Below are 143,450 nucleotides of genomic sequence, written 5' to 3'. Positions count from 1 at the left end.
GCTATGAATAGCTCCTTAAGTAAAGATGGAGTGTTTGCACTGAAAATGGAAGAAGATGGGAACCCGAGGAAACTATATATTAAAATAGCAAAAGGGCATCTTCATTTTGCAGAGACTTACTGTTTTATATAGCTTCATATTTAATGATATGAATCCATTCCTTTTTTTAAAGTGAATGTACATGCTACCTTTTTACAATGCACCCAAAGTCATAGTTAAAAATAACCATCTGTCATACAGAACATAATCTATACATCTCCTTAATTTTCACTGATACGGTTCATAAGAACAACATTGACTAATGGCTTATTAATCATCCAAAGAAAAAGAGTCATCAGTTGCAAGAATAAATAAACTTCAGCATAGGTAGAGTTAATAATGTTGTTGTTAGATTTTAATAGGAGCTGAGAATAGGCAGGTTCCCTGGGAGCAGCCACTGCATAATATTAGTGTCACGGCCAAGAAGGCCATCCCCAAGGTGCTTTTCAAACAGTAACTGGATTTCTTTAAAAACGTTTCACTTCTTATCCGAGAAGCTTCTTCAGTTCAGTTCGGAACTGAAGGAGCTTCTTGGATGAGAAGCGAAAAGTTTTCCAAGAAAAAACAAAATCCAGTTGCCTTTTGAAAAGCACCTAGGGGACAACCATGATCTGAATGATTGAGAAGCTCCATAGACAATGAGAAGAAGACCCTTATATTGAGCTAGATAGCAATAGCAATAGCAGTTAGACTTATATACCGCTTCATAGGGCTTTCAGCCCTCTCTAAGCGGTTTACAGAGTCAGCATATTGCCCCCACAGTCTGGGTCCTCATTTCACCCACCTCGGAAGGATGGGAGGCTGAGTCAACCTTGAGCCGGTGAGATTTGAACTGCTGAACTTCAGATAACAGTCAGCTGAAGTGGCCTGCAGTACTGCACCCTAACCACTGCGCCACCTCGGCTCCTAGAGCAGGGGTGGGAAATCATGACCCTTTTATGACTTGTGGACAAATACCAGAATTCCTGAGCTTCAATTCCCAGAAGTCCGCAAGTCATAAAAGGACTATGGTTCTCTACTCCTGAGCTACAGAATCTGGAAGGAAGAGGAATGATGAAAATTTGAAGATTATGTTGCATAAATGTTACAAAAGTAAGGAGATGACTGCTGGTAGAAACCATTTCAAAAGACAAAAGAGCCAGTGGCAACTGGTCCCAGCAAATCCAATGGTGGAGCCTTACTGCATCACCAGATATTTCACTAGATTGTATTTGTAGAAGGAATTTCTCAATAACTGACAAAACCATGGGAGAACAATAGGCAGTATGAAATCTGCACTATCTTGCATATATAGTAATACCGCTTAGACTTACCAGTATATACCGCTTCACAGTGCTTTACAGCTCTAAGTAATTTACAGAGTCATCTTATTGGCCCAAGCAATCTGGGCCCTATCAACTTCAGAAGGATGGAAGGCTGAGTCAACCTTGAGCCACTTAGAATTGAACGGCCGGAGTGAGCAGTGAGTTAGCCTTCAGTACTGCATTCTAACCATTGTGTTACCACAGCTCTACTTTTTGGGGTCCCGATGATGGCAGATATTTTGTAACTTCTGTAGGGTCTATGGAGATTTTCAGTCATCCAGGTCATGGTTTCCCCAAAGATGCTTTTTTCAAGAGGCAAGTGGACTTTCTGGTTTTTGTTTGAAGACATTTCACTTCTCATCCAAGAAGCTTCTTCAGTTCTGAGTGGATGGTGGGGAATGGAAGGATTTATACTCCTTGTAGACAGCTGGTCATTCGCATTCTTTTAGCAGGTCGTTATGGTCACCTGGAGAAGAAGGCTCCACACCAATTTGCAACACTCAAGTGACCCTGATGATGCAGATAAACCTCCAGGTGACCTTAAGGACCTGCTAAAAGAATGCAAATGACCAGATGTCTGCAAGGAATATAAATCTTTCTATTCCCCACCATCCAGTCAGAGCTGAAGAAACTTCTTGGATGAGAAGCAAAATGCCTTCAAATAAAAACCAGAAAGCCCAGCCGCCTCTTGAAAAAAGTCCCATTGGGGGTCTGTAGGATCATGCCTACAAGGGACTTCAGCAATGTTGCAAGTTGGATCTGCTCCCCTGGGATCCTACAGCATCACTGCCCTTGGGTAGCTAAACCAATGTACTCCTAGCTCAGTTGCAGATGAACAGAAGTCTGCCTTGCAATGCTACAATCCTATGGAGCCTGGAGGCGTGTAACAATCCCTGTTCTCCTGTGTCCATATTTCACCAGGTTGTTTTTTTTTAAAAAAAACAGGGAGGTGGTGGTGTTCTGATCAAGTGGATTTATTACTTGAATTTTTTTTTATTGCAGGGATTGTATCTCAGTTCACTTGTCAACAAAGAGGCTGAACTCTACTATCCTTTAGCTTTTAGTCCCGGGGAAGCTGTCAGCTTCAGTTGAGTAACACCTTGGGCTAGAAGGCATGAAGCAAAGTCATGGACTCGTTTCTTGTCTAGCCAATGTAAAGTCAGATTCTTTTTCCCCTTACCATTGTGTTCATCCGGGTGGAAGGCAAGTGCTGCAGATGGGGACTTTAATTTCTCAGGCATATTTTAGAAAATAATGTCTGCCAAGTATGAGTCTTCCAAGAAATTCTTCACTTGTCTTGCTGGCAACTTCCAGAAAGAAGAGTCAACTAATAGGAAAAGCTTAGTACTACTAAAGTGGTAGTAACAGGAATGATGGAGAAAGTAACGACATAGTTTGGGAATACTTGATTTGAAGGGAAATCAAATGGGAATGTAACTGAACACATATTTTAGACTTTTTTTAAAAAGGTAGGGGACTATGAAGGAGATCATTAAAAACAGGTACTAAAAGCTCCGTTGAAAACAATTTTAAATGGTGTGCAAAGAAATATTCATCTGGTTCAGTTCCAAGCTGGGAGAAAGACACTGGAAACATGGAGGCTGATGGAAAGCTGATTTATTGATGAAGCAGAACCACATGGGTTTGTGATTCCGGGGAGCTGACAAAATGGAGTTGTGAGGGATTTATACCTTCTCTTAGGCTTTGCACTTGAGCTTCCTGTTCCTGTGCAAGAACATGTATTCTATTGGCTGTTGCCAGACTCCCATAGGGCCATGTAGGGGTCATGTAGGGGTCATAGCTGGCTCTATAGGCAAAGTTCAAATCCTAGGTGTTTGCCTAAGCTAAGTTTGGTTGAGGTTTGGACTACTCTGAGGGTGATGCAAGGAAGGGGCTTGTGTTCTGAAAGGGTGTTGGATAATTGCTATTATGGCTTAATGGGTTTCATCCTGTTTTGGCTCTTGGATGTGGGTATTTGCTTATGAATAGAGCTATCTAAATACTTGTCTTTTTCAATAAGTTCTTCACCTTTTAAGTGCTGACACCTGCTATGGACTATTAAGGAAAGTGGGGCTTGCTTTCTGCCTCCAAAAACACGTTTCTCCATTTCTCCCTTTGGGAAATATAATAATCTGCCTTTTTAAATATTCCTCAAAATATTTCATTCTTCTTGTTGGGGGGGGGGGGGGAGGTGGCTTCCCACAATGGGAAACATAATGATAGTTAACAAAGAATCCAAAGAACCAGAATCATCTTCACTATTTTTTTTAAAGACACATAAAAGACACATGCAATATTGACCATATCTCCAAGAAAGGGTGTGTATAAGTGTGTGTGTGTGTGTGTGTGTGTGTGTGTGTGTGTGTGTGTGTATATCTTTAGTATTACAACCCCTGGTATGCCCAAATATGGGAGGAAGCTTACTGCTTCCTTTCTCTGTCTATCGGCTCGTCACAAGAGACCATCGTCACAAGAGAAGTTTCTGTCTGGATGGTCTTTTGTGACGAGCCGATAGACAGAGAAAGGAAGCAGTAAGCTTTCTCCCATATTTGGGCATACCAGGGGTTGTAACACTAAATATATACCTATTTCCCTGGCTCAGCTGATAAAGGAGGAGAACCTTGTGGCTTAGTGGTTAACACATCTGCCTAATATGTAATACAGCCCAGGTTCGAATCCCAGTAAGGGCATGGCTAGCTGATGAGAGCTAAATAGCTTGAAATAGATCTATACTAGTCTCCCTTTATTTATTTATCAGCACAAATATGTTGTATTTGTGCTGATAAATAAATAAAGGGAGACTAGTATAGATCTATTTCAAGCTATTTAGCTCTCATCAGCTAGCCATACCCTTGCTGGGAATCGAACCTGTGCTCTATTGTCTCTTAGGCAGATGTGTTAACCATTGAGCTACAGAGCTCGACTCCTTATCAGCCAGGCCAGGGTGAAAGGTATATATTTAAAGTCACAACCCCTAGTATGCCCAAATATGGGAGGAAGGTCACACTTCCATTCTCTGTCCTTCGGCTCGTCACAAGAGACCATCCAGACAGAAACCCAATATTTTTTACTGTTGCCTTTAAGTATACACACACACACACACACACACATACACACATACATACATACATACATACATACATACATAAATACATACATACATACATACATACATATATCCCTAGAACCATGATGGCAAACCTGTTGAATGTGCAGCCATGTTGCCTGGCACGAGCGGCATCACCCATTCCTCTCCTGGGTTTCTGGCAAGCATGCACCCGCAACTATTAGCTGGCCTTTGTGCATGCGGCAGTGCCAGAACCTGGAAGAGCTGGTTTCTGTTTTCCAGCATGAGCATGTGTGCAGGCCAGTTGATTATTGCACACACATGCACGCCAGTAGCCAGAAGACCACTTGGCCATTGTATAAGCATGTGCCAGACACCGGAAGTTTGTTTTTTTGGTGCGCGTATGCCCCCTGGGCAGCTCCTCTTCTGGGTTGCGGGCCAGACGAGTGCACTCACACTCCCTTTTCAGCACTTAGTGCCTAAAAGGTTTGCCAACACTGCCCTAGAACAACAGAGAGGGTATCAGGTAAACCAAAATCATAATCACTTCAATTATTTGGAAAAAGTAAAGCACGGACAATCAGAGGACGAGAAATAGATCTTAGTAAGGAAGTATGAAGGAATGAGGAAGGTTTAGGCTTGAGAAGAGAATAAGCAGAAGAGATATGATATTGTTTGATTGAGCATGATACGGGAATAATGGTTTTCAATTACATTTCAATTACATTGATTCTGATTCAGCTTTAGGGGGAAAGGCTTCATATCAGTCGCGGCAGTTTTGACATATGAACCAGTTACTTAGAGGAGGAGAACTGCCAGTGATGGGAAGACTCCACCCATTGCATTCCAACTGATCTGTCAACTATTGTAACCACAGTGCATTTCTGGGGAGGGAGGGAAATGTTGGCACTTATAGTCTGAGAAAAGATCAGGATGCATGGCCCGGGTAGATCCCCTGCCAGGTAAATGATCAGGAAGCCACAGAATGTGTCTCTCTGCCAGTTTTCAGAATATTATGTAGAAATAACACTGCTTTCCTCGACTATTATCTCTGCTTTTTAAAACAGTCCCCAAGGAGAAAAGAGATGATTGGACAACTAATTATTGTTCCCAGTAGAATCTCTGGCAGTTGTAAATTTCATATAGTACAAATTTGTCAGCACATAAGCAATTACCTTGATTGAGTTAGGACCTGAATTAGCCAGCAGCCTGGTGCTATAATTGCTTCAGTAGTTGCATGAATTGCATTACGGGGGTCTCGTATCAAGCTGCAAAGCGCAAATGCAATCCTAGTAACTCTTGCCAGGAAGAACCAGGCATGATCCCCTGTTATCACTCTTGGTTTTAGACAGAATTGAAGGGAGATCTGGGTTGGGGTTGCATCTGATGCAGCACTGGTCTGAAATGGTTACAGAGCAGCTTTAATAGCAATAGCAATAGCAGTTAGACTTATATACCGCTTCATAGGGTTTTCAGCCCTGTCTAAGCGCTTTACAGAGTCAGCATGTCGCCCCCACAGTCTGGGTCCTCATTTCACCCACCTCGGAAAGGATGGAAGGCTGAGTCAACCTTGAGCCAGTGAGATTTGAACCGGCGAACTGCAGATAGCAGTCAGCTGAAGTGGCCTGCAGTACTGCACTCTAACCACTGCGCCACCTCGGCTTAAGATGTGTGGACTTCTACTCCCAGAATTCCCCAGCCAGATGCTCTTCTGGACCCAGAATGAAATTAGAATGAGCGGGAAGGATCATTCCAACACTTGATTCCAAAATAAGATAATCTTTATTGTCATTGTTTTTTTCCTGTGGGACTCTGGCTCATATTAAAGATGAAATATGTTTCCTGCTCTCAAAAATGTACACATGCATAACACACATAAAAGATATGCTACAAACATACATATGTGTACACCTACACACTAACATATAAATACATATAAATATTAATCACAGATTCCACTCATTGCTTCTTGTCCTGCCCTCGAGGGTTATGGAGAATAAATCAAAAGAAAGGGTATAAAACAAAAATCACCAATTTTCTACCTACAAAGAGAGGCACGTACACAAAGACACATAAACACCCAAACGCACACCCCTACACAGACACAGTCCTTTATGCATATATGTAGGTTTGAGAATTAGAGGTTGGAAGTGACTGCAGAGAAAGATTAAATCCAGGCTGGCACTGGGTGACCTTCATTGAGAGAAGGGATGGGAAAGTATTATTTACGGAGGGCTGCTGCGTTATCTTAGAATCTGCTAGGAATCCATTGGGATCAATTTGAGAGCAAACAGAGATGGAGCAGAACCTGCCGATTGGATGAAACTACCCATTTTTTCTGTTTCTGACACTCCCTTTTCTATCAAAACTACATTCTGTCCCTTGATTCAGCAGACTGATGGGGGAATGATGGATCCCTTTTGACTGAGAGCTAATAAAATTATATTTGATTAGATTAATTTTCAAACTAGAATGAGCCTGCATGAATCCAGATGGAATGGTACAGGCAAATTTTGAAAAAGAATAACATGAAACAAGGGTTGTTTGCTCTTAAATTATCATAAGAAATAGATTAAGTTATCATAGTTTTTTACATCTTGCCTTTTCTTCAGGAGCTCAAAGTAGTATAGGTAGTCCTTGACTTACAACAGTTCATTTAGTGACCATTTGGAGTTGCAATGGCACTGGAAAAAATAACTTATGACCGTTTTTCACACGACTATGGCAGCATTCTGACAGTCATGTGATCCAAATACGGAGGCTTGGTAACTGGCTCATATTTATGACAGTTGCAGTGTCCCGGGGTCATGTGATCACCTTTTACGACCTTCTAACAAGCAAAGTCAATGGGGAAGCCAGATTCACTTAACAGCCGAGTTACTAATTTAACAACTGCAATGATTCATTTAACAACTTTGGCAAGAAAGGTCGTAAAATGGGGCAAAACTCACAACTATCTTTGGGCTTGATTGTGGCTGTAAGTCGAGTACTACCTAGATATACAAAACCTTGTCGGATAGAAGGAGTCAGTGGCTCAGAGTTTGCCTCTGGGTTTCTAAGCCTGAGGATGAAATACAACCTGGATCTCAAAGGTGCTAGTCCACCAACTTAACCACTATATCATTTAGGCTTTCAAAAGATCTATCTGATTACAGGTAGTCCTTGACCCAGATTGTTGGGGCAATATGCTGACTCTCTGTAAACCGCTTAGAGAGGGCTGAAAGCCCTATGAAGCGGTATATAAGTCTACTGCTATATTGACTTATGACCAGAATTGGGATCAGAATTTCTGTATACTAATAAAAGCAGTTAAGTGAGATGTGGCCGACCTTTTCTTGCCACAATTATAAGTGAATCAGTATAGTTGTTAAGTGAATCAGTCATTAAGAGAATTCAGCTTCTCCCATTGATTTTACTTGTTAGGAGCCAGCTGGGAAGGCATCAAATGGTGATCACATGACCTTGGGATGCTGCAAATGTCGTAAATGAATGGCAGTTGCCAAGCATCTGAATTTCGATCACAGGACTTTGGGGATACTGCAGCAATTATGTGTGTGAATATTGTAAGTCACTTTTGTCAATGCTGTTGTAACTTTGCTCACTAAAAGAATGGTTGTTGGTCAAGAGCTGCCGGTATTCGAAGGTTTGGTGTGGCAATTAAAGGACCTGGAGTAGAAACAGGCCCAGGGTGACCTTGTGTAAGTCACTCTCTCTGAAACCTAGGAAGAAGACTGTGGCAAATCATGTCTGCAAAATGTTGTTTGTTCAGGCTATCATTTGGAGTCAAGATTGAATTGAAAATCCACATTCATACACAAACCTGCATTTGACCCTTATTTTATTTAGAGCTGTGTTTCTCAACTTCAGCCACACTAAGATGGATGGACTTCGATTCCCAGAATTCCCTAGCCAGCATTGAAGGCCATCCATCTTAAAGTGGCTGAGGTTGGAAAACAGTGATTGAAAGCATCATAGAATCCTAGAGATGGAAGAGAGATGGATGGTTAAGAAGTATGAAATATAGGTAAATAAAGGGAACGTGGAGACCTTTATTACAACCTCTTACCTAAGGCAGGAGTCTTTATACCACCTTGAACCAATGGTTGTCCAATCTTTTCTTGAAACCTCCAGCAACGGAGCATCCACATCTCCAGGAGACAAGCTGTTCCATTGATTAATTGTTCTTACGGTCAGGACATCCCTCCTTAGTTCCAGGTTGAATCTCCCTCGGAGGAGCTTCCGCCCATTGCTTCTTGTCCTGCCCTCAGGTGTTAGGGAGAATAAATCGAAAGAAAGAGTACAAAAAAACCCTTACTTTTTAAAACTCCACTAACATGGAATCAGTGGGTAGTAATAAACATGTCCTTAAGCGACTCAGAAAACCAACAATAGCATAGACAAATAGCATAGCTATATAGTATGCTTGCTGTCAAATTATTAATGCTAGCACAATTGTTTGTCTTAATTGTTTGTTACAGCTGGCCATTTCAATGTCAACATCCCCCCTCCCTTTTTCTATAATTATCCAGACTGGGTACCTCTTTACAAAATCGGGTGGACAAAATATCCTTTGTTCATGCAGTATCTATTCCTTTGAAATGACAAATCCACCAGGATTTTGAAGAAGGTTTTCCATTTTCCCCCTATCGGCTATCTATCTCATACCTGGGAACCATGTGAAACTCCTGTGTTTGGAAAAACAAATTGCAAGTTGCATTTGGTAGCATACATGTTGGTGCAGGATTGTGCATCGGCAAAGTGGGTCACAGCACAGATGTGACAGGCCTCTGTTCTTTGTATGTTGGTTCTACATCGGGAAATGCAACAAATTTGACCAAGGCTCCCACAGTTCAGACGATTCAGTTTTCCAGTCACAGCTGAATTTAAGCAGCAACATCACCCTGGTGACTTCCGAGCGTTTGTTTAAAATGGAGACTGTGCCACAGGGCTGTAGAGGAGAGGCTGTGCACACTTGGCATCCCTGGTATTTCAGAGGAAACTTGAGATGCAGAAAATCAGTTGCTTAAGAGCCTGGCCTCAGGAACAATACCAGCTTGGAAGGTAAAAGGGCATCTGATGCTCATGGAGGTGTCTTGGCTCCTTGCCTTAAGCTTCTCTTGCTAGACTGGATAAAGAGATGTGTTGGAAGGTATATATGTATATGTGTGTGAGAGAAAGACACAATTAGAGATCTAATACCAACCTTCCTGAGCTGTTTCTTGAAGAGCAGCCATACCCAGAGGCTTTGCCTGAGGCTATCCCAGAGGGTCTCACTTACTTTGGCCACGTCATGAGGGGGAGTTCACTGGAGAAAGCAATTATGTTGGGAAGAGTTAGCAGTAAAAGGAAACTAGCCCGTCAAAGAACACGATGGCTGGACACCATCAAAGCTGACACCAGCCAGAGCACAGGAAAATTCAAAAGAAGGGCAACATTGGAAGGTGTGAATGACCTGGCCCACAGAATCACCATGAGTCAGAAACCACTGAATGGATGTCATCATCAATCAGAATAGAGCTGAATGGGACCTTGGAGATCTTCTAATTCAACCCATTGCTCAAGCAGGTGATCCTATACCTGTGATGGGGAGCCTATGGCATGTATACGACAGATGGCACATGGAGCCATTTGTTAGGGCACGTGAGGCGTTGCCCTGCCAGCATACGCACCCTGGTCAGCTGACTTCAGCCTTCTTTTAAGGGCGTTTTTCACCTCTGGAGACTTACCTGAGGGTGGAAAACAATCTGTTCCCACGTGACCCAACAAAAGCGCGAACGTCATAAGTGCACCGACAAAACCGCGGCGCTAAAACCGCGATGTCAAAAGCATGCCGACAACAGTGCACCGACAACAGTGCGCCAACAGAAGTGCGATTTAAGTTAAGGTAAGGTTTAGGGTTAGGCTTAGGGTTAGGTTTAGGGTTAGGTTTAGGGTTAGGTTTAGGGTTAGGTTTAGGGTTAGGTTTAGGGTTACGTTACAGCGCGCTTCTGTCAGCGCGCTTTTGTCGGCGCGCTTCAGAGCTAATTCGTCGCTCATTCGTCGCGCGGTTTTGTCGGCGCTGTTTTGTCACCGCGGTTTAGTCAGGCGCGCTTTTGTTGTTCGCGCATTTGTGGTGGAACCCTGTTCCCAAACTTCCGGTTTGCTCATAGGGCCATTTTTTGTGCTCCAGAGGCTTCAGGGAAAAAAGTTAGCCATCACTGTCTTATATCATTCCAGACAAGTGGCTGTCCACTCTCTTACAAGCCTTCAGTGATGGAGCACCCACAACTTCTGAAGGCAAGCTATTCCACTGGTTGATTGTCCTCACTGTTAGGAAGTTTCTCCTTTATTCCAGGTTGCTTCTCTCCTTGGCTAATTTCCATCCATTGTTTCTTTTGACCTCTGGTGCTTTGGAAAATAAACTGACCCCTTCCTCTTTGTGGCAGCCTCTCAAATACTGGAATACTGCTATCACATTCCCCCCCTAAAAGTCCTTCTTTTCTCTAACCCAAATCCTGCATCCATTCTTCATAGGTTTTAGTCTCCAGGCCTTTAATCATCTTAGTTGCTATTCTCTGCACGTTTTCCAAAGTCATCCTCCTCCATCATCCTCACCATCATCTCTTGAGAGCCATAGGGGGGGGGGGGGTAAAAGCACTGATATCTGCGTATTTATTTAAATTTCAGATTTAATTCTCTGAAATGCTAGAGGAAGATTGTCTTGCAGCCTAACCACCTCTCTTCTTCTGTTGCAGGTCTCCAAATGGGATAGTCTTCCAGCACTTTTCTCCTTCCCAAAGATTTCTGTTTTTGGTGGGGGGGTGGGGGTGGGTTCTTCTTTCAGCTCCTTTTTTTGCTAGTCCTGGCCTTCAGCCATCTCTCCTAGACAGGAAAGGCCCAGAATTGCATTTCATGACATTCTTCCTGCATATAAACAGCCGCCCCCACCCAGAAACAGCCACATGGCGATGCCAGGCAAGGCATTCCTCCTTTACTGCTGCCTGTTCCCTCTACCCCTCCTCTTCAACCCCATTCCTAAGTTTATCCGGCCTGGAGGAAGGGGGCTGGGAATTGGCAATTGGGCTCAATTAGCTGATGTTTCCCAGTGTGAGGAATATCATCTGGTTGCCATGGGGACGGGGAGTGCCGCGGTAACCAGCAGGGCCCCTTTTCTTGTTCACTACCTACTTCTCTCCACGCCATGCTGGCACAAGGAGCTACACGGGGACAGGAGTGGGAAGCAACGCCAGGGATGGTGTTGGGCATAGCTCTTTTTGCCTCGGCAGGGAATGCAAGCCCTTCCTCCCATTTCTTTTCATCGTGAGAAATTTCCGCACACAGCATCAGATCCTATAGTGAGAAGTAAAGTAGGCAGGTCTTAGCAGGAAGTTTCATTGAAAGGATAATTTTCTTGCCATCACTGGCATGTGGGCGTTGGACACCTAGGTAACGCCTGCCCTGGATTTAGTGCCAGTTCTCTCTCTGCTTCCTCTCCTCCTCCTCCTCCTCTTCATATTAGGGATTTTTCTGGAGAAGAATCAGCCAAGAGACCAGCTTTTTCCTTGGCGACTTCTTGAGTGGTCCAGTCAATTGAAGAAAGTAACAAACCCGAAGACAAGGATATATCCAATCCACTGGGGTTTAGAGGCAAGCCAGCTTTTTGCCATTCAAAACTTTTCAGGTTTCCAGCCCAGAGGCACTTCCTTGCATACAGGCAGATATCGGTGGATACAGAAGCCACTCCTCTCCCTGTTAGGTTTAGCAAGAGACAGTTCATCTGCAACAGGTAATTTGATGACAATCCTAAAATTTCTGGACAACCGAGTTGTTACTTTCCTAAACTTCTCCGTAATCTTGAGATCCACTGAAAATGACTTGTGCCTTTCAGGGTTACTGAATCTGTAATTACACGGCTTCCCGACAAGCCCTGTCCTAATAAAAGAGAATAGTTGTAGCTCAGGGTTAAACTATGGGGTCCTTCATGCTGTCCGCTTACTTGGTTTCTTGCAGATGTTCCAACCCAACCAGGTAACACTAGGTAACACTGATGATGTTTCCTAGTTGGGTAATGAAACACCTGTAGGAAAATAACCAACCTCAGAGAGCACGAAGAAACCCACAAATATTGTCCTGGGAAACTTAGAAGCCCCAATCCTAACTCAACAAAATTGCATTTGGGGACAAAATGGTTTCTCAGAAGTGATCTAGTTTTCGGTGCCACTTCAGATCAACCAAACATAAAGCTGGAAGGAACCTTTGAGGTCTTCTAGTCCAGTGGTCCCCAACCTTTTTATCGCCGTGGACCAGTCAGCCTTTGATAATTTTACCGTGGCCCGCTGAGCGCGCGCAGGGGTGGGAGGGCGTCTCTTCCCTGGAGCCTTTGCGCACGGCCCAGGAGCTTTTGCGCTTTTGGGATAAATTGTTAATACACTGCCTAGGTCTGTAACAAGGAAGGCACTTTCTAAGGTAGCTAGAGGAAGTCCTACCGTGTCCTGACAGGTTATTCTCAAGTCTGCATTCTCTGATATGCCCCTGTTCTCAGGGTGTTCACCTGCTTAAATCTGTGGACAATCTACCATTATAACTTTCAGGCAGGCCTTCCATAAAAATAACATAGAGGTTAGTCTTTATTCATCTTTTTTATGTCTATTAAAACACTATCAGGATCTAAAGCAGGGGTGTCAAACTCGATATCATTGAGGACCATATCAGGATTGTGTTTGACCCTGTGGGGCTGGGTTGGGCGTGGTCAATTTGACATCACTCATGTTGTGGCCCGAGTGCTCTGCCAGCGAAAATCGCATTCACACACACACAACCACGACTTTCATAATCTGGAGCAGCCCCATCGGCGGCTGCAGCAGCAGCAGCAGCAGCCGCCGTCACCGCCACCTCCCTGGTCTCACACGTCCGCCCGGAGATCACGACATGACGCGGGGCGCTGACAGGGGAGGCCGGGTTGGTGGTGGTGGTGGTGGTTCGGGGAACAGCCTCTGCGGGAGACAAAAACGGCGGCCGCAGACGAGCGAGGGGAAAGCCCGGCGCCGGCGAGAGCTCGCGGGGAAGAGGGGGGGAGGAAACAACCACCTGGGCTTCTCACATTCCTCGCGGCGAAACCTCGCGACGGCACACGCCCACCAACCGCCTCTGAGAGAGGCTCAGTCCGGTGGCCCCGCTCCGCACACCGTCCCAGGCACGCGCCCGGCCACCCCAGCCACCAATTTGCGTGCGCTGCTCAGCAACCGAACGCCCGGCCTTAATTCACGCCCCTTTAGCTTACCTCCCCTCCCTCGCGATCATGGCCCCCGGCCGCTGCGCGGCCCGGTGCCAGGTACTCCGCGGACCGGGGGTTGGGGACCACTGTTCTAGTCCACCTCCCCTCAAGCAGGAGATCCTATACCAGTGAGAGCAAACGTTTTTTTCTCGCGTGCTGAAATTATGTGTATGCGTGTGTGCCCCTCACCTACAATGCAATGTGCCCAGTCCACCTGCACATGCGCACCCAACCACCATCACCTGCACATATGTGTGCAACAGTGGTAGGTTTAAAAAAATTTTAGAACCTCTTCTGTAGGTGTAGCCTGCTTTGTGGGAGTGGCTTGCTGGCCATGTGACTGGGTGGGAGTGGCTTGCCAGCCATGTGACTGGGTGGGAGTGGCCAACTTGTAAAATGTGGTGAAACTCACTTAACAACACTTTTGTTTAGCAACCAAAATGTTGGCTCAGAAACTCTGGCATTTGAAGCATGCAAGTCTTAAAGCTGTCAAGTTACAAGACCCTTGCACCCCTAACACTTTAGGAAAAAAAACCCATGGGTGTTCAAACTTGACAGCTTTAAGACTTATGAACTTCAACTCCCAGAATTCCTCCTCCAGTCATGTTGGCTCAGGAACTCTGGCATTAAAGATGTCAAGTTACAAGACCCTTGAACCCCTAAACCTTTAGAAAAAAAACCTAGGGGTCTTCAAACTTGAAAGCTTTAAGACTTGTGGACTTCAACTCCCAGAATTCCTCCTCTCTCTTCTCGCTCTTCATCTTGATGATGTACAGACGGGCAGGGGGAGGGAGCTGGAACCAGTTCTAAACGGCACTGTAGATTTGTGGAATCTCTTCTATAGAAGAGGTTAGAACTGGCAAGAACCCACCCCTGGTGTGCAACCACTAACCCATGCATGCATACACGATCACCACCCCCGAACCGGGTGGGTTCACCCTCTCCAGGCTCTGGAGGCTCTCTTCGAGCCTCTGGGAGAGTGAAAATGGCCTCCCCCAGACTCCAGAGACCCTCCCTGAAGCCTCCTGGTGCCAGAAACGGAGACCCCCCACTCCATCACCACCACCACTCCCGTGTATGCACACGTATCCCACATACAGGACAGACCCAAAAATCAGCTGAAGAAGCGCGTATGCACGTGCAATGGAGCTGCACTGGGCAAGAGCTTGCGTTCCTTCCCAGAGGACTCTTATTTCATTTCAGACAAGTGACTGTCCAGTCTCTTCTTAAAAACCTCCAGTGATGGAGTGCCCACGACGTCTGAAGGCAAGCTGTTCCACTGGTTAATTGTCCTCACTGTTAGGAAGTTTCTCCTTAATTCCAGGTTGCTTCTCCTCTTGATTAGTTTCCACCCATTGCTTCTTTTGTCCTCTGGTGCTTTGGAAAGTAAGTCTCTTGTCTGAAGAGATTCTCAGTCATCCAGGTTTATGGTTGTCCCAAAGTTGCTTTTTCAGGAGGCAACTGGACTTGTTTTTTCTTTGGAGACATTTTGCTTGTCATTCAAGAAGCTTCTTCAGCTCTGATAGGATAGCGTGATAGTGACAGGATAGTGTAATAATCCTTCCCTTCCCTGCTATCCTGTCTGAGTTGAAGAAGCTGAAGTTTCTTGGATGAGAAGTGAAACATCTTCAAAGAAAAAACAAGAAACTCGAGTTGCCTCCTGAAAAAGCACCTTTGGGTTGAAGCCCTCTTTGTGGTAACCTCTCAAATATTGTAATAACTCAGGAACTCTCTTCCATGGCCTCTAAATTTGCCTTCTTTCTCCTGGGGTTCCTTGCACAGTTCCAAACTCTTTTGTACTGGTGCTATTTCAGGTGCTAGGGCATGTTTCATTTTTACTGTGCTTCATTTATAGTTTTCATATCCGCTCTTCCCCTGCAGAACAGAACAGTCATAATCTCATCCATTTCAGTGAAGTCAAGCTCTCATTCTCCTTAAAGGATTTACTCCAGCATTAAAACCCAGAAGCCAGGAGGTGAACCAAGACATACAGACACCCACACACACACACAAACAACGGGGAACAAACACCCCACAAGTTCTGCAGAGGTTCCCTGTAGCAAAAAAAAAAAAAAAAAAGGCAGATGACTTCTTTGGTGAAAATTGAATTGCACCAACCCCAAACTCTCAAACTTTGCCAGTATGGTGGGATCACAGAGGCGCAGAGCTGTTCTGGAAGCTATGCAGAATCCTCCTAGGGAAGTTTCCACCATCCTCATCAGGAACAGATCAAAGAATAGGAATGTAATATGAGAGTTGTTGGCATGCAAAACTATTTTACCACCAAAGGCTGGTGGATCTCAATACCCACACAGGCAATAGACGATTACTCAAGTAATGAAAAATCATACTTTTATAATCACCCTACACAGCAGTGAATTTTACATATTTTTACCACCGGTTTGCCCTGTATGCTCCTAGCCTTCTGTGCATGCGCTTTGCTCACACACATGCCTTCCATGCATGTGCCCGGCCTCAACAACATGGCTAACTAGAACCACATAGCACTGGGGTAGGACCCACACGTGATCTCCGCTACTGGTTCACCCAAACCAGTCCGAACCAGCTGAATACCACCTCTGATCCTATACCCGTCAGCCAGGGGTGGGTTTCTCGCCCCGTTCCAACCGGTTCGGTTGGAACGGGGCCGGCGGTGTTCTCGTGCACGTGTGTGGCGCACGCATGCACATGCGTGGTGCACGCATGCGTACTAGTGTCTGTGCGATGCTCCAGCTGCTCCTGGAGGATCGCGCAGGTGCTGTATGCATCCTGCGCATGTGTGGAAGCGCAGAACTCCTCAAAACTGGGTAAGGAGCACGGGCGGGCACGTGGGCCCTTCACCGTTCCCGGAAGTTACTTACTTCCGGGTTCGCTGACCAACCGGTTCGCAGGGACCGCCACAAACTGGTTGAAACTCACCCCTGCCGTCAGTTTACGCCACATCATTCCTTTCCAGGTCCAGTTGATAGGCCCAGTCTGCTTTCCAACTGCCTATAATCTACTATCACCCCTATATGTTTAAAGTTAGTTAAGCCCTTACTGTCACCCAAACCTGCTAACTATTCACTCACCCCATGTCTCCCTTATTGGTTCCCCTATTTCACAAGAATTGCAACATAGCCATGGAAAAGAACATTTCTCAAATGAAAGAAATATTAGAGAGAGAGAGAAACGTCAAAGCAGATACACTCTCAGCCTGCCCGAGTTTGGCTTGACTATTTTCTTTGTTCATGGAGGCTTGAGAACAGCTAAAAATGCTACAATGCTACAATGAGGGATGTCAAACTCATGGCATCACATTGTCGTCACGTTACGTATCGTGACTTTTTCCTCCTTCGCTAAACCAGGTGTGGGCGTAGGCAGTGCATGATGCATCCAGCCTGCAGGCCACAAGTTTGACACCCCGTATTAAATGCTCTCCTGCCAGTCCTGGACTCCAAAAGAGAGGCCTTTTTCTTGAAAGTTAGGGCTAATGGGAAATTATAAGCAATACAATTGAAAAGCAAATTTAAACATGACTCTACCTTGAATATGTAGTTCATAAGCTATGTGTTAGTCTATACAATGGAAAATTACAGCTGACTTTATTGTATCTCACAGTAACATGAGTTCTAAAGCCTCCCAGTTTGAGTTGGAAGGTGGAGTTAAATTGCTCACCATCTATCTTTGAGTTCAGCATGAAACTACACCGGCTACCTTGCCTGGAGCTGTTGACCTCTTTTGGCTTGCCCCTCAACGGTGCTGTCCTGATTTCCAGTGTACAGGCCGCATTAAGCAAAGCAATTGGGTCAACCCTCTGGCTTTGCTTCCCAACCAGTCAGGACACAGATGTGGGAATGGGACACCGGCAGGGGTTGAATTTTGATAGGCAGCTAACCCACCTCTTTCCCTGTTTCTCTCTGCATGTCGATCCAGGAGAGGCTGCTTGCCCAAAATCTAAACCCACACTCAAAGCCCCAGAGCTCCCCACAGTTTACTAAGAATCTGTTTGGCAGCCTAGGGGAGTTACATGAGGAAGAGGTGTCTGTTTCAACACCTGGCATCCCCCACCATGACCATCAAACACCTGTTTGGCAGGTTGCAGGGAGTTTTATCTGCTGTGAGAGAAAAGAAAAACAGTAGGAGAGAGCTGCACGGAATTGAGAGGAGGGCGAATGGCTATGTATTCACTGGTAGGCACCAGAAAGAAGGACTAGGGGAGACATGATAGCAGCGTTCCAATATCTCAGGGGTTGCCACAAAGAAGAGGGAGTCAGGCTATTCTCCAAAGCACCTGAGGATAGAACAAGAAGCAATGGGTGGAAACTAATCAAGGAGAGAAGCAACTTAGAACTGAGGAGAAATTTCCTGACAGTTAGAACAATTAATCAGTGGAACAGCTTGCCTCCAGAAGTTGTGAATGTCTCAACACTGGAAGTCTTTAAGAAGATGTTGGATAGCCATTTGTCTGAAACACTATAGGATTTCCTACCTAGGCAGGGGGTTGGACTAGAAGACATCCAAGGTCCCTTCCAACTCTGCTATTGTATTGTATTGTATTGTATTGTATTGTATTGTATTGTATTGTATTGTATTGTATTGTATTGTATTGTATTGTATTGTATTGTATTGAGTCTCCTCTCACCCCATAAGTCAGTTGGCCACCAACACAGTTGTCAGCAAAGTACATTCGATTTTACACACTGTGGAAGCAGTGGGGAAATCTAATTTCACACACACACACACCGGTTCTGTGGCCGTGGCTTGGTGGGAGGTGTCATGTGACTGGGTGGTCATGGACAACTTTTTTTCATTTTTTAAAGCATATTTTTCCTACCAGTTTGGGCGAATAGGCAGGGAAAAATGCTTTAAAAAGCGGGGGGAAAGCTTCCGACGATCGCATGGCTCACAGCTGAGCCATGCGATTCTGGGAAGCTTTTTTTAAACTGTCGGTTCACAAAACCAAGGGCAATTGTCCCTACTGGTTCAGCTGAACCAGGTTGAACTGGGAGGATTTCACCCCTGCTTGGAAGGACCAAGAATTGCCTTTGGCTTAAGGGGCAAAACATGATTTTAATGCAGCTAAGGACAGTTTAAACATGTCTATCGCATGGGCTGAAGATGAGATGAAAGTTACGTCATGAGATGCAGCCACATAGGACAGGAATATATTTGCAGACTCCTGCTGCATTTGGCCAACATGAGAAAAACAGTGCTGTATTTTTGGTTTGCAAATTCTGCCTCTTTCAGTGGTGTGATGTTACACCACACATGCAAAGGGGGCAAGGCTTGCATACACACGAACACACTGCTGCTTTTATCAGACTGACTCCTTGCATACACACAAACACATGTACAAAACTGGATGCCTCTGGGCCAGAATATTTCATCCCAGGCTTAGATGTAATAGCGATAAGAATAGCACTTAGAATTATATGCCGCTTTGTAGTACTTTACAGCATTCTAAGCCGTTTACAATGTCATCATGTTGCCCCCAACAATTTGAATCCTCATTTTACCGACTTTGGAAGCATGGAAGGCTGTCGACTTTGAGCCGGTCAGGATCGAACTCCTGACCTGTCAGTGGGAAGAATCAGCCTGGAATACTGCATTCTAACTACTGCACCACCACAGTAAGAAATGGCCTTAGAATATGGTACAGATAGTTCTCAACTTACAGCCACTACTTTAGGGACCATTTGAAATTATGATGGTGCTAAAAAAGTAACTTACAACCAATCTTCACACAACCATTGTAGCAGTCCCCTGATCACATGACCAAAATTCGGCAACCAATATGTATTTGCTATGGTTGCAGCATCTTGGGGTCACGTGATTGCTATTTGAAAACTTCCTAGCCAGCTTCTTAGACAAAGTCAATGGGGAAAGCTGGATATGTTTAACGACCATGTGATTTCTTTAACAACCATGATTCACTTAACAACTGCGGCAAAAAGATCATTAAATGTGTGTGACTCTCAAAATGACCATCTTGCTTAGCCACAGACATTCCAATTGTGATCATAGGTTGAAGGCTACCTATATTGCTATGACTTTCATCTGGCCGCACCTATATGGTTCTGTTCTTTCAACATGTTCATGCAACATATCATGCTCACATCTTCATGCCCCTACTGAGGTCAATAAGCTACTTACCCAATTATATAGAACAAGTTTTTCAGACTTAGCAAGTTTAAGATGTGTGGAATTCAATTCTCAAAATGCTGATTCCAGAATTTCACACATCTTAAAGTTGCCATATTTGAAAAACATTACTATAGAGAAGCATAGGAGATCCTGGGACAATCTCAATTTGGTGGAGGCATTTTGTTTTGATCAACATACCAGTCATCTTTGTGATGTATGGAACCCAAAGCTTCCTGGATTTGTTCTGACCTAGGCTTCCCCAAGAAGCACAAGGCAGAGTCCTGGTCCCGACAAAACCCCTTTTATTAAACGAATGTGAATTCCTCTCATTCACACTCAGCAGAGACCTGCCAGGTAAACTGTCTTTCAAAGGAACATTTATGACTACAGACCTTATCTAGCTTGGAAAGCTGCCATGTAAATATTTTCCAAATGAGGTACTGCTGTGCAAGGAAAGACTGGGCACTGAGATTCACAGACAGAACTTCACACTCCTGAAAAAAATCTAATGAATGAACTAACAAATTGTTTCCTGCAAAAGCCCACTCCCCTTTCACTCCTCCTTTATTTCCTGTGGGAGGGGCAAATCACCTTCCACCTATGAGTTTATTCCCAAGTCTACCCTGATTTCTGAGTTCTTTTATTCTGGCAGCTCTGCGCATGTGCACACTGGGAACAGGCTCCAACAGTTCCTCTGCCTCACTGCTGTCTAGCTCCGTAGGCACCTGATCACTGCCAGACGGCCTTGGCCTCTGACACAGAACCCTCACCCGAGCCTTCCCCAGCCTCCAAGACTGACCCATGCTCCTCCTCAACCTCCTCACTCTCCAGGTTTTCTCTTTTGTTTAACATTTGAAGTGCGGGGAGTGGGAAGGAAAACATGAAGTGGCCCAAAAAGGATGGGAGCTTCCTCTACCCTCTTCTAACTCTGTTTCATTCCACCATCTCTGGAAGCCTGAAGCTGGAAAAATAGACAAGAATGACAACATTTTGACACCTTTTTCAACCCATGTCTATGACCAGAGACTTAGCAGAGAAGCTCATGAAGAATCTTTGACCGGGCATGATCTCTGAAGACTTCTAGTGAAATCCTCTGTCCAGTTCAGGACCTTCACAGTATCGCATCAAGATTAAACCTCTCTTCCCACAAGTCTGGATTCAGACAAAATGCTTGTCCATGATTTGGATAACTATATCTACGAGAAAACCTTATTAAATGGTGTTAAGGGCAAATCTCTTTGCTGTAGCTTAATTAGCATTTCAAACGTTGACACCTCAGTCAGGCTAAACCACAATATGACATCACCTTTGGTGAGAACTTATTCTCTGTCTCTTCCTCATCCTTTTGCACATCCATAGTTTGGCCACAAAACTCTTCTAATTGCTGAGGGAGAATTTCTTTTTTGAAAAATTGCTCTAGGACACGTTAGTCTTCTGCCCATTTCAAATTCCTTTCAAAATGAGCCAGTTTTAAAGTACTCATCATTCTTGAACAATTAGTTTAAAATAATAGGGTCTATATTGCATTTCTCCACAAATACAAATATGATGAATGACCACAATTGAGCCCAAAATTTATGTTGCTAAGCCAAACAAGTTATTGAGTCATGCCCACTTTATGACTTGTCTTGCTATAGTTCTTAAATAAATCATGCAGTTGTTAAGTTAGTAAGAGAGTTGTTAAGTGAATATGGCTTCTCCATGGACTTTGCTTGTCAACAGGTAACAAAAGTCATCACATGACCCCAGGTCACTGTAACCATCATAAATATGAACCAGTTGGCAAGAATTCAAATTTTGATCATGGTGATGTTGCAATGGTCATAGGTCCCGTTTTCCAGTGCTGCTGTAACTTCTAATGATCACTAAAAGAATGGTTGTAAATTGAGAACTACCTGTAATCGTGATACTTTTAGAGGTCAGAGAAGAAAAGAAGGAATCTAATGAGCAATTCTGTCCAGTCTCAAAATCACAGAGCCCATTAATTAAATCTGCTTTTGTGCTAGACGTTTTAGGACAGCTGAAGGATTCCTACAGATTCCACCATACTCATCCCACATGAGGAAGATCCTTCTATCATGTTTTCTGGGAAATAAATCCTGTTCCCAGCAGATTATCACAAAGCATCCTGCTTGTGAATTCTGCCTCTAATTGCATCCTGTTCAGTATTGCTACAGTACGGAAGGAATTAAATTGCCATTCCATTAGTCAATTCTTGCTGTTGGCGGAATGGTTGGTAGTTAATTGCTAGTTTCATTGGTATTTTGTCAATCCTCTTATATCAAAAGTATTAAACTTCATTTTTTTAAAAAAATATAACTTACTACTGGAGGATTTTTTTTAAAGAGCAGTGTTGAAATGTTGGCTTATAACCATGATGGCGAACCTATGGAATACGTGCCACAGGTGGCATGAAGAGCCATTTGTTAGGGCACACGAGACATTGCCCTGTCAGCTCAGGCGCACATGTTCCTGCTGGCCAATTGACTTAGGCCTCTTTTTTTTGGCCGTTTTTCACCCTCTGGAGGCTTCCCTGAGGGCGAAAAACAACTCAACACGCAAACTGGAAGTTCAGGAACAGACTTCCGGTTTGTGTGTTGGGCCTTTTTTGCGCTCTGGATGCTTCAGGGAAACCTGAAGGCTCCGGAGGGCAAAAAATGGCCCTATGGGCAAACCGGAAGTCCATCCCCAAACTTCCGGTTTGCCCATAGGGCCATTTCTTTGCCCTCTGGAGGATCTCTGGGGAGGAGGGGGGTGTTTTCCTCCTCCCCAGGCTCCTAGAGCCTGGGGAGGGTGAAAAACAGGTCCATTGCATGCCAAAGTGGAGGGGGAGGCTGGGGGTCGCACACACATGTGCGTGGGGGTTGCACGTGCATGTGTGCAGGCGGGCGCCCACGCATGAACATGGGGGATTGCGCTCATAGCATGGATGTGGGCATGCCCGTGCACAACCCCCCTGCGCTCCCCCCACTTTCGGCAAGCGATGGGAAAAAGATTAGCCATCACTGGCTTATAAGATATTGGAATGCAATTGCAACTGAGCCTATGGTGTGGAAGGAAGGCAGTCTCAAAGTTATTTTTCCAGAAGCCCTCTTTGTTTTCATATCCTGATCTTGCCTCCTCGTTTGATGTGGCAGCTTAATGATGCTTGCTGGCACCATGTCTCCCAAGGAGTGCCACATCATAAGAGACATGGTTCTAATAACCTCTGCTGTCTTTCTGGCAATTAAATGTTATAAATGCAAACAGTGAAATAATGCTAATGATGCAACTCCTCACTACAGAGCATAGAGGCTGATGATTAAGTACTTCCCTGGAAACACCGATTAATCTCACCAGATATTTAAAAAAGAAAACTTTATTTTAAAAAGAAAAAAAAATGTAACTCCTATTAACATTCAAATAGGGCTGGTAAAGATAAATTATACAGCTGATCAGATCAGACTGCCACAAATGTTGTGCCTTATGAAAGAATATTCTGAAAGATAGCCCAAGGGTGCTTTTTCAAGAGGCAACTGGACGTTTTTTTAAGACGTTTTCTTCTTCAGAACTGAAGAAGCTTCTTGGAGGAGAAGTGAAACGTCTTCAAAGAAAAACAAGAAAATCCAGTTGCCTCTTGAAAAAGTACCTTTGGGACAACCATTATTTGGATGACTGAGAATCTCCATAGACATTCTGAAAGAGAATACAATATTTCATGCAGACCATAAGATGGCAGTGGTCTGCTACAAAGAAATGCTTTCTAGCAGGACTCAAAAGAGATGCTAAACAGGTCCAAATTATTATTATAGATCACAAGTATATTCTGCATAAAAGAACCATCTTCCTGTACTTGCCTGATATACAGTATGCACAAAAGATCAAAGTGTGAGTATTTCCTAAACTTCCACAGAGAAATAAAAACCATGGCATATTAACACTGCAGAGTTAAAACAAAAAATCCTAGTGCAAATTCCGTGCTATACTTATTACCTAGTCAACAAAAAATAAAATCCTTTTGAAACTGATGTTTCCTCTGACTCCTTTTACTTGGACTTCCCTTCATCCTGGAAATATCAAACTATAATCCGAGGACTGTTGGAGCACAATAATCTGTGCTTGTTGCAGTCTTGGTTCAGTTTCCATCTGAATTCTGCCCTAGTTTTAATGTGATCAAAGTTTTTTAAATATATGTGTTTATGTCTCCACTAGAGGTAGAAACTGGGCAATCTAACTTTGTAGATGATCAAAAGCCATGTCTTACTCAAGGGAACGTAGAGTGGAAATGCCAGCAGTCTACATGATTATTTTGTCTTAAATTCTACTGGCTGGCAAGGTAGCTACAGTTTCATTAGAACAAAACTAATCCCACATGAGCCTGCACTGTAGGGAAATTTAGCTCTGGCCTCGAGCACAAAGTTGGAGAGATAAAGGAATTTATCATTTGCAAGAAAACAGAAGAAGTGAGAAGGAGATTCAGAACAGCTCCATGATGTCCTTCAATGGAAGCAGCGAAGGTTGTTGACATCATTTAAAATGTTATTATATTTTTAAATTGGAATCCTAGAATCTCAGGGGTGTCTGTTTCCTGACCTGACCTACCAGAGCCAATATGAACACTGATAGAGAAAATCAGCCTAATGTTTAGTTTGCCATTGGATTCATATTAGCCATAACGTAGGAGAATGTAGTCCACAAAATGACTGCCTTCTTAGAGGTGGTGTTAGGCTCAAGGAACCAACTCTGGTCGCAGGAGTGAGGGGCCCTTTTCCAAAGAGCAGAGAGGCAGCAAAACCTGGAATGTTTGGAAAGCAGGAAAAAAGCTAAGATGGACCCTCCCTAGCAATTCACAGAGTCTATCTAATAGCTATGCAGATAGTTGCTTTAATCTGGCAAGGTTTCTGTCAGTAGGTGAACACAATAAAGAAACCACTCAGAAGTAACTCCGTGTATAGTTCTTGGTTCCTTAGGCCTAATGCCATATCTAGGATACCATTCATTTTGTGAGAGCACCCACTACTCCAGATGTACTGAGTCGCCACTTGGGACTTCTATGATTGGAGATGATAAAATAGGGTCTGTTGCTCAACCCTGGGGGCCCTCATCTCTTCTAATGAAGAGCTCCGTTTAACCTGAGAATAATCTCTACTAGAAAAACAAAGAATTCAGATGATGATGATGATGATGTTGATGATGATGATGATGATGATGATGATGATGATATCCATTCAGGCGTGTTCTGATTCTTGGCAATTCCATTGGCCAGGCCTCTCTATATATTCTGATGTTGCAGTATATCTTTGAATTTTGCTATGCTCTGGCTGCTGTCAACTTTGATGGTCTGGTTTCCTTTTGTATTTGTATTTATTAGTTTGTAAAACATGTACAAGATAGCAGGTATATATATATCAACATGGACATGAATGAAAGAAATGAATACAAATAAATGGGGATAGCAGGATAGGGATAGTAGGCAAATGGTGGGCTTATGCATGCCCCCTTTACAGACTTCTTAGGAATGGGCTGAGGTCCATGGTAGACAGTTTGAGGTTGAAGCTTTGAGGGTTATTTAATTACTGCTAAATCTTCCAAACACTTTTCTCCAGTGAATTCCCCTGCATGACATGGCCAAGGTAAGTGAGACTCGCAATATGATACAATGATGATATTATTGTGTATGATTTTTCTCAACAACCAAGCGTGGATTTCACCAAATGTGCAGAGGATATCCATTTGAACAGCCACTGAAGCTACGTCTGTCATTTAGTAAACGCTCACGTTTAGCTTTTTCTAGTTTGTCAATTGAGTTTGATATTTGTAGCACCAATAATACAATGAATAATTATTTCCTAAGAGAAGAAAGGGTAAGCAAATGAGGTAGACAATTATCTACCTCCTGAAGCTATAGATGTGGATTGCTAGGGTCAGACCATAATTTCCTCACTATGGAGTAATGCCAAGTGAACAGATTTTTCTCCTGAATGGGGAACAATGATTCACTCCTCAGAGTTCAAGCAGATCCTTGCAATTTGTCTGATCTCAACTGCTGTACATTTTTCACAGCCATTGCAGAATTGTATCAGCAATCACACTGGATGAGCATGGCAGCCAACCAACAGGGTTTTCTTTTCATCAAAGACCATGTGGAGGAGAAAGGATGGGTGGGAGGTGGGAAGAGGAGGCACAAGGATATTCAGAACATAAGAATTTTTTAAAAATAATAATAATAATAAAATAAAATTGACAGAGAAATTTGGGGAAGGAACTAGGGAAGCTGTGTTGGACCTGCTTAATCCTGTTATCCTAATTGCTCTTTTGCAATTTTTGAAACAGAAAAAAGAAAACTTAATCAAGCTCTCTAATACCTCATCTGCATATTACAATTTTATAGTGAGGGAAGGCATTTAGTCTGTTCCTGTTTATCCTTTAAGGGAAAAAAAGCTAGATAGTTTTTGGGATGATGGCTCATTTGTGGACTAATAGCCTATAACCGTGAGGGCAAACTTATGGCACGTGTCCCAGAAGTGGCACACAGAGCCCTCTCTGTGGGCACATGCGCCGTCGTCAACTGCTCTTCTGGTTTTTGATGCACATGTCATGCGCGCTGGCCAGTTGGTCTTCGTGGATGCCAGAGCTCCACAAAACGGCCTGAAAACAGCCAAAAAACCAGGTCATTTTGGGAGCATTTTCAGGCTGTTTTCTGGGCTTTTTAGGCCATTTTGGGGCTGTTTTCAGACTATTTTTTGGCCATTTCAAAAATGGCTCGAAACAGCCTGAAAATGCACCCAAAAAACAGCCTGAAAAATGGCATGAAAACTGCCCAAAAACAGGCATGTGCGCACCGGCCAGCTGGCCTTCAGGTTTCCTGCACTTTGGTGCGCATGCATGCATTCATATATATGCATGCACATGCGTTCCGCTTTGGGCACATGGTGCTGAAAAGGTACCATCGTGAGTCTATAACAATATGAAGACTCTCAGTTTCCCCATTTCTGTTCAAGAGTTTAAGATTTTAGGAAAGGGTATTTTCTCAACAAAACAATTCAGATCAGTATTTCTCAATGTGGGCAACTTTAAAATGTCTGGACTTCTATTTCCAGAATTCCCCAGCAAGCATGGCAACTGCAGAATTTAGGGTGTTGGAATCCAGAAAGCTACTTAAACTGTTAAGGTCGAGAAACACTGATTCAGCCATTAGTTTCAGATTCTGCCTTTCCTGTAAACAGTAAGTCAACTCACGTAGGAAAGTCACCTCAAAAATTGGATATCTTCATATCCATTCAGGGATGATAGCTATCCTTTAGAATCACCTATCCTTGGTGGAGGATAATCGGGGACCCTGGGTCACCCAAGGTCTACTTCCAACATTACTGAATGTCTTCAACTTACAACCACAACTGGAACCAGAATCCCCGTTCTAAGCAAATCAATTGTCAAGTGAATTGTGCCAAATTTTATAACCATTTTTTGCTATAGTTGTTAAGCAAATCACTGCCGTTGTTACATGAGTCATGCTGTTAAGTGACTCTGAATTCGACTTTGCTTGTTGGGAGCCAGCTGGGACAATCATAAACGGTGATCATATGACTCCAGGACACCGCAGCCATTATAAAAGTGTAAGTATAATCTTTATTGTCATCGTACTTAAATACATCAAAATTGGTTTTAAGCTGGTGCAAAATTATAACAGAAACAAAAAAAGAAAGAAAAAGCAAAAAACTAGCGTGTGCATGGAGTGATTGTGGTTGCATTTAAAAGTCTCACAGCCCAAGGATAGAAACTATCTTTAAACCTGTTTGTTCGGCTGGCTATACTTTGATGCCTTCTGCCTGATGGTAGAAGTGCAAAGAGATACTGACCAGGGTGTGAATCATCTCTGAGTATCTTCCTTACTTTGCTAAAGAAGCGAGATCTGGTGATGTCATCCAGTGGTGTCAGAGGGCAATCAATGGTTTCTTGTTCCAAATTGATCATTCTCTGTAGTACCTTCCTGTCTGCAGCTGTTAAGCCAGCATACCATACAGTAATGCAATATGTGAGGACACTTTCTCTGTTGGACCAATAGAAAGAGGTCGTCAGCTGTTGTTCCACCTGAACAACAGCTGGACTATAAGGAAATGAAGCCTCTGTTGGGCCTTTCCAATCACCAGAGATGTGTTGTTTTTCCAGGTGAGATCTAGAAAGAGGTCATCAACCACAATCACTCCATGCACACGCTCCAAGCACTTCAATGTTATTAAAAACATGCCAGTTTCCGAGACCCGAGTTCTGGTCACATGACTGTGGGGACTCTACGACAGTCTTAATAAGCACAAGGACCAGTCATAAGTCACATTTTCAATGCTGTTGTGATTTTGAACAATCGCTAAACAAAGTGATTGTACGTTGAAAACTACCCATGCACATGATCCTACACTCAAATGCAATGAAATTAGTTAAGAAAATGAGATAGATTACTGAATGACATTATAGGTAGTCTTTGACTTACGACTACAATTGAGTCCAAAGTTTCTGTTGCTAAGCAAGATGGTTGCTAAGAGAATTTTCCCTCACCTTACGATCTTTCTTGCCACAGTGGTTAACTGAATCACAGCAGTTGTTAAGTGAATCTGGCTTACCCCATTGATTCTGCTTGTCAGAAGGTCACAACAGGGGAACGCATGACACTGGGACACGACAACTGTCATAAATATAAGTCAGTTGCCCAGCATCTGGCCTCTTTTGATCATGTGACCACAGGGATGCCAAAATAATCATAATTCACTTTTTAAATTGTTGTTGTACCCACGAATGGTCACTCAATGAACTGTTCTAAGTCGGGGACTAGTTGCTCAAAAAATAGCAAAGAGGTACTTTGGAGAAGTTACACCTGCTGTCCATTTGGCAGTCATACATTTGGAGGGAAGAAGTGCCTTTTCCTATGTGGTTTTGAATTTGCAGAAATATCTACTGACATTCTGCACCAGGGGTGGGTTCCTGCCAGTTCTAACCTCTTCTATAGAAGCGATTCCACAAATCTACAGTGCCATTTAGAACCGGTTCCAGCTCCCTCCCCCGGCCCATCCACACATCATCAAGATGAAGAGCAAGAGGAGGAATTCTGGGAGTTGAAGTCCACAAGTCTTAAAGCTGTCAAGTTTGAACACCCCTGGGGTTTTTTTTCTAAAGGGTTAGGGGTGCAAGGGTCTTGTAACTTGACAGCTTTAAGATTTGCATATTTCTGTGCCAGAGTTCCTGAGCCAATATGACTGGAGGAGGAATTCTGGGAGTTGAAGTCAACAAGTCTTAAAGCTGTCAAATTTGAACACCCCTAGGGTTTTTTTTTCTAAAAGGTTAGGGGAATAAGGGTCTTGTAACTTGACATCTTTAAGACTTGCGTGCTTCAAATGCCAGAGTTTCTGAACCAACATTTTGGTTGCTAAGCAAGAGCGTTGTTAAGTGAGTTTCATTACATTTTACAAGTTGGCCACTCCCACCCGGTCACACAGCCGGAAAGCCACTCCCCACCGGTCACACAGCCAGAAAGCCACTCCCACCTGGTCACATGGCCAGCAAGCCACTCCCACAAAGCAGGCCACACCTACAGAAGAGGTTCTAAAAAAATTTGAAACCCACCACTGCTACTGACATTCTGCACCCACAAAGAGAAGCTTGCTTAGAAAACACATCCTGACATAGAAATCCTGTGTCAGATTTCCTGTGCCCCTTGGCATCCCCCAGAGTTAAGATGGAAGTGCAGGGATAGCCCCCTCTCCCATCTTGTTAAAATAAGAGGTCAAGCACTCCAGCCTGGCTTTTTCTCCCTCCCCCCACCACCTTCACCCTTGCTTGCTTTGCGGTTTGTCTCATTAATTACAATTCTCCGCAGGCTACATTATTTGCTCACAAGGGAGGGTGATGCCTCCAATTTTCCTTGGCCGCCAGGCTCCCAACAGGTGCTCTGCATTTTCAGACAAGCCCTGGACTTCCTGGATCGGTGCGTTGCAAGCCTGCGGAGTGCCTGGTTACAGGCACAAAGGAATGGGTAGCCGAAGGAGTTTCTCCTAACACGCCAAACTTTAATAGGGGAGGACAGAGAAGCCAAGAGACCCAACCCAGCCTCTGGATTCATCTGTTTGCCTCTCGTTTGAAACAACAGGTGAGCAGGTGAAACGAAAGAGGATCCATACCCGGAACTCTTAAGGAGGAAGGTATGTTTGCAAAAGTACAACTGGAGTATGTAAGCCCTGCAGCACAGAGGGAAAGAGCAGGTCTCCCACAAGCTTCCTCTTGAGCCAAAGAAATGACTTCAAAGGTAGGGCTTCGGAGTCAGGGAGGGTTTTCCGAGGTGCTGCTAGGCTCCCTGAACTGTGGGAGATGAAAGAGGCAGCATTCAGCGGGGGCTTGTGAAGATGAATAAGAAGCAGGCAGCAGAGATGGTGAGAAGCTGACCTTCCTACCTGTCTCTCCCCTCCCCCTGCCACTTTTTGATAAGGGAGATGCAAGTGGTACATGGGGGAGAGGGGAGATGATGTCTGGAGGGCACAGTTGTGGGTAAAATGTGGCTAATTGTAAAGGCGATGGTGCCCAGGTGGAATTTATGCAACTGGCTTCTAACTAGCAACTTTACAAACAACAGATGGGGCTGTAACTTCTGCTTTTATCTGGCCATCTTAATTGAGGTTTGTATGGATCAATAGTCACGATTTTTCATTCCTCCACTTTCACCGAAAGAGCTTTTGCACATTTAAGAGGAAGAAAGCATTCTCCGGAGAACAAGTAAGATTTCTCCATTGTACCCCATTTTTTATTTTTTTTTACGCAGACACGCCTTTATTATTTTTATAAATAACCCAAGGCGGCAAACATACTTAATATTTCTTTCTCCTGCTCTCTTCCTCACAATAACAACAACCCTGGGAGGTTGGTTGGGTAGAAAGAGAGAGAGAGTGACCAAAGTAGTCCTTGTCTTACAATAGTTCATTTAGTGACTGTTCAAAGTTACAACTGCACTTTAAAAAGTGACAGGATTATTTTTCATACTTATGTCGGTTGCAGCATTCCCATAGCCACCTGACCAAAATTCAAATGCTTGGTAACTGACTCATATTTACAACAGTTGCGGTGTCCCGTGGTTATGTCATCTCCTTTTTGCGAACTTCTGAGTAGCAAAGTCAGTAGGGAAACTAGATTCACTTAACAATCAAGTTACTAACTTAACAACTGCAATAATTCTCTTAACAATTGTGGTAAGAAAGGTTGTAAAATGGGGCAAACTCAATGTTTCACATAGCAACATAAATTTTGGGCTCAATTGTGGTTGTAAGTCAAGGACTACTTGTAGCCCAAAGGAACCCAGACATTATTCATGCCTAAAGCAGGATTAGATTTTACCGTCTCCTGGGTTAACTCTGATGAGATAATCACTAGGTCAAACTGGCTTTTTAAAGGCACAGGACATTTTAAAGGAATGGGATGTAAGGGTATTCCTGGAAAAGCATGAGTGAAATGTGGGGAAAGGTAGGCTTATAAATAAAACACTTTCTAATTCCCACAGTGTGTTCCTGGTCTTCTAGGAGAAACAGGAATCATGACTTCTATCACCAAATATTTCTCACTAGAGTTTCGCAAAGCCTTTAAATTCACATTCACAATAAAAGGTGAGGTAAGAACAAACAAACTAGGCCAAAATATTACCTATACCTGACTTGCTGCATTTAGAGAAGAACTGAACAAAAATGACAATTTCTTAAGATAATCACAACCTTGAAAAATAATATGTAATATTTGGCCCTCCAGATATTGAATTTCACTTCCCATCGTCTCCAGCCAGCATGGGCAGAGAAGATAATGAGAACTGTACTCTAGCAATATCTGGGGTGCCACAGTTGGTCCATCCCTCTTGCAAAGTACTATTTTGTGCGCTCCTCTTAAGAATACACCAAAATGAAAAAATCTTATTGAACTATTTTCTCTTCCTGAACACCACAGGAGCTGTGACCAGAAGAACGGATGCTTTTTCAAGCAAATGTATTTGTAGCTGTGCGAGACTATCCTTCCACAAACTGGTGATTTTTGCTTGCAGAGGTTTTTCCCCCCTTCTACTTCTATATAAATGAAGAGATGTAACATGTCCCCTAACCATTAGACTGGGATTGTATACTAATGGGACAGAGCATTGAATTGGCTTTCCTGAAACCATCTTAACATCCAAACGACAAGAGAATTTAAAGCTAGTTGAAGAAGAAATTTTGAAACATGAGAATCCAGATGTTACAGGTGTGAACCCTAACCCCTTGTTGCTAATCAGTTAAAAGAAGGAAAGATTGTGGAATGTGGATTAACCTGTCAAAACAAATATATAACAAATTCCCATAATCTGAAATTAGAACATTGTTTGCTGGCTGATTGAAAAGCGGGATTTTCATGTCTGTCATTCACTGGCCTTCTCTGAAGTTTTTCTCCATGTGGCTTTTATTGGCTGGAAACTGAGAATTTCTGAGTTTCACATGACTCAAGAAAGCAAGTTTGATTTAGCTAAGAACTGAACATTGTTTATTTGCTTCAGGAAAGAAAACACAATAGATCCAGATATATTTCTCAATTGTTCATTCAACCACATAGTATAACAAATATCCCAGCAATTAATGAGTGTAAATTATTTTATTTTTTGGTTGGTTGCAGGTAATTTCTGACTCTTTGCTAGCCCCATAGAAGATGCTTTTACAGAATCAATATTTGGGTCCAGAAAAAAATGTGTTTGTTTTTTAAATGTTTTTTATGTACTTTCATGAATGTAAATGAGCCGCTATTTATTGCAAGCGTGGAAACATCTGAAAAGAGAAAACAGGGACTTTTTCTCAGGATAACCTATTAGGAGGAATGTTTGGACTTTATGGAGATATATGAAAGGGTTTTTTTTTTACATATGCACAAACACAGGCTGTTTTCAGATATTGTGAAGTGGATGGAATAGAAAATCTGGTTAAAAAATAGATAAATGTTCTCATGATGTCCATGTATGTCTAAGCAAAGCAAGATATTCTGATGGTCTGTTGTAGAATTCCATTGTGAAAACCTAAAGAATTTCTGCTCTCAGGTATCCTTCTCTTGACTCTATTTTCTTATTTCCAAATTCTACGTTTTCTTATTTGCATGTTGTTCCTTTCAATCTAGGCCTCTGCTCCACGTGCCGGCCTCTTTCATTTTCTCTGTCTCTGCTCATCCAGAATCCAAACATCCTTCTTTCTATACATAGCTCAACCAGCATTTTAAGTGGTGAAAATTCAATTTTTTTTTAATATCGGTTCTGTGGGCGTGGCTTGGAGGGTGTGGCAGGGGAAGGATATTGCAAAATCCCCATTCCCTCCCCACTCGGGGGCCAGCCGGAGGTGGTATTTGCCAGTTCCCCAAAGTACTCAAAATTTCCCCTACCGGTTCTCCAGAACCTGCTGCATTTCACCCCTGAGTTCTTTTAATATCATCATCTCATACAAAGAGGTGAAGTGTCTAGAAGGAGATCAGTAACTTGAGGTTTGTGTAGCCAAATCCAGGGTTTAAACGAATTCCTGTATCACAGCCATCAACAAGAAGGAAGTGAAGTTGCAAAAAAGGGATTATAGGCAGAATTCTGTGGGTTTCCACAGAATTGTTTAGAAAGTGCCACAGCTAAATTAACATATAAGAAGATATTGTGGTTTTGTCTTTCTCTTCTCCTAATATTTGTCTTTATTACAGTATTTATTTCATGTTTTAGAGCGCTTGCTTCCACCATATTAGGCAATGATTGTTAGAAACACACCCTGATACCTTTATAGATTAGATTAAAACATATTAGGTCACTATTAAAAGAAGGGTTTAAGTTGTTAATTCTCTCTACTCTGGTACTGGAACTGAGATTTGAGATTAAAAGAGTACATTGTTTGATCCTGATGGGATAAAATAGGCTCTAAGGTCCCCTACCATCTACAATTTCTTTTTTCCTATTTTGTTCCTTCTACTTTAGTTTTTCACCAAACAAAGGCTGTTAAGATGGTGGGGAAACAGCCATTACTAATGCTTTTTGATTAGTCCTTACCAGCCTAGTCTGTATCCTTCTTTTCTTCCTGTCAGATGGCCAACTAAAATCCTTTGAATCAAGGTGGAGGATTAAAGGATAGAGCTATAATATAATCAAGGATGTTGTTACTACTGTAAAGGAATATTAACAGGCACTTGGGGAACCAGTTTCCCTCGGGAGTTTAGAAAAATATTGGAAACAAGGAGTTACATTAAAGGAAACGTTTACGTTAATTTTCTAAGATTTGAAGGCTGGACCAGAAAGAGTTACTCCTGTCCAGCATCACAAACGCTGGCAGAAAGGACTGGGACTTGCTAAAATAGCCGGGGTATCCTATAGACACTTTAGACTTGCTTGTTCTGTTGTCAAAGGCCATGGCTGGATCCCAGATCCGCTGCCTGGAGAGCGAAGAGCCATACATTAAAGTAACTGAATCAAATCCTGAATTTTATTATTGTGAACGTCAGCGGTTGGCCCTTGAAGCTCTACTTGCCAATGGTGAGGAAGCCTTCAATCAGTGCCTCTCCCGTGAAAAGCTGCGCCCCTTTCTGTCGGAGGGTGAACTGCAGGAATTAAAGGCTGCAGCAACAGCAGAAGAATTACAGGCTCCTCCTTCAGGCGGAGCAGGGACTTACAGCTTTGGAGCGAAGGGATCTAGTCTCAGCTACTGGCCTCAGCGTTCAGATGATCCACCCCCAGAACTGGAGCTAGGGTGGCCAGAAAATGGGGTTTGGAGAGGAATTACCCGAGCGGAGGTCTATACCCACCCACCAGGAGAAGGAGCGCCACATATTAAGGAATTGGTACGCAGCTGTATCCAACAAGCCCACAAGGTATGAAGGAAAGGTAGCATTGGGCATTTTCCACCTTGAGATGGAAAAAAAAGTGAGAAAAATGTGGAGAGTTTTAGCAAAGCTATTCTGCAGAAAATGGCATATTCCCAAAGCAGACATTTTCATATTATTGTCACACACACAAAAATCTTTATCAAATTATCTTCCTTTCCAAAAAGGCAATGCATTATCAATTTCCATGTGCATTGTAAGCCAGCATATCAGTAAAATAATAGTTTAGAAGCATAAATATGTTTTTGTTTGAAGATACTCTGGTACATCATGTTTGATAGTACACCATGGTAGTACATCACGCCTGCCAATTCCACTTTGGAAAAGCATAAATACTAGTGTGTTTTAATGTACTGGTCTGATAAGTGAGGTGACTTCCGATTCATTAAAATTACATTTAATACATTAGTCTAGCTAGCAAAAGATATAACCATAATATCCTTGAGTTATGACTGTAATTTGAGCCTGCCTATAATAGTTGTCACCTTATCCAGGAAAGTCAATTATAAAAATATCTATGGAGATTCTCAGTCATCCAAGTCATGGCTATCCCAAATGTGCTTTTTCAAAAAGCAACTGGATTTTCTTGTTTTTCCTGGAAGATGTTTCGCTTCTCATCCAAGAAGCTTCTTCCATTCCGAAGCTTCTTGGATGAGAAGCGAAACACCTTCCAGGAAAAACAAAGAAAGTCCAATTGCCTTTTGAAAAAGCACTTTTGGGTCAATTAGAATATTCTCTTAGATTCAAACCAGCCAAAACCCAAAGATGTCTGAGCCCCTCACCACCATCCAGACCTTCCGCACAGCCCTCAAGACCTGGCTATTCCGTCAGGCCTGGGGATAAAGATTCTAATCCGTCCCCACCCGAATGATGAATGAATGTTGTGTTCTATTTTTACTTATGTACTGTCTCATGTCTTGTCTTGTATTCCCCTCCCATAAATTGTAAGCCGCCCTGAGTCCCCTCAGGGAAAAGGGCGGCCTATAAATAATAAACAAAATAAAATAAAAATAAAAATAAAATCAAGTAAAGTATGTGCACCATGGGTGTTGGCAAAGAGGACGTATCAAAACAAATCAAGATGTTTGAATCAAAAATATTGACTTTTTAAAAACCTCCTCTATCAATATCCTGATGTGCACACTCTTGATTCATATAATTCTGCACTCTGGATTTGGCACACTTTACTATTATTTTAAGGAGATTTAATTTGGAATGCAAGGTTGCAAACTTTTTGCTGATCTCACAAGCAAACTGTTTCTTTTCTAGGTGATTGCTATAGTCATGGACATTTTCACAGATCCTGATATTCTCTTAGATCTGTACGATGCAGCAATCAGGCGGAGGGTACCTGTTTATCTTGTGCTCAACCAGCAGCATCTTCGCTCCTTCCTCTCCATGGCTGAGAAAACTTGCCTTAATGTCCGTCACACAGAGGTGAATAGGGGAATGCTTCCGTTTCCAAGCAGCACACACTGGAGAGCAGAATCTTAGCATGGAATGAGTTCAATTAATTATCATATGGTTTGCTTTTAAATGCCCTCTCCCCCAATACACATGCATTAATGTTGGCATTAACTGAATGTAGGACCAAGAGTTTGTCAATGGGAGTCTTTAGAACTAGTTTTATTCAGCAAATAGTTTGAAACATTGAGGGTTCTCTGGTCAAAATAGGTAGAGGGATTGAGAATGGGATTTATATCATCTTCATCAAAATCATAGCTGTAACTTCCTTTAATTTTAAATGCAAAGTGCTTCTCTTCTCATTGGATTTGCAAAGCTTATTAATTGTATTTGTTTAATGTTGGTTAGATAATATATCATGCAGGGGTTAAAAATCTCCAAAATATTGGGTGAGACTCTGATTCCAAATTCTGACTTGGCTACAAAATTGACTAGATATTCTTTGTGAAATCTACTTTATCAAGTTATAGTGCTAATAAAACGTATCACAGCTAGATTGTTAAATCTGCCCACACAATGAGATCTAGTATGAAGGGCTTACTAGGGGTTTCACATTAGAAAGAATGATATATTTTGTTTTACTAGTCATAAGCCAGAGTCCTTGAGAATGGAGTGGCATATGAGCCATATAAATAAAGTCAGGAGTACCTTGAAAAAAAGGTGGACAGCAAATAGAATAAAATAAATATGATTAGCATATTTTAATTGTACGTATGCAGTGCAAGCCATTGTGGTACCTTCTTGTATTTCAGCCAATAGAAAGTATAGTTGATTTCTTTTAAAGGTAACATTTTTTAAGGCAAAACAATTCAAGATTATTGAATTAAAATGCTCCCCTTTTGGGTATGTGAGTCAATATTTTTCAATGGTGGCATTGAACTAATTTGATATCCCTTGAAATGTGGCTTGGGGTACGGGAAAAAAGTCTGCAAAATCTTTAATTGTGGCCTTTGTACAGGTCTTTGACACTGAATCGATCAGTTGGAGCAGCTTTTCAAAAGATGCTGTTTTCTAGATGAGCAGGGTTGGTCAGTGATGTTTCTTGTAGATCAATGTTTGTAGGTCATTGGTTAGAAATCTTATCAATGGACTTGCTGGTGTTGGAAGAAATGTCCATCCGGGTTCAATTCCAAGTGGGAAGAGATATATTGGAAACATGGAGACTGCTTGGAAAGATGGTTTAACAGTGGACAGGACCACATGGTTTGAGATCCTGGGCAAAGAAAAAGCACATGGGTGGGAGAGAGAGAGAGAGAGATGTATGCCCTGTCTTGGGCTACGCTTTAGAGCTTCCTCTTCCTGTGTAAGAAATGTATTCTGATTGGTTGTCAGACTCCCATGGGGCCATGCTTGAAGAGTCCCAAGCTTGGTTGAATCTTGCTGGGTGATGTAATCTCCCCAGGTGCCATGTGGTGAATTCTGTTGCTAGATGGGTGGAGGGCTAATCCTACCTTTGTTGGATCTTGGGTGAGGGCATTTGCTTATGAATAGATCTAGCTTTCTCCTTATTGCTTAAGTGCTGACATCTGCTGTGGGCTATTGAGGAGGGTGGGAGCTATTAAGAGTGAGTCTGCTTCCTGCCTAAAAAACATGTTTCTCCATTTCTCATCCAGGGAAATATAATATTCTCCCTTTTTAATATTTCACAGAATATTTCATTCTTCTAGGAGAGGGGTGGGTGCTAACTTCCTACACTGGTTTTTCAATCCTGGAGGTCCCTATATCTGGAAATTAGCATGGTTAAACAAATACTGTTCTGGACAAATAGGAGTAACTGATTATCTAAATGCAGTGTATACATTATACTGATTTATATATAGGCTTTTTTGCTACTGTACTCTTGCATAGAACCTGCGAGTCAGAACTCTTCATGGCTGTTCATTCCAAAGCAGAAGCCAGAAACAGATCACAGGAACCCTGAAGGAGAAATTTCTGCTGGTTGATGGAGAAATTGCAATCACCGGCAGCTATAGGTAAGAGCTCTTCCTTGCTTTTCTGTGCTATAAATGAAGTTGATGTGGATCCTGGATCCAGAAAGTGGCGAAATCATGAATACTTTATAGCTGCAAGGTCTGCAAACTGCCTCTCTGGGGATGTCAGCTTTTGATCAAGAGCAGTCCTGTGCCCTTAAGAGTATTTGAAATCAGCAAGTGAAGCTTTTCTCTGCATGAATCCGATCACTCATTAAACTCTGCGTAATATTCTCCTCTCTTGGGAAGGTATGTGACTCTCAATTAACAGGCAGCAGCTTAATTTGGTAACTTTCCAAAGTTTCTCAAAAACCAAAGTAAGTTTACTGCTTCATCGCAAAGCAAATTGTAGGGAATTAATTACAAGACACTAGAATTGCAAATGGAGATATTTACAGCTCGAAACAGAGGCTGGTTGTAGGAATTGATGGGGAATGATGCGTGATAGAAAGAAATGATAATTCTTAATGAAGATGGTTATGGCCATGAAACCAAAGGGAAACTTGATGCTCTTCGTGGTACAAAAGGATAAACTATGATGTAATGGAAAATAACACAAGACACTTGGGGCACAACACATATTGTTAGTCAAAGACATGGCTAACCACCCTCTTCAATCTTCATCACTTCTGCTCAGCCTTTGGTTATGGTCTCCTCATCGTAACTCCTAGGATCAACCCAGTGAAGGGACTGTCCAGATGGCACTGTGTTTGGGGATAGATAATGTCAGAACGATGCACCAAGGTTTATTAGAATAGATTTCTGGAGTTATGGGAGTTAGAATTCAGCCACATCTGAAGGTGCAGAGAGATTCATCCGCCTTCTCTAAAAGTATTGGCTCAAAAGAAAGGACACCAGTTTTCCATTCTCAGTGGAAACATAGATAATTGGATTTGTATACATTCCCCATGTATAGATATGCTTATATAACTTTCTGCATGTTATTTCTTCCCACTATGACTTTGAGATGTTAAGTTTTTGGAGACAGGGAGATAGCACTGAGAGCACCATAGAAATATTTTGATACACTCAGTGTCCATGAATGGGCTAGAAATCACATAAAGAAATAGACCAGCCAGATGCCAATCTTAGCATGTTTTTCTCTACTCCCTACATCATCAGAAAAGTATTCTAGCCTAAGTAGCATTACCCAATGGCTGAGCTCCATCCTGCTTCAGGAACGAGATGAGCAAGTATAGCTCTCCTTATCTTTTTAAGGCAAGGCAAATTCAGCCAGCATCAGATAGATATTAATGGACAGGTCCTTTTGCAGAAGTCAGGTGTTCATTTTTTCCTACAGGCCAAGCCAAAAATTCATATAAAGCAATGCCCTGTGACTAGAGGAAGTGTGCCCACTGTAGCTACAAATGGCCAATAGTAGATCCCAGCTCCAACTGTGTCAGCCACCGCATCATTGATAAAATATCCTAAATTGTTTCCATGGTAAAAATTAAGGAGAGGAAAACTTTTATTTTGAAACCGGAAGAACTGAGATGACTTTTAGGTCTCTTAGCTGAGTTCTGGGGAAAAGACCAGGGCAATATCAGTGTATCTTTGTACCATGATTAGGGACTGCTCAATGACGTTGCAAGGGGTTGTGGAACATCAAGATATGTAATCAAGTATTAGTTATGGAGGGAAATTAATAAACACTATAAATGCTAAACAGCTCTAGGATACTTGAATGAAGGTTTAAAACTTGACCCCTGTCAGTCTGTAGGGAGAAACAACCATCAGGACTCCGCATTCCAAAGATATTACAGAAGCTACGGGTGAAAGGAGAAGGTACAAGATAATTCACGAAATTTAAGATTTGAGATAACGTGATTATCATGGGTCCATTAATGGCCACCCCCCTCCTAGTGACTTTAAGCATCTTCATAATATTACTCAGCCCTCACTGAAGTGATTAAAAAAAATCATTACCATTATTCTGGCCCAACAGTTGAGTGTTTCTATAGACCTAGATTTTTCAACCAATTAAGGTTACCAGGGTTAAAAAAAACCACTAATACAGTTGCTTGCTAGTGGAAAAGGGACGTAATAAATAATAATACATTCAAAAATGGGCAAACAGGCTCAAGTTACCTCTTCTTTCACAGTTCCAATGTTTTTTTCCCCCTATAATAGCAATAGCAGTTAGACTTATATACCGCTTCATTGGGCTTTCAGCCCTCTCTAAGCGGTTTACAGAGTCAGCATATCGCCCCCACAGTCTGGGTCCTCATTTCACCCACCTCAGAAGGATGGAAGGCTGAGTCAACCTTGAGCCGGTGAGATTAGAACCGCTGAACTGCAGATAACAGTCAGCTGAAGTGGCCTGCAGTACTGCACCCTAACCCCTGCGCCACTTCGGCTCGACTATAAGAATTGCCCAGCTGGGTCAGTTCTACCCAAGGGGGGTGGTTTGATTTGACTTTTAGTTTTGCTTCTCCCACTGAGCATGTCTTGTTCTGGATCCTCTGAAACCTTGAATTAGGTATGAACTGTTGTGTGTGCACGCACACATACCCAGAGGAGTGATTGTCTCTCATTCTGTTTCCACGCTGGAAGCTCTGCTACTGATCTGCCTGTTCTCCATAACTACTCACAGTGAAGTCTGCCAAGTTGAGTGACAGATTATTTTGTCACTTTCCCAAAAGGCAGAATCTCTCTGCCTTTAATGAGATGCGTAATGGGTTAGAAATACAGGAAGTTATGCTTTTGACAGCACGGAATTCGAGAAAATGCTGCCTGCCTTCCATTGCAGCCTGCCTTACACACATTAGGTGCCTACAGGTGTGCCCCCCCCAAAAGGGGGGAGGGAATGAGGACCCATATGTGAGTTAAAGCTCTGCTGTTTTAATCGGAAAACCTCCCTCATTGGGGAATCATACAAGTCCTGGAGGAAGAAAAGTTTAATTAGTTTTGATGCAACGGATGAGACCTTTCCTGGTTCGCTTTTCAGTTGTCTGCAGCAGAAATTAGATGGTTGATGAGTGATGCGAGATCGAATCTGGATTGGTCACCACAACCAGAGATATATGCTTCTGAGCTTTAGGACTCTTGTTGGAGCCCGTCTTCAGGGAACTTCTCTCTATCGGAGTAGCTGCTTTTGAGTCGTGTTTATGTGGTGCCTTCCTATTGGCTGATGGGTGTGTTGATGGCTGGCAATTAACTGTCATTTCCTTGTGCTGCCAAGCCCTCAGATCCTAAGTGCTTGATAAGCTGGTGGTAAATCAGCACATCTTTCAACTGACAAGGGGCCCAATTCCCAGGCTTCAAAGACAGCTTTCCCTGGCTATCTTTTTGTAGCTGCATAGCCAACGATCTCAGTAGCTGCAAAATTAAATGAGTGTCCTTATTCATTGCAATGTGAGGCTACCAATGAATTCAGGTATCCTCGTCTGACCACTCACTTGTGTTCTTCCAATCTGGTGCTGGAGTCTGATCCAAATTCGAGCATTGTTGTCCTGGAACACGTACAGTATATTTGCCTTCATTTGTTGTTTTATGGGTGAATATGGGCAGCAGAACTGGAGAGAACTCTGTGCTAAATGGATTGTGATCTATTGAAATCCGTTACAAGATTAGTCCAGGTAAACTCTGTGGTCAGTCGTTTCTTCAGTTTCGGGAAACCCAACTTCACTTCCCAATTTCCCATCCACATTCTTCCTCTTGAGATCTCAAATACTACCATTTCTAAGAATTCAGGAATTGTTCACTCTCCTTTTCATCCTCCATCCACTAGGAAACGTCATCCAATCTTTTGCCTACGAGAATATTAGTATACCTTGTGCTGCTCCTTCCTTATATGATAGCACGTAATTTGACATCACTCCTCTGTGACATCACTGGGTGATCTTATATCCGGTCTCCAAATACTGTAGCTTTTGGCACCTATTGTGATGTCATTGCTTAAGCAGTTATCAGATTCTAGGAGGCTGTTGCCAGAGATTCATTCTACTTTTTCAGCGGGTTAGAATAGCAAGGCTAAAGACTGTGTAATACGGTAGAGAAAGGAGCAGACAGCCAAAAGCTGGGATCCAAGTCTGTAGCTTTACATAAAAAGTCAACCTTAAGAAAGACCAGTTGACATTAAGTGTCTGGAAAGTTCTTGTATATCAGCCAAAAAAATTCTTCTGTGTCTGGTGGATTTTATAAATCACTACTAGAGGTTAGCCAAGGAGTGAAGTGGAAACTTACCTGAATTTCTGGAACCAGAGAGTGCATAACTCTAGTTTTCTCCTAAGAAACAAAAACAAATATTACTCTTTGGGAAGTACAGATCAAGGCATCCTGGTTTATTTCTAAAACCAAATACCTTCTGCTGATTAGATGCCATTATATGCTGGGCAGACTTCCCAGATATAAGCAACTGAAATTCAGAATATTAGAGATGAGTTACTGCAGTCTCCTGTTGAAGCCATACGAAGAGAAGTTTTAAAAAGCAGAAACCTAATACCATCAACCGAATATTTTTCCATTGGACATTGGGATTGAAACCTGGAAAAGTTGATTTATTTCTGAAGTCTCCGAAGCCACAACCTTTGGCAAGCTGGTGAGGACAGAAGCATTACAAAAAGGAAATAAGCTGGCACTTTTCGGTACCACTCTTAAGCGATAAAGGGTCCGCCCTAGGCAAAAGCCCCGCCTCCCCTGAGTTGCGATGAAGTGTTCTTTGCAATTTAGCCTGGTGTGCGTCTTGGTTTGCTTGCTGCCTTCCACTGTCTCCAAGGATTGCATCTTTTGTGAAATTACTGCCTCAACAACATGTCCTGGCCTCAGGATGAGCTGCGCTGAAGACGAAGACTGCTTTGTGGGCGAAGGGGTTGCCTTGGGGGTTTCTGACGTCCAGAATAAGGGGTGCACCCGCTCCATCAATTGTGGAAAAGAGCAACCTGTTGCCTACATGGGTGTCACCTACAGCTTGGTCACCAACTGCTGTAAGGGGACCATGTGCAATGGGGCTCAGCCTCTGAGAGGCCCTTCCCTTTTCCTTCAGTTTGCCCTCATCGGCTTCCTGAGAGGGTTCCTCTAATTTAAAAAAAGTTTCAAGCAATAAAATAATCAGGATATTTTTGGAATGTTAAATCTTTGCGTCTGTGATGTGAAAAGTGTCTATATCCTGGCACTGGGCGAAGGATAAAGGTACTCCGCAACTTACAATGTTAACAGAGCCTGTCCATTACAATAGTTAAGTCACGATGGTTGTAAAGCAGGTCTTCATGTGATCGACCCAGTTTTGCCACTTTTTTAAAGGCAATCATTAAGCAAATCAACATGATTGTTAAGTGAATCCGTGGTCTTTAAGCAAATGCCACGGTCGTTAAGCAAACTCATTGTTTGCTACGGGATGTTTTGGCTGAAAACTGGAAGTAAATGCTGACTTTTGCCCAAAACATCATAAATTGTGGCATACTGCCATAAATGTGGGCTGCCTGCTAATTGCCCAAAAGGCTGTCACATGACTAGCTGCCACCGGAACTTCAGAACTGAGTCGTAAATACCATTGGGGTGGGGGGGATGTTGTACCTCTGAATGGTGTGTAAGCGATCAGTCATAAGTCAAGGACTACCTGTAATTCCATTTGTACCACAGCTTTTTTACACAGTTGTAGTTTTAAATAGCAATGCTATGGTCAGATGATGAACAAACAGGAGGAGGAGGAGGAGGAGGAGGAGGGGGAAAAGGGAAAAGCTATGGATCTCTATCCAAAGGTTTCTTGCTCTTCACTCCTAACTTGGCCTCTAAACAGTAAGTGGAAAATCCAGTGATACAGGTTGGGTTAGGAGTTTGGAATGAATCTGTCATTCCTCAGTCATGCGACTGCATTTTGGACACTTAGCAATCAGTCCTCATTTATGGCTATTTGCAGTGTCCCACAGAACCAATGGTTCTATTGTCTGCATCTATGTCTGCATCTATGTGTGTTGAAATATATACTTATAGGCCTCCAAAACTAGAGCACCTCTTGATGAACCATCCAACACTGCAGCTTTCAGGAATAACAGAGTTGGAAGACAGTTTGGAGTCTTTCTAGCCCTGTGATGGCGAACCTATGGCACTCGTGCCACAGGTGGCATGAGGAGCCATATTTTCCCACAGCTTCAGCCTGCATGCATACACTGGTCAACTGATTTTCAGCCTTTCGGAGAGCCGGGGGAAGCCATTTTCACCAATCCACTGGACAAACCGGAAGTTTAGGAACGAACTTCCTATGGGGCCATTTTTCACCCTCCTAGGTTTCAGGAAAGCCTCTGGAGCCTGGGGAGCACGAAAAACAGGTCCAACAGGTCAATCGGAAATTCAGGAACGACCTTGACCTGTTGGGCCTGTTTCTTGCCTTCCCCAGGCTCTGGAGGCTTTCCTGAAGCCTGGGGAGGGCAAACCCCCAATGAAGTGGAGGGTCATGCGTGCATTTGCAGGGGGGTCATGCATGCATGTGCAGGGGATGGGCATGTGTGCGGGCGTGATAGCACGCGGGTGCACAATTTTGGTACACCTTTAGAAAAAGGTTAGCCATCACTGTTCTAATTCAGGCCTCTGCTCAAGCTAGCGACCCTGTACCATTTCAGACTATTGGTTGTCCAGTTTCTTTAAAAACCTTCAGTGATGAAGCACTCACAACTTCTGGCAGCAAGCCATTCCACTGGTCAATTGTTCTATTAGCTAGGAGGATTTATGTTCATAGGCAGGTTTGCTGTACTGATGGAAACGGCACCTTCAAGACACTAAAAGAAAATCCAGGAATACTCTGATAGCAACACAATTCATTCAGAATATGCAGATTCCTTGTTTACAGCCAGGTCTTTTGAGTCCCATTAACACATCACATTTTGTTCCTTGTGGTGGTTGCAGCAGATTGCTGTGTGGAACACTGCCACCCTGCTGTCTCCCTAGTTCAGGCACAATTTCTCCTCATTGCTTTTTGACGGCAGTGAATCATTCAGACCAGCTTGCAATAATCCCAGTGCTCTGCTTCTTCAAATTTGGGCCATGAATTTCTCCCGTGGTCAATCAGTTTGTGCATTTACTCCTCTCTCAGATTCAGATTAAAGGTTTGAACTTCATCATATGGACTCTGAGGTTCGGGTTGTTTGCCTTTTGATAAAAAGAAAACGGTCCATCTTGGAAACATCAGGTTAGGAATTTGGAGTGGGAATTGTGCATAATTTAAATTGCTTTAGATATAAATAATAGGCAGCTGCAGAATATAGGAAACTTGTCTTAAATTATTTATTCTCCACATAGTCTTCCAATTATTCTCAGTGGCAATGACTTCCTGTCTTTTCATCACAGTTTCCTGGATCTTTTCATCTGGATGCACCAACAACTGAATATGGACCATAGAATCATAGGGTCGAAAGGGATCTTGAAGGTCTTCTAGTAGTCCAACCCTACATGAGGATGTAGAAGAGTGATCTCCTACTTCCTCAATTCAGAATGTGGTTCTATGTGATTTACCAGGGAAGGGTTTTTATTTTATTTTTTTAAAGACTAAAATTATTTAATCATGATGACAGCCCATTAAAGGGGCATTTTATTTTTATTAGGATTACCCACAGAAAGGGAGATAGATGTCACCATTTCAGCTTCCTTATGGATGGGAGGCAAATGGAATTTATCCATATATAGACCTGTACAATATCAGAGACATAGTTCTATAGGGGGTTTCACAGAGTTGAACATAGTCTTCAACAAGCTCTCCCATGATTACTTCACCCAATCTCCTTGACTGCGCAAATCAGCCACGTTAGACTGGTCTGGAAAGCCATGAATCACCTTCTGATCTGTAAACACTCCTGAAGCTCAGTCAATTAATTTTCAGCGCTGGGTCTTGCCCCAGAAGATATGTTTGCAAAATGTCACGGTGTTTCCTCTGGAGCTACAGAGAGGTCAGTTCTCACTGCTGGCGAAATGCCCTTCATCCCTTCTCCTGGAGCCCTGCTGCTGTACTCCCTCTCCTGTTCTTCTAAAGAGAAGAGTCAGTGGCTCTGCCACATACTCCATTCATTGGCATTTTGATTTCTTTTTTTCGATGCTGATGAACATAGCAAAATTGAGAAGAAGGGTGAGGAAAGGGGGAAAGGCTTGTTGCTATTTTGTAAGCCCTTTCCTTTTTTGTTCCTCACCTAAAGACCGAAAGTGCAGGCTACTTGCACCATAAAACATAGAACTAGTTTGATCTAGTGCCACAGGTGGCACGCAGAGCCCTCTCTTGAGGGCACATGAGCTGCCGGCCCAGCTCAGCTCCAGCGTTAATGCTGGCGTGCCTCCTGCCGGCCAGCTGATTTTCAGCATGTGTGTGTGGGGGTGCATGTGGGAGATGCACATGCATGCGTGGGGGTGGGGGGCACATGCACGGGCAGCCCCTCCATGGCCCGTTTTTGCTCCCAGGAGGCTGTAGGGAAGCCCACTAAGCCCAAAGTGCGATGCAGGGGGGTTATGCATGGATCCGTGGGGGCAGGGGGACTGTGGGATGTCACCCATGCATTCATAGGGGGCAGGACACACAGGGTTGTTGCGTGCACATTGTATTATGGGTATGAATGAACATATGCCCTGTTGCACACATGCATTTTTGGCATATGACAACAAAAAGGTTAGCCCTCACTGGTTTAGTGGTTAAGCCTTCAGGCTAGAAACCAGGAGACCATGAGTTCGAGTTCTGCTTTAGGCATGAAAACTGGCTGGATGAATTTAGGCTAGTTATTCTATCTCAGCCCAACTTACCTCAAAAGGTTATTGTTGTGAGGAAAATAGGAGGAAGGCATATTAGATATATTCACCACCTTGAGTTATTTATGACAATAATAAAGGAATATAAATAAAACAGTCCGGAAACTATTAGGGAGAATCTGTCTTCACCCTCTTTCTCCACACAACTATTTACAATGTCTCTCGCTCCTCTAAAATTCTGGCAATCCAGATTTTTTTAACACAGCCCTACAGAAAAACATTATATAATATGGTTGAAACAACATCAGTAAGAATCTTTGTGGGGAGCCAAAACACTTTAAAATGATATGTTATAACTTTGGCAATATCAATGTTCTCCAACAAGATCTAATCAGGAAGTCAAAACCATTCTCTTTCTGGAAGAAATTTGGTTCTGAAATACAAAGCTTGGGTAGTGAATGTGCCTTCACTTGGAAGTCTCCAAATACGATTGTTGCTTCCTCAGAAATAAACCTTATTTTATAGCTGCACATTCAGCTCATTATTTCCCGTTATTGCTGAAATAGGAATTTCTCACTAAACCTTTGCTCTGTAAATGTAGGCCTTTGTAGTGTTAAAGTTCTTTCCTGCCTATGATTTAGACTTTCACAATGTGAATAAAATATTATGGTGGTTTTTAAACTGCAAGCAAGAGATGCCAAAGGCTTCTTTTCTTTTCTTTTCTTTTTTTGCTTCTTCTTACAACTTGGTTAAAGAGGGAACGTTATGGCAATAGGGCTTAGACATGGGAAATCTGTACGAAAACTGGCAAAACGGGATTGCTATCTGCCTATTACATCTTGAGAAATTTCCTTAAAAAAAACACTTCCTCTAACTAAATGTATCTGTGTCAAGAGAAATGCTCAACAGAACAGAAACGAAATACTCAGAATAGGTTATGTTTAGCCTGGAGAGCTGAAGATTAAACAACAGCAGGGGCCACGTCGACTGTTTTCAAGTATCAGAAGGACTACCCCAGAAAATGAAACAAGTAGCCACGTTCACATCGCACTTATCAAGTCAAAAACCTAAGATGTCAACAGGGGTGTCTGCAGAGAGGGTCAACAGAAGTCAAGGTGGTGCTTTGCTTGTATAGGATGGGGTTTTGCTTGTCATTATTTAAAAAAAAAAACATCTTTTCTGCAGATACCCTTGAATTTCATCCAAAAATAGTAGCCTGTTTGTTTCTGAGTTAAGACTGAGAACAACCCCCTCTAAAATATGCAAGATTAGTTGCTGAGTGACTCATCTCTTTTTTTTTCCCTTTGTAATCTCAAGAAATTAGCCCTGTCTTTGAGCCTCTGGCAGAGACAGGCGGCTAAAGTGACCCCAGAAAATGAAGACTTTCCAGTTTTGGCAGCTCAGGTTTTTTTTTGTTTTTTTAGGGTAAAACAGACTCTCCGCTCTTTTATCCCTATTGACTCTCTTTCTGTTTGGCCAGTATAATATATCTGTGTGAATTTTGTCCTTGTTTCCTCTCTTTTCCTAAAATGTTTGAGGGGAAAGTGCAATCAGCTGAAAACGTCATTGTGATATTGGCCAAGATGGCCGCTCCTGATCTCACCAGATCCACACTTGGTGCAGTGGGGGGTTGCTGCCATTCACGGACTGGTGGGTCCTGACTGGTACGGCCATACTGGTAGTGGCCTGGAGCAGCTGAGAGTGTACCGGTACAGTGGCTCATTTGGCCCACCTGCCCATCCACTCTCTATAGCAGTGTTTATGCCAAAAGGCACACTGCGCACACAGCATGTGGAGCCTGTGCGTGCCCCAATAAGCAGCTGGATGTCGCAGGGTCGGTGGGTTGCACATGCGTGCACAAGCGCACATCAGGCGCATACACGGACAGACCACAATCAGTATACTGGTAGCGATGGTAAGAGCAACCCACCACTGACTTGGTGATTGGTTCATCTGACACTACATCACTAACAGTGGTGGGATTCAAAAAAAATTACTACTGGTTCTGTGGGCGTGGCTTAGTGGGCGTGGCAGGGGAAGGGTGCTGTAAAATTTCCATTCCCACCCCAACCAGTTGGCACTTAGGAGGCAGAGAATAGATGGGGACGGGGCCAGTCAGAGGTGGTATTTACTGGTTTTCCGAACTACTCAAAATTTCCACTACCGGTTCTCCAGAACTGGTCAGAACCTGCTGAATACCACCTCGGAACACTGGGTCAAAATGCCAAAGTGCACCGAGTAAAGCCACAGCGCATTTTTTGTAATTGTGGAGATCAGGATTAAGAGTGTAAGAATACAAGGAGTGCCTCACTGGATCAGACTCTTTGCCATGCAGTCCAGTTCTCACAGCGGCCTATCAATGGCACAAAGAAGCCCACTAGCCTCTCAGCAGATGGCTTTCAAGGCTCATCTCCATTGATCCTCGATGATTAAGGCTATTACTTATAAGCAATAAATAGAAGTCAACATTGGGAAAAATTGTTTTAATGGTAAAAAATGGTTGACAATGATACTGCCTCCTTTATGAGGTAGTAAATGCTTCTCTGGTGGAGTAGCTGTTATGGTTTGGCCACATGTGGCTTAATAATATGACTACAGAAACATCTTGTCTTATGGATTTTGTCTTGTGCAAGGTGGGACAAGCTTATCTCTAAGTCTAAAACTCATCCGATTCTACGAATTGAATATGACTTAATCCGCCCTACAATTCACCAGACCCAACTGCTTTCTACTAATATTTCAAACAGAAGATCCCGATTGGGATGGGCATCAGTAAATGTTATATACCAAACTTAATTAACTAGACCAGTTAAAGATTTTGAGTTGCATTTGCATTGTTGTTATCGTGGGTTAAAATTTTTTTTAAAATCCTTTAGTTTGCAGATAAAGCCAGATGGTCTGGCTCGTTTCTAATTCAGTTTGTGGTTACTGGACAGGGCAAACCAAGAAATGGATGAATGCATCCTTTTTCTATATAACTTAATAGATGTATTCACACGATACCGTTAAGCTTAAGTAGAGAACCTTGATTGTAAACAGATTAACAGTAAAATGATAGGTCTATATCAGTATGTTTGCTTGACCTATCCCTCTCAGTGAATGCAAGATGAACTTTGCCAGATCCTGTTTCCCACAGTGGCAAATCTGATGCTTTGTGAACATTTCCCAGCATGAATAACCCTTTCAGATTGTTGTCTCCAAGCAACTGGGGTTGAAAGGTTTATTTATTTATAGTTTATTTATTAGAAGTATTTTTATACTCTTGCTTATTGCAAAGAATCTTGAAGTGGTTTATAAGTCTGTCAAATCTAAAAATGATCTAAAATGATCTAATTTTGATTTAAAAATCAAAATTAAAGGCATTCGATCAAAAATTGCTAATGGACAGAAGATGCCAACTTTAAAAAACAAGTGTTTAAAAGATGCCTAAAGCACATTCGTGTTAGGTTAGATGTATTGCGGAGGGAAGGACATGCCAAAGTATAGGTATACTGACAGAGACCATAGTGACTTCATTTAATTGTGCTGAATTTGTAAGATTATATTTAAAAGCCATCTAGAGTAGGAATGCGCTAACTTCAATCTGTCGGATCTTTGTTCTATATTACTGGAATTCAATGAATGGTTGACCAGAGCCAGATGAAAAAGAGCTGAGTAAATTCATAGAAATTTACTTTCAATTTTAAAACTGAGGTGAGCATAAGACAAAACCCCATAGATCTTAATCGAAAATAGTGCAGCATTACCACAAATGATGGCATACATCCTACAAATGAATTAAGTCTTGCATACACGAAATTTCTTTGTCTAGTCTTGAATCTACTGCTTAGTCATTCCACTGAGTGTTCTGATGTGACTAGAGAAAAAGAATCGGCTTATGAGGTACCATGCATAATTTGATAAATTTTCTGTCATGCCCTCTTAATCATATTTTTTTTCATGCATGCCTTTTCCATCTCTATATTTATCTATTATCTCTTTGGACAGCAGTGATTTTGATAGGGCAAAACCAATCTAGATGCAGGCAGTCCTCAACTTACAACCATTTGTTTAGCAGTTGTTTGGAGATACAATGGCACTAAAAATATGGTCCTCGCAGTTACACCCACCACAGTCATATGTACAAAATCTGAACACTTGTTCACCGACATATATTTAAGACAATTGCAGTATCTCAGAGTCATGTGACTGCCATTTGCAATCCCTTCCCAGCCAGCTTCCAACAAGCCAAGTTAGCAGGGGAAGCCGGATTCACTTAATGACTGCATTATTCACTTAACAACTGCAGTGAATCACTTAACCGTGGCAAAAAAAGATCATAAAATTGGACCTGACTCACTTAACAACCATCTTGCTTAGCCATGGAAATTCAGGTTTCATGGCAGTAAGTCAAGGACTACCTGTGCACTGGTTAAAGAGGCAAGTCTTAGGGAGGGAGGCCCTATTGAGACGGTCCATCCTAAGTAACTAATGACTTCGATTGGGCTTCAGAGAGAATTTGGGGATGTTTCTTCTGGATATGGTAGGCCACTGTTTCTCAACCTTAGCCCCTTTAAGATGTGTGGACTTCAACTCCCAGAATTCCCCAGCCAGCCATGCTGGATTGAAGTCCACACATCTTAAAGCAGCCAAGGTTGAGAAACCTATGGTAGGCAATTTGACTAAGATGTGGACTGTGGACAAGGGCCTTGGATTACATTACTCTTTTTCTGAAGAATTTTAGATGATAAAACAGCAGAAGAAATGCTGTTGGAGAAAGACAAAGAGCAAAGCCAACCAAGCACATGTAAGAGCCCAAACTCAACCCTGACTCGGCCATGTGGCTGTGGGTACTTGGTTCTTCTTGTGCCGTGATTTCTATCCTTTCGGAGATGGTGTTGTGGTCCTTCTGAACTCACAGTCCCTGCTCCATGAACACCTAGCACCTGTAGTAAAGACAACCTTTGGAAAAATTCATCTGGTTCACTAACTGTGCTCCTTCCTGGTTTGGAAATCTCCTCTCACAGTCTTTCATGCTTTGGCCCTTTGACACGTAGACTACTGCATAATTGTGGTTACATTTGAAGATTTCTTGGAAGCTAAGCCGGACTAAAATACAGCAATCTCGGCAGTTATGAGTAAGTGTTTTGTTACTCATAAGTCCGTTATACCTCTGTTATGTGAGCTGTACTGATTACCAGTGAGTGCAATCTAAGGTGCTAATTATCCCCTATAGAGTCTTTCATTTCAAAGGGCTGAGTAAATTCATAAGAATTTACTTTCAATTTTAAAACTGAGGTGAGGAACTGTCTATCTCCTGTCATGTCTGCCTGTCCTATAACAGAGGGTTCTCAACCCCACCCCTCCCCCAGACAGAGGAAGAATTGTATTTTAAAACTTACAAAATTGTGTTAATACAGTTTTGCAATAAAGTAGAATCCGCTCATCTGGTTGTGATTTCTATCTGGCTTATCCTGCAAGGATAAATCTTGCAAGTCTGAGAGTACAATTCTTGCCCCGTCCCAATCTCCTTTCCAACTTGAGAAACTAGGGCTGCAAGTGCAAGGATTGGTCATAAGTCATTTATTTCAGTGTTATTTTAACTTCAAACAGTCACTAAACAAATGGCTATGAGTCAAGGACTATCTGTACAGAGGTGAACAAAAAGGCTTCAGTCAAAGTTCTTCCCATTTTTGTGTGGCTCACAGATAAAGAGAAGGCAGGACTTTGATTGCATCTTCATGGCTGCCATCTTGACTTTTTTGACCATCCTGCACAAACATATCTTCCAAAAATGGCCTTCCTGGGCAATGATTGAGAACCATTCATGGCAAATAAAATTAAGCTATTCTTTTATTTCCACAAGAAAGTTCAGAAACTGAAGTCACTAGGATGCATATAGTCAAAATTATCTTTTTTTCCCCAACAGCTTCACCTGGACTGATGCTCGCTTGAACCGCCACCTGGTCACTCGCCTTACGGGAGAAGTGACTGAAGCCTTTGACCAGGAATTTCGTACTTTGTATGCGGCTTCCTGCCCCCTGCCAGCCCTGGAGATGCCCCCTCATCTCCCGCTTGCTTCTGTGGCACCACTACCTAGCACCAACGAGCCAGATGTGGCTCCGTATGTCAGTGTGTTGGATGGGGTGCAGCTATCCCACCGAATTGCAGAGCGACGCTCGGTGGCCCCCCAGCCTGTGGCCAAAAGCCGAGCAGGTGAGTGGGAACTTGTGTTAGCTTCACCGGCTACCGCTGAAGATCCCATGTTGCCTGCTGCCTCTCCTCCCAAAGCATCTCTCCGAAATCGACTTGCAGCATGGCGGGGTGTGGACCATTCTGGAGGGGGTCAACAGGGATTTCCTGATGGGCCCAGTGCTCTTAGCGATATCTACAGGAACGTCCAACGAAACCGAATCTCTGCTGCCAAGACAACCGGGGCCCGCCCTAGTAAGTCCTTATGGGACCTCAGCCGTTTAAGCCAACTGTCTGGTTCCAGCACAACAGGCTGGGGACGAAACGGTATAGACGCCGCTGAGGAAGCTAAAGTAAGTAGTACCAATTATTTCATCCTAAGGCTACAAATATGTTCACCAAACACTCTAGCCTGCAATGAGGCAATTGCATTCAACTCTGTGCTCTCTGTCAACCCAGCATGGCTGGCTGGGGAATTCTGGGAGTTGAAGTCCACACATCTTAAAGTTGCCACGGTTATAGAAACACTATGGTAGGCAATTTGACTAAGGCCTTGATCTTTGCCCAAAACAGGTCTGTGACAAGAGCTTTGGAATAGTTGCTTGTTCTGCAGAAACACATCTTCCAAAAATGGGATTCCTGGGCAAGGCAATGACTGAGAAACATTCTCAATAAATAAAATTAAGCTATTCTTGCATTTCCACGAGAAAGTTCAGAAAGGAGTGGCAAATATGTTTACTAAATACTCTAGCCTGCAATGAGGAAACTGCATTCAACCCTATGTCCTCTGTTCACCAAGCTTGTATGTCTCTCAACCTTAGCAACTTTAAGATGGGTGGACTTCAACTCCTATAATTCTGGGAATTGAAGTCCACCCATCTTACAGTTGCCACGGTTGCCAAATATTGCTGTACTCAGCTTAAACCGGTATTTCTCAGACTTGACAATGAAGACATGTGTACCTCAATTCTGGAAACTGAAGTCCACAGGTCTTAAAATTGCCAAATTTGATTAACATTGGTTTAAACCACAAGCACCATAAAAATCAGATTAGGAACACAAGTTGAAACAGGGAAGAAAATGGTAAGTGAGTACCTGTCTACCCTAGATGAGTTCAAATCACCAGGACCAAATGGATTACACTCCAGGCTGAAAGAACTGGCAGACAAGATCTCAGAACCACTGAACTATATATTTCAGAACACCAGGGAACTACCAGAGAACTGGAAAAGAGCTGATGTGGTTCCCATCTTCAAAAAAGGGAAAAAAAACAGATCCAGGAAACTACAGACCTATCAGCCTGACCTCAATACCAGGAAAGATTCTGGAAAAGATAATCAAGCAACGAATTAGCGAACACCTAGAAGCAAATAAAGTAATAGCCAAAAGCCAACATGGGTTTGTTAAAAACAGATCATGCCAGACTAATCTTATTGCATTCTTTGATAATGTGACAAAATTAGTGGACCAGAGGAATGCCATCGATATAGTTTACTTGGACTTCAGTAAGGCATTTGATAAGGTAGACTATAACCTACTACTAGATAGAAGAATGTGGGTTAGACAGCATCACCACCAGATGGATTTGTAATTGGCTGACTAACTGCACTCAACGTGTAGTCCTCAATGGAACTGCATCTTCATGGAGGGGCGTATGCAGTGGAGTACCCCAAGGTTCTGTTTTGGGCCCAGTACATTTCAACATCTTCATCAATGATTTGGATGAGGGAATAAATGGGGAACTCATCAAATTTGCAGATGACACCAAGCTGGCAGGAATAGCCAACACTCCAGAAGATAGGCTAAAGATACAGAAGGATCTTGACAAACTTGAACATTGGGCACTATCTAATAAAATGAAATTTAATGGTGAAAAGAGTAAGCTTCTACATTTAGGCAACAAAAACGAAATGCACAGGTAGTGTATAGGTAGTACCTTGCTCAACAGTAACAATTGTGAAAGGGATCTTGGAGTCCTACTGGACAACCATTTAAATATGAGCCAGCAGTGTGCAGCAGCTGCCAAAAAAGCCAACACAGTTCTAGGCTGCATAAACAGAGGGATAGAAACAAGATCACATGAAGTGTTAATACCACTTTATAATGCCTTGGTAAGGCCACACTTGGAATACCGCATTCAGTTTTGGTCACCACAATGTAGAAAAGATGTGGGGACTCTAGAAAGAGTCCAGAGAAGAGCAACAAAGATGACTAGGGGACTGGAGACTAAAACACATGAAGAACAGTTGCAGGAACTATGTCTAATTTAATAGAAAGAAGGACTAGGGGAGACATGATAGCAGTGTTCCAATATCTCTGGGGTTGCCACAAAGAAAAAGGAGTCAAACTATTTTCCAAGGCACGTGAGAGTAGAACAAGAAGCAATGGGTGGAAACTAATCAAGGAGAGAAGCAACTTAGAACTGAGGAGAAATTTCCTGACAGAACAATTAATCAGTGGAACAACTTGCCTTCAGAAGTTGTGAATGCCCCAACACTGGAAGTCTTTAAGAAGATGTTGGATAGCCATTTGTCTGAAACAGTATAGGGTTTCCTGCCTAGGCAGGGGGTTGGACTAGAAGACCTCCAAGGTCCCTTCCAACTCTGCTATTGTATTATTGTAAACTGTAGTCGGTTCAGTGGTTGTTCCAAGCCAGAAACTTGGGTAGCATCACACTTAGGCTACGTGTTATGTAAAGGAATGGTGGTTTGACAGCTTGGCAGCTCCCCCTAAGTAGTATATGTGAAGGCAGCAGGAGTGAAATGAGTACAATCCCATTTCTTTCCACCTTTTCAGAGTGCAAAGTGCCACCCGCTTCTCTTTTTATTCTTTCCCTCTTGGGTGAAATCAGGGTGAGCCATTTATGCTGTCATTGTTTTTGAATTGGCAGAAGTGAAAAAAGATGACAACTTGTCTTCCAACTGCTTTAGCAAGGTTTGCGAAGTGGAAATGGGGTCAGGGGACAATTTAGTTTAGTTACCATGCTGCTCCCTAAAGGTGCTTTTCAAAAGACAACCGAACTTTTGGGGGGTTCTTCTCACCCAAGTATCTTCTTCAGTTCTGAGTGAGAATTGTGGAAGCTTTTTGGATGAGAAGTGAAATATTTTCAAGAAAAAAACCAAAAAAAAACCTCTAGTTGCTTTTCAAAAAGCACCTTTGAGACAACCATGATCGTCCAGATCATGGACACTGGACTTTGGGACCTTTGAGTAATTAAACCAAATTGTCCCCTGGCCCCATTTCCTCTTTGCAATCTTCAGTAAAGCAGTTGGAAGAGATGTCATTATTTTCACTTATGCCGATTCAAAAACAATGACAACATAAATGGTTCACCCTGATTTCACCCAAGAGGGAAAGAATAAAGAGAGAAGCGGGTGGCACTTTGCACTCTGAAAAAGTGGAAAGAAATGGGATTGAACCCCTGCTGGCTATACTTCTACCACTCAGGGGGAGCTTCCAAGCTATCAAGCTACCATTCCATACACTTATCCATTGCAAACTGGAAATCGTGGCATTAGCATGTTATGTACATGCTGAATTATGATGAATAACCGTATATTAGATAAGTGAATATATCCACTGTCTTACCTTTCTGTTCACAAGCCAATCTGGTGAAAAGGGAGGGAGGCAAATAATGGGAATGTTTTGATCAATCCTGGGTTGCAATCCTAGAATAGAATCCTAGGTTGCATTAATAGAGGGATATAATGAAGATCACGTGAAGTATAAAGCTTTTATAAAGTCTTAGAAAGACCACATTTGGAATACTGCATCCAGTTTTGGTCACCACATTATAAAAAAGATATTTGGACTCTGGAAAGAGAGTGCAGAGTAAGAGCAACACAGATATTTTGGGGCCTGGAGGCTAAAACATATGAAAAAAGGGTTGCAGGAATTGGGTATGTCTAGTCGAGTGAAAAGGACTAGAGATGACATGATAGCAGTCTTCCAATGCCTAAGAAGAGGGTGGGGCCAGGTGTCAACCTATTCTCCAAAGCACCTGAGGGCACGTCAAGAAGCAATGGATGGAAATTAATCAAGGAGAGAAGCAATCTAGGACTAAGGAGAAATTTCCTGTCAGTGAGAACAATTAACCAGTGGAATAGCCTGCCTCCAGATGTTGTGGATGCTCCATCACTGGAGGTTTTTAAAAGAGATTGGATAGCCATTTGTCCAGAGTAGTATAGGGACTCCAAGGAAGGTCCCTTCCAATTCTGTTATTCTGGTGGGAGAGGTGACACAGATCCACGTTCTTCAAGTTACGTGGCAAATGTGATTGCTGTGTCATTATCATGTTGTTCATAAAATGATGCATGAATCAGTTTCTAGAGAAAAATATGGTTTATGCCTCCTTCCCCCACTCTTCCTTCCATAAAGCACATTTGATTTTCCGCTTATTCCCCTCTCCTTCGCAGCTTAAACTCTCAACTCCCCAGGAATCCAAATATCTCTTGTAATTTAGGTTTCCATAGGAACCAATAATTTCAGTACTGCCTAATCCTGGTTTGTTCAGAAGGTCAAATGGAAGACCCTGAAAAGAGCAGTAATTATGTTTTCTGGTTTTGCTTTCCCATGAATTATGGATGTGTATAGAAGAAAAAGCTTGTAAAGTCCATCTGTGGTCGCACCAACATTTGGTGCTTCTTGAGGCATTCCAGCTGCTGCAAAAACCAAATTTGGGGATGTTGTGTTGTCAGGAGTTTTGATTATTGTGAAAACCAAATTATCACTCCCCACATCCCTCCCAAAACCTCCACACATATTAGGACCATATTTCCCCATTTTAATTACATGAATTAAAGGTATCAGATATGATTGGTGAATTTTAAATTTTATTGTTACCTTAAAACACACAGAAAGAAAGCAACTGAGATATTGATTTCTCAGTGGCTATGTTTGCATCATATGCTAAGCCATGATCTCCTTAACCATCTTTTAATGAACTGGCTGGGTGTAGACCACTTGATCATGTCACGTGACGTATCATGGCATATCACAATGTTTTTTTTCCCTTTGTGGAGCTGGGCCTGACCTGCGTGTGAGGGATTCAGCCTGCGGGCCACCGGTTTGACAGGCCTGGACAGTACCTGAGTCAAACACATTTTAGCCTCGTATGTTTTGTGAACCAGGCCAACCTGAGAAATTTTCAAGCAGCTAGACCACCCCTAAAAACTACCTCCCCTTCCCCACTTACGTTCCTACTGCCTAATCAAGCTGTTAATTATTTAAAACTGGCAAACGATTACCGGTAGGTATTCTGATTTTAGAAGCGCAGAATTTGGCATCTTTCCTGTAAGCACAGGGCTCAGATGAGGATAAATATTTAGTATCAATGGATCATGTTCACATATTCAAAATCCTATACCTTCATACAATATTACGTTGTAGTAACTGAATATTATCCTTCTATAGAGTGGTATTTCTCAAACAATGAACAGTTTTTGGTTTTTGAACTGTATTCTAAAAGGGAAGAGGACGAGAGGAGAGATAATTTTGGATCACTAGATCTTTGCCTTGATTGGAGTTTTGGGAAATTTTTAACAGGTTTTACAGATTGAAAAAGTTTGAAATGCTCTGATCTAGGATGCCTGGGGAGACAAAATCAGAGAAATACCTTTTCCAGCTTCTAGCCAAACTGTAATACCGCAGGGATGACAAACATTGCCTTGAACAGCTAGCCAATGTATAATAAAGTTGTGTTAATAATAAAGGTTAGCCCACTCTACACTTCAGTTCTATAGGTCATTACTAACATTATCTTCTTTTGTCATTATTTGAAGGGCAGAACAATTACTGCATGGGCAGGCTTGGGGAATGTTACACATAGAAAACAGAGTTGCTTTATTATGCACAAGCTTTTCTTAAGCTAGACACAATGCAGAAATTGGAATGGAACAACTTGCCATGGTGATTTGCCACAGCCATCTCACCACAGCCCTCTTGACGTGGAACAACTCACTGTGGGACAATGCCACATGGGATAACTCAACGCAATAAATATTATCCCCCACTGTTTCTTTGACATTATTTCCATTGAAAAAAAATGGAAAGAATGTCAAAGAAAAATTGACAGATAACATTTACCACATTATTTCGCATCGAACTATCCAGGGCAAGTTGGCTATGGTAAGATGGTCGTGGCAGGTTGGCCACGGTGAAGAGTGTGGCGAGATGGCCGTGGTGAGTTGGCTGTAGCGAGTTGTCCTACCTAGACCCTCCAGAAATGGAGATTTCATTTCCCATAATTCCTCAGCCATCATGGCCGCAAAAAGAATTCTGGGAATTGAAGTCCACATATTAGAAGGAGGCCCAAGGTTGTCGGGATATTGTCTGGTATGTCCTTTATATAGAACCCTAGCTGGGCTCATGTATTATCTTGCAACAAGATGGCATGGCTAGCTGGGGGATTCTGAGAGTTGAAGTCCACCCCTCTTAAAGTTGCTGAAGTTGAAGAACTTTGCTTTAGTAACTACCACAAAGAGCCCAATATTGGTATTCAAACTCCACAACTGAGTGTCTTTGTTAATTAGGGTGCCCTAATTGTTCCAGCAACTGCTCTGAGGGCGCAATTCTAAAAAGTGCCTACAGAAAAAAAGGATATATGAATAATATTTCCTTTCTCCAGCCACCACCTTCAACCAATATATAGAGAGCATGGCACCTTTGGTCAATATTGATCAAGACTACACCCAGAATGAACCAGGAAAACCAGAGTATGACAAAACCTAGGGTTGCCACTTCTCCCTGTATTTTCAAGGTTCTGTGGTAGGCAGTATTCAACAGGTGTTTTTTTATCCCTTCGTGCCACAACACAGCAGTAAGGAGTGAAGATCTCTGTTCCCTCAAAGCTGATCTGTAACCCCACCAGATCTGTAAAAGCAAGTTGCTAAGTTTTTGCATATGTTCAGATGCTGTCCTCTCAGCTATTAGCAACGTTTGATGACAATGCTTTGTAGGAGCTGTAGTCAGCTAGCTGCTGAGAATTTATTAGAATAACAAATCTATTATTGATAATCTATTAGAATAATGAATAGATAACCATTAGAATCGAAGAATTGATCATTATGTTTTTATTGGTAATAGGGAGAAAACACTGAAGCATCCATGCTATTTTTGATTGGTCAGTCTTCTGACAATATGAGAATTTGAATGTTTGGTTCATATTTGTTTAATGTTAGTGTGCTAAGCAGACCCAGGCACCCACAGATAATCCTGGACTTACAACCATTCATTTAGTGATTGTGACACTGAAAAAAGTGACTTACAACTGGTCCTCGCACTTATGACCATTGCTGCATCCGCATGATCATATACTCAAAATTTGGACACTTGGCAACTAGCATGTATTTAAGACAATTGCCACATCCTAGGGCCACATGGTCACTATTTGGAACTTTCCTAGTTGGCTTCTGACAAGCAAAGTCAATGTGGGAATCCGGATTCATTTAACAACCACATGATTCGCTTAACTACTGCAGTGATGCACTTAACAACCATTTGCAAAAAAGGTCATAAAATCAGGTGCAACTCATTTAACAACCACTTTCCTTAGAAACCGAAATTCTGGTCCCAAGTGTGCACATATGTTGAGGATTACCTGCACGTCACTTTAGCACAATTTAGGCAACCATACAATAGTGTGTTATGAAACCCCAAAGAGAAGCCTATGGACCAAGGGTGAAATTCAGCAGGTTCTGACAGGTTCTGGAGAACCGATAGGGGAAATTTTGAGTAGTTCGAAGAACCAGCAAATGCCACCTCTGGCTGGCCCCAGAGTGGGGAGGGATTGGGGATTTTGCAGTATCCTTCCCTGCAACGCCCACCAAACCATGCCCAAAGAACCGGTACTACAAAATTTGAATTTCACCACTGCTATGGACTACTATTCTTCAGCCTTGGCAACTTTAAGATCTGTAGACTTCAATTCCCAGAATTCCCATGGCTGGGAAATTCTGGGAGTTGTAGTCCACACATCTTAAAATTGCCACGTTTAAGAAACACTGCTATAGATATACACTCAATCGTTGGTTTCAAACTTGATTATGTTGTTTTCCGCTTTTTCACAGAAATGGGGCTATCAAGCTACACCAGCAAAGGAATTGATGAAACATCGAGGATCTGGCCACATCCCAGAAGAACCAAAAATGCCTTTTTACATGGCCCATGGACGCATGATTCCATCCCCTAGTTACGTACCCCTAGGAAGACTACAAGGACAACTCTACCATAAGCCTCCCAATATAGGTCTACCCAGGACTTGGGGACATCTGCCAAGGCCCCAGTATGGGCATCAGCCACGGTTTTGAACTAACTTTGAAGTTCTGAGTCAAGGGGGTGGGGGTGGGGAAGAGAGCTCTGAGGTTAACCCAGATGCAGCTGGAAGCATTAGAGACAGAAATGATTACTTCACTGCAAGGAAGAATGAAAGCTGATTACAGGCTGGAACTCCTCACACGTTCTGCTATAGACTTCTTTTTTTTAATCTAATGACCTTTCCCATGGTACCATTGCAAAATTAGGCCCTGAACTTGCTTCCTGTTTATACAGTGACAAATGTTTGTGTATCCAATCAAGCAAGCTGAACAATTTTTTAATGGGGTGGGATGAATTAGAAACCAGCATGCATCTCAGAAGCATTATCACAAGCTGTTCAACCATTTTGGGGTGAAGCTACTGAAACACCCAGAATCAATATTAAGTGACTGTCCACCTTTCCCCTGGTACATGTTGATAAAAATGGAAGTTGCCTATGCATTCCTGGGTTTGGAATTAAAAGAAGGAAGTTGCTCTATCTATCTTAGATTGTATTTTAGACTCCCTTCCCCTATGAGACTGAACTGAAGGCAGACAGAAAGTAGAATGAGATTTTAAAGGGACCAGAGTCAGTATATTAAACTTCACTAGTTTCTGAGAGGATGCATTCAGAGAAGAGAGGTGTTGGAGTGAGTGTTTATAAATCTCTGGAAACAAATGGAGAAAAAAGAGAAAAAAACAGTGATTCTGGGAAGCCAGTAAATAGAAGAAAAACATATCTTCCATACATATTTCATGGAAGATGGAAGAGAAAGACTATCTAGTCCTCTTGCAATCCACTTTAAAGTCCATCAATGAACACTACATTATAGAGCATGGGTGTCAAACTCGCAGCTCACGAGCCAGATTTGTCACACGCTGCCACACCCATCTCCGGTTTAGCGAAGGGGGGGTGGAGTCGTGATACGTCATGTGATTACATGACAACGCGAGTTTGACACCCCTGTTGTAGAGTAAATACTGGGAGCAAAGAAGGAGTGTTCCCAGAGTATGGTCAACAAAGTCAAGATGGCAGCCACAACACAACATGAGCAGAGCTTTGATTACATCTTTGAGTCCACCATCTTGACTCTTTGACCATACCTTGCGGATCCCCCTGGAGCAAATCTTATAGGTTCTCTGAAACTCTTTGGCCCCGCTCCCAAATCCAATCCTTGAGCATCTCAGATAAATGAATTCCATAATATCATAATTTCCCATCTTCTCTTGATGTGTTTGCAGGGGAAACTTAATTGTACCACAACCCAATGTTTTATGGGAATGACATGACCTTCCATTTCAAAACCTCGATTGATGTTAGCTCTTAAATTCTAGCAAAAAAATGCTAAGGAAAAACAATAGGATAACTACAGAGATAGCTCTGGGAAGCATCAGACTGAGATACCTGAATACATTTAGCTTAGAGAAGAGATGGTTGTGACTGAGGAGGAATGTGATAATGTCTGAAGAAGCTCACAATCTGTTCTCTGCCTCTTCAAAGTGTGGGATGTGTAACTGATAGCCTTCAGTTACAAGAAGGCAAATTCCAATTTAATTGCCAGGAAAACACCCTAACAGGAAGTGAGATACAACAATGAACCCATATTCAAGGAGAATCTTGACAACCGCTTGTCAGGGATGTTTTAATGTTGGATTTTTGCCCTGAGCAAAGAGTTGTTGCTTGGTTGTTCTTAAGGGACTCTCTATAATCCTGAGTTGAATTATAAATTTAGTGATAACAAGATTCAATTTGTTTTTAACCTCATCCCTGCTTTGCACAACAATGGAAGACTTGAATTCAAATGTATGTTCATCGTTTTGCAACATTTGACTGGCCCTAATGAAATGTTTGTCTTAGTTATATTTTTGATGCTTTTCTTTATGGATCAATAAAACTTTCTTTGCTATTTTGTTCATTGATTCAATGAAGATGGAAAATGAATTCATACATATTTGAATCCAGCTAAAAAGAGAATGTGAGAGAAAAAGAACTAGGTAATTAAATTGGAAGTTCATATAAACCTATGATATTTTACATTCTGTTCAGAAATCTCCAGTGTTCCTGATTGACTAGTGTTTTAAAATAACTGGAAAATATGCAATAGAGATTCTGAGTGCAAAGAAAGAGAAAATGTGATTGTATCACATAGCAATTTTAGGAAATAGATTTTGCTTACTAAGACCCATCTCAAGAGTCTGTAATCCTTGCAGAGAAAGTCCAACGAAGAGGCCCTTTTCTTGTTGATATTTCTGCAACACAGGCCCCAAAGTTCAAGCTACTTTTCTTTTTGCATAAACCCTGTCTGCCAAGTGCAAAATTATAGAGAATATATTTATCTAACTGCCTGTATCTTATACACATATTTTAAACAGGTAGAATCAATCATCTTTTGGATGAAGGAATAGGCTCTGTGTGGATGCTCAGGTCAGGAGTTATTTTGAATACAAGAATTATGCTTGTAGTGTTTTACACACACACACACACAAACACACACACACACACACACACACTTTCATTTTAGCAGCCTAGAATGGAATGGAAATTAGACCACTTGGCCATCTCCTGAAGATCACTGGGCAATCTCTCATATTCTAATTTGCCTTCTATTGGTCCCTGGAAGAAAAGCTGCAATGAATGTAAATGCTTTGCTTTCCATAGGTTTTAAAGCTGGAGACATCAATATGCTTATGGAGATTGTCCTTGGCACCACCAGTCACCCCATCTCACCTGCACATATCCATTGATTGATTGTTTACCAACGCACATAAATCATGAAAAAGGACGCCATGTAACGCAGAAGAAAATATAATTTTTACTACTTTTCTAAGAACCCTGTAGGTGAACCACATGCCAGGTGTCCCTTCTTAAGCAGCACAAAAGAAATGCTAATATTATACATGTTTGAATAATTCATGATATCTCCTATGCCTCATTCTAATCAAATAGACATTTAGCCTGCTCCGGTCTGAGGAACTAATTTCCGAAGCTCCTTTTAATACAATCTCATTAGCTATTAACACCAAGTATCAGAGTGTTAGGTTAACATGCATTTTTTTATAAAGGCCTTAGAAAAATAGGGATATTGTGCCCTCTATGGGCTGGATTCCATTTTCAGGAGTAACTTCACCTTGAGATTAAATCACCTTCACCTTGAGATTAAATCTGAAATCTGAGTGCAATTCTGTTTCCACTTTTTATGATGAACATTTTCCGGGATCTTGTAATGCCAGAGTTTCTTTCTGGATGCTATGGCAAGATAATCAGTACAAAGCTCTGCCACCAGCTACAAAAGAGGCAAGAGAGAAAATAATTAGATATTCAAAGGCTCCATAGTAGGAATCCTGTTTTCCTGCTTCACTAGATCTGGTTAGATGATTCATCCATTTAATGAAGAACTGTCAGGAGTTCCCCAGCCTAAGACTATTTACATCATATCCTGTGACCAGAGGTTTATTACAAAGAAAGGCCGTGTTCCTTTCTTTGCTATGGCGGTGCCTTTGCCATGAAGTGGAACACTTGAGAGACCGCCTACTGCCAATTACCTCCACTAGACCGATTCGATCGCATCGATTAGGCCTCCTCTGAATCCCATCTTCTAGCCAGTGCAAACTGGCAACTACCCGGAGGAGAGCCTTCTCGGTGGCTGCTCCGTCCCTTTGGAACGAACTCCCCGTGGAGATTTGGACCCTCACCACCCTCCAGTCCTTCCGCGCTGCTTTAAAGATCTGGCTGTCCCGGCTGGCCTGGGGTTAAGATTGTAGCCCCTCTCGAATTGTACAATTGTTGTGTTTTCTTTTTAACATGCTGTATTGTCTATTGTTTGTCTTCTCTCCCTCCCTCTTTTCAACTGTGAGCCGCCCTGAGTCCCCCCAGGGAAAAGGGCAGCATACAAATAAAGGCAAAACAAAACAAAACAAAACAAACAAAACAAACACCACTACCTAAAATTGGGGAGTTTGTCCCACAAATCTGGAAGGGGACAGATTGGCAAAGGCTAATTGAAAGCAATTAAAATGACTTGAACCTACTGGGATCAAATCATTTAAAGTGACTTCAACACCTAATTGGAATGTTATCTGAACATCTAACCAGGATCTTATTTGAGATGGGAATACCAATCTCAAATGAGACATAAAAGCCTTGAATAAAAAGGTCAAAGGTCCCAGCTAAATATAGAGAGACTCACCTGGATCCAGCTGTACAAGGCATCGGAGAGGCCTATTTTGCTGGAATTTGAGGATGATCCCAGGTAACCCTTGTAGGAAGTGAATGCTGTCCTTGTAACCTTGCTCCAAGCAGAGCCTAGAGAGATTGATGTTATATCTCTTCCACAATATTGACTCTAGCTTGGTCAATCGCAGGCCCAATGGAAATGAGCCCAGGATACTTCCCAGCATTGAAATGACATTTACACCACCTAGACATAAAAGAGTGACATTAGCAAGGGGGAAAAACAGTTTTAAAGGCTACTTGAAATAGGTCTCTCTGTCTTTTGTCACCAAGTCAATATCTGTGTTGAAGATAAATTTCTGATTAGTACTTGGAAGTGCTTTCACATGTTACAGCACCACTACCACATCCAACCTGAAGGACCAGAGTTTTGGGTACAGCACATGTGCACTTATGGCAAGCAATCTGTTTGATGCATGACATTTCCATATAAAAGACATAAGGCAGATGTCTTGGTCCCAATAGCTTTTCATCTGATTCCTCTTGGCAATTGAGACTCAACGGACTTAACCTGTGAAGGTAGGTAGACCATGACCAATGCCTTCATCTTATCTTTATTCATTGCATTTTCTAAGGAAAGTTAGACACTGCCTCACCAGCTATTTTTTCTAATTCAATTGTCAGCAGAAGTTGTTTTCTCCAGCTGACAAAACTGTGGGCTGCTGCTGAAAACTCTTCCTGGTATACAAACCTACTGAAATGGATCTCTGTATTTATGGGATGTCTCACTTTCCTTCCTGGAACTCAAACTAGCATTCATTAAATTCCCTCCTTCAGTATTTCCCACTACAACTTGCTGGAGTAAGCTGGGCTGAGAATTAGCTGGTGGCTCAGCAAGATTCCAAGGCTGAAGCTGAACTGGAACTGAACTGACTCTCACCAGTCCTAGCTTAACATCTGTTCTAGCTTGGAGACAAAGTGGGCTGTGTTGCTCTAGATCAGTGTTTGTCAACCTTGGCAACTTGAAGGTGTATGGACTTCAACTCCCAGAATTCCCCTGGAGAGAATTCCATGGAGGGACAATTCTGGCAGTTGAAATCCATATGTCTTCAAGCTGCCAAAATTGAGAAACACAGTCCAGGATTCTACAGAAGCAATCCTTTTTTTTTCAGGGCTTCCCAAAAATAATGTTCCTGAAAGAAAATAGAAGATCAGAAAATTATACTGGCAATCAGATTTTTTTTCTCTTCTAATTTGAAAGAATGTCCATAGCTTGTGTCAAAAAGTCAAGATGGAAGCCACAGGTCAGGGACGCTAGGATAATGCCCTTTTGGTTTTTTTCTAAAATGTATGTATGCATGTATGTATGTATGCATTTTCTATATGTAGCCCTTTTTTATTGTGTGTTTTAGCAAAAAACATGTTTAAAATGTGTCAAAATATTTTTACATTAGATTTTTTTTTCCAGCAAGAAATATTTTACAAATAACCTCACTGAACTTACATTGTGGGAAACGCAGTGAAATCAAATGTTTTATTTAAACACATTGTTCCATTTGGGAAAGAAGTGAATACAGCACATGTAGTCGCTGAGACTTGATATGTTCAGATGTTTATAATTTTTTGAAGTTTATGTTTACCCTCTGAGATTTCTGGGCAAAGGAAATGGATTTTCTGTATTTTACTTCTCACCAAAAGATTTAATATTCAGCATTGGAAAGACAAACATTTGGCTCAAATTATTCACTGATCTGCAGAATTAATTTAGATTATCTATAGATGACTGTAGCAAATTATGGCTTTTATGTATTGATATGTCTGTAAACATAAGCTTTGTACATATTTGTTTCTTTATCTTTCCCCCCCTTTTCTTTTAAGTTTTTATTCATTAAATTTATATGCCGCCCATCTCACTGATAAAGCGACTTTGGGCAGCTTAATTTTGTCCCTTTTTATTTTACTTAATTTTTTTTAAGTGAAAAAGATGGTGGCCATAACGATCAAGCATCGAGGCTGCCATTTTAATCTTTTTGATCACATGTCAGAATCCTTGTGAAGGGATTTTTTTTCTATTTTCTTTCATTTGTTTGTTTTATTTCTGCAGCTGCCCCTCTCAACCAACTGAGCAGCTTATAATTCTGAAATTTAACAATCAAAGTAAGACTACAAAACAATAAAAAATATTACTGGTATCCTGCCTTTTGTCACCTAATCCGTACAAATCTAATCTTGAAAACCGCAGTTTCCTTGTTCTAACCCTTCTCCCATCTTGGTGCAACCTACGTAATTCCTTGAAGCTCTGAGACATGATCATTCCTCTTTCCTTGGTTTCTTGACACAACTTACCGGTACGTTTTCTGGCTAAGGAAGGGTTTCTTAGCCATTCATAAGCAGGATTCATGACATCAGAGGTAAAATCAAAGGGATCGTATACTCTGCAGCCGGGAGCCTCTTTGAGTTGATATGTGGGGGGTGGCTCTGCTGTGGGGCAGCTGTGGCTGGAAGTAGACGGCATATCTACAGGAATCAAATACAGAAATCAAGATTAATGAGAAGGATTGCGCTTTACAGGCATATATATTCCCAAATGCCTTAGAATCTTGCTCTGCAAATTCCATGCTCCCAAGCTGCCAATTTACAGTCCTATTTTCAACTACCACAAATACTCTACATTGTTCAAAATGGCGTCTGTGGGCGACAGTGTGCCCACCAGTGCCCTCCTCAACATTTGCCAGCCTCCCTGCCCCACTTAAATGAAAGGGAAAAGAAAAAGAAAAACCACAGGCACTTACCTGAATTCAAAAGTTTTCAAGATTAAAGCAGGAGTGGTCCACCTTGGCAACTTCAAGACCTGTGGATTTCAACTCCCAGAAACCCATGGCTGGCTGGGGAATTCTGGGAGTTGAAGTCCACAAGTCTTAAAGTCACCAAGGTTGGACACACCTGGATTAAAGTATATCTGAATTTTAAAATGTTCCTTTTGGGGCTAATGGATAGGTAACTAGAAGAAAATTGTGGAAGTTTATTTCTGTAGATGATGAATGGGATTATTACATGCTCAGAAATGGGGGGAAAATTGATACAATTCCTCCACAATAAAGCAATGATTGTTGAACATGACGGAACATGCAGATACTAAGTTAATTTTTCTAATCAGAGAAAAAAATACACTATCTAGGTTTATGGCTGCCTGGAAACTCCCTATAGATTTTTTTTTTTGCACAAAATGAGGAAAGAATGCATTTATTAGTGGTTCTGATGATTAAAAAAACAATGAATGTAAACAAGTTAGTTTTTGTAATCTCAGAGTAAGGTAACTTTATAATGTATTTATATTTGCTGAAAGGGAAATTGGAAGCTTCTTCTGTTCCTTTTTCTTCTTTCTTTCCCTGCTTCCTTTACTTCTTATTGGTTTGTGTTAGATTTTATGTTCTTAGTAAAACTTTTAATATTTAAAATTTTTAAAAAGCATCTTTTTATTAACAAATAATGACAAGCTGGCATTCTTCAAAGTAGAGAAATGTTAGTTTCTCACTTTTTGTTTAACTCCCAAGAGTGCTCCTGAGCTAGTGGGGTTCCGGATCCAGTGCAACCAGTATAGTGCAACGGGGCTGGGCGTCCACCACATGCACGCGCACTGCGCGTGAATGTGTACTTACCACCCGCGACGCTCCAGCTGCTTGGCGGAGCATTGCGCAGGGCAAGCTCTGTACGCTCCATGCGAATGCACGTAAGCCCCAATCAGCTCAAATACAGATAAGGAGGGTGGGCAGGCAGGCAGTGGGTGGGCCGTTCAGTACCTGGTACTCCCAGCAGGCACCGGGATCTTATCCCACTACTGTCCTGAGCCCTGGAGATATTTGTTGAAAATAAAAATGCCAAGTAATTAACATTTGTATGCTGTTTGGAATTTGTTCCCACCTAGTGAGGGGAGTGGGAGTGCAAGGAAACAAGAGGGATGGGGTGGAGGCAGGCAGGAAAGTACCATGCCCATCTCGTTTTTAATAAAATGGTTATTTGGGGATTGGTAGCCCTTTTAGGAATGGGTAAAACTCTTTTATCAGTACCATTCATCTCCCTATCATCTTCAGCATATTCCCTGACTCCCTGGAACTCACCATCCACCTCTAATAAACATTTGCAGTTACATCTTTTGCTCCAACATTGATAGCTCCAAGCTCTGTTTTTCAGAAAACCTAGATATCCTAGTTAATGTCCTCTCCTGCATGTGCCTCCTCTCTTCCTCAGAGTAAACAAAACTATTGACTGCTCACTCTCACTGTGTGCAAAGTACACAGTCCCCCCCCCAAACCTCTCAGCTCAGCAATTCCCAAAACAAAAGTTGAGTTGAATGTTTGATTTTATCCCAAAAATCTAATTTGCCCAACTTAATCCCCTAGTCTTCCCACAGCATGGCCATTTGACTACAAATACAACACCCAAAATTAAACAATGTGCAGCTAACATTAGATTTTTATCCTTTATTACTTTACATGCTTATATGGTTATGAACATATATCTTATTCCTTCCTCCTCCTCCTATTTACCCCACAACAACACCCTTATGAGGTGGCCTGAGTGATGGCAACTGGCCAAAGGCCCAGCCAGCTTTCCTGCTTAAGGTGGGATTAGAATTCACAGTTAACCTGGTTTCTAGGCCACTATCTTAACCACTAAACCAGTGGTTCCCAACCGTTTTTTTGGCCATGCCTCACCTAAGCATCTCTAAAATCCTGGTGCCCACACCCTCCCGGTGACATATAATTCTTACTTTACTCAAAAAGTGAATATTCATGGAGAGGAAGCCTAAAAGGCCATTAACTTGGTTTAAACAAGGTTCAAATTGCCCCTATTAAGAATCAAATTGCCCCCCTGTGGGGCGTGGGCCCACGTTGGGAAGCACTGAACTAAACCAAATTGGCTAATGCAAACTAATGCAAGCACTAGCAGACAAGAGTTTTTGCTTTCCATCTATTCAATAAAACCCGATTCTTTTCTTTTTTAAACTAAGCTTTCCATGATACTCTCTCCTCACCGATGCTGGAATAGCTGCGTTTACTACTCTCTAGTGATAGAGAAGTCTCTCTCTCCTTGGAGGAAGGCAACAAATTGGTCCGGGGTTTCTTGAAAACAGGCTGGTTTCTCCCCCAGGTTTCTGCTGGGCGCTTGCCAGGCTGTCTTCTTTGGTTGGAGAAAAACATCCTTTTCAAGTGTGACCTCTGCATGGTGTGGCTGTATGAAGCCCAGTCCTAGGCGACTCCTTCCTTCCACACTTGCCCACCTCCTACTATATGCACCCCCAATTTCCTTTCCAGGAAATGCAGGGACCTTAATGAGTTTACCCGGGAGGGGTAAAGCCACTCACAAGTCTCTGTGGGAGCTAATTTCAGACCCCAAAAGAAACAAAATCTACCAACGTCGAGCTACAGGAAGGAACGAAGTAAAAGAAAAAAAGAGGAGAGGAAATGGCTCCTGATTGCCCTTTTATAAATTAACATGCATGCAGGTGTGATGTATGGGTAGAGCTTAAAATAAAGCAAATTATTTCTCCATTGGATTTTTCTCTCTTAATGTTTACATTCCCGCCCCTGCCTTATTTGGTAGCATGGCTCTATATTGAAATGGGGTTTGTTTGAGTTCAGTTTAATGCAGGCTATGCAGGCAAAGTTAGCCATTGATGTTAGTCAACTGTGTTTTAAGAAATAAACCATGGGTTGTTTAACAAACCATAAAACAGCCACAAGGATTCATTTAAAAGCCCCCTCCACCCCAGGGTATACTATGCCCAGCCCAACAAATCTCTTTCTGATTTCATATTCCATGGAACTAGGAAATTATGACTTGTTCAACAAACTATAGTTAAAGAAAATCATTGTTTGTTCTAGTATATGAATCCAATTCACAAAACCTATTTGCATGGGAAATATAATGCTCAAAGGATTGTTTTGTCTTATCTTGGATTCCAGAGATTTGGGTCTATATTCTCTTCATAAAAACTTGAATTCCTACTACATGTTTCCCATCCTCTGTTATCTTGACCCTCAACCCAAGTTTAGGAATTAGGTGTAAATGCTAAGTAGGTTTGCTGAGTGCTGGAGTGTTCTCTTTCTCATAAAATGCAGATTACAAAGGAAGAGATACAGATCTTTTCAGGCAATGTTTATTAAAAAGTAGAATCGCTTTTTGTTAGGTTTATATACATCTTTCATTCAGCAGCTCAAGGTGATATATCCAGTTCTCCTATTTCCCCCCACACACACACACACACAACAACAATCTAGTGAGGTAGGCTGGGCCAGGAGAGGCTATCTGTGGCTTTCCATAAGGGTGAATTAGAATGTGGCTCTCCCAGTGTTTCTTAACCTTGGCAACTTGTGGACTTCAACTCCCAGAATTCCCCAATCAGCATCATGACTGGAGAATTCTGGGAATTGAAGTCCACACATCTTTACATTGTCAAGGTTGAGTAATACTACTTTAACCCCTACATGCTAATCGTGATGTTAAAGTTGGATATAAGCACTATGTCAAAATATGTGAGAGAAGGAGTTGTAACCTACATAATGTAAAGGTAAAGGTAAAGGTTCCCCTCGCTCATTTGTGCTAGTCGTTCCTGACTCTAGGGGGCGGTGCTTATCTCCATTTTCAAGCCGAAGAGTCAGCGCTGTCCGAAGACATCTCCGAAGACATGTGGCTTGGATGACTAAACACCAAAGGTGCATGGAATGCTGTTACTTTCCCACCAAAGGTGGTTCCTATTTTTCTACTTGGATTTTTAGATGCTTTCGCACTGCTAGGTTGACAGAATTTGGGATAAGTAACAGTGTTGCAGAAAATGACATGCGTTAGACATCTCAGGATACAGGAAAAGTTTATTTGGCAGCCAGGTTCAGAAAGCTAGCCCATGGCTAGCATTGCAAGTTCTGAACAACCTTAATTATCGAAGCACACGTTCTTATACATTCTCAAAAGCATTGCAACACGGAAATACTTAACACATTTCTTAGTGGTTACCTTGAGGAGAAAGCCTTATAAGGAGATGGGATCCTACTTCTCCTTTTGTTTATGGAGTACGTGTCATTAAGAAACTTTAATTGAACCTTGGACTTTTGACATAGATTTTGACATAGGCTTTTGACATCTTGTGGTTAGGGACTGGATTCCTGTTTCTTTTGCAAACTCCCACTCTGTCTATGTGGCTTTTAATATAGAAGTAAAGGGGCTCTAAGAGGCTGTCCAGCCTGACACAGTAGGTTTCACACTTAATGTCCAAATCTCACTTTACCTCTGCTTTAATGGGAGCTTACTCCATTACGTGGCACTAGGGATTTGATCCACCAAACTGCTGACCTTTCTGATCGACAAGTTCAACGTCTTAGCCACTGAGCCACCTACATTTACCAAATGAAATCAAAGTTTATAGATGTTTGTCATCAAGGGGAGGACATATTTTGGATGTGGATTACTTCTTGGAAGGAAAAAACTATCACCAGTTGCCAGATGGAAAAGAAGCAGGATGGATATAGGCAGATTTTACACTATCCGGTTAAGTTACCTTCAATTTGCCTGACGCAGTCATAAGTCTAAGCGCTCCATCTTTGTGACTGTCACTCGGGCTATTTCCTATAAAGGTTTAGTACTTTTCAGAAAGTGCACTAAACCTAGGCTCTGAGGTAGCCCAGCCAAAAGATTGCAGAAGAACCCCAAAACAGGACCCACAGAAGAAAGTCTGCTAATGCTTCTTTCTATGACCTTCCTGATCTATCAATCTTCTCTAGGAATTTCTAGGCTTCTGATTGTGCTTCATTGAGGCTGATACTATTATGTTAAACTCGCCATCCTGGGCCCAATTTTTTGGGAAGCCAGGCTCTGCCTGTCACAAGTCAGGACAAAGGGTGAGTGATGGAGGAGTAACACCTCCTTAAAAAAACCTTGGTCCAGTTGGCCCAGCTGGTAGCACCTCGTAAGGGCCCTTTTCCAGGGTTACAGGAGAGGACAATCAACGGTTTTGAAGGCGGAAGAGGGCTTTACACCCCAACGGCAGATAAAGCAGCAGAACCATCTTCCAGGAGTTTCTCCCTTTTTTAGGTGTGTATGGACTTTGGTGTGCAATCAACTCTGATTGCAAACCTCCACTGCCTTGTGACTATATCCACTACTGGAAAAGGTTCAGGAGTCAACCTCCAGGCAAAATCCAGAGCCGGAGTCCCGGAAGCAGTTCATGACTGTATACAACCAGGTTCTGGAAACTCCTGCGACGCAGCTGGAACCAATCGTATCAGCTCTGCCATTCCATTGGACTATTTCAACAACATGGAGAGTGAGGATCTGTTGCTTGGGTAACAGTCTATCCTTCGTATTAATCTACCCAGGCCTCGTGCCCTGGAGAGGACACTCCAGCGTTACCTCTTTCCAGAGCACGATACCATAGTTTTTTGAGACTGATTGATGCCAATGCATGCTATTATGTTGCCCAGTTTGCTAGACTTTCTCCTCCATGGTCTGATCTACTTCCTTCCAAGGTCTTTCCCTACAGTCACATCATTTTGAGGACTTATTGAGAACGATAGGAAGTGAATCTTTGTATATACTGGTAGCACAGGTGAGTAACTATGGCGACTTTACAGCCTGTGGACTTCAACTCCCAGAATTCCTGAGCTTGCATGGTTGCTCAGGAATTCTGGGAGTTGAAGTCCACAAGCTGTATAGTGGCCATGGCTGCCCATATGGGATAGCGGAGTGCCTAGTGAACAGCACACCCATCCATCTCTGCTCAAAATGTAATAAAATACCCCCAGCAGAGGGAATGTGCGCATCTCAAAGTAGGTGAAAACAAGTTCAAGCACCTGAAACAGAGTTCTTTCAGGTATTTTTTTTTATTTCCAAGCTTGGCAACTTTAAGATGTGTAGATGCTCTAGAGCTGTGCAAAGCTGAGGTGGGAAGACTATCTTAGATCCAGCCATTCAAATTACTCAATTTTTCTCTCTCCTACCTCCCCATTTCTAACTTCCAACTTTTTATTTCTACAAAATATTCCTAATCATCTCCAATAGGGGAAAGGGTTTTTTTGAGATCAAGCATTGCTTGGGATTTTGGAGACAGCCAGAAATTTATTTACTAATACTGTATTACTATTATTCTTGTCTTCCTTCCTAGTACCTATCTCTTCCCACTTATGACTACAACCATTTGCTTGTATCTTTAAAATTTATATTGTTTTATTTGTTTCCTAGTATGACTTGATTGCTTATTAGTAACCTATGACTATCACGAAGTGTTGTATCTTATGATTCTTGATGAATGCACTCTATTTCATTTTTCTCTATCTACACTGAGAGCATATACACCAAAGACAAATTCCTTGTGTATCCAACTATACTTTGGCCAATAAAGTATTCTATTCCATTCCATTCCATTCTATTCTATTCTAATTTCTAATTTGTATTTCGGGATGAATTCTTAAGATATAACTGATTATATGCAAACTTCAGTGCAAGCAGTCCTTCACTTACGACGGATTGCTTAGGGAATGTTTGAAGTTGCAACAGACCCCCAAAAAAGTATTTAGGACCTGGATTCAAAGTTCACACAGCCACTCCCTTCCTCACCATCACAGGATCGTATTTTGAGTGATCAGCAACCCAGTGACATGACCTTGATATGTATGCTGGAAACCAGTATTTACCAGAATGGTTTTTGTGAACAATGGTTTTGTTTAACAACTGTGGTGTTGCTTAATGACCACTCCCGAAAAGGTCATGACTGGCACAACTTAAGACCATAATTCTCGGCTCAATTACAGTCGTAAGTCAAAAACTATCTGCAGTTTTTGTCCAAATTATTTTTACAGCACATTATGGCAAAACCAAATAATAGATGTCCAATGTGAAAAGTGAGTTTATGAGACTTATGATTGTTTTGTTTATCCCAGATTGTACCAAGCAAGTAATCTCTATATCTCTAGAGTGGCAACCAGTCACTATTAGGTACGTGCATTTATGAAAAGTCTAGAGAATGTGTATCATGGCAAGGATTTTTTTTAGGGGGGAGTATAGAGAGGAGAGAGGGACGTGGTGGCTCAGTGACTAAGACGCTGAGCTTGTTGATCAGAAAGGTCAGCAGCTCAGCGGTCCGAATCCCTAGTGCCGTGTAACGGAGTGAGCTTCCATTACTTGCCCCAGCTTCTGCCAACCTACCTCGAAAGCAGGTAAAAATGCAAGTAGAAGAATAGGGACCACCTTTAGTGGGAAGGTAACAGTATTCTGTGCATCTTCAGTGTTTAGTCATGCCCACCACATGACCTTTGAGACATCTTTGGACAGTGCTGGCTCTTCGGCTTAGAAACAAGATCAGCACCACCTCCTAGAGTCTAGAATGACTAGCATATATGTGTGAGGGGAACCTTTAGCAATAGCAATAGCAATAGCAGTTAGACTTATATACCGCTTCATAGGGCTTTCAGCCCTCTCTAAGCAGTTTACAGAGTCAGCATATTGCCCCCAATAACAATCCGGGTCCTCATTTTACCCACCTCGGAAGGATGGAAGGCTGAGTCAACCCTGAGCCGGTGAGATTTGAACAGCCGAACTGCAGAACTGCAGTCAGCTGAAGTAGCCTGCAATGCTGCATTTAACCACTGGGCCACCTCGGCTCTGTACCTTAACTTTACCTTAACTTTACCTTATAGAGAGGAGAGTACAAAAGTACAAAAGTACCTTAACTTTACCTTATAGAGAGGAGAGTACAACGAAAAAGGGGAAAAAAACACTATAAACAGGAAAAACAGGAAGGTTTATTTTTAAGTTGTACAGAAATAAAAGTTATTCCAACAACAATTCGTTTAGTTTTAAAATCTAATTATAGATTTAGGAGGGCTAAACACTTTTTTTTCCCATCCCTTATATTCAGAATCCATGTTTCTTTTCTTATTAAAATAAGATCCATCACACCTGCCCCCACCAAGTGTGTTACACTGCAATCGTCACTATCTCCAGTGGCTTCTGTGGATTTTAATACCCCATATTTAAAGAACACCAAGTCAGATAGAAGTGTTCTTATTCAGAAGCCACAAAGAATTCAGGGGCTCTTTCTCTGTTTTAGATAACAAACTAAGACGTAGAGACGCAGTGTATTTACATTTACATACATTTACATACATGAATAAAGCTAACACGTTCCACGAAAATAATCTCATTTCTTATTAAAAAAATAGCGTTATCAAAGTTAATCCCAACCCCAATAAGATCCATCAGCTATTAACTGATGCAACATGAACCTCAGCAGGGTTAACTTCCCATCTCGTTGATGTTGATGAAAGACACATCCCTGTCTTTGTACTGCTTCATAAAAAGATGCAGGGATTATATTTACGTGAATCATCTAACGCTTCTGGACTTAAAGCAGAAGCGTTAGATGATCCTATACTGCTATGGGTGGTGGAAGACAGTAGTAACTCCTCTTCTTGATGAAATACAGAGAGGACCTTGCCTTGCTGTGAGTCTTCCTCAGATGAATCTATAACAGTATAGGTATTATGAAGCGTCCATTTTGGATGGGGATAGTCAACAGTACTTTTCCCATGGTTTGAAAGATAGCTTGGTGACATCAGCCTAAGAACATCTGACTTTGAGAAACTGACGCTTAGACTTTCGCAGTTTTCAGAGGAAAAAACCACATCAGAAAAAAAATCTAGAGCAGAAAGTCTAAGCTGATCAGGAGAAAGGAGAGCAGTCATATAGTCACTTAATGAGAGGGGAGTCAAACAAACATCTCCTCCATGTTGATTATTTGTAACCTGGAGAGTTGACAGCAAGGCAAGGTCCTTGAAGCTCTTACGGCTAAGTCGGATAGGTGAGAAAGAAATCTCTCCTTTCTTCGAAGGAAGGTTGGTATCAGTCAAAGTCTCTTTTCCAAGAACAGATGGTGGAAGCCCTTGATTGAGGAGAAACAAAGTTTCATTACTTGTCTGACATTTCAGGACATACAGGTAGTTCTCGACTTACAACAGTTTATTAAGTGACCTTCAAAGTTAAAACGGCATTGGAAAAAAAGTGACATGACCATTTTTTACACTTGTTGCAGCATCCCCATGATCACATGATCAGAATTCATATGCTTGGCAACTGGATTCATATTTATGCCGGTTTCAGTGTCCTAGGGTCGTATGGTCAGCTTTTGAGACCTTCTGACCAGCAAAATCATTGGGAAATCCAGATTCCCTTAACAACCATGTTACTTACTTAACAAATGCAATGATTCACTTAACAGTGGCAAGAAAAATCGTAAAATGGAGCAAGGTCACTTAACAAACGTTTCATTTAGCAGCATAAATTTTGTAAACATACACTAGAGTGTTGGATTACAGCTTCTATCATTGCTAGATAGATATATTGGTTAGGAATGATGAGGGTTGTAGACTAACACATGGGTCTACAACAGTAGTGGGATTCAATTTTTTTTACTACCAGTTCTGTGGCCGTGGCTTGGTGGGCAGTGGCAGGGGAAGGATACTGCAAAATCCCCATTCCCTCCTGATCAGGTAGGACTCGGGAGGCAAAGAATAGATGGGGGCGGAGCCAGTCAGAGGTGGTAATTACCGGTTCTCTGAATTACTCAAAATTTCCACTACCGATTCTCCAGAACTGGTCAGAACCTGCTGAATACCACTTCTGGTCTACATGCACTGAATGGCCAAAAATTATTCTTTCTTTCTATTGATGCTTCCTAAATTGACTGAAATAAAGCACATATCAATATTCAAAGGGGCAGTTTGGGCTAGTGGTTAAGGCACGAGGCTAGAAAGCGTGAGATCGTGAGTTTTAGTTCCGCCTTACAGTCCCCCTCTATCAGCTAAACTCACCTCACAGGGTTGAAGTTGTGGGGAAAACACAAGGAGGAACTATGTTGGATATGTTCGCTGCCTTGAGTTATTTGTAAAAATAATAAATGCAGGATAAATTTAAATGATTAAAAAATAAACGGGTGAACAGCCCTCTGGTTTTATTCTCTGAAGCCCTCAAAGGTTAAAATTTGGTGGCTTAACCATGAAAAGCTGACAGAAGAATTCATGGTTTAAAGAAGCAAGAATCGGAGTGGCAAATGTGAAAAGAGTGGCCTTCAGGAGTTGTCCACCCTTGAAACAAAAGATTCAACCTATCACCATGTCCACGCTTGACAGGCGTGGCTCGTTTCATGGGTAAGTCTGGGGATCCTAGAGATGGACTGTGATGCTTCTGGACCTTCTCCCACTTTTCTTCTCAGCCACCCTTAAGTCTTATGTGACATCCTGAAAAACTACCTGTGTTACAAAGCCCGCTGATGGAACAAGGACTTCGACCAGCACAGCCACAAGCTCTAACAGAGAATGTCCGCCCGAGTTGTTTCTTGACAAGGGGTGTCGAAGTGCAGATGGGAATGGGAGTTGTTATTATGTTCTGATGTGATTTCTTAGGTCTCAGCTGGGAAGAAGCATTGTTGTGAGCTGCTTTCCAGGGCTGTGCGACACCTACAGAGAATAGAAGGCATACATTTCATTAAGGCAAAAAATAGTGTCAAAAAAGACCAGATGTGCAACATATTTAGCCAAAAAGTCCTGTCCATCAACATGCATTTGCCAGCACTTTATGCCTGTAGTGCCCAGTATTTTAAACTAACTTTGTGGTTTACTCCATCATCTAGACCGGTGTTTCTCAGACTTAGGAGCTGGAAGATAGGTGAACTTCAACTCCCATAATTCCCTAGCCAGCATGGCTGACTGGGGAATTCTGGGAGTTGAAGTCCATCCATCTTCCAGTTGTCAAGATTGAGAAACACTGATCTGGACTTTTGGCCTCGCACAAAGCAGCCCTTGCCAGCAATGATATATGTTGGTTAAAAGACCTGGTTTCTAGCTGGCTACTCGGATTTGGAAGGCAGTGGTTAAAGGGCCGATTGCAATAGGAGATGCAACCTGTTAATTAAGCTTTAACCTAAGATGGGTTAATACAGCCAGACTCTTCTCTTTTGGGCAGTTTGTAGATGGAAAGTTCAACAAGGGGGAAGAATTTGGAAATAAGCTGAGATCAAGTTTGTTTGTTGACAAAGTGAAGGCAAAATCAGGAAATCTAGTTCAAAGAACAGTAGGCAGGGGCACTTTAGATCATGAGTGGAGAAGAAACAAGGAATTTACCTGTTCCCTCCTTATCGGTGATCTGTATCCCCCTTCTCCCTCCCCTATTTCCCATTAGTTCTGGAGGGCTAATAAAATATAAAAGTTCCCTCAAGTTAAATTATCTCAGTTCTTGACGACTACCTCCAATTTTCCAGCAGGGGGAGCTCTCAGCCTATACATTAAGGCATTAATTCAACCCACACGCTTGAAAAATAATACCACCTTTTTGCCTTACCACCAGTAGCAATATTACAGGTATTTATCATATTTATGTCCTGACACATTACAAGGCAGCTTGCAACAAATTAAAAATAGCATGCATTTTAAAAAATGAAACTTCAGCGGAAAATCTAATTTAAGAAGACAGGAGCTCATTTAAGGGGGAAAAATGGCCAATTCAGTGCCAGATGAAACATCGCCTGTCTCTCTAATCCACCTTTCTCATACTGCAGCTAGTTAGAAAGATAAAGTGGGAGGGAAGGAGAAAGGTGTTTAAAGTCATATTGAGTTTCGCTCTACCACTAAATGCACAGAAGAGCAATTCTGGACTCAGCTAACGTCTAAAGATGGAAGCATGCAAGAGAAATGAGCAACAGTCCAAGAGGTAGAGTGGCAAAATCTGCATTGCAACTTTGCAGTGTAAACTCAGCTTCATGTATACTAACTAGCAGGTGACCTCATGGCACAAGGATGAAAAGGCACATTTTCCACTGCAAAGGCAGAGTTGATTGTTTTGACATCAAAGAGCGGAACAGACATTCAATGGCAAGAACCGAAGAGCAATACATCTCTGGCAAATTCATGTAGGAACAGGCTGCCTTCTAAATAGGGTAAAGATAACCCAAAACATTTATCTTTATTGTCACCTGGTACAAGCCCACAGGTAACTTTTATCATCCACTCATTGGAGATTTTGAGTCAAAACTGTATTATGTTTACCTGATTTGGGTGTCTTTGTAGGGTCACATTTGGTTTCAGCCTCCTGGCCCATCTGAGGATTTTTCTTACCACCATTCATCTTGCTGGCAAACAGTAGAGCTGCTTTAGAAGAGTCGAAGTCACTTCTTGTTCTGTCAGTGATAGACCATTACAACTTTTAAAAGAGGAAACATGCTCCCTGTAACCACTGGGAAAATTCAGGGCAGTTTGTTTAATCAGGGGTCTAAAATTAGATCTGTGGTCCCAGCTGCCTAAATGGGGAATTCAATAGGAACTTTGCTGGGGCACTGCTAGGGCTGTGGATCCTGCAGCCAAATCCAGACCTCCCCTCCCCCCACTAGAAAAACAGCAGAGTTGGAGTACTCCAGTGCTTCCCAATCTTGTCAACTTTCTGGGACTTCCAAGTCCCTGAATTCCCCAACCAGCTCTGTCAGTTGGAGGTTTCTGGGGATTGAAGTCCACACATTTTAAAGTTGCCAAAATTGAAAAACACTGGCTTATTCTCTTTGCTGCCATCTTGTGGTCATTCAGGTTCCAGTATCCCTGGATTGGGTAAAAACTATCTTTTGCAGTCATGAAGTCGATGGGAGCTCTTACATAATTCAATTAAAGGACATCAGATGGGAAGAAGAGGATATTCACTAGCTTTATCTATTTTACAGTAAGAACTGTTGAAGATATTGGGTGAACAGCATCCCCATAAATCAGTACTTAAGCTCCTTAGCATACCACGTTGAATCATAAAAAAGCCAACCATGCTTTTAGCCTACAGTAAGGCAAACTTGGTCATGTTATTAATTTATGGTCCCAAGTATTAAAGTGGTTAATCAAATATACCAAACTTAAATTAGTAAAAATAAGATGCAGTCTGAAAGCTTTCTTGCTTCCCAATCTCTCACTTCCCAATTTTTTTTAAATTGAAAATTTTGAAAAAAAAACTTTTACAAATATTTACCTCCCTCCCCCCCAACGCCCCCCCCCAACCTTCCCCCTCACAACCACTTCCCAGAACCAATACAGGGTATAAATCTTTAACAAGGATATTCTAAGATAAACTTAAAGAAAAAGTATCATCTTTCATTGAGCTTTAACTCCTCTTTGCTAGGCTCACTTCCAAATTTTTGAGTGTTTTATAAATCATGCTGTAGGGCTCAGCAGACTATCCAAAGATTATAAAATTGGTAATTCAGTAAACCATCCAATAAGCTATTGCTTAGTGTCTTTTGTTGGCTTAATTACATAGAGTGACACAGTCATCACTTGTTTAGCCATGGTTTACTGGTTTACAAACTTTATAATCTTAGTCTGCTGAGCCCAATAGCATGGTTTATAAAACCTCTGCAAAAACTTAAACAGACCATGTTATAGGTTAGCACAATCCTGGTATTAAACACAGCAAATTTATAAATACTCAGATAAGCAAAATCACAGTTTCAAATATTTTTAAGAGCAGAGACCTTTTAGAAAAAAGAAAAGTGAATTTCAGAGCAAAAATATCTTCTGAATTCACCAAAATACTGTTCTTTTTTTTCCTTTCTCTGGCTAGTATAGCTCAGACACCATGAAAATTTCTTTTAACTTCCACGGTTCTCAAACTAGCAATTTATACCTTTCATTTCCCATTAAACTGTAATAGGCTCCACCCCCAAAGCCACGCCCCCAACCTTCCCCCTCACAACCACTTCCCAGAACCAATACAGGGTATAAATCTTTAACAAAGATATTCTAAGATAAACTTAAAGAAAAAGTATCATCTTTCATTGAGCTTTAACTCCTCTTTGCTAGGCTCACTTCCAAATTTTTGAGTGTTTTATAAATCATGCTGTAGGGCTCAGCAGACTATCCAAAGATGATAAAATTGGTAATTCAGTAAACCATGGCTAAATAAGCTATTGCTTAGTGTCTCTTGTTGGCTTAATTACATAGAGTGACACAAAGTCATCACTTGTTTAGCCATGGTTTACTGGTTTACAAACTTTATAATCTTAGTCTGCTGAGCCCAATAGCATGGTTTATAAAACCTCTGCAAAAACTTAAACAGACCATGTTATAGGTTAGCACAATCCTGGTATTAAACACAGCAAATTTATAAATACTCAGATAAGCAAAATCATAGTTTCAAATATTTTTAAGAGCAGAGACCTTTTAGAAAAAAGAAAAGTGAATTTCAGAGCAAAAATATCTTCTGAATTCACCAAAATACTGTTCTTTTTTTTCCTTTCTCTGGCTAGTATAGCTCAGACACCATGAAAATTTCTTTTAACTTCCACGGTTCTCAAGCTAGCAATTTATACCTTTCATTTCCCATTAAACTGTAATAGGTTCCACCTGGGAAGACAATTAATGTGTTATAGTTGCTTGTTCTCTTTTGCACTCCCACGCTCCCTTCTAAAGTCTGCATTTTTCTGGTTTTGCAATGATTTCTTGGAACATTTTAAAATCATCAATGCTTTTTGTTCAGTAATAAAACTGCACAATCAAAGAAATTAAGGTTATAATGTGGTGGCTTGTTTATTTCTAAAGCAACAAAAAGGTAACATCTTAAAAATAGGAGATTTGTTATCAGACATGCTTTTGGACTTCAGTCCATCTGATATATCAAAGGTTATCCAATTACAAATATGAATTAAAATTGGAGCAGGCAAAGAAAACGTAAACAGTTCAGTGTTAAACAAAAGGCAGAACAACTAGATAGGAAGAGGATATTATTTGCCTCCACTTACAAAATGCTTATTACTGATGAAAACAAACTCGCATTGAATCAGCTGACAGAATAAAATTTATATTTATCTTGATTGAAGCTACAGAAATTTGGATGCAGCCTCAGTAAGGCAGGACATAAAGCGAGACTTGGAAATAAGAGTGAACATGAAACGGGGTCAGACTAGAGGATTTCTTGGGGGCCCCATTCTATCCCTTCTAGCTCGTTATACATTTTCTAGTCTTGAAGAAGAACAGGAAACTTGAACGTAGGACATTCAAATGTCAAACTGCAACACCTGTTGTAAGTAGACCAAGACCGTTGGAGGTCTTGCTTGCGAGTCAGACATAGAGTTTAACCACAGAAGCCAGAATGAAACTAGTGTTTCCTGCATGCTTCTCTGCCGAGCAAGTGAAGAACTTAGCCAATTGAAATGCTTCAATATTTCTGTATTTTTGATGCTTTGAACCAGGGGTGGATTTCAAAAAAATTTCGAACCTACTCTGTGGGTGTGGTCTCCCTTGTGGGAGTGGCTTGCCGGCCATGTGACCTGGTGGGAGTGGCTTGCCGGCCATGTGTTTTCTTTCTTTCTTTCTTTCTTTCTTTCTTTCTTTCTTTCTTTCTTTCTTTCTTTCTTTCTTTCTTTCTTTCTTTCTTTCTTTCTCTCTCTCTCTCTCTCTCTCTCTCTCTCTCTCTGTGTGTGTGTGTGTGTGTGTGTGTGTGTGTGTGTGTGTGTGGTGGGTTTCAAAAAATTTTGGAACTTCTTCTGTAGGTGTGGCCTGCTTTCTGGTGGAACCTCTTCTAACCGGTTCGGTAGATTTGACGAACCGGTTCTACCGAACTGGTGCGAACTGGTAGGAACCCACCTCTGCTTTGAACACACTATAAGAATGCGTGTTTGGATTAGAACGCTGTCCAGGTGTTAGAAATTGCTATCTGAACTATTTGGCCAAATAAAGTTTTCTTGATCTCGCAGTCCAAATCTCCCGATTTTCTGCAACATCAGGATGCAGTGTAAATATATAACATTTTGAAAACAAACGAGCAATTCTGAAATAAATAAACAAGAACTACTGTTTACAGTAACTATGTTTCTCTCTTTAAGAAAACTTTTTTTTTGTAAATATAGAGAATATTAAGCTTGCTTTTTTTCCTCCTTTCCTCTTTGTTAAAGAGAAAGTATTTTCCTGTTTCTAGTGAAATAATGAGAAGATTCAACTGTACATTTTTTGGCTTTTGCAATATAATTCAACTAATAAAAATATCAATTGCATTATTCATTACTTTTTAATTATTCATTATATTATAACGAGTAACATTTTTAAGTTGCTATTACAAATACAAATGAAAAAATGGTCCTTTTCAGAGACACAACATGAAAGGCTGGGCTGAGGAATAACTTTATTGTCACTTTGAATGTATATGAATGGGCCTACATTAAAATGAAATTACATTGCAAACAGTTCTCAAAAACCTCCAGGGCTGTAGTCATTGACTTACAGTTGGGAAGATAATTTATATTGCTAAGCAAGACAGTTATTAAGTGAGTCATGCCCAATGTTATGACCAGGGTTAGGCTTCAAAAATGTCAGCAATAGTTTCTCTGCTGGGTGGGTGTGGCCATGGTGGTTGGTTTGGTTTGGCTTAGTTTGGTTTATGGGATTTATATGCCGCCCTTCTCCCAAGGACTCAGGGTGGCATACAACATGAAAAAAAAAACACATATTACAAAAGTTAAAAAAATAACTACTAGATAGAATATCCAAAAAACAAACCCAATTAAGATTCACAATAACATTTAAAAAGAATTCAATTAAAATTAACAATAATCAATAATTTATTTTGTTTTGTTTAGGCCGGGCTGGCTTGCTGGAAAAGCCAACTTTTTAGGGTGCGCCGGAAGGACCAGAGGTTGGGGATTATACGAAGCTCTGGGGGCAGCTCATTCCAGAGGGAAGGCCCTCCCACAGAGAAGGCTCTCCCCCTGGGGGTCGCTAGCCAACACTTTCTGGCCGGCGGCACCCTGAGGAGGCCAACTCTGTGGGATCGCACTGGATGGTGGGAGGCTACCGGTGGCAGTAGGTGGTCTCACAGGTATCCTGGGCCTAAGCCATGGAGCGCTTTAAAGGACATAAGTAGTACCTTGAATCGCACCCAGAAGACAACCGGCAACCAGTGCAGGCCGCCTAAAGGGGTGCAACATGGGAGCACCTAGGTGCGCCCATTATAACGCGTGCAGCCACATTCTGGACCAGTTGAAGCCTCTAGGTGCTCTTCAAGGGCAGCCCCATGTAGAGAGCATTACAGTAGTCCAGGCGAGAAAGGACGAGGGCATGAGTGACTGTGCACAGAGCATCCAGGAAGGGGTGCAACTGATGTACCAGGTGAATCTGGTAAAAGCTCCCCCTGGTCACGGCCATCAGGTGTTCTTCTAAACTAAGCCACATATCCAGGAGGACTCCCAGATTCCGGACCCTCTCTGAGGGGGCTAAAATTTCTCCCCCTATCATCAAAGATGGAACAAGATGCACAAACCGGGATGACGGAAACCACGGAGGGATTGAGCTTGAGCCTGTTCCTCCCCATCCAGATCCGCACAGCATCCAGGCATCGGGACATCACGTCGAGGGCATCGTTTGGGTGGTTTGGGGTAGAGATGAAAAGTTGGGTATCATCAGCATATTGATGATACCATACCCCAAAACCACGGATGATCTCACCCAGTGGTTTCATATATATGTTGAACAGGAGATGTGAGAGAACGGACCCCTGGGGCACCCCACAAGTGACACACCTCGGGGTCGATCCCTGCCCTCCAGTCAACACAAACTGTGACCAATCCGACAAGTAGGAGGAGAACCATCATAAAACAGTGCACCCCCCACTCCCAACCCCCTGAGTCGTCGCAGTAGGATATCATGGTTGATGGTATCGAAAGCCGCCGAGAGGTCTAATAGGATCAGGACAGAGAAGCAGCCCCTGTCCCAGGCCCGCCAGAGATCATCAACCAATGCGACCAATGCCATCTCCGTGCTGTATCCGGGCCTGAAACCCGACTGAAATGGATCCAGGTACTGGGGAAGCTGACGTGCTACCGCACTCTCGACAAAGTGAAGGTTGCTACAAAGCAAAGGTTGGAGATGGACAATAGTTGGCTAAAGAAGCTGGGTCCACGGAAGGCTTCTTAAGGGGGAGCCTCACCACCGCCTCCTTCAAGGTGGTGGGAAAGAACCTCTCTCTCAACGAAGCATTGGCAATCATCTGGAGCCAGCCTCGTGTCACCTCCTGGGAAGCCGAAACTAACCAAGAGGGACACGGGTCCAGCACACAAGTGGCAACACTGAGTCTCCCCATAATCCTGTCCATGCCCTCGGGGTCACAGGGTCAAACTCATCCCAGATGGTCTCCACAAGATTCATCCCCGTCGACTTGCCCGAATCTACCCAGTCAGAGTCCAAACCTGTCCGGATCTGAGTGATTTTATCCTGCAGATACTGAACAAATTCTTCAGCCCTACCCTGTAAGGGATCTTTCCCAGTTCCTTGGTTAAGTAAGGAGCAGGTCACCCTAAACAGGATGGCTGGGCAGTTATCTGCAGACATGATAAGAGAGGAAAAATGTTGCCGTTTTGCCACTTTTATTGCCACTAAATAGGATTTAATATGAATTCTTACTAGTGTTCGATCAGATTCGGACCGGCTGGCCCTCCAACCACTTTCTAGGCATCTTTTCTGGCGTTTCATCTCCTGGAGCTCCTCGGTAAACCAGGGAGCTACCCAGGATCGACACTGGGTCAGAGGCCGCAAAGGCACAACATGATCCAAAACCCCAGTGGCCGCCCTATCCCAGCCTTCCACTAGGTCTTCAGTCGAGTTGTGAGCAAGGGATTCAGGGAAAATCCCAAGCTCCATCAGGAACCTTTCTGGTTCCATCAACTAACATATCCAGCAGCTCCAGCAGGGCCGATGAAATGTAGCAGAGAGACAGGTACGTAACAAAAAGGCCCACCTGTACTCCAAGGCCCCATTTCATAAAAAGGGACTCACACCCGCCTATCTGAGGTGGGCATGGCCTCCTGCACCACAGCAGGGGTGGGGGCATTTTCACCTTCCCGAGGCTCCGGAGGCTTTACTCGAGCATCTGGGAGGGCGAAAACTGCGTCCCTTGGGCTCTGTGGGCCTCATGGAGGCCAGAAATGGGCCCGTTTCCGGAACTTCCTGGAGGCCCCCTCCCCAAGCCTCCGTGTGGGCCCTGCACTTACCTCACCTCCAAAATGGGCCACATGGAGACTCCTGGGAGGGGAGAGGCTGCCTGGGCAGGGCAGCCAGGGGTGGGATTTGGAAGTTCTCTAAACTGACCATAACATTACTTACGGGGTCTCCTGAACCCAGGAGAACCTGTAGCAGCCCACCCCTGGTTATGACATTTTTTTGCCAAGGCTAAGCAACTCAATGCTGCTGTTAAGTGGATCACTGCAGTTGTTAAGCGAATCCAGCTTCCATCGTTGACTTTACTTACTGGAATCCAGCTGAGAAGGTTTGGAATAGCAATCAATGACTCTGAGGCGCTGCAACCGTCATAAGTACAGGCTGGTTGCCAAGTGCCTGAATTTTGATCGTGTAATCGTGGGGATGCTGTGATGGTTATAAGTGTGAGGACCGGTTGTAAGTCGCTGTTTTTACAATTCAAACTGCCACTAAATGAACGATTGTATGTTACTTTTTAAAATTCAACCTCAAGCTGTCACTAATAGTCCAGAGGTGGGATTCACTTACCTTCCCTACCGGTTTGCAAATGTGAGTGCATTCGCGCGTGTGCTCACTTCACTCACACGCACATCATCTGCACATGTGCAGTGCTTGCGCATTATGTCGGGGTGGGGTGGGGCGGAGCCTCCCGCAGCTGCTACTACCGGTTCGCCTGAACCGGAGAGAACTGACTGAATATCACCTCTGGAATGGTCATAAGTCAAGGACTATCTGTATCAGATGTTTGGAGGGTCTCCCTTTGATCCTAAATGTTTTGTCAGGAACAATGGAAAGAAAGTCCCATCATCATCTTCTCTCCGGAGTGCTCAACACACACACACCCTAAGGCAGTGTTTCTCAACCTTGGCCACTTGAAGATGTCTGGACTTCAACTCCCAGAATTCCCCAGCCAGCGAATGCTGGCTGGGGAATTCTGGGAGTTGAAGTCCAGACATCTTCAAGTGACCAAGGTTGAGAACACTGCCCTAAGGGTTGGTCCAGTGTCTCCCAACTAATTTTTATTGCTAAGGGTGGACTGGACATGATCCGTATCATGTACTGTAGCTCCAATATACTGTAGCTTCTTCTCTTGCTGGTGGCGGATACTCATTAAACTCACATTTCTAACCCTTATTGATTTTGCGCCACCAAGACAAAGATGGGCCTTCTCCAAGGTGGTCTGTTCCCAACCTGGTCTTCCAATGGCCAATTCCCTACAGCATGTTTTCCTTAGTTACAAGTAAATGTATATATAAAACAGTGACATTCACTGGACCTATTTCTGAGTTAACACAAAGGATGGATAGCTGATATTTAATTTAATTTCTTGTATATTCAAAATATGGGCCCTGTGTTGTTTTTTTCCCCCTTATATTAGCTTGTGCTAAGCTATGACTAATTTAGTGGCAAAAATGATCTGGCAATTGCATATTATAGCAATAGAGTTTAGATTATATAACGTTTCACGGTGCTTTTACAGCCCTCTCTAAGTGGTTTGCAGAGTCAGCCTATTGCCCCCAACAATCTGGGTTCTCGTTTTACTGACCTCGGAAGGACAGAAGGCTGAGTCAACCTTGAGCCTGGTGAGATTTGATCTGCCAAATTACAGGCAGCCAGCAGTCAGCAGAAGTGGCTTGCAATACCGCATTCTAACCACTGAGCCACAATAGTCTCAATTTTATGATTTGCTTAGCTAAAAGCAGAAGCATAACCAGGACAAAAGTACAGAAGACTTTTATGGCTAAAGCGGGGAAGCATTCATCCATGAATGTCCATTCAAGAAGCAATGCAGGAAGTAGTGTCAAGGCTATTGCGATATTATTGTGCAAATGATGTACAATCTATGGGCATCCAAAAGGAGGTCAAAAAAAGTTAAGATGTGGTAACAATCACACAACTGAGGACCTTCCTTTTTTTTTTTACATGCCTTGTGACATATAGAAAAACATGGCAACACTTGATTGAACATTGCAACCATCTTCTTCAAAAACACACACACATCCTGTGGACATCCGCATGTTCATCATTTTCAGTGTGCGAAGACTCTTTCCAAGGATTCAATTTTTTCCACCAGCCACAGGAACAGCTTTTTAGGGTCTGGAAATACTAATTAGCACCAAGTCAGGACTTGTTGGTAATAGAAGCCTCCAATGGGTTCTATTACTGACTGAATTACTTATTAAACCAGTGAAACCAATTCTGATGTGTCTAATAGTAGAGAAAAAGAAATGGGACATGGGATTGGGATTTGTGGATTTTTAAGATCCCCTGTTTTGTCTTCCCAGATTTTTAACTCTGAACCCTTTCCCTATGAGGGTCCATTTTTAGTTTATATTGCCAGGTACAGGCGGCAGGGATAGTAATAGAATAATGTAACAGAGTCGGAAGGGACCTTGTAAGTCATCTAGTCCAACCCCTTGCTCAAGCAGGGGACCCTACTACACCAGGGTTGTCAAACTCCCAGCCTGCAGGCTGGATGCATCACGCACTGGCTACGACCACACTCAAGTTTAGCGAAATGGGAAAAATGTCCCATTTCCCATACATCATGTGTATCGCGGATTTGATACCCCTGTCCTACATCATTTCTGACAGCTGGGAGTCAAGTCTCTTCTTGAAAGCTTCTAGTGATGAAGCTCCCACAATTTCTGAAGGAAACTTCGGTTCCATTGGTTGAATGTTCTCAGTGTCAGAAAATTTCTCCTTATTTCTAGGTTGAATCTCTCCTCGATCAGTTTCCATCCATTATTCCTTGTTTGGCCTTCAGGTGTTTTGGAAAACAGCTTGACCCCCCCCCCACACACGCACTCCTGTCTGTGGCAAGAAATGGGAATCTTTATAGAGGGCTGGAATACAAACCCCAGAATTCCAAGCTGCAAGGGCCAAATGGAGATGCTACTTGTTTCTAAGGTTTGACACCACTCTTCTACTCTCAGTGAGATTTTATGCTCTGATTGGCTGAATTGACTACACTGGGAGAAATATCAGTGGTACCGTAATTTTCTTTCACAGATAAAACAACTAAATCAGTGGTGGGTTCCTACCAGTTCAGACCAGTTTGGCTGAACCAGTAGTAGTTTGGCAGCCTGGGTCGCTGGAACCAGCAGCAACTTAGGCCTGCCTGCCACGTCTTCGAATTTTTTCTCCCAGTGGCACCATCTTATTTTTTGCTTCTGCGTATGCCCATGAGCGAACCAGCTGTAGTCACTGCTGGAATCAACCCCTGAACTAAATACTACAGTATTTTTTGAGTCTACCTTCCATATTTTTAACAAGTGTCCACAAAACAAAGTTGAACAAAATTCCTGTTTCAGGAAATTGTGTTCACCTCAATACAGCTACCCAGAAGTAAGGGAGTAAATTGAGGACTGCTCTGACAATATTCTGGTTACTGCAATAATTATCTATAAAACTCTGATCTACCTCCAATCTTCCACAGACAAGACAAAGACATAAATAAAATAAAAGCATCTTTTATTGCAGACATGAAGGCAGCTTCTACAGCAGTGCTTTCAAAATCTGGGCAAATTATCTCAAATTGGATAAAAAGCAGTTTTTCTTTGGGTAATGATGCATGAATCCATTACCCATCCCAGCAGGACAAGTTAAATTTAAGTTGACTTAAAGGTTGCCACATATGCTAAAATACATTTGAAAACCTCCCAAAGTATTCCTTTTAAGATGAAAATGGATGAAATTACTAAGGGTAATTTGTTGAAATGACATAAAGATCATTCAGTGATATTGTTTTTACGATACAGATAGTTCTCGAGTTAAGACCATTTATTCAGGGGCTGTTCCAAGTTACGACGGTGCTAAAGAAAGGACTTGCAATCACTTCTCAAAGTTCAATACGACTTTTTGATGAACGGTTTTGGGTAGTGAAAGCTTCAATCTGATTTCAGTTGACTTGATTGTTATCCATCTTCTCATTGGATTCAGCAACCAGAAAATACCGTTTCAAGCCATGTTTTTGCGTGACTCCACATATCTCGCTGATTCAGAAGCTATTGCCTGGCTCAGTTCCCCTGATGCCTCTCAGTCCAAAACGCATCAGCCACAAAAGCCACAGCTGCAACAAGGATAGTGATCCCGAGGCCAAGCCGTATGGAATTGGCTGCAGTGAAATCAGTGCTTAGCAGAATTGACTCTTTAAAAGAAAAGAAAAAATACATATATACTGTAAAAAAAGAAAATCATTTCCCCAATAAATCTTTATTACGCATTCTGACTTTCTTAATGACATGTTTGCATTTGATGAGTTTTTAATGGTTGAGCTTTAATAGTTTTATTATAAGACTGTTATTTAAATTTCGTTCTGGCTGGCTTGAGCACAACTGATTAAATCTTCTCTGGAAGGAACATTTCAAACTTTTGTAATCTAGTCATAACCAGAATTTATTGCCACGTTGTGTTTAACCATAACTGTTGAGCAAACAGCTGGCTGAGTTGGCATACTCATGAAGGGTCCTTGGGGATCTCTGAGCTTGGGTGTTTTCTTGCAGACATTTCATTACCCAAACTAGGTAACATCATCAGTGCTAGTAAGGAATGGGTTTGCTCTCAGTTCATATTCTAGAGCTGTGGTGGCACAGTTGGTAGAATATAGTACTGCAGGCTATTTCTGCTGACTGCCAGCTGACTGCAGTTTGGCAAATCGAATCTCACCAGGCTCAAGGTTGACTCAGCCTTCCATCCTCCCGAGATGGGTAAAATGAGGACCCAAGATTGTTGGGGGCAATAGGCTGGCTCTGTAAACCACTTAGAGAGGGCTGTAAAGCACTGTGAAGCGGTATATTAGTTTTAAGTACTATTGCTATATTGCTAGTGGCTTGCCTTGTCAGTACTGGTGAGAGTGCTTTGTCCAAAGCTGAAATTGTACTATAGTGAAATTTAATATAAGTGGACTCTTGGGTGTCCCACAGGCTCCACCCCCCTCCCCCTATTTCCCATTTTCTCCCCTACCACTCAGTGAGATCCCTAAAGAGGAGAATGTCTTGGCAAATGTCTTTATGGGTGAACAGAACACATCAAGAAATATAGATACCGTGTTTCCCCAAAAATACGATCTGTCCTGAAACTAACGCCTTGCCACATTTTTCGCATGGGCAAAAATATAAGCTCACCCCCGAAAATAAGCCCCCTGGACAACCCCCCCCCTCTGGCCAGGCAGAGCACCGCTCATCGACCTAGCGGTATCTCGAAGGCACCAAGCCATGGGAGCCGGGGGGGGAGGTGCTCACGTTGCTTGGTGCCTTCGGGATACCGCTAGGTTGGGGAGTGGTGTTCTGCCTGGCCGGAGGGGGGAACAGGTTCTCGAAGAGCCGGGCACTGCCTCAGGGGCAAAGCAGCCATGAGGTGACCACATTCATGAGCAGCCACCCGGCAAACCCCCTCTCCAGCCGGGCAGAGTGCCATTCACTGACCTACGGGGTATCCCTAAGGCACCAAGGCACATGGCGCTCTGCCCGCCCCCAGCTCCTGTGGCTTGGCACACCTCACACTTCCTGTTTAACCAGTGGCATTTTCTTCAAAGGTTAGACCCATGATGGTGAACCTATGGTACGCATGCCCCCGGTGACATGTAGAACCCTCTCTACGGGCATGTCAGCCATCACCCCAGCACAGCTCCACTGCGCATGTGCATGCGCCTCCCACTGGCTAGCTGGTATTTGGGGCTCTGTCACACATGTGTAGGGGCCGGGGCACATACAGGAAACGCCCGAGCGTGTGTACTGGGAGATGGTTGCATTGCACTTTGGGGCCTCGCGGAGCACCCCCATGCCCCGTTTTGGGCTTGGAAAGCCTCCTACACCAACCTAGAAGCCAAAAATGGGGCAAGGGGTGGGTGGGGCGCATGTACAGGGAGTGGGGTTGCACAAGGGTTTGCGCACATGCACGGGAACAGGGTGCATGCAGGTGGGGGGTCCCACACGCATTGCTTTATGGGTGTGGGCTGTCATGCGCGCATGCACACGCTTTTGGCATGCAACGACAAAAAAGGTTAGCTATCACTGGGTTAGACTGTAAGCTCCTCAAGATGAAGGCTTTGCAAACCCTCATCTACCTCAACAGTCCATCACCTTCATCACCCTCTCATTGTCTCCTGCCCTTAGATTCTCTGGCCTCACCTTGTGTCTGGCTTACTGTGTCATTGAGTTGGTTTTCCCAAAACTGGCAGCTCAGCTTGCCCTTGAGGTTGCTGAGGGTATCTTCTGTGAGGCCGAAGCTGGCGCTTGTCCCATTTGCCCACGCTCTGGTTTCAGCAAAAAACTCCCCATCAACATAAAGATGGAACCATCCCTCAGCTACGGTGGGCATTGAACAATTCACTCGATGTTTCCCTGCAGAGTCAACCATCACCTCCTGATATCTGCTAACATCAGACCTACCTGGAAAAAAAAATGAACTATTTTGTAAAAGGCAATAAAACTAGTAAGCAATGGAGTCTATGGGGAAGAGGTCAAAAAAGTCAACATGATGATGGGGCTTGGATTGTAAAGCTGTGGAAGCCATTTTGTCCCCCTCAGCTGGTAAGGAAGAACTCAGGGGTCTCTCAGCTTTCTTTTTATTACCCTTTTTTCAGTCCCCAGACCATATTTCAGAAACAAAAACTGGACAGTTTTATTAATTTACAGTCATTCCGACAAAGATTACTGGAATTTCAAATAATGCAGGGTGTAAGGACATTAACTCTTCCGTGTACTTTTTTCACACAAAGGAACAAATGAAAGGACCAAGAAAGCAAGAGAACAAACTGTTCTCTGAAATAAATTTTGTGTACATTTGTGTGTTATGTGTGTATGTATAAGTAAGAGAGAGAATAGTGCAGGAATTAAATTATGAGTAATCTAATATTTTCCCTTCTTGTGCTACCTTTCTTTACTTCAAACAAAAGATCTCACAGAAAATGGCAATTCTATATTATATAACTCAAAAGAATAAACTCACAAAGGGAGTTTACTAGGTGGGAGATAAGCCAATTTAATCATATCCAAATATGCCTTTAAATTCAGTTTTGACTCAGCAATATATTCAGAAGTGGGTTTTTCCCCCCTTGCCTTCTTCTTTCTGGAGCTGAAAGAGAAGAACTGATCCTAAGACATTTTGTTGGATTTGTGTCTAAGGCAAGGCTAGAACTCACAATCCCCTGGTGATTGGCTCAATGTAACACAACTGGTTTTCATATTTAAGGCTGATCTAGAATTCTGTTCCTGGTAATTGGTTCGAAGTCACTCAATTGGCTTTCATGCCTATGACAGGACTAGAACTCACAAGCTCCTGGTGATTGGTCCAAGTCACCCAGATGGTTTCCATGCCTAAGGTGTGACTAGAACTCACAGTCTTCTAGTTACTGGCCCAAAGCCACCTAGCCAGGTTTCACACCTAAGCCAGGATTAGAATTTACAGTCTCCTAGTTTCTGGTCTGGTGCCTTTAACCACTACATCAAACTGTGTCTCAGTCAATCCCAACATGGAGCCACCATTCTCCACTCATTGTACAATTCAGGAAAAGAGCCACCTCCTTTAATTTTGGCAACCTCCTTGCCTTTCCTCACCCAGGACTTTCAGCACCACAGGATTGCTGGCATTGGACCAGATGACGGGGTCAGTGAGGCTGTGGTAGTAGCATGTGTACCGTCCTTCATCGGCCTCTGAGACATTCTTCAGGGAGAATTCAGCCATGTTGGCATTCCCTTGAGGAGTGACTTCATACCGGAAGTCCCTGGCCTGGTAGAAGACGAAACTGACACCTGAAAATGGAGCCAAACAATGGAGTGTCCAGTCCTGCCCCACCAAGATTTCTGTGCTGGGACTTGCAACAATTGAAGGCTTGAGGTAATGCACTGGAAGAGACAAAAGCCTTACATTTAGCTTCAGGTCTAACCAAGTTAATTGGTTATGATTATTATAATGTATGTACCCATCCCCCTGTATTTATTGCAGGGTTTCCCAACTTTGGCAACTTGAAGACTTGTGGACTTCAATACCCAGAATTCCCCAGCCAGCCCTTCTGATCTGGGGAATTCTGGGAGTTGAAGTCCACACATCTTAAAATTGCCAACATTGGACACTCCTGCTCTAAAGCAATGTTTCTCAACCTCAGCAATTTAAAGATCTGTAGATTTCAACTTCCGAGAGTTGAAATCCACACATCTTAAAACTGTTTGGGAAACACTGTTCTAGAGCATCAAATGAAGCAAAACATAATAAAAAATTATTCTCTGCCTGGTATATGCCAGCACCTCAGGCAGAGAGATAGGAAAAACAATATACTTCCTTTCAAAATAGTAACTAGATCTGTTTCTTGGAAGCAAGCTTTTCTAATTTAAATAAAAGGTGGCTTTTTCTATTGGTTTTTTTTTAACATAGATAAAAACCAAGGTTTTATATGTACAGTTAGAAGTCAGCATTCCTAGGCAAGCTATCTTTTAGCTTGTCTGGCTGAGGACAATGGGAATTGAAGAATTTTTACAAACTGAAAGTAATTTTAAAATCTGAAATTAATTTTAAAACTGAAAGTAATTGCCATTTCAAAGCTCTTCTACCCTGTTTCCCTGAAAATAAGACCTCCCTGAATAATAAGCCTAATTGGGTTTTTTGAGCACATGCACTAAAATAAGCCCTCCCCCCAAAATAAGCCCTCCCCGAAAATATTGCAACACAGAAGCAGCCATGAGGTGTCCACGCTTGCTGCCTCCTGCATCTCAAAAATAATAAGACCTCTCCAAAAATAAAGCCAAGTGCTTATTTCGGGGGTCAAAAGAAAATAAGGCCCTGTTCGACTTTTCAGGGAAACATATCTTGCCCCAATTTGGAGCATGATTAACATTTGATCAGGTCTGTACATATTTCAAACAACCGATCCTTAGTTAGGATCAAAATGTAATGTTGCCTTTCAAAATTAAAAAAAAAGGGAATGCAATTCTCCTTTCTTCCTTCCTTCCTTCCTTCCTTCCTTTTTTTAAGCTTTGGAGCTAAATTACTTTTGATTGCAGAGAATAGCAAATAAAACAAGGTTCATAGAAACCAATTTTCAGCTTTCTGCACCAGAGAACTATTGGATGTACATGTAGTTTTTGACTTACAATTTGTTGTAAGCTGGATGGATGAATGGATGGAGGGTGGGAGGGAAATAGAAAATAGATTCAGCTTAATACTCACCTTCTGTAATGTTTGCAGGCTGGCTGAGCGGAGAACGGATTGCCTTTCCAGCTTCCCAGATTTCATAGCTACAGTGGAATTGCTCATCTGGGCCAACCTCATGAACCTCAAAGGTGGCACTAGATTCTGTTGGCAAAGCTTTCTTTTGGGCTACCAGCTTCTGACTGCCTCCCACGTATAAGGAGAACCAGCTGCCTGCGTATTCCTCCTCGGCGGAGCACTGAAGCTGGTGCTTTTCCATCACATCTTGAGCTTGGTGCCATACAATGGATGGTTTTGGCAGAGCTAAAGAAAAGGCAGAACGGGGAGGCTTGGATCACCAAACGTGCCAAGCCAAGTATGATTTGTTTGGTTTTGGTTTAATGCATGCAGTGCAAATCATTCCAATTGAAGGTTACTCAGTCAACCATGATTAGGTAAACCCAGCTAAGATGATGAATAATGCCAGCCAAAGAGAGTCTACATTTGTACAAAAAACAAACCCATAGACCAGAGGGAATAAAGATGAATGTGCCGCCATTTTACTTGGTGCTCTGTCCTCTCCAAAACTGAATTGTTGGGCTTCATTGAAACCAGAATTTGAACCCAAACCTCCATAGTTTCTTCCAAAACCAACTGTTACATCTATCAGTCTAGGCTGCAAAAATTGACACAACCATCAGATGGCTGCAGAAGATTAACTGAACATCTTTTTATTGCTGTCTAGTGGTCATTTAGATTTTTGCATACCTGTACTGGTAGCTCTAACAATAACAGTCACTCTGGATTCAGATTATATTATTTCTCCTGGGTTAAATGTCTGCCTCTGGTTAATGAACCTTGAAGGAGGAAGAAATATTAAAAAGACTGTGGGCATATTCTCACTACTCTTTATGATGGGTCAGCAAGTTGTGTGAATACAAACAGGGAGAACATGATGCGAAATTTAGATCAGGTATTCCCTCTGCAATACTATGGACAGAAGAGTCACCCAATAAGCTCAGAAATCTTATTTCTGAGAAGCTCAGCTTTTTATCTTACATCTGAGATGGCTAGCCTGATGAATTCAGAAATGTTGGGTTGTAACTTCTGGAACTCCAAACATTTCAGTTCCAACACAACCAGAAGATGTTGGACTGGGGAAGGCTGACAGGCATACAAAATCTTTATTCAGTGTCATGCTAGACCATGCTTTGCTTTATTGTAGTTTCTTTTTGTAGAATTTTTTTTGTAGAATCTGCTGAAATTGATTGGATTCATGCATCACGCCAATCCCAAGAGCCAGATTCCAGGGAAGAAATCAACTTACCTTCACTGCCGGTTTGCAAATGCGAGCACACACACTACCTCCACACATGCGCAAAACCTTTTGTGTTTGCGCTGAGCGTCAAAAATGGGACATGATGATGTCTGGGTGGGTGGGCGGAGCCTCCAGCCACCACCACTACTGGTTTGCCCAAACCAGATAGAACCAGCTGAATTGCACCACTGCCTGATTCCCATGCAATCCTGCTTCAGATGGAATGACAAGTCCATCCCTCCCCCACAAGTTATTGGGCCCAGTAGAAAACTCCAAGAGCGACTTGGATGCAGTGGTGAAGGCGGCAAGCTACGCAGTAGCGAAGGCACCAGCTAGAGACCAGAATAAGATTATTTGGGGTGTTATGAGAGGGCAGAAAATGAATACTGTAATTATTCATTATTGTTGACCTTGGCCCAGCCACTTTCTCTGAAAGGAAAAGGAAAAAGGCAATGGCAATCTACTTCCAAACATCTTGCCAGGAAAATTGCAAGGATTTGTCTAGGCAGTTGCCAGGATTAAAAAATAACTTGAAAGAATTGGAATTGGAATTGGAATTGATTTTATTTGTAGGCCGCCCTTTTCCCTGGGGGGACTCAGGGCGGCTCACAGAAACCAGGGAGAGGGGAATACAATACAATACAATACTACGACAACAACACATAATAAAATAATACGCAACATGCATACAACATTCGGGCGGGGTAGTGGTCCTTATCCCCAGGCCTGACGGGCGAGCCAGTTCTTCAAGGCTGTGCGGAAGGCCTGGACGGTGGAGAGGGTACGAATCTCTACGGGGAGCTCGTTCCAAAGGGTCGGGGCCGCTACTGAGAAGGCCCTCCTCCTTGTGGTTGCCAGCCGACATTGGCTGGCCGATGGGATGCGGAGGAGGCCTAACCTATGAGATCTTATAGGCCGTAGGGAGGTAATTGGCAGAAGGCGGTCTCTCAAGTATCCAGATCCACTGCCATGTAGGGCTTTATGGGTGGTCAATAGCACCTTGAAGCGCATCCGGAGATCAACAGGTAGCCAGCGCAGCTCGCGGAGGATAGGTGTAATGCGGGTGAATCGGGGTGCACCCGCAATCACTCGCGCGGCTGCGTTCTGTACTAGCTGAAGTCGCCGGATGCTCTTCAAGGGCAGCCCCATGTAGCAAGCAAGAAAGCCTCTCTTTTCACCAGTTAAAAAAACTGTGATATAAATGAATGAATAATTACAGTATTCTATTTTCTGCCTTCTCATAACACCTCAAATAATCTTATTCTGGCCAACAGCCCCTTCGTCCCTCAATGGTAAGTCTGGCTCCACCTCTAGAAGATCCATTCCCAGGATGAAGGGTTATGGAGTCTTAAGGACTCTTCCCACCAATACTCACAGATTGTAAGGAGCAGGAAAGGAAGAGTAACGGGCATCGCTAGAGAGATGCAGCCTGCGAATGAGGAGGAAAAGGGCTCCAGGCTCTGAGAAATGTGGTTTTTCCCTCCCAGGAAACAGTGATAGATAATCAGTCATGATAGTTAGGAAGGGAAGTAGAAGAGGAAAAAATATTTTTTTAACTCGTGGAAGAATAAAAGAATTCTGATTTGAGCTGCTCAGTTTCTTTGGAATGAGCTTCAGATGATTTATTTTAAGGTGAGCAGAAAAATCTGCCAAAAAATGGTAATAATGTCTACATTTATGCTGTGTACTAAGTCATGGTTTACTTTGTATGACTAAACCATCCTTACTGGATGGGGTTCAAACACTATGTTATGCTATAACCATAGGTTATAAACCATAGTGCCTCATATTCACTTGTTTGCCAAAAACAAGTACAGTAAATCCCATTTGGACTTGTGTTTTGTGTACGACACAACTGTTATGCTAAGTAGTTTAGCACAAAGCTTCCAAATCATGTCTGCTAGATCCACAGAACACCCTTAATCACAAACTGAGAACCAGTTTGTTCCAGTGTTAAGGCACCAGGCTAGAAATCGAGAGACCATGAATTCAAATCCTGCCTTAGCCAGCTGGGTGATTTTAAGCCAGTCACTCTATCTCAACCCAATCCACCTCACAGGGTTGTTGCTACCTTGAGTTATTTGCAAAAATAATAAAGACAGAATACAAATAGTAAAATAAAATAAGAGAACAAATCACATTTTGAATTAATATATTATGTAAGCATAGCCATCATATTGTATGCAGTCATCTTTTGCGGTATGAAAACCACAATTATTCAGCTATTTGCACTGCAATTAGCCTAACCTAACAACAACAACAACAACAACAACAATAATAATGCCATGACTGTGTTGCTAAGATCATTCACTGGAAATTGTGCCAAAAGTTTGGATTTGAGTACAGCAAAAACCACTGGGAACATTAAGTTCAGAAGGTTTTAGAGAATGAGAAAGGCAAGATCTTGTGGGACTTCAGAATCCAGACTGCCAGGCACTTGACAACTCACCTGACATAACAATAGTTGAATGAAAAGAAAAAAGTATGGTTCATTGACATTGCAATACCTGGAGATGCACGAATTGAAGATAAACAGGAAGAAAAAATCACAAAGTACCAGGACTTGCAAATTGAAGTTGAGTGACTGTGGAAAAAGAAATTGTGTTTTGTCCTGATTGTAATTGGAGCCCTTGGAGCAATACCCAAAGGGATACCTCACTATTTGGAAATTTTAAATTTATCATACTTGAACATTCTGATTCTACAAAAAAACACCCTACTTGGAACAGCTTATATCCTCCGACGTTACCTTAACAGTTCCTAGGTCCTTGGTTAGGACTCGAGCTGTTGAGCTACCAACCAGCCCCAAAGGCTGTAAATCTCACCAAAGATTAACCACAAATAATAATAATAATAATGAAAAAATGACAAATGATTCAAAATGCAGATCTTGCGAACAGGCAAACACAACAACTCAGTAGTTTATGCAAAAAAGATCATTAACAAATTATAAAGAATGACATAGCACAGTTGCTAAAATGATTCACTGGAACATCTGTAAAAATTATCCTGCGCCAGTAATGAAAAATTGGTGTGAACAGAGAGTTGAAAAATAGAAAATGAGCATGTTAAAATATTGTGAAATTTCTGAATACAAACCAATAAATTCTTGGCACATAACAAAACAGATTTAAAGCAATAGCAATAGCAATAGCAGTAGACTTATATACCGCTTCATAGGGCTTTCAGCCCTCTCTAAGCGGTTTACAGAGAGTCAGCATATTGCCCCCAACAATCTGGGTCCTCATTTTACCCACCTCGGAAGGATGGAAGGCTGATTCAACCCTGAGCCGGTGAGATTTGAACCGCTGACCTGCTGATCTAGCAGTAGCCTGCAGTGCTGCATTTAACCACTGCGCCACCTTGGCTCTAAAGAAGAAAGTGTAGATAATTAATCTGGTAATACCAGGAGATAGCAGAATAGAAGAATTGGAGAAGAACACGAAGTATCAAGACCTGAAAATGAAAGTTGAAAGATTAGTTGAGTACACCCTAAACTTGCTGTGGTGGTCCCAGTGGTTATCGCCACACTGGATGCTATCAAAAAATGTTGGGTGGAAGTTAGAAAATCTGCACATTGACAATTTTTCTGTATGTCAATTGTAAAAAGACACACTTCTCGGATCTACACAAGTGCCAAACTGATACCTTATGATAAGGGTGTCAAACTCAAGGCCTGAGGGCCAGATTCAGGCCGCAGGGTGCTTTGATCCGGCCCACGAGGCCACCAAGAAAACAATGAAGGCCCGACCCACAATGCCTTTGTCAGTGAAAATGGATCTCTGGAGGGCCGTGTGCAGTCCTCATGAGCTCCATTTATGCTGGCAGAGGGTTGCAGGAGGCAGTCACAGCTGAAAACAGAGCTTGGGAGCCCGTTTTTGCTGGCAGAACGCTCGTTCACATGTGGCCCTGACATAAGTAACATCGAGCTGGCCACGCCCACCCTAGCCCCTGAGGTCCAACACAACCCTGATGCTGCTCTCAATGAAATCGAGTTTGACACCCCTGCCTTATGACATTCTAGGTTCTTGAGAAGAATTCAACGTGTACAAGGGGCAACACCAGGAAAAAAAACTCATGGCCGTGACTTCCCATTATTGTGAACAGATAATTTATTTAACTTGTATGCCATTTGACTCTCAACAGCCTAAATGACAGTTACTCAAACTATGATTTAGAGCCAGCAGTAGGAATCCAGTAAATCTAGTGAATCACTCAAACTTTAGTCACATGCTTAGAAGCTTGTCTCTTAAGCTTCCTCTCTTTTCTTTTTTTCAAAAAATAAGAGGTGATCACAGAAGTGGGGTTCACTGAAGAGATCCTTCTTTGTAGAACAGATATGGGCTGCAAAAAAACTAGATAGTCACCTGGTGCTACCAAAATGACTATTCCTTGCATCTATTGCTTATCTGGGTTTTTAAGGGGAAGAACTGATGTTTGTTTGACTAATCAGCATTTGATGATGAATCTTCCATCCATCCATCCTGTCTGCCTGCCTGCCTGTCTCTAAACTCACCCATCCATCATCCACCCATCATCCATCTCTCTCTCTCTCTCTCTCTCTTTCTCTCTCTCTTTCTTTCTTTCCCTGAATTTCTACAGCATGGAGGAAAAATGTTAAGGGGAGGTCACTATCAACATACTCTACAGCTGCACAAAACATAACATTTTTATCCCGTAGCCTGCTTACTTCAAAAGGGAACTAACATTTTTTTTCCTTCTCAAGACCAATGCTGAAAATGTCCTTCACTCAGGGAAAGACCCTGATGATTCAGTAGGAAAAAAGGATGGTTAAGAGAGCAGCAGTTAGCCATTTTTCTGTGGGGTTGTCTCTGGTCTAACAGATCCCACAGTGTGACATGAGCTCAAGTAAATAAAAAATAATTATGCATTAATATTAATTATACATACTGTATTAGGGATTGAAAATGATTGTACAAATGTTGCATTTTTATCCGCAAACCATTGTGATCAATTGTCCTTGCTATCCATGGATATCCATAGAGCCGAGGTGGCGCAGTGGTTAAATGCAGCACTGCAGGCTACTTCAGCTGACTGCAGTTCTGCAGTTTGGCTGTTCAAATCCCACCAGGCTTAAGGTTGACTCAGCCTTCCATCCGTCTGAGGTGGGTAAAATGAGGACCCGGATTGTTGTTGGGGGCAATATGCTGACTCTGTAAACTGCTTAGAGAGGGCTGAAAGCCCTATGAAGCGGTATATAAGTCTAACTGCTATTGCTATTGCTATTAGCATTATTATAACAGTGGTTGGTCTCATTCGAGACAACGATGAATCCGCATACAGATGGGAGGTTGAACTACTAACCTCGTGGTACGACTGGAACAGTCTGGAAGTGAACACACTCAAAACCGTAGAAATGGTGGTAGACCTTGGAAAAAACCCTCCCATACTACCACCAATTACAATACTAGACAGCACAGTATCAACAGTAGAGAACTTCAAATTTCTAGGTTCTATCCCAGTAATAGTAAAACTTTTTGGTGCTGAATGCCCAGCAAAACTCCAAAATGCAATGTGAGTGCCCCTGCACATGCACCCTTCCACCACACACATGCCCCCACACGCATGCATGTGCACACGCCCCTATGCATGTACATCACCCCCCTGCCCATTTTTTGCTGCCAGGTTGTACACAAGGCCTTCCAGGCCCCAAATGGGGCACCGGGGGGCACCCACATATGCATGAACCCCCCCAAATGCAATGAAAGCACCCCCAGCACAAGTGCCCTCCCCTGCACATGTGTGGCAGAGACTTGAAGACTGACTGGCCAGCAGGTTGCGCGCACACACGCATGGTGGAGCTGGACTGGGGTGACGGCTGGAATGCCCGCAGAGAGGGCTCTGCATGCCACCTGTAGCACATGTGCCATAGGTTCGCCATCACGGTTCTCTCATATCTCAAAGACCTAAAATGGACACCTAACATCAAAAACATCATCAAAAAAGCACCACAAAGAATGTTCTTTCTGCGCCAACTCAGGAAGCCCAAGGAGTTGCTGATACAGTTCTACAGAGAATTATTGAGTCTGTCATCTGCACCTCTATAACTGTCTGGTTTGGTTTTGCAACCCAACAAGACAGACGCAGACTTCAGAGGATAATCAGAACTGAAGAAAAAGCAATTACTGTCAACCTGCCTTCCATTGAGGACCTGTACGCTGCACGAGTCAAAAAGAAAATATTTACAGAGCCCTCGCATCCTGGACATAAAGTGTTTCAACTCCTACCCTCAAAACGATGCTATTGAGCACTGCACATCAAGACAACTAGACACAAGAACAGATCCCCCCCCCCTCCCAAACACCATCACCGAGGTGGCGCAGTGGTTAGGGGTGCAGTACTGCAGGCCACTTCAGCTGACTGTTATCTGCAGTTCAGGGGTTCTAATCTCACCGGCTCAAGGTTGACTCAGCCTTCCATCCTTCCGAGGTGGGTGAAATGAGGACCCAGACTGTGGGGGCGATATGCTGACTCTGTAAACTGCTTAGAGAGGGCTGAAAGCCCTATGAAGCAGTATATAAGTCTAACTGCTATTGCTATCACTCTGCTAAACAAATAATTTCCTCACCACTGTCATACTATTCACTAAGGCTGCATTACTATTATTAATCTTCTCATCGTTCCTATAACCCATCTCCTCCCACTTCTGACTGCAGGACTGTAACTTTGTTGCTTGTATCCTTACGATTTATATTGATATTGTTTCCTGATTGCTTATTTGTACCCTATGACTATCATTAAGTGTTGTACCTTAAGTGTCAGGCTTGGAAGCCATCGGGATTTAGAGCCTCAAGCCATAGTCTACTATGGGAAACTGGGAGGGGCGACGGTATGGAGATTGGGAGCTGTGTAGCCAAAATAACATTCCTCCCCAGAAAATCAAGTTGCCTTGTCCCTGCACTTGGACAGATGTGGATGGGAGGAATCTTAATTTGTGGCAATGACTCATTGGACTGTTGGAAGAAATGTCCTTCTGGGTTCGGCTCCAAGTGGGGAAAAAGACACTGGAGACATGGAGGCTGCTTGGAAAGATGGTTTTAATGGTGGACAGGACCACATGGCTTGAGCCCTGAACAGAAAAGGTGATCACATGCTTCAATGTTGGTGGAGAAAAAGAGAAGGGCGGAAGAGAAGCTGAGTCCCTGGTTTTATGCCCTCTCTGGCCTTTGATCTTGAGCTTGTATTCTGATTGGTTGTCAGATTCCCGAGGGCCCATGCAGGGGCAACTCTCTAGGCTGCATTTTGAATCCAAGTTTGGTTGAGTACTCAGATGCCATGTGAGTAAAGGGCCAATATTATCATGCCTTAATCCCATCACTCTGGAGCTGAAGGGGAGAACACTTTATTATGTAAAGTGGACTAGCTCAGGCTTTAATGGCTCATTGACAAAGGGGGATGGGCAGGAAGCTGCAGGCAGCTATTCTGTCTTTTAAAACACGTTTCTTCTTTTTCACATCCAGAGAAATATTCTGCCTTTTCAATATTTCCTAGGATATTTTATTTTTCTGGGAGAGGGATGGGTGATAACTTCCTACAGGACCATGTGATAGACTTGTAGGGGCAGGATCTTGAACTTTCAACTGGTGGGGAAAACCTGGAAGCTTTCAGATTCAAGTTTTCCCAGATGTGCCAACATGGCCCTTATAATAAATCGGAATTTTGAGGAACCTCTTGTCTCAGAGTCTAATTTAGTTGAGGAAGCTATTTAGAACCCTGACATTATGATTCTTGATGAATGTATCTTGTCCTTTTATGTACACTGAGATCATATGCAACAATGACAAATTCCTTGTATGTCCAATCACACTTGGCCAATAAAGAATTCTATTCTATTAAAAACACATTTTCCCTTATGTACATACATATAATTATTACAAGTTTGGTTTGAGCTTACCTTAGTTGGGTCTAGTCAATTATAGCTTATGCAATAATTAAAAGGAATCGTGGCATAGTATATTGGAATATGTTTTGGACAGAAACTTTCCGCGCTGTAGGTTGAACTACCTTGAAGATTTGTAATGACAAAATCCAAAGGGAAGGGGAAATTGAATCCAAGCTTGCAGCACTTTATAAAATAAAAAAAACTTGAGTGGTTGCTAGAAAAGGTTTTTTTGCATTCTCTGCGTCATTCCATTGCCGGTCAATTCTACCTGTTTGCAAACGCATTCACACGTTCTCCATCGAGAAAGGGATAGCAAGGAGCACTTTACGCATGCCCTGCGTGGTTTAGATGTGAATATTTTATTTTGCAAACCAGGCAACAGGAAACGAGACGAAACATTTTTTTTTAGAAATCACACGTGCCCCGAAACCCAGCCCTTTCTGTATTCGGGTTGCAAATGACGTCAGAGTAAGCGATTTTCTCGCAATCGGCTTGAGATGGACGTAAAAGATTAGAAAGCTTTAATTGTTTATATGCAGAATTAGCAAACAAGTTTATATCGCCGGGGGGGGGGGGCAAATAAGGGGTATGATCCCTGACGCACAGAAACAAATACCTATGAAATATTAAAAAGAAAAGCAGAGCCTGGTTCAGCTTTCAGACAGGGCCTTGCCAACCAATCAGAGGGAGGGAGGAAGAGAGGAAGGACGCGACAAAACTACACCTCCCAGAAGGCCTCAGGGCTCCGTACCTCCTGAGTCTCAAGATGTCTTCCTTAAACAGTAAGTGCGAGAGAAGATTTTCTGGCGGGCGGGAGGATCGTGTCCTTGGGGGGAGGAGAGGGGATCCGGGACGGGCTGTTGTTGTGGAGGGTGCCTAGGGGTGCGAGGGTGGAAAGAGGGAGGAGGAGGATGGAAGGGCGATGAAGATCGCGTAGATACTGGGCAGAGGTTGTTGGAATGTCATGTAACGGAGGGCGATGACGTCATGGAGGGGGGTTCATTCATTACTTTATTTATTCCATTTATTTTGTCAAGCATGTATAAGGTAACAGGTATGGGTATAAACATGATTATGAATAAGTGGGGACAGTAGGACAGGGGTGGTAGGCACGTTTAAATTTAAATCGTTTAAATTTAAACTCGAAATTTACATTTAAATCCTGCTTTTTTCCTCCTCAAAGCCTAGTGCAGGTAGTCCACGACTTCCAAAAGTTTGTTTAGTGACCATTCAAAGTTAAAACGGCACTGAAAAAAATGACTGTTTTTCATGCTTACTACTGTTGCAGCATGCCGAGGATCACGAGATCAAAATTCAGACACTTGGCGCCTGATTCATATTTATGACAGTTGCAGTGTCCCAGGGTCCCCTTTTTGCGACCTTCGGACAAGCAAACAACTGTTTGATAGTTGAACATTTGCTTAACAACTGTGGCAAGAAAGGTTGCAAAACGGGACAAAATTCACTTAACTTTGCTTAAAAATCTGACTTAACAACAGAAATTTCAGTTGTGATTATAAATTGATGACTACTTGTATTCGGTCCATCGCCCTTCAGGACTCCTTTGTAGGGTATGGTAGGATTGTAGTTTATCTCCCAAAGACCTCCTCATGCTAATGGCAAGTGACGCCTATCTCTATCAGCTCCTTTGGACTTCCAAGGTCGACAGAGCTCAGAAATGCAACATTGAGATTCCCTGCCGCCAAAGACAACTCTGGAAAAATATGTAGGACAAACAGTTGCTGGGTAGATCTCCCCCCCCCCCCCCCCGTCCCCAAATAAATCAATTTCAAGCTTTCTTCTGAGGGACAGAAACGTCATTTGTTGAAACTCTTGCAAATGATTGACAATTAGAGAGCAGATAAATGTAGCGGTTGAGGCCCCAGGCTAGAAAGCAAGAAACTTGGGAGTTCAAATCCCATCATAGCCATGCAGCTGGGTGACCTTGGGCTTATCATTCGCTCTTAGCCCAACTCGCCTTACAAGATTGTTATTGTGGGGGAAATAGGAGGAGGAAGGTGTGTTAGATATGTTCTCCGCTTTGAGCTGTTTATGAAAACAGTAAAGATTGGATAAACATGAATGAATGAATACGTAAATAATTCCATCCCTGATTTTAAAATGTAGGAAAGTTAAATGCAGATGTGAAAGATGGATCTGGGCCTGGACTTACATATGTTGTACTTCCAACCCATCAGAACTCATTAAGTCCCTCCTCTCTTTCCTAGTTGTAAGTCGATTATCTGTACAGGATTATCTGTACTTTCATATATTTAAAATACTTAAATGTCAGTTTCCATTAACAATGTTCACAGTGTCAGAACAGATCCAACCAAAAGTAAACTGCCTGTAAAAAAATAAAGACCAGGAAAAAAGCAAAATCTAACAAAAGCCTTGTGTAATAAAATAAAGTTTTCCAGACACTTGTATAAGAATACGTTGGTTGTTTTAAAATAATGGAGATGTCAGATGGCTGCAAAGTTTCCATTTTAATCAATTCTAAAGCAATGTCTTAACGGTAGCTATGAGCAACCAAATTTATTCAAATTAATATTCATCGTAGAAGAGCTACGCAGTCAAATTAGCAAGAAAAAAACCAGGAAGAGTCTGGTAGCACTCTTTCTGATTAACATGTTTTATTTAAAGACAACATTTTATACCTTTTAATGAAATGTTAATTGGAAAAGGAGCTATCCAGATTCCCCTTATCAAGTTTTGAAGTGACTTAATATGGTAACTGAACGGGTTATCTTAACTATCAATTAAAAGTTGGGAAGGCATTTTGTATTGCTAGCTCTGAAGCCTGAGTAAACAGTTCCAGATGCTACTGTGGGAGACAGATCTGCTTATCAAAAAACGCCTCTTTATCTTTCTGCAGGAATGGTAACATATGTGAAAACTGCATGGGGCAAGGAACCAGTGATTGTAAGCTCCATAGTCATTGCAATTGTGGGTGAGTGTACACTGATGTTCCCTGGAATCCAAATATGTTTGGATGCTTTCCCAAAAGGCAGCTGGACTTCTTGGGGTTTTTTTCCTTGAAAATGTTTCACTTCTTTTCCAAGAAGTTGAAAAAGCTTGAAACATTTTCAAGACAAAAACCAAGAAGTTGCCTTTTGGAAAAGCACCTTTGGATCAACCATGACCAGATAGGTGATTGAGAATCTCCATAGATAATTTATTCTTTCAACGTTTAGTATCCTTGAAATACTAAGGGGAGAAGAGGTGTAGCAGCCCTTAACACTGGGGTATTAAACAGAATCAGGATTAGTTTTTTAAAAGTTATGTTGCATAACCCCAACCTGTGAGTCACGGCCTGCTAATGGTCTGTGGTCTATTGGCCACCAGGCCGCGTGAGTAGCTGGCCATGCACAGTCCCACTTGTGCAAGCGTTGCCACAGGCACTCGGAGCCCCACTCACACAGCCACTTGCAGACCATTCATGTGAATGTCACGACAGGCTTCATACATGCTTGCACGAGCGTTGTCACGGGGATTCACGGTCCCACTCAGATGAGCAGTAGGTGTGCGCACACAGGCATGCACCTGCCCCTCCCACAAAATCATCCCCCCCTCCTCCCACTCCGGGCCGCCAACCTGCAAAGGTTGGGTAACTCTGTTCTAGATTACATTCTTCATATTTCCAACCTCTTTCCAAATCCCTCGTGATTTGTAACACAGGTTTCACTTTGAAATGGGGTACGGACTGGGGCTCCGCTACAAGCACTTCTTAAGTGTAAAGAAAATCAGATTCATTTCCAGACACTTTCATTGTGGGAAATTCTTGGAAAACCACTAGGAGTCATTCAAGATAATGTTGGCAAATATTTGAATCATGGAACTATAAGATTGGCACATTGTTTCAAGGAATTATGCTCGGGAAACTTAGTTTTTTTATTGATTCTGTGACTAGTGATCAAATTTAGCTTGTAGCTCCCATGGTAAATCATTCTGAATAAATTCATTCATTCATTTATGGTAGCTTTATACAAATGTATTTCTGGCATGCATCTTTGTTTTCATTATTTCAGCTGTAGCCCTGCCATGGGTGAGCCCCATTGCCCGTTATTCTGCATTAATGAATGAGCGCATGCCATATCACTACCCAGGTACACATTTCTATTTTTTTAGAAGCAGTTTTGGTGTTTTAGCGATAGCAAAGAAGCAATTTCCATCAATTTTTAATATGTAACATGTTGCAGAGATGTATGTGGCTGAACGATTTCTTGGGAGCAAGGCATAGGGAGTCCCTGCGTGTAGAATGTCCAACTTATGGACAACTCATACTTACAAACAGGCTTCCTGCTTCTAAAAATGGTAAATGACCTTCTCCTTCCTTGAGCTAATAAATCACTAAAGCCACGCAAAGTTTTCACATCACTTAAATATGAGCCAGCAGTGTGCTACAGCTGCCCAAAGAACCAACACAGTCTTAGGATGCATTAACAGAGGGATAGAATCAAGATCACGTGAAATGTTAATATCACTTTATAATGTCTTGGTAAGGCCACACTTGGAATACTGTATCCAGCTTTGGTCGGCACAATGAGTGTAGAGAAGAGCAACCAAGATGATTAGGGGCTTAGAGGCTAAAACATAAAGAACTGTTGCAGGAACTGAGTATGTCTAGTTTAATGAAAAGAAGGATTAGGAGTGACATGATAGCAGTGTTCTGATATCTCAGGGATTGTCACAAAGAAGGCAGAGTCAAACTATTTTCCAAAGCACCTGAGGGTAGGACAAGAAGCAATGGATGGAAAGTCAGCAAGGGGAGAAGCAACCTAGAAGGAGAAATTTCCTGACAGTTGGAACAATTAATCAGTGGAACAACATGCCTCCAGAAGTTGTGGATGCTCCAACACTGGTAGTTTTTAAGATGTTGGATATCCATTTGTCTGAAATGGTATAGGGCTTCCTGCCTGAGCAGGGGGTTGGACTAGAAGACCACCAAGTTCCATTCAAACTGATTGTTTTCATGAATTGCTGAGGCCACACATTTTTAATATACAGCCTGTTTTCAAAGTTCATGAAAATTTTGCATGGCTTCAGTATTTCATCAGCTGAAGGAAGGACAATGCTAACGCTTTTAGTAATAGGCAACCTGTCTGTAAGCACAGGTTCCGACTTACATACAAATTTAAATTAAAGACAGTCTTAGGAATGGATCTCATGCTTAACCCAGGGACTGCCTGTATAAGAGAGCCAGAAGTATGGGATGTTCTGGAGCAATTTAAACTATTTTTCTTCCTGCTTTAGTTATTATTGGGTTAGGCAGGCAGAGGATTGGCATCAGAGACAAAATTTTAAAACGTGGAGGGAAAAGTCCTATTTTCAGCTTTCTCTGTGTTGGCCATGGGTAGTTTTCTGATATTTGAGTATCCGAACAATTATGGTGTATAAACCACAAGATATAGCTCTGTGTATTGATCCAGTTGTAGGTAAATCAGTGAACTAAATCTCATGCAATGATGCTGAATTTACTTAACCAGAGATTAAATGAATTTACAATTAGCTGTATTGACATTGGGTTTTTTCAAAAGATGGAGAATGTGCTTCCATAAGACAGGTAGTCCAAAACTTACAATAATTCGTTTAGACACCATTCAAAGTTACAATGGCATTGAAAAATGTGACATAATCATTTTCAGTTACCTTCACAGAATCCCCACGATCAGGGAATCAAAATTCAGATGCTTGGGAACCTGCTCATATTTATGACTGTTGCTGTGTCCCAAGGTCATAAAATCACCTTTTGTGACCTTCTGTCAAGCAAAGTCAATGGGGAAGCCAGATTCAATTAACAATCTCTTATTAAATTAGGAACCTCAGTGATTCGTTTAACAATTGTGGCAAGAAATGTTGTAAAATGGGGCGAAGCTCACTTGACAAATGTCTCACTTAACAACAGAAATTTTGGACTCAATTGTTGTCACAACCGAAGAACTATCTGTACAGTACAGGTAGTCCTTGACTTAACAGTTGAGCCTGAAGATTCCATTGCTAAGCGCAACAATTGTTAAGTGAGTTGCACCTGATTTTAATGACTATGCCATGGTCATTAATCGAATCATCAGTTATTCAATGAACACTGTTTCCCTCCCATTGACTTTGCTTGTTGGGAAAGTCAGCTGGGAAGGTCAGATAGTGATCACGTGACTCTGTGATGCTTCAACCATCATTAATCAATGCCAGTAGCCAAGGGCCCAATTTTTGATCATGTGTCTGTTGGGAAGAGTGCAAGGACCGGTTGTCACTTTTTTTCAGTGCCATTGCAATTTCAAACCGTCCGCTGAACAAATGATGATAAATCGAGGACCACCTGAATGCTTAGCTACAAATAAAAGAGCTACCATATTTTTCGGAGTATGACACACCTTCCCCCCCCTCTAAAAACGCATGGAAATGTTGGTGCGTCTTATACACCAAATACAGCCATTTTTGGCCTCCTGAAGCCCCACCCCCACATCCCATTTTTTGCAAAAATTGGAGTGTTTTTGCCTTCCCCCACCCCTCAGCTCTCTGCAGGCTTTAGCAGGGCTGGGGGAAGGGAAAAATCCCCCCGTTTTGGTGAAAAATTGGGGCGTTTTTGCCTTCCTGCTGAGGCCTGCAGTGTTCCTAGGGACCAGGGAGGACAAAAACGTTTTCTTCTGACTTACCCCTTTGAAATCATGGTGCGTCTTATGCACCGGTGTGTCTTATAGTAAAAAAATGTGGTAATTTTGCCTTAGAATGTTAGATATGAAATCAGGCCCAAATAGATTTATCTACTTAACTTACCACAACCTACAGAGCACAGAGGCAGGATTTGTTCTCCATGCTAGGCCAAAATCAAAGAAGCACATTATGTATATGAATCCAGGAATTGAATCAAGTGGTCCATGCCCTTCCTTACACTATATAATTCTATAAGTGCTGCTGCTGGACATTTACAGAATGCTCATTTGGTTGATGTTCATGATTGCCCTTTCTTCATCATAGTGCCAGTTCGAGATGATGGTAATATGGCAGATATTCCCGCTCATCCCTGTGACAAGGACGGTGAACAGCTCGAGTGGCTGAGGAAATGAGAATCGGCAGAGGGTAGATCTTCCCCAAAACTTCCCCTGCCTTTGTTGTACATGTGTGTTATTGTCGGGGGCAATAAATTTCCCTGTTGTATTTAAAAACAGACTTATCTGGTTGTTGTGGCTGGAAATTTAGATCAAAGGGGGAACACTGCATTTTTGGAATACCTATCCTCATAAAATCAGATAGTTAAAAGTTCTTAGGAGGCTTAATCAAGTCATGGGGCTTTTTCAAAGTAATGGAACTGGGAATTTTTTTCTTAAATTAAGAGTCTGATACCATTGCACATACTGTCACAAACAGCAGTTTGTAAAAGAAAAACATTGACAACCTGCTACACTAGGTTTTTTTGGGGGGGGGGGAGAAGAGGAAGATTCTGTTTTTCATATTGTCAAGAAATATAAAAAATTCCTTAAGAGAAGACTATGCACTGTCATAAAATTGTTTGGGGAAAAATATGGGGGAGTTATTTCAAACCCCAATTCTTTTGACACGGCTTCCTTCCTTCTACCACCCAGTTCTAAATTAGGACTCCAACCAAAGTCTTGGGAGGAAAATTTGACTGGTTTATACATGCTAAGCTATAATACGGTTTGTTTGGTTTCAACATAGCATGATATATTAATACAACAGTTAATTTCTAAACTTAGGTCCGTCGGTCAATGATTTAATGTGCTATAGAGGCCCGGCTAATTGTGGTTTAAGTGCCTGATTCACTTTCTTTGGTAGAGTCAAGGCACAATTTGTGCAATGTATTAAGCCACGCAGACTGGTTCATAAGAGTATGCTTGCCTCCGTCTTACCTCCCCTACAGAGTGTGCTGAGCTTTTAAGGCTTGTCTGAGGCTGAAAATGTCTGTCAATTCAGAATGACTGCCAGTTTTCGTTACAGAAACTGAGATTTTCCCTTTAAACACAGTCTGTGACATAATGCATTGCTACAACCATAGTGTTTCCCCTCTTCAGTAATTAGAAAAATGTTAAGTGCAAGCTGAGGATTCCCCCCCCCCCCCCCAAATGTACATATGCACGAACACACTTTGCATCAGCCTAGACTCTGGGTGATTGCCTGGACAAAACGCTGAAGTTTTCTTGGCAATATTTTTGAGAAGAGGTTTGCCCTGGCCTCTTTCTTAGGGCTGAGAGTGAGTGACGCCAGTGTCACCCCTGTGGCTTTCATCCCTCTGCTGCGGCTCCGTCACTCAAAATATGTGTCACAACCGCCAAATGTGTGACACCCACCGGCACACAATTTATTGAGCTTTTCAACCCCTGGTAGGTTTTGTGGCTCCCGGTCTTTTCTTTTCTGTGGGAAACGGATCCAAATGGCTCTTTGAGTGTTTAAGGTTGCCGAACTCCCCTCGCCAAGGGCAGGACTACACCTCGGACTACACCTCATGGCCTCCCAGTTTTTTTTAAAAAAAGACTTATATACCGCTTCATAGGGCTTTCAGCCCTCTCTAAGCGGTTTAGAGTCAGCATATCGCCCCCAACAACAATCCGGGTCCTCATTTTACCCACCTCGGAAGGATGGAAGGCTGAGTCAACCTTGAGCCGGTGAGATTTGAACCGCCGAACTGCAGTCAGCTGAAGTAGCCTGCAGTGCTGCATTTAACCACTGCGCCACCTCGGCTCTTTTCGCCTCGTTTCTAGCCTGTTGCCTCAATCATTACACCAAACTGGCTCCCTTACACCTTAGATCTTGGTTAAAGGAGGCACCCCATATAAGATGCACTGTTAACGAGTAGACACACAGTCACGTTTGATTGGTTTAATACCTCATTCAAATCTTGCCACAAAGTAGAAGCCATAAGCTTGTTGTTCAATTACATCTCTTTGAAATCTAAAAATGCAATTAGAGCAAAAGTGTGGTTTGTTCAAATATCATTCCTAACTTGAGGGTATATGTGGCAGAAGGGGGAGTTCCTGATCCTTATGGCCAGTCTTGAAACTGGATGTTTCTTTGAGGAGGAAACGACAGGAAAAGGGTGCCAGTTCTCTCTCTCTTTTGGGCTGGCAAAGGTTCTTAAACTGACACATGAAACGATTTGCAAATACCCAGGTCAATAGCACAGAAATTATTTCCTTTCATACAGACTTAAATTGGCCATTTAATCATGCTGGATCTCATGATACCATAGATCAAGACATGGTTAAAAACCTTGAAGAAAGATTAAAATAACTCAGCCTTCCCTCAACACGTGGTTTTTCCAACCAAGAACATCCACAGAAAAAGACATGGTAGAACGCAGCAATGGCTGTTTTCTAATGCACTTTCTAATGCACAAAAACTACTTGTCCCCTACCCACCAGAAGGGCAAACGTGGAAAGGCTGAACAGTGACCTCTCAAAAGGGTCCTTCCTCAATCTTGAAAGGATACAAATGTTTCTGCTCAAAATGGGCCTCCCCATTGAAAGTTTATGGACATAAGTTGAGTCCATTATGGACTCAGTTCAGTTCAAGCTAATCCACTGAATATTTTTACACATTTGACTCCAAAGTTTTACACATTGATTCCTTGCTTAAACTCCATCGCCACTTCTCCTACCACTTCCCCCACCCCCAGCAGTTCACTGGATTAGAGTTGAGGAGTCAGATGGGGTTGATGTCCTGCTATTCCTTAGATGCTGGTTAATATCTAAGGAAAGAAGACGCTTGCAGGAATTTTCATCTTCTTGGGCACCCTGATGGCCAGCCTAGCTGCCACATGGGTATATATGCTTTCCTTAGATGAGTGGCCAGCCTCAGTCAAAATCAGAACAGACACCAGGGCTGGGAAACTTTGAGTAATGGAGTAACTTGTCCTGGGGACTGGATTGCTGCCAGGCAGAGCCGAGAACATCATCCTGTTCACACTGGAAATCTTCTTCAGCTTTTATCTGCAGCCACAAAACCCAAAAATTATTATCATTTATTGTGCGGGAAACATTAATCTCTGCAGTGAAAAGAAGCCAGGTTGCGTATATTCACATTTGACATGTTGTATTTTTGTGTCATTTTAATTGTTCCCAATAAATATATCAATCAGCTCCACATTTTGATTTCCCTCCGGCACAACTCAGAACAAGTAAGATAGCTTTTTAAGTTTGATAGCTCTTTTAAGTTTACTAACGTAATGAAAACAGAAATGCAACTGTTTCCCAGCTTCTGGGATGTGAGTTAACGTTTGTCTATCTATCTTCATCACTATCTGTAAATAACAGTGGAAGAAATAAAAAAAATATCTTCTAATCTAAACTCATGTTAGATAATGTTCACTCCTGAGACTTCTGAATAAGCATATATGCAATTATTTGATGGACTGGAATACAGACACAATCTTGGAGAAAATATGTGGTAACCATTATTTAAAAGGTGAAAAAGCCTAGAAAAACAAGTATTAGAACACTGTCCCACCTTGATTCTCTTTGGTAAAAGAGAGGGAAGGGGAAGAAACAGTGTCTGTTATTGTAGCCTACAGTATATAAATACAGATAGTCCCATCTTAACTGTCCTTAGGACAGGAATTTCCATCAATGAACAAAGGAGTTGTTAGGCAACACAACACACAATCACACTGCATACTAGTGGCAGTTCCAATAGTCTTGGTTGTGCTCAATAGGCTAGAACTCAATGCTGCTTCTGCCTTGTGCTCAACTCTGCTTCAACTCCGCCACCCATCTATCTCCCCTCCCCCTCCGCCATCTCCACCTTTTTGGCTGTCCTAAAGTCTGCCACCCCAGCTGACCTTTGCCATCTTCTTCCTCCCACTGCCAGGATATATCAAACCTGGCTTTTCTTGAGGCAGCTGCTAGCCTACGGGCCAGCAGTGCCTTGGCCAGGCATATCTTGACAGCAGCATAATGAAGAAGACAGTGAAGGTCGAAGGGCAGTAGGAAGTGCACAGGTGGGGGCAATGGAATACGGTAGCCCAAAGGACAGATGGTGGGTGGGTGGGAGATAGGCAGGAGGCCGACGTTGAGTCTGAAATTGAAATATGTGTAGCCATTTTATTTAGCTCTCTATTATACTCATTTATTCCTTTCTTTTTCTTTACTATGTAAGGGCGGTTTTTCAGGCTCACCACATTCTTAAGGTGGGAGGGAGGAGCGAATAGATAGTGTGGATTGTTTTGACTAGGTGACCTTCTTTCCTGTGGGAACAGAAGCAGCTCCTGCTGAGAACGGAAAGTGGAGACACAGGGCAATGTGGATTGATATTATATTGGAGAATATGGCTTTTGTGGGATGTTTCTAACTTAACAATACTATGTGATGTAATTCCGGTTTGTGTCAGATCTGGAATTACAACAGACTTTGCAAATTTGATTTGCCTACCTAAATAAAAGAAATTTGTTTTGGAAGATGGACTTTGCATATTTCTTTTTTGAATGGGTTTCATCACTTGGAAACCTGACAGCCGGTTTACATTTCAAGACCATCAAACCTTCCCAGTACCTGCACAGGAAATTCCTCCATGGGCAGCAATGTTGGGGCTGCTCGACGTACCCTCCCCTCCTTCTCCTCACGCAGATGGCGTCGCCGCTTCTTGCTGACGGGGCCTTCGCTAGGGGAGAGGCTCTCTGGCTCTTGGGCAGGCAGGCACCTGGAGGTTTCCTTCCCACAGGGCTCATTCTCTGCATTGCCAGGGGTTGCAACATCGGCACTCTGGATTCCTTCATCCTAAATAGAGAAAGCGATGCAATTAGAATTTTCCCACTTTCACATTTGCCCCCAATAGGTAGCCATGTGGCATTTACAGCATAAGGAAGGGGGCTGGGGAGGGGGCGAGCGGAGAGAGAGAGACTTGGCCTTTCTTTTCTATACAATTTGGGGGACACAAAGGCACTCAGAGCTTCATGGCGTTTGGCTATCAAACTCTACTTTTGCAGAAATCAAGTGCAGAAAAGGAGCAATTCTGCAATACTACTTGTTGGCGGGGAGGTGCGAAAAATGTATTATTTGTTAAATTTATTTGCTGCCTACTTTGCTGTGGGTCTATTCTAGGCAGCTTACAACAATAAAAAGGAAGAAATGGAAAAGAGCGTAAACAGAAGTGGTGCCCGGGGAAGGTCCTGATCGGATTTTATGGAGTGAGTTTCAACTTGTCGCTCCTGAGGAAGTGGACAAGGCCATGGGAGTGGTGAGCGCCTCCACCTGTTTACTGGATCCGTGTCCCTCCTGGCTGGTCTCGGCCAGCAGGGAGGTGACGCGTGGCTGGCTCCAGGGGATTATTAGCACCTCTCTTCGGGAGGGATCCTTCCCGCACCCCCCAAAGGATGCGGTGGTGAGACCCCTCCTCAAGAAACCTTCCCTGGATCCAGCCATTTTGAACAACTATCGTCCAGTCTCCAACCTCCCATTCGTGGGGAAGGTTGTTGAGAAGGTGGTGGCCTTTCAACTCCGACAGACCTTGGATGAAACAGATTATCTGGATCCCTTTCAGTCGGGGTTCAGGCCTGGTTACGGCACCGAAACTGCTTTGGTCGCGCTGACCGATGATCTCTGGCGTGCCAGGGATAGAGGTCACTCCTCTATCCTAGTGCTTCTTGACCTCTCAGCGGCCTTCGATACCATAGATCATGGTATCCTTCTGTGACGGTTACGGGAGGTGGGAGTGGGGGGCACCGTCCTAAGGTGGTTCTCCTACCTCTCGGACAGGTCGCAGTCGATGTTGGTTGGGGGACAGAGATCGACCCCATGGCCCCTCAAATATGGGGTGCCGCAGGGTTCGGACCTGTCCCCCCTCCTGTACAATATCTATATGAAGCCGCTGGGTGAGATCATACGCCGGCACGGGATTAAATATCACCAATATGCGGACGATACACAATTGTATCTGTCCGCCCCATGCCAACTCAGTGAAGCAGTTGAAGTGATGTTCCAGTGCCTGGAGGCTATTAGGGTCTGGATGGGAGCGAATAAGCTTGCACTCAATCCAGACAAGCCTGAGTGGCTATTGATGTTGCCTCCCAAGGATGGTCCTGACATTCCACCTCTTAGCCTGCGGGGTGAAATTATTCACCCATCGGAGAGGGCCCGCAAACTGGGTGTCCTCCTGGATCCACAGCTGACGTTAGAACACCATTTGTCGGCTGTGACCAGGGGGGCCTTTGCCCAGGTTCGCCTGGTGCAACAGTTGCGGCCCTATCTGGACCGGGAGGCACTTCAAACAGTCACTCACGCCCTCGTCACCTCAAGACTGGATTACTGTAACACACTCTACATGGGGCTGCCCCTGAAGAGTGTCCGAAGACTACAGCTGGTCCAGAATGCAGCCGCGTGAGCGATAATGGGTGTACCTAGATACACCCATGTTACACCTATCCTCCGCAAGCTGCACTGGCTTCCCATTGATCTCTGGACCCGCTTCAAGGTGCTAGTTGTTATTTTTAAAGCCCTACATGATATTGGACCTGGCTACCTGAGAGACTGCCTCCTGCCAATTACCTCCCAACGACCTATAAGATCGCACAGGTTGGACCTCCTCCGAGTGCCGTCGACCGGACAATGGCGGCTGGCGGCTCCCCATGGGAGGGCCTTCTCTGTAGCTGCACCGGCCTTGTGGAACAAGCTACCTGCTGAGATCCGGACCCTCACCACTCTCCCGGCCTTCTGTAAAGTGACCAAGACCTGGCTGTTGATTATTTCCAGCCCCACTAGATGGAATGGATGTTGTATTGTTTTTAATTCTGTATTTTTAAATATTTTTAAATGCTTTTATTTTTATTTGTTGTGAGTCGCCCAGAGTCCCTTGGGAGTGGGCGGCATACAAGTCCTATAAATAAATAAATAAGTACGATAACAGAATAAAAAGAACAGTGAAAAAGAACACAATGAGAATACAACAACACGATTACCAAAAAAGAAAAAAGAAAGATGGGTGTGTAGAGAGCAGAGAAGAAGGGACAGAGGTGAAATCTGCCATCAATCCAGCAGCCACCTCCACTGTGGAATTTCCCCATTTGGATCCCAGCCAACCAGCAGAGAGCCTGGCCTTTAGGCTCTTGCGGAAAGATAGGAGGGTGGATGGGTGGAGGATGACAATTAAAAGGGAATGTAAACTACAACCAGGAATCAAATCTGATTCCCATGAAAAGCAAAGAGGGGAAACAACCACCTCCAAATCTGTTTCTGTTCCCTGTTCTTCCCTGATAGGTTTTGCCTGTTCCCCTCAAATAACAAGGAACATTTTTAAGAATCTCAGGAGACGCAGCAAGAGGAGATCCACGGTGGGCATTCTCTGTAGCAGCTAGCCCTCCTTTGGAACAGCTTCCCTCCTGGAGCAAGAATTGTCTCCACCTTCAGGCCTTCCAGAAGCAGATGAAAACATGACTCTGGGAATTAATTATAACCAATGGCACCATATTAAACAATTAAGAATTAAATATATTATTTCATTTCCATTTTCACTTGGAAAATTAAATTATGGGCTTTATTATTTTACATAATTGTATTACTCAGTTTTAACTGTGTCTTGTATACCCTATAAACTAGTTAAACACATTTTATCACTGCCCCCTCCCTAAACCACACACATCTGTTTGTGAATCAGCCATTAATGCTTAAGGTAGTTTATTTGTGTGGACACAGCATGTGGACTCTACATGCTGTGGAGTGTTTTGTTACTCTAGTTTACGGTTTAGCATATTGCATGGATGTAGGTGCTGTGTCTTTAAATGATCCAGTTATTCCTATAGCCAAAATTAATCATTTATTCTGATTAAATTAAATCAAGTTTATTAATATTTATTTAAGAAATATAATACCCTGTTTCCCTGAGAATAAGACCTCCCTGGATAATAAGCCCAATTGGGCTTTTGAGTGCATGCACTAAAATAAGCCCTCCCCTGAAAATAAGCCTTCCCCCCAAAATATTGCAACACAGCAGCAGCCATGAGGTGACCATACTCGCCACCTCCTGCACCTCAAAAATAATAAGACTTCCCCGAAAATAAGGCCAAGTGCTTATTTCAGGAGTCAAAAGAAAATAAGACCTTGTCTTATTTTCAGGTAAACACGGTATGACCCTCCAGATTGTATACAACAATGGCCGGTTGCTCACAACAAACAACTACTAAAAACAGAGATAAAACACTATAGAAGGGAAAGCATCACACTTCCCAGTACAGCTTATATCATCCCCGTATCAGCTCCACATTTGCTGAGCTCACTCCCTCAGCCCAATGCTAGTGGAAAGAACTAGGACTTTACAACCTTCCAGAAGGCTGAGAGGACAGGGTCCCTCCAGATCACAATGAAATAAACTACCGTATTTCCCCCAAAATATGACATGTCCTAATAATAAGGCCATGCCACATTTTTCTGGTGGGCAAAAATATAAGCCCTCCCCCGCAAATAAGCCCCCTGGACAACCCCCCACCTCTGGCCAGGCAGAGTGCTGCTCACCAACCTAGTGGTGTCCCGAAGGTGCCAAGCCATGGGAACCGGGGGAGGCAAAAGTGATCGCGTTGCTTGGTGCCTTTGGGATACTGCTAGGTTGGTGAGCAGGGCTGTGCCCAGCTGAAGAGGGGGGTTGCCGGGTGGCTGCTCTCTTGCGAGCGAGCTCCCAAAGAGGCGGGAACAGTCTCATGGGCGAATGGCTATATTGCGCTGTTGCAGCAGCGCAACACAACAGCCATGAAGCGACCATGCTCGCAAGCAGCCACCCGGCAAATCCCCTTTCCAGTTGGGCACATTCACTGACCTAGGAGTATTGCCAAGCCGTCTGAGTGCCTGTTTGCCGCTGCCCAGCTCCCGCAGCTTGGCGCCTTTGAAATGCCAGTGATGGCGCTCTGAACAGCTGGAGAGGGGGGTTGCATGAGCGGCTGTTCCGTTCCCACTCGCGTGCCTCCCAGCCTCACGATGTCCGGGCACAGCTCTCCCTGCAGAGCCAGGGCACCTCCGCTACCACCGCTGCCATCCCAGCATGTTTTTTTTGGCGGCTTCCAAACCGAGTCTTCCAATAGTGGCTGCTCTGGGTGTAGCCTCTATGGTTTTGGGCCAACTGCCGGCAGAGCATACAACCATATGGAGTACGCCCAGAGCGGCCACTGCTGGAAGACTCGGTTTGGAAGCCGCCAAAAAAAATCATGCTGGGATGTCGGTGGCAGTGGAGGTGCACTGGCTCTGCAGGGAGAGCTGGGCCAGGGCATCGTGAGACTGGGAGGCACGCGAGCGAGAGCGGAACAGCCACTTGCGCAACCCCCCCTCTCCAGCCATGCAGAGCGCCATTCACTGGCATTTCGAAGGCGCCAAGCCTCAGGAGCCAGGCGGCGACAAACAGGCGCTCACATGGCTTGGCAATACTCCTAGGTCAGTGAATGGCGCTGCGCCAGGCTGGAAAGAGGGTTTGCCAGATGGCTGTTCATGAGCGTGGCCACTTCATGGCTGTTGTGTTGCGCTGCTGCAACAGCGCAACACAGCCATTCGCCCATGAGGCTGTGCCTGGCTCTTTGGGAGCCTACTCGCAAGAGAACAGCCGCCTAGCAACCCCAAAACAATAAACCCTCCCCTCATAATAACGCCCAAGCCATATTTTGTGAGCAAAAAGAAAATAAGACCCTGTCTTATTTTCAGAGAAACATGTTATTAGCATGTATGATAATATTCCTTCCTGGAGACAAACAAGCATTAACATGGCTACTGACCCAAAAATTATTTCTTACCTCTAAGACAATATCAAGGTGGCCTTGTCTGTAATCGTCACCATAGGAATCCAAAACTCTCATGAGAAACCTCAGGAGAAGTAGAAAGACATTATTTTAAACCAACCCTTTGTATTACCGTGTTCCTTTCTAACCAGAATCCTGCCTCACAAAATGAAAAATGGGATAAAAACAGATAGTTCAGATGAAAGAAGTTAAAAATTCATTTCTTTGGTATAAATGTGCCAAAGTTCAGAAGCAGTGTTATCTTTAAACCTTGATGACGTACAACTCCCAGAAGACCCACCCAGTATAGGTTATTGTTGGCAATCCTGGGAAGGGCAGCTCAGTAAAGCCTGGAAAAACACAGGTTCCACATCCTAAACTAAATATCAAAATGCAACTAATTTTTAAAATTGTAGTACTGCACAAAGGGGAATATATTTAACACACTTTGCACCTACTGTATCTTCTGACTCACCTCCTTTCCTGTTTGAGACGCAGTGTTATTCTCTGGACCTGATGGAGCCGGTTTAACATTCTCTCATTCACCTATAATGGGGATCAATATTAGCTGGTCATCTTTTTTCACTTACTCAACAACTCCTTCCTCTTCCACCTAAGTCTTTACTTAACAGTCGTGTCGCTTAAATTTTTCACTGTTGTTCTATATGGTATCCACATAGTCCTTTTTCCTGACATATTACACTATCATAAATAGCATGCTGGACTGAGGCCAAAAAGACCTAGGTTCAAGTCTTCATCCCTCATCCAGCCTTATGTAGTAAGAGATCTCTTGAATCCTCTCTCTCAAATCTTACCTTATTTCACAAGATTATTGTTAGAAACATTGTTAATAAACAGAGAAAGCATATTCACTCCAGTCATGTACCTGTTCTAACTCCTTGCATCGTCGGGCAAGCACTTGACACTTGCGCCGAGTCATCTCCTGTTGCCGCAACATATCCTCCTCTTCCTCATCTTCTGGTATCCCTCCATCAGCAAATTCCACCTCAGTTTCTAACTCACTTTCTAAGATATTTCCACCAAAAAGAGGAGGCAATGCCAGTTCTGAACCAGGAGGCACTGAAAATTCTTCAAAACTCACAGCAGCCATGACTGTTCAAAAAATTTAAAAAGGAAGCAATAAATATAAACTAACCAGCTATATCAACTTGATCACAGTAAAATAATTCATTGATTCACTTGAAAAGCATTACATCTTTCCAAATATCTGAACTAGTTACTGTCTGTCAGCCTAATCTAACCTACCATACAGAGTTGTTGTGGGGGGAGGGGAAATAGAAGAAAAGAAAAATAAAAGGGGGAGGGAGGGAGGAAAGGAAGGAAGGATCTATGAAGTTAGAGGTAAATCCCCTTTTCATCCAAAATTTAAAACAGAAGGATACAGGTGATTTATAGGAAATTTACCAACTTATTTAGAGTATATAATAATTCTGTAGATATTTTGTGAAAATAAGTCCTACTCAATTAAATGTGACCTGTTTTTTTTCATCATATAAGTTTGCCTGGTTTTCCTTTGGTTACTATAGGTAGTTCTTGACTTACAACCATTCGTTTAGCAACAACTTGAAGTTACAATAGCATTGAAAAAATTAACAACCAGGCCTTGCATTTACAACTGTCACAGCATCCCCACAACCACATGATCAAAATATGGTTGCTTGGCAACTAGTATATATTTCGCATGGTTGTAGCAATCTGAGTCATGTGTTTATCATCTGTAACCTTCCTGGCCAGGTTCTGACAAGCAAAATCAATGGGAAATCTGGATTTGCTTAATGACTTTGTGATTCACTGAACTACAGTAATTTGCTTAACAATGAAGGCCAAAAAAAGGGGGGGGGCAAAATCAGGTGCCACTCACTTAGCAACAAAGATTCTGGCCCCAAGTCAAGAACTACCTGTAAATTGAAAAGAAATGTTAAGAACAGACAATATAACAAAGAAATGTTGGAAGAAAAATCTAGTTTGGTTCCAAGACACTGGAAATAATATGGAGGCTGGCTGATTGGAAAGAAAGATTATGTTTATTGGTGAACAGAACCACCAGGGTTTATGGTTCTGGGACAGCTGATCAAATGGTTGAATGAGTGGATGGATCTTTATAGGTTTCTGAGACTTTGAAGTTTGAACTGCCATGAAGGGGCTTGTGTTCTGAAAGGGTGTTGGGAAATTCCTATTGTAGCTAATTGGCTTTCATCTTGTCCTAGATCTTGGGTGAGGGGCTGCTTGTTCTAATCCTATTACTCTGCTTTTGATAGCTGTCAAGCTTTGCTGCAAGCCATTTTGAAATATCTTTTCTTGAATGGATTTCTCCCTGCAGTATTTGCTATGCTTATGAATGGGGCCATCTAGATAGTTGGCTTCCTCTTTCAGTAATCTCTTTATCTCTTAAGTGCTGGCATCTGCTGTGGGCTATTAAGAAAGACTGGGGGCTGCTTTCTGTCTCTAAAACATTTTTATCCTTTTAGTGAAATATAATATTCTGCCTTTTTTAATATTTCCAAAAATATTTCATTCTTCTGGGGAAGGGGCTTCCCACATAAACAACTTGCAAACTGTTCGAGTTTAGTGTATTTGAAAATTCCCAGGCAATGACCACTAGTAGGTAAAGGTAAAGATTCCCTTTGCATATATGTGCTAGTCGTTCCCGACTCTAGGGGGAGGTACCCATCTCTGTTTCAAAGCTGAAGAGCCATGGCTGTCTAAAGACATCTCCGTGATTTTGTGACTGGCATGGCTAAATACTCCGAAGTCGCGTGGAACCCTCTTACCTTCCCACCAAAGGTGGTTCCTATTTTTCTACATGCATTTTTACATGCTTTGGAACTGCTAGGTTTGCAGAAGCTGGGACAAGTAACGGGAGCTCACTCCATTAGGCAGTGCTAGGGATTCGAACCGCCGACCTTTCTGATCGACAAGCTCAGCGTCTTAGCCACTGAGCCACGGCGTCTAAATTTGAAATTGAATCTATTTGGAAATTTCCAAGCAATCGTCATTACTTGCTAGGAAAACGGAAAATGCAATCTCAACCCATTCAGAGTACCAAGTTGAATTATGCTTGGTTTGAATTCTAGCATCACACAAAATAAGTAGAAATTATTCTAGTGAACTGACCAGCAGGGTTTAATTCAAGTGAAGAAAGGGGCCAGTCGTTAAGAGGGTCTCCAAGGGACGGCTTTACAATTCCGGACGGGGAATTGTAGGAGCCCAACCCCAAAGAACGGTGTCAGGCTGCAAAAAGCTAACTTCTAAAAATGGACTTTTTCCGACATCCAACCTACCTCCGTCTCTATGCCGCTCCCACCTTTTCCAATGAGGCCACGAAAAATACACCGACGACCCGACGCTGGTTGATGACGTAACAAAACTCCTGTAGCAACAAAGAAGTTTCATGCCCGGAGTTTAATTGGAGGAAAGGAGGTGGCGCACTCTGATGATCTTGAGCATCACATGATCGGACCAGAAACAGAAAAGTCTGTCGCATCGCATTTACGTAAAACGAATCCTGTTCCTCCCATAAATACGTTCGATGGACGGCCGCGCAAAAAGGGATGATGATGATGATGTCACCATAGGTTCCGGAACTCCGTGATCATAGAGTAGGCATTGCAGAGTTGACCCATCGTCTGAATAGAAATGGGAGAAAAGCTGTGGCCTCGAAGCGGAACGTTTCCGGCCTCTTACTACTATTATTTCCCAGTCGTCCATAGAGTTAAGCGGGCAAGACAAGCCCTTTGCTCATCGGCGTTATGCCACGCAAATGGCGGCCGAACCGGAATCGGAAGTAATACCTCTTGGGCTACTACTTTCTTCGGTTTCTGGCGGCGTCCATGATGAACGTAGGAGCGACGAGGTTTGTCGCGTGACGACTTTAACGAGGGACCGAGAAGAAGCCGGAGCAGCGTTGAAGCGAAGAAGACGCCGGTGAGGGGGAGGGGAGGGGAATCCTGAAAAGGAACGGTGGCTATTCTAACTTTTGCCTTGTTAATCCACAGACTGAATTAAAGCTCCAATTCTCGCCCTAGTCCTCCTAACAACCCTCTGGGGTAACCAGGAGGAGCTGCTGAGGCTTGGCGAACCCCAGTCGCTCATTGAGGGTTCCTAACTGGCTCTTCCCCAGGATTTTCGCAGCCGCACTGCCTGACCTCTCGGTCATACTGTAAGGTTCCAAAATGTACTTGAGTCACCGCAATGCCAAAGAGAGAGACCCATAAAGGCTTGCAAAAAAAAATATCAGTTTTTATTTGTAGAAAAAGAAAGGTAGTTAGACCATTCCATAAACATATGGACAAGGTCCATGCAATGAAATGCCACATCTTGGGGAAGGTATGGCGTCCTTTTATTCCTCCAGAGACATCAGCTTAGTACGCAATTTTGCCCCCCCCCCCCTTGTTTAGGCCTTCCTTTTTTTTGTAAAGTTTTTTATTTTTTCATTTTCATAACATATAATCACATGTATATTATTACATAGCTAGCATCATATTGTATTATTAAATCTTTACATCAATTCATATTACCATCAACTCCCGGAGTCCTTCGGGATTGGGCGGCATATAAATTTTGATAATAAATAAAATAATAAATAAATTCCCAAAAAACAATTATTGGGTCTTCTGCTCTCCATACACCATATTTGTACCTTATCCGTCACTTTCTTCTCCCTCTCTCCTCCTCCGCCTTACCTCCTTTCTTCCCTCTTGTCCTTCTCTACTTCCCCTTCCTCTCTCTTTTTCCTCTCTCCCCTTTCCACTCTCCTTCCTCTCCTCCTCTTCCCCCCTCCTTGCCCTCTCTCCTATTCCTCTCTTCTTCCCTTACCTCTCTCTTTTTCTTCCCACTCTTCATCTCATTTACTTAGTGTATTTCAGCTTCTGAGCGAGCTCCATTTTATGTTGATGGTATTTATAATTCCTTTTCAGTATACATATTTAATTTTAACATATATTCTCCTTTTAAAAAAAATAGAACAAAAAAGTATACATATATAGTCATTGTGCTTTTAAACCACCACCACCCAGAGCCCAATTTTGGTCGAGATGTAGACCTGGTTACAATTCCCAGCTATTCTCATCATTATCTTTATAGAATTATATATCCTTACGTGCCCCCAATTTGTGATTCGTTTAGGCTTTCCTTGTAGCCCTGCATTGGCGGTGCAGCAAGGAACAGGGGGGGCTGAGTGATTAGCAACAGAGGGGCTGGTGTTTAGCCTCACAGGTATTTGCCCTATGTAACCCCGCCAGCCCATGACATACCCCGCACCAGGCACTGAATTGTACACAAAAACAAGATAAAAGGAATTAGATCACTGGTAGAAGCAAATGGCAGAGGCAATTCTAATTCTTACAGGAGCAAAGCAATTCTTACAGAAGCGAAATAGCAAGTTATTACTATGTCCCAGTAATTCTACCTATTCTACTACTATTATGTCCCTTCAAGACTTTAGTGCAGGTAGCCCTCAACTTACAACAGTTCGCTTAGTGGCCATTGAAAGTTACAGCAGCACTGAAAAAAGTGACTTATTGTCCATTTTCATACTTATGACCGTTGCAGCATCCCATGCTCATGTGATTTACATTCAAATGCTTGACAACTGATTTATCCTTTTGTGACCTCCTGACATGCAAAGTAATTGGGGAAGCCAGATTCATTTAACAACCGTGTTGCTAATTTAACAACTGTAGTGATTCACTTAACAAATGTGGCAAGAAAAGTCATAAAATGGGCAAGTCTCGCTTAACAAATTTCTCATTTAACAACGTAAATTTTGGGCTCAGTTGTGGTTTTATGTTGAAGATTACTTTTATACTTTTATTACATGGTATTTTACCAAGGATTATGTTCCCATAGTGACATCTAGAAACTGAAATCCTACCTTCTGAAGGGTGGTTGGTGGCAGATATATAGAATTGGGACTCTTTCCAAGACAGTATTGAGAGATAATATTAATAGAAGGCTGAATCTTCATTTAACTACTTTAGAGTTCTTTTTTTATTAACCCGCTTTGACTTACTTCTTTAATCCAGTTTTATTTTTTTCCTAGCCTTGATCCACCATGTCTTTAGCAGATGAGCTTTTGGCTGACCTTGAAGAAGCAGCGGAGGAAGAAGATGGAAGTTTTGCAGATGAAGAGGACGAGTTTCCCATTGAAGATGTCCATGAAGAGATGCAACTGGATTTGGCAACTGATTCGGTCAAGAGTATTGCCAAGCTGTGGGATAGCAAAATGGTAAAAGAAATAGAGATCTTTCACATAGATCTTTCATCAGTTTAATATGTTTGTGAAGTCATCTCTGTGGATCATGCCAATTCGATCAGATGAAGTCAGAAATAAAGTATACCTTAGAAATTAGGAAAATACAAAATGTCCCTTAAATAGCTTTAAGTTGAATACAGTAATCCAGTAATAATTTACAGAATGGAATAAAATTTCAAAATTGATTTTGGTCTGAACATGATATGTTGTGTAATCTGCCATTATTGTTTTACACTCTAAAGTTCAAGATGGAAGCATGACTTTAGATTTTTTTTATTTCTTTTGTGCAGTTTGCTGAAATTATGTTGAAGATTGAGGAGTACATCAGCAAGCAACCAAAAGCATCTGAAGGTACTGTTCAGTTCAGATTTGTTTATGAAGAAACAGCAGTACTGATAACATTTCCATTAATTCTTTTTGAACCTACTAAGGTCACATCCTGCTTCTGCATTAAGACAAGTCATTTCCCTTCAGTCAAAAGCTTGGAAATGTCTATGAACCCACCCCACAGTCAGCTGCATAGCATAGATTTTGACCATTCTATTTGTCTCTCTCCAGTTCTAGGTCCAGTAGAGGCTGCTCCTGAATACAGAGTCATTGTGGATGCCAACAACCTCACCGTAGAGATTGAAAATGAACTGAGTGAGTGAAAAATCTTGACTGCTGGTTTGGGACAGAGCTAGGAACATACTGGAAACACTATATTAGGTGTTGCATAGGGATACACTTGTACTGGTATCAATACTATGGGTTTCTGAGAAAGAAATGTGAACTAACAGTGTAGAAGTTTGAGGTGCAAGGATATATGAATGGGCTCATTGTTATGCCATAAAATGCATGACCATTCAAAAGCTGTTTAGGAAACGTTTCTCTTCCAGTCCCAAAAGTGCTTTTTCAAGAGACAACTGGACTTTCCAGTTTTTCTTTGAAGACGTCTTGCTTCTCATCCAAGAAGTTTCTTCAGCTCTGACTGAAGAATTCAGCCCCACCATCCAGCCAGAGCTGAAGAAGTTTCTTGGATGAGAAGTAAAACGTCTTCAAAGAAAAAACAGAAAATCCAGTTGCCTCTTGAAAAAGCATCTTTCAGACAACCATGACCTAGATGACTAAGAATCTCCATAGACATTCCTCTTTCAGCAACAAAAAATCAAGTCTGGACTATTTCTAGAGAGATCTTTTGATTCAGCAGACTAAAAAAAACTGAGGCAGAACATTTTTGGTGGCTTGCTTTCATACTCCTATCAGGCTCTAAAACCAAGAAAGACTCATTGAGACTCTCTTAGCAGTTTCCTTTACAGGTAGTCCTCAACTTACAACCACAATTCATCCCAAAATTTCCATTGCGAAGCAACACAGTTCTTAAGTTTTTTTCTCATTTTACAACCTTTCCTGCCACATTTCTTAAGTGAATCACCGTAGTTGTTATGTCGGTTAACATGGAGGTTAAGTGAATCTGGCTTCCCCATTTACTTTGCTTGTCAGAAGGTCACAAAAGTTGATCACGGGACACTGCAGCCATCCTAAATACATGCCAGTTGCTAAGCATCTGAATTTTGATCATGTGATCATAGGGATGCTGCAATGGTTGTAAAAATATGAAAAAGTCTAAGTTACTTTTTTTGATCACTAAATAAATGGTTGTAAGTTGCGGATTATCTCTATTGTTTTGTCACCTATTGACTGAAATCTTACCAAACTAAAAATGACTATTTGCACCATAAAAATGTACACTCTGAGAACTATTAAGGAGGAGCCATCTTCACCCTCTTTCTTTCACATAAATTTTCTAAACGACAAAAGTCTCTTGCTCCTCTGGAATGCACTCCTTCCCTCTTGGGAATCTGGAACACATTCCATCACACCTTCCCACCTGGCAAGTGCTAGGTGCATTGAATCAGAATTTAACATTATTCCCATCCTGCCTTGGATTTACAAGTTTGAAGTTTAATCCATCTACAAATTATTAGGTTGAGAAAACTTGTTCAACCCTACCAATCACCTTAATGCTTGCTGTCTTTTGTATCTAGATATTATACACAAGTTTATCCGAGACAAATACTCCAAGCGATTCCCAGAATTAGAGTCCCTTGTTCCCAATGCTTTGGACTACATCCGGACTGTTAAGGTATTGTGTTTGTTCTTAAAATATGCAAAGTTCATTCTTCTGTTTACAGTCATGACTACCATAAGTTCCTGCCTTTTAGAATGAGATCCCCTCCAAGATTAAGATGGCTGCCATTCAGCTGTTGTTTAGAACAGTGTTTTTCAACCACTGTGCCGCGGCACACTAGTGTGCCGTGACATAGTGTAAGGTGTGCCGTGAGAAAATTACTTTATATATAGTCAATATAGGCACAGAGATAATTTTTTTTAACATTTTCTAATGGTGGTGTGCCTCGTGATTTTTTTCATGAAAAAAGTGTGCCTTTGCACAAAAAAGGTTGAAAAACACTGGTTTAGAAGAACTGCAAAGTCTTCTTTTCATCACGCTTGCCATTGTGCATATTTATTTTTTATTGTTTTTATTGACATTTGTTTATTGTGAGCTGTCCAGAGAAGTTGAGATTTAGGTGGCGGCAAGTAAGTTAAATTTATTATTATTATCATCGTCATCGTCCATTCTGCTTCTGCATTCTTAACACCCACACCCCATTGCTTTATTTTGTTGCTGATTCACTGAATTTTATGACCATATAAGAATTTGCGTTTAGATTTGCTGGATTGAAACTTAGTACTTTTCTTCAGCTTTCCCTTATCTGGTATCCTGGCATTTTCCCCTTTTTAAAAGTTGTAATCCTGTACATATGGTGGGAATAAAATACAGAAAAGGAAAATATAGGTGAGTCCCAGCCTAACTTTTGGCATGAAAGCCACCTTGGGCCAATACCTCTGTCTTAGACTAACCTACCTCACAGGGTTATTATGGGAGAAATAGGAAGTATTATGCATGGTTCCTGCCTTACATTATTATAAAAATAATAGAATAAAAATCAAATAAAAATGGGTGCAGGAAATGCTGGTACTGATCCTTACTGAGTCACACAAGTTCTATCTAGGAACAATAAGAACATTAGCATTGCTTTCTCTGAAATATTTTTTAAACTTTGTTCTCACATGTGCACACACTAACTTAAAAAGATGACTAAAGTTCTCCCTCAAGTTTGCTGTGCACAAGATACGGCAGAAGGAATGGGAAAAAGATGAGGGGGAAAAACATTTTAGTTACAAAAGCTGAAGGAAACATCTTGCAGTGCTTTATATTTGGCAAGGATGAGGCTGACGGGTTAGATAATATTCTATAGGAAATAGATTAAAACTAGAATATGGAGAACAGGCATATATTTCAATTCCTTTGTTCTGGACGGCTTGAAATCAAATGAAGTACCTGGTATTTCTCACAGTGCTTGTCAGCCCAACATATATTTTTAAAAATTCCTGGTCACAAACCAACCTCCCTCCCTTTGCAGGAACTGGGCAACAGTTTGGACAAATGCAAGAATAATGAGAACCTTCAACAGATCCTTACCAATGCCACAATCATGGTGGTCAGTGTCACCGCATCTACTACTCAAGGGTAAGATGGGTCACCTGAAAGAACTGAGGGGAGGATTTAGAAGGGGTGTGGGAGATCAGCTCTGGGTAGGGGCTGGGGCCAAATCCCCACCCCCACCCCATTGTTCCACTTCTGCCTGAAGGTGAGACATTCTTTTAATTTTTCCTAATTCTAAGAGGAAAGATCTTCCAGCGTTCTCTTTGGCATAGTTTTTGACACCTTCCTCTAACAGAGGGAGATCTCTTAGGTTTTAAAAAAGCTTACAAGAATGAGTAACACTCCTGCAGAACTGGTTTACTTTTAACCATTATAGTAGTTTTCTCTATATTCTGCATGATGGGTGAAAAAGTGCTGGAATTCAAATGAAAGTTGCGGGGGCGGGTTTGCGCCATTTGTACATCGACGTCTGACAATCATTACTATCTGACTATATGAGAAAGGATAGGGAGACAAGAAAGGTGAATAGCTTTTTTTCCAAGCACACTTTAGAGCAGAAATAAAACTGTTAGCAGAATTCAAATATTATTCTTGATGCAGCTTACCTGTATGGCTGAAGATCAAAACCAAAAGAGGAAAACATTATCTTATTTATTATCTCTGCCCTTACACATGTTCCTGAATCCTGCAAACTCTGAAAAGGGCTATTTGTGTCCAGATTTCATTTCTCTCTCTCTTTCCTAACTCTGTGCCCTCCAGATTCCAGCATAGATAAATGAATTAAAAGAATTAACATCCAATCCACCACATTTAAAGCCAAACCCAGTCCCACCAGGTTAGGGACGACGGAACTAATATCTACAGGGATGCTACTGAGAGACACTAATGAAAAGAACCTTGGTTTAGCACATTGTTAATATCAGAGATGCAAATTGAACAGAAAGGTCTCAAGAGGGCTCTTTCTGTCACTGCAGGCAACAGTTGACAGAGGAGGAACTGGAACGCATCGAGGAGGCCTGTGACATGGCTTTAGAGCTGAACCAATCGAAGCATCGCATTTATGAGTATGTGGAATCCCGCATGTCCTTTATTGCCCCAAACTTGTCTATCATTGTTGGGGCCTCTACTGCTGCCAAGATCATGGGTAAGTCTTGCTGGAGAGCTGTGCATTCGCGCATAAGAGTTTTTGACTAAACTGTAGAGTTGTAGGAAATAATGTGGTCTTTAGAGGGAAGTGAAATCTTTCCCCTCTGAAAGGATGACTTTGTTTTGTTATTAGTGGAAACTGTTTTACCTTTTATAGTTCAGCTGTCCAAAGTTTTGTCAGAATAGCTCACCCGTGAGCTGTTTTTGTTTCTTCATTTAAAACTACGGAACCAAGAAATGCCCTGATGAACAGTGAAGATTCTGTTTCTGAGAATCTGATTAATCCTGGCAAATCTCCAAAAAAGGATTAGCCAGAATCCTTCTTTGTGGACAGCAAGCACAGCTTCCCAGGGGGAGGCCCTTCTCTTCAAATCTCAACAAGCGGGGGAAGTAACTTGCCAAAAATCGGCTGAACAAAAGCCTTGTAACTTCTTGGCTGTTTGATCCTGCTGTGTGATGTTCCCTCTCTGTTTCTTCTTTGTTTAAGGGATTGCCGGTGGCCTCACCAACCTTTCCAAGATGCCAGCTTGCAACATCATGCTCCTGGGAGCTCAGAGGAAAACTCTCTCGGGTTTTTCCAGCACTTCTGTATTGCCTCACACTGGCTACATCTACCACAGTGACATTGTACAGTCGTTGCCCCCGGTAGGTGTGAGATTCCAAATCTCCTTTTCTGATGGGTGTGTTGGTGCACGAGGCTCCAGCATTGATTTTCATTCCTCTTTTGTAGGACCTGCGGAGGAAAGCGGCACGTCTGGTGGCAGCAAAATGCACCCTGGCAGCTCGAGTGGACAGCTTCCATGAGAGTTCCGAAGGGAAGGTGAGGTGAAGGGACTCTAGGGGTCTCCAACTTTCCTGGCCGAGGAAGAGGAGGCAGTGGGGGGGGGATAGTTTTGCGCGCACCGCTTTCGCAAATGCAACTTCACATGTACAGGCACACACCCACCACTTCCGTGGCCCAGTTCTAAATGGACGCGTCCTGGCACTAGGCAGTGGACCAGGATTGGAGACCCATGCTCTAGAGCAGGGGTCTCCAACCTTGGCCACTTGAAGACTTGTGGACTTCCAACTCCCAGAATTCCTCATCCAGCTTTGCTGGCTGAGGAATTCTGGGAATTGAAGTCCACTAGTCTTCAAGTGGCTACGGTTGGAGACCCCAGCTCTAGAGCCCTGGGGTAGTAGCAGGGATAGAAACATAAGCCAGACTTCCTGGGACATCTCTTAAGTGAAATTTTAAAAGACTTTCTTTCAGCAAAGATGTGCAGCAAGAGCTAAGATAAGGACCTTCCTCAGAAAGCGATTTAACCCTTTTGGGAAAAGTTGGGTCCCTGCAGTAATTATTGCTTTTGTGTTTAAAAACATTGTGGAGAATCCCTATAGGCTACATAAGGAAATGGGTAATTCCCCTAAGTGAAAGAGGACTGTCAAGACAAGGAAGAAGGCTGCATACCTTCCTGTTCCTCTTTTAAGGAACCTCGAGAAGATCAGAGTTGACTTTGCAATCCTGATTATATCTACACCAAAACTCTTGAGATATAGTAGATTGAGAGATTAGCTAGCTTTTGTCACAGTCTGGATAATTTTTGGATTTGAGTTTCAGGTTCTAATGTAATTTATTACACTTCCCTGCTTTTGTGAGAAGAGAGTTTTCAGTTTGGCCTAGGGAATGGATCTACTGTGAGAGGGAGATTAAAACTGAAGGTAGTGATTTTTTCTTTAGGGAAATATTACAAAGGTACAGCTAGGCCAAGAGAAGAAATTGAGAAGGAAAATAGATCCGCTTTAGTCTATGGGAATATATTCATTCTGGTTTTTAATATGGTGCCCAGAATACAACCTCTTCGGGTAACAGAGGAAACAGAGAAAAAAACTGAACCTGGGATTTATGTCAGGGTTTTACTTAAGTGCATGCATGGAGTCTATGAACAACAGACATAGCAACCAATTTTCTTCAGCCTAAGCTGGAACCCCCACTTTCCCCACTTGGATGCAATGTTGCTCTTCAGAGCTTTCCACTATTGTGACTTCCAGCTCCACCTGCTGTGACTTCATGCTTTCCTTCTGTTAACCATCCAGGTTGGATATGACCTGAAGGAAGAGATTGAGAGGAAGTTTGATAAGTGGCAGGAGCCACCTCCAGTGAAGCAAGTGAAGCCACTGCCAGCCCCTCTGGATGGACAGAGGAAGAAACGGGGAGGCCGCAGGTAGGGGGTTCCAGGCACAAAGGTTTGGAAAAGCTAAGAGGGAAGGTCAGGTCAAATGCCAGGAAGTGAGAATCAGCTCACATTCATATCCGTCTGTCAAGGTCCTTTTTTCCCCCAAGGATTGGACACACCACAGCATAGCCAATCTGTATGCAGTGCTTTATTGCAGCACACACCATCCCCAACAATAGACTGTCTCTCTCTACCCTTTAGGACTTGCAAAGTGATATTGCCATATAAATATGTTGTTAATACTCAGTCCTTTAATATTCACTTGAAGCAAAAATGTGTATCCATAAAATGTACAACCTTCACCTCCTTCCAAAAGTTCTTAACTGTAGTTGGGATGAGGTGTTGCTTCAGAGTGGTTGCTCCTCTTTGAGTTGCTACCGAGTTCCCACAGGATTCCCACAAGGATGTGCTGTTCATTATAGCTTGTGGTTGTGGCAGTTGATGTCTTGCCTGCTTGTAATAGCTGCTAATCTCTAGACATCGCCCCTGTTTCCTCCATGCCATTTCCTTCCCTCCTATAGACAGAAGCTTTATTTTGTTTATTGACCAGGACATGCATTTTTATTGTGGTAGAGCTAATAATTGCTTCCAAATATTTGGAAAGGTGGGGAAGGATTAAGTAGACAAAGTCAGGGACCCATACCCAGGGATTCTGATACTTAGTGCACAACTCATCTGGATGTTATATATAAGCCATAGGTTATAATCTAAATCAAATGATCCTTATTACGGTCCTAGGCTAACTTGGGTCATAATAAAATGAATTTGCTCCTGTGCCTTTTTCAGTTGTTGTTTTTTTTAAATAATCTTTTTGCTTGCTTTAGATACCGTAAGATGAAAGAACGCCTTGGCTTAACAGAAATCCGAAAGCAAGCCAACCGGATGAGCTTTGGAGAGGTATGAGATTCTGCCCAGCCACATTTCTCTCTCTCTCTTGCTTTCAAATGTCTTGAGTTCCCATTCTTCACATTTGAGGAATACCAAGTTATATATGGAAGTTTAATGTTTTCTTCATAAAAAAGACTTTGTTACCATTGTAAATAACTACCAGAACTTGGTTGCTTTCTGAACATACTGATTTGAATTGAGAATACAAAACATTTTTGCCTCTAAATAACTAATCTGATAAAAAGAGACAACATTTCATAAATGTTTTACGCTGATGCTCCAGTATCCATGCCTGTGCTTTGCTCCTGATGACTCTGGATTGGAGAGCATCCTCCCTGAAACCACAGGTCTATAATTGGGGGGTATTCCTAATCTTACAAGTGATGTTAGACAGACAGGGGAGAGTGAGGCACCAGAGGCATCATTTTTGTAGCCTTTCCTGGGACATCCTGAGTTCCCTGCTGGCAACTCCCTGTATCCTTATTACCTCTTAAATCAACTATTGTAGTACAGGTACTCCTCATCCTGTCACCACAGTTGGGACTGGAACCTTCATTGCTAAGTGGTGTGATCATTAAGGGAGTCACAAGTAAGCAAATCATGTAGTCGTTAAGCAGATCTGACTTTGCCCATTGACTTTATCGGAAGCCTCCTGGAGCAATTGCAAATGGCAGTCATGTGACCTTGGGAGGCTGCAACCGTCATAAATATATGCTGGTTGCCAAGCACCTAAATTTTGATCTCGAGACCACCAGGACACTGACTGTCATAAGTGCAATGACTGATCATACGTCATTTTTTTCAGCACCATCATAACTTCAAATGATTATTAAATGATTGGTCATAAGTTGAATATTATCTGTACATATTTCAATATATTTTGAAGATTACCCAGAGTATGCCATTGGCATAAAATGCAGATGTTCATGTGCTGCTAATAGGTGAGGTCTACCAATGCTATATAACAGTATTGTAAGCACAGCATTAACTACCAATATGCTGTTGAATACAATTCCAGATACTGGTTTAAACCTAAATTGCTCTATTAGTCCAGGTGTTCGGGTATCTGAAGGGCCATCCGCTTAAGCTAGAACCAGCCCATGTGGTCCATTTGGGTACAGCTTCTGTAAAATGAAAAGAGTCCTTTGGTGGTATAGAAATGACAAAAAGCTTCACTTTTACATTATTTACTTCACTTCTTCTCATGTGTTTTCTAGATTGAAGAAGATGCTTACCAAGAAGACCTTGGGTTCAGTCTTGGACACTTAGGCAAATCAGGCAGTGGCCGTGTCCGGCAGACACAAGTCAACGAGGCCACAAAGGCCCGCATCTCAAAAACACTGCAGGTGAGGAAATGGAGGCTCAGCAAATTGCAATGTCTGTTTTCTGTTTTTAATCTTTCTAAGGAGCAAGTTTGGCTCTATCTCATTGCAAATGCTCCAGGCTTGTATAGGCCCCCAGAATTGGGTTCCTGCCTTTGACCGAATTCATGCAACATGCTGAAGTTTAATGTTTTGTTTCAGGGTTGTCCAACCTTGACAACTTGAAGATTTGTGGACTTTAACTCCCAGAGTTCCTCAGCTAATCATCTGGGAGTTGGAAGTCCATAAATCTTAAAGTTACCAAGGTCGGACACCCCCTGCTTTATTGCATGTGAATGCTACCACTGTAGTCTGTAAATTGTGGTTCAGTCATTGTGTACAGTCAAAGTCACAAGGTCAACTGTGTAATCTCATCACTCTGTGATTGTATCAAGCATCTGTGCTTGAGTCTTGCTTTGGAAGGGCTCTTTGGAAGTTTCTCCCTGCCCAAAACCTTTTGCCATCTACCTGGATAAAGTACTTCTTGGAGCCTGAAAGCTTTACTGGGCCTTAATTTAGCTGTCTGTTCTAGCAGCATAACTTACCGTTAGGATTTTACTTTGAGGAAGACTGCAGATGTTCCCAGAGGACACCTAGAATACTTGATTGTTATCTTTTCTAGCTACTGATTTCTATACATAATATATTAAATAGTCCTCAACTTACAGCCACAATTGAGCCTCAAATTTTCATTGATAAGCATTTACAAGCATTTATTTATCAGCTTTCAATATAAAATACAAATATGCAAAAGCAAATAGTAGAAAACAAAAGGGAGGGAAAGGGGAAGAGAGAAGTGTAGAAAAGAAGGGGGGGGAAACAAAGGCGTAGACTTCCGATAAGCAAGGCAGTTGTTAAGTGAGTTTTGTCCCATTTTACAATCTTTCCTGCCATGGTTGTTAGGTGAATCATTGTAGTTGTTAAGACAGTAACATAGTTAAGAGAATCTTAAAAATTGATTATGCTTGTTAAGAGGTCGCGGAGGTGATCATGTGGCACCAGGACACTGCAGTCATCGTAAATACATGCTAGTTGCCAACCGTCTGAATTTTAATCTGTGAAAAACAGACATGTGGCTTTTTCACTGCCCTCGTAATTTTGGTCACTAAACAAATGGTTGTAAGTCTAAGCCTATCTGTACATATTATCCAATACATATTAAAACCCTAGATGTCACCTTTTTGTCCCAATCAGCGCACACTCCAGAAGCAAAGCATGGTGTATGGGGGAAAGTCAACCATTCGGGACCGTTCCTCTGGCACAGCTTCCAGTGTGGCATTCACTCCACTGCAGGTAAGCATTGCTCATGGCTTACATTCCACTTCCCTGTTACTCATCCATGACTGGAAAGCCCTAAAGCAGGAAATTTCTGTATGTTCATCTAAAGAATTTGGAATAGTAACTTCTTTCCAATTTGGAGAAATGGAGGATGGGTATAGTATAGAAATGAATCTGCTCAAGCATAGTGGAAGGAAAGTATCTTTTAATAATAAGTTTTTAGGAATGTGAATACCCTGTACTGTAGAAATTTGAGAAATATATAACTTTTCCTGTAGTCCTGAAGATGGATATTTCTTCCCTTGTGCCCAAAGAGTTTTAGTATTAGCAAGTGTAGGTCATGCTTGGGAGGACTATGAACTGCCTAAGAATCTTCTACCTTGTCTTCTTTTTGCAAAACAGACCAAACAACTGCAAGCAATTTTCTTTCTTTGCTGCTGTCTGAGCTTGGTTATTTTCTTGCAAATGTTTCATTACCCAAACTAAGTAACAATGTCATCATGCTAGCACAGATGATATTACCTAGTTTGGCTAATGAAACATCTGTAAGAAAACAACCAAGCTCAGAGAGCACCAAGAACCCCTCATTTCTATTCTGAGTTGCAAATATTCTGTATTGGTATTTATTTTTGTCTCCGGGCTGAAGGAATTGGGGTATATTACAGCCCTTCCTCTACTCCAGAGCAGCCTCTTTTAACCTGATGCTCTCAGGTTTGTTTGTTGTTGTTTTTTGCAATTGCAACTCCTAGAATTCCATGGCTGTAGGATGACATATTGGATAAACTCTGCATATTCTTTGTTTTTTATTTTGCCCGTGCAATCTTTCTCCTATCCATTTGCAGGGTCTGGAGATTGTGAATCCACAGGCAGCTGAGAAGAAGGTCACCGAAGCCAATCAGAAGTACTTTTCCAGCATGGCAGAGTTCTTAAAAGTAAAGAGTGAGAAGAGTGGTATCATGTCCACTTCATAACAAATATGGACGCTGCTGTTTCGACCAGTAGTTGGAACCACACCACACGTGCTGATAGAAAAGTCTACACCACATGTGGACCGTATTGCGGCTCAATAGACTATTTGATCTTTACAACTCAACTCTGAGGTTCTTTCCAAATATCCTAGTATCAGTCCCCCCCCCTGAATTTCTGTTATCATGTAGTCCATCAGGGAGCTTGCTATTGTTTTATCTATTGATGTGATGGAATGGCCTAATAGAATTATGCCGTACTTCAGTATTCAAAATAATTTGGTTAAGTGGTAAGCTATTTAATGGCATATAAAGAGCTGTGCTGAACAAACTTGTCCTATCTTCCCCTGTCATGGATTCTTGTGTTTCAACTTCAATGTAAAATAATTTTGTAAATAACAGACTGAGATTCTGCCACTCTTTCTCCATTGGTATCTAGGAGATTGGGTAGTTAATCCTCTCTTAGATTCTGAGTTAAAAAGAGATTACTTAGATTTAAAAAAAAAACACTTTGCTTCCTGTGCATATAGATTACATATTGCCCAGGAATTAACAGGACTATATTTTAATGTAGGAGGTGAAGCATTGGAAAGAATTTCTCTAATAGTGTTTGTATACTTGTTTGTCTCTCTATTATGTGGATTTGGGCCCAGGATTCCTCAGCCACATGACTATTATTGAATATTGGGGATTAAACTCCACACATGCAGAAGTTTTCAAAGTTGGGGAGCACTGCTATAATTGGGAGTGTACCTTCTTTAATTCATGTCCTCCAGATGGCCATGCTAACTAGAGTTGATGGGAGTTGCAATCTAAGATCTTTGAGCAGCACAGAGTTAGGATTGAAGTTACTTCTATTTAAAAGGGGAGAAGTGAGAGAAGTATGAATCTAACCCACAATTTGTGTCAGTGACAAAGTAAATAAATATGCTGTATGTAAAAATGTTTTTGAGTGTAATTGTGGAATGTGAGGATAAATGGCATTCTATTTCTAATATAGAAATAAATTAAAAAGACATTTTTACTTCCAGATGTCAGTGAGGGTTTTATTTAGTGTATTAAAACCAGAGTTGTTAAAAAAAATCAGTCTCCTTTTCACCTAAGAGCACAGGATCATAGTGGATATGTGCATGTAACAAAAAGATAAATGAATCTGAACTGACATTTCATTACTTTAAGGGAGAACAACTAGAGGATGGTGAAATAACTGAGTTTTATAGTATATTAGCTGATAACCTGGTGCTGCCTGGGTATTTATCCCAACCCTCCTTTCATGGATGTCGCCACAATTTCTAATGTTGGATTTTCCCCCTTACCAGAGGGAGCCCCCTTGTGGAGTACTGTGAAGTTGTTACCATGGCAACTCCATAGCGCTGTACAGTAGAAGCCATTTTAGGCACAAATGAAGGCACTTCTTAACAGAACACACACCCCGAGGAGTTTTAGGGGTGTCTTTCCCTCACAGTATTTGTTTCCAGAGAGCAAGTCAACTGTGTACCAAGTTTCGTTGAAATTCCTGGAGGCGTTCCAGATTTATGCTGGAACATACACACACAGATATATATATATATATATATGTGTGTGTGTATGTGTGTGTGTGTTTTTTTATTTTATTTGTGCTGATAAACAAATAAAGGGAGACTAGCATAGATCTATTTCAAGCTATTTAGCTCTCATCAGCTAGCCATACCCTTACTGGGATTCGAACCTGTGCTGTATTGCATCTTAGGCAAACGTCTTAGCCATTAAGCTAAACTATTGTATATATCTTACAAGTTTGAAAATAGCATTCAGTGTGTAGTTCAGAAGAAGAAACTCTATTAATGCCTGTGTCTAATCCAATTGTTTTGTGAGTAAGAATAGGCTAGAATTCTTTGTTGTCTTGTGGCTTGGACATTATTCTTCTAAGCATAGTTCTTACTTTCTATAACTTTGCAATAGGACTTTACCTTCTTGTAAATTGACCACAGATTAGGTACCATCAAGAGTTGTCATTAAGAGGCCACAGATTTTTCCCCATGAAATTTAGCATAGACAAAAAATGTCACCGTGCATTTGGTTATAAAATACTGTAACTATGCCTACTTCCATAGTGATGGGTGTTGCACAAAATTGACATAATAATTCCATTCATTCCTGGCATATATATTTGGTTATGTTTTTGTGGGGATGGATGCAAAATCCCAGCTCTGTGGTGAAATTTCCCTCTGGAGAACAGCTGGTTAGTAGTAACCAACATTGCAAGACCAGAGATTTAATGTGGCATTTTCCATTGTCTCCCAATGAATCAAAAGGCTTAATCATGCTTGCAGTATTCAGGAGGTGCAGCTCTTTAGTCTTGTTTTTCTTTGTAGTAATAGAATTTATAATCCGTTGTGCGATCGTATGACCCGAAACCATGACCAAATAAATTCTGAAAACAAAACACCGGTACCTCCAGGAAATGCAAAACGCTGCCTCCAATAAGCAAAGACAAGGAATCCAAACATGTAGTGAGTTAGATTTGTATGGAATTAGGAAGAGAGTATTGCCAATAAACTTACCAGTATGAGAATTTTAAGAATATTTTAAGTATTAAAAATAGAACTCCAGAAACCAACCACAGATTTACCAAGGGGCTTAAGGAGTCCTTAAGGAAGATGTAGAAAGGTAAGTTGCTGTGTGTTTACTAACAGTGAGGTTTGCTTGATATGCTGCAAACGCAGCCTTGCTGCTTATGCAACAATATGATTCAGCACACCAAGGGTTATATCATTAGTGAAGTTGGTCTCCCTCTTTCATATACCTGTTTTATTTCGATGCTGAGAGTCTGTGCATATTTCAATAGCACCTTCATTTTTATCACTTGGTGAAGACTGCTGCGCCCGCCTAAATCTGTGAGAAGCCTTTGTGGTAGCTGGATAGGAAGTGCTGAAATAAATCATTAAACCAAAGCCCGGATAGAAGAAAATCTACCTTGGAAAGGGGTCGTTCTTCCTTCCCTGATTGGATACAGTGGGTTTAATTGACAGGTTGCCTTTTAAGAGTTTCCTGTATTGTCCCGCCCCGACCCTTTTTACCTTAATGCAACCAGCTTCAAAACGTGCACGCCAATACAAAAAGGGGAAGGTTTCTACGGCGTGACGCAGCGGTCCAATGAGGAGACAACATGTGCAGGCTTGCTTGTTTACAGCCAATGGAGAGACACAGGCTCAAAGTCTTTCGCGCTACCGCCTTTTTAACAGTTTCAGCCAAACAGCAGGACCAAGGAATGAATGACAGGGCCATCATCCAATAGTCTTTCTTATTCTTGCCAGTATTCGTGTACAGGAAGCGATATGTGAGTGAGATTTGAGGGACATTTTTATTGCCCATTAGAAGGCAGGCTTTGAC

At 42.3% G+C, this 143,450-nt stretch overlaps 7 protein-coding genes across 9 annotated transcripts; 4 read left to right on the top strand and 3 right to left on the bottom strand.

The window, feature by feature from the left end:
• Positions 1-33,195: 33,195 nt before the first annotated feature.
• Positions 33,196-61,630, top strand: SACK1E (scaffolding CK1 anchoring protein E). Its single transcript, XM_087713911.1, has 5 exons — positions 33,196-34,639; positions 35,921-36,088; positions 37,964-38,088; positions 52,655-53,270; positions 60,984-61,630. Exons 1-5 carry the CDS (start codon positions 34,181-34,183, stop codon positions 61,221-61,223), a joined length of 1,608 nt encoding a protein of 535 aa, XP_087570037.1. The 5' UTR covers positions 33,196-34,180; the 3' UTR covers positions 61,224-61,630.
• SPACA4 (sperm acrosome associated 4) lies at positions 42,734-43,105 on the top strand. Its single transcript, XM_014066628.2, has one exon. The coding sequence runs from the start codon at positions 42,734-42,736 to the stop codon at positions 43,103-43,105; it is 372 nt and encodes a 123-aa protein (XP_013922103.2).
• Positions 61,631-63,999: 2,369 nt separating the features above from the next.
• On the bottom strand, positions 64,000-67,897 carry LOC148046319 (uncharacterized). Its single transcript, XM_087711980.1, has 3 exons — positions 67,727-67,897; positions 65,397-65,627; positions 64,000-64,493 (listed from the first exon to the last, which is right to left on the bottom strand). The coding sequence occupies exons 1-3, from the start codon at positions 67,893-67,895 to the stop codon at positions 64,471-64,473; spliced, it is 423 nt and encodes a 140-aa protein (XP_087568106.1). The 5' UTR covers positions 67,896-67,897; the 3' UTR covers positions 64,000-64,470.
• A 22,977-nt stretch (positions 67,898-90,874) lies between these two features.
• On the bottom strand, positions 90,875-106,274 carry LOC106549076 (osteoclast associated Ig-like receptor). 2 transcript variants are annotated; one of them, XM_014066630.2, is made up of 5 exons: positions 105,777-106,274; positions 96,583-96,867; positions 94,977-95,264; positions 93,549-93,809; positions 90,875-91,567 (listed from the first exon to the last, which is right to left on the bottom strand). In XM_014066630.2, the coding sequence occupies exons 2-5, from the start codon at positions 96,821-96,823 to the stop codon at positions 91,437-91,439; spliced, it is 921 nt and encodes a 306-aa protein (XP_013922105.2). In that variant the 5' UTR covers positions 96,824-96,867; positions 105,777-106,274; the 3' UTR covers positions 90,875-91,436. The 2 variants fall into 2 exon arrangements, with proteins under 2 accessions (XP_013922105.2, XP_087570036.1); XM_087713910.1 differs by having other exon boundaries at positions 94,977-95,171.
• Positions 106,275-106,410: 136 nt separating this feature from the next.
• NDUFA3 (NADH:ubiquinone oxidoreductase subunit A3) lies at positions 106,411-112,934 on the top strand. Its single transcript, XM_014066633.2, has 4 exons — positions 106,411-106,546; positions 108,643-108,717; positions 109,796-109,873; positions 112,743-112,934. The coding sequence occupies exons 1-4, from the start codon at positions 106,531-106,533 to the stop codon at positions 112,829-112,831; spliced, it is 258 nt and encodes an 85-aa protein (XP_013922108.1). The 5' UTR covers positions 106,411-106,530; the 3' UTR covers positions 112,832-112,934.
• A 1,650-nt stretch (positions 112,935-114,584) lies between these two features.
• TFPT (TCF3 fusion partner) lies at positions 114,585-125,887 on the bottom strand. Its single transcript, XM_014066631.2, has 6 exons — positions 125,763-125,887; positions 123,347-123,573; positions 122,936-123,006; positions 122,476-122,545; positions 117,266-117,490; positions 114,585-115,708 (listed from the first exon to the last, which is right to left on the bottom strand). The coding sequence occupies exons 1-6, from the start codon at positions 125,872-125,874 to the stop codon at positions 115,574-115,576; spliced, it is 840 nt and encodes a 279-aa protein (XP_013922106.2). The 5' UTR covers positions 125,875-125,887; the 3' UTR covers positions 114,585-115,573.
• A 391-nt stretch (positions 125,888-126,278) lies between these two features.
• Positions 126,279-141,108, top strand: PRPF31 (pre-mRNA processing factor 31). 2 transcript variants are annotated; one of them, XM_014066635.2, is made up of 14 exons: positions 126,279-126,405; positions 128,522-128,707; positions 129,025-129,085; positions 129,293-129,376; positions 130,762-130,859; positions 132,202-132,308; positions 133,199-133,368; positions 133,858-134,015; positions 134,101-134,190; positions 135,447-135,574; positions 136,411-136,483; positions 137,692-137,820; positions 139,030-139,128; positions 139,956-141,108. In XM_014066635.2, exons 2-14 carry the CDS (start codon positions 128,534-128,536, stop codon positions 140,082-140,084), a joined length of 1,500 nt encoding a protein of 499 aa, XP_013922110.1. In that variant the 5' UTR covers positions 126,279-126,405; positions 128,522-128,533; the 3' UTR covers positions 140,085-141,108. The 2 variants fall into 2 exon arrangements, with proteins under 2 accessions (XP_013922110.1, XP_013922111.1); XM_014066636.2 differs by lacking the exon at positions 126,279-126,405 and adding an exon at positions 126,622-126,640.
• Positions 141,109-143,450: the final 2,342 nt, after the last annotated feature.

Source organism: Thamnophis sirtalis, unplaced genomic scaffold, assembly GCF_051295495.1.
Source record: "Thamnophis sirtalis isolate CommonGarterSnake01/CBP01778 unplaced genomic scaffold, rThaSir2_p1.2 scaffold_4, whole genome shotgun sequence".
Lineage (NCBI taxonomy): Eukaryota > Metazoa > Chordata > Lepidosauria > Squamata > Natricidae > Thamnophis > Thamnophis sirtalis.
The sequence above is the reverse complement of the archived record's forward strand: the minus strand, read 5'-3'. Positions and strand labels throughout refer to the sequence as shown.

Excerpts from the sequence above, each read along its gene's own strand:
- LOC106549076 (XM_014066630.2), bottom strand. The coding sequence starts at position 96,823 with ATGGAAAAGCACCAGCTTCAGTGCTCCGCCGAGGAGGAATACGCAGGC. Across the intron at positions 95,265-96,582 it reads GCCTGCAAACATTACAGAAG|TGCATTACCTCAAGCCTTCA; the intron begins GTGAGTATTAAG and ends TGTCTCTTCCAG. Across the intron at positions 91,568-93,548 it reads CACAGTAAGCCAGACACAAG|AGTCAATTCTGCTAAGCACT; the intron begins GTGAGGCCAGAG and ends TTTCTTTTAAAG.
- TFPT (XM_014066631.2), bottom strand. The coding sequence starts at position 125,874 with ATGAAACTTCTTTGTTGCTACAGGAGTTTTGTTACGTCATCAACCAGC. Across the intron at positions 123,574-125,762 it reads GGAGCGGCATAGAGACGGAG|TCATGGCTGCTGTGAGTTTT; the intron begins GTAGGTTGGATG and ends TTTTTTGAACAG. Across the intron at positions 117,491-122,475 it reads ACCTTGATATTGTCTTAGAG|GATGAAGGAATCCAGAGTGC; the intron begins GTAAGAAATAAT and ends TTCTCTATTTAG.
- LOC148046319 (XM_087711980.1), bottom strand. The coding sequence starts at position 67,895 with ATGCCGTCTACTTCCAGCCACAGCTGCCCCACAGCAGAGCCACCCCCC. Across the intron at positions 65,628-67,726 it reads CTTAGCCAGAAAACGTACCG|GTGGTGTAAATGTCATTTCA; the intron begins GTAAGTTGTGTC and ends TTTTATGTCTAG. Across the intron at positions 64,494-65,396 it reads CCTTGTACAGCTGGATCCAG|CTGGTGGCAGAGCTTTGTAC; the intron begins GTGAGTCTCTCT and ends CCTCTTTTGTAG.
- NDUFA3 (XM_014066633.2), top strand. Across the intron at positions 108,718-109,795 it reads CATAGTCATTGCAATTGTGG|CTGTAGCCCTGCCATGGGTG; the intron begins GTGAGTGTACAC and ends TCATTATTTCAG. Across the intron at positions 109,874-112,742 it reads CATGCCATATCACTACCCAG|TGCCAGTTCGAGATGATGGT; the intron begins GTACACATTTCT and ends TCTTCATCATAG.
- SACK1E (XM_087713911.1), top strand. The coding sequence starts at position 34,181 with ATGGCTGGATCCCAGATCCGCTGCCTGGAGAGCGAAGAGCCATACATT. Across the intron at positions 38,089-52,654 it reads GCAATCACCGGCAGCTATAG|CTTCACCTGGACTGATGCTC; the intron begins GTAAGAGCTCTT and ends TTTCCCCAACAG. Across the intron at positions 53,271-60,983 it reads ACGCCGCTGAGGAAGCTAAA|AAATGGGGCTATCAAGCTAC; the intron begins GTAAGTAGTACC and ends GCTTTTTCACAG.
- PRPF31 (XM_014066635.2), top strand. The coding sequence starts at position 128,534 with ATGTCTTTAGCAGATGAGCTTTTGGCTGACCTTGAAGAAGCAGCGGAG. Across the intron at positions 128,708-129,024 it reads AGCTGTGGGATAGCAAAATG|TTTGCTGAAATTATGTTGAA; the intron begins GTAAAAGAAATA and ends TCTTTTGTGCAG. Across the intron at positions 139,129-139,955 it reads TGGCATTCACTCCACTGCAG|GGTCTGGAGATTGTGAATCC; the intron begins GTAAGCATTGCT and ends ATCCATTTGCAG.
- SPACA4 (XM_014066628.2), top strand. The coding sequence starts at position 42,734 with ATGAAGTGTTCTTTGCAATTTAGCCTGGTGTGCGTCTTGGTTTGCTTG.